This window comes from Monodelphis domestica, chromosome 8 (assembly GCF_027887165.1).
Source record: "Monodelphis domestica isolate mMonDom1 chromosome 8, mMonDom1.pri, whole genome shotgun sequence".
NCBI lineage: Eukaryota > Metazoa > Chordata > Mammalia > Didelphimorphia > Didelphidae > Monodelphis > Monodelphis domestica.
The window spans coordinates 119,708,333-119,852,511 of NC_077234.1; positions in this window are offsets into that span (position 1 = coordinate 119,708,333).

Here is a 144,179-nt window from a genome sequence, read left to right on the forward strand (position 1 = left end):
CAATTTTAGCAATAGTTCATATCAAGAAAGTGAAAGTTTTTTTTACTTGCTTATTTTAATTTTGTTGTGATTTTATTTGTTCAGGTCTTTTATATCAAAATATATCATCTCTTCCACTATACTCATCCCTTATAACAAAGGACAAGTTGGGGCAAGGGGTGTTTTAGTGGTAGTCTCTTGGTGACTGAGAACGACAAGGGGTAGAGTTTAGTAAAATGAACAAATATATCCATACAGTCTGAAAGTATATCTAGAATTTTAAATAATCCCATGAAATTCTATTATGGAAGATATTTTTTAACATGATAGTAAAGAAAAAAACCTGTTTTCTGGTTTCATTTCTCAATTTCTCAATTTCCTTTGTACATTTTAGAAACATTTGATTAATGCTGTCTTCTTTTTTGATTACTTTCACTACTGATTCATTTCTTCTCCTAAATTCTCAACTGTAACCCCCAGAATCAAAATAAGCCTTGTAATAGAGTAAAGCAAATCAAATTCAAATATGGCACATGTCTGAAAAATATTTCTCATTCTGCACCTCTAATATTTCATGTGGGAGACAGGCTTTATCATCAGTCTTCTTTTTTTTAAATTTTTTTTATTTTCACTTTAAAACATTATTTTATTTGGTCATTTCCAAACATTATTCATTGGAAACAAAGATCATTTTCTTTTCCTCCTCCCCCCCCCTTCCCACCACCTCTCCCATAGCTGACTCACGATTCCACTGGGTATCACATGTGTTCTTGGTTCGAACCCATTTCCATGTTGTTGGTAATTGCATTAGAGTGTTCATTTAGAGTTTCTCCTCAGTCGTATCCCCTTCAACCCTGTAGTCAAGCAGTTGCTTTTCCTCGGGGTTTTTGCTCCCATAGTTTATCCTCTGCTTGTAGATAATGTTTTTTAGATCCCTGCAGATTGTTCAGGGACATTGAATTGACACTAATGGAGAAGTCCATTACCCTCGATTATACCACAGCGTTATCAGTCTCTTTGTACAATGTTTTCTTGGTTCTGCTCCTTTCGCTATGCATCACTTCTTGGAGGTCATTCTAGTCTCCATGGAATTCCTCCACTTTATTATTACTTTTAGCACAATAGTATTCCATTACCAACATATACAACAATTTGTTCAGCCATTCCCCAATGGAAGGGCATCCGCTCATTTTCCAATTTTGGCCATCACAAAGAGTGCAGTTATGAATATTCTTGTGCAAGTCTTTTTACTTATTGTCTCTTTGGGGTATAAACCCAGCAGTGCTATGGCTGGATAAAGGTCAGAGAGTCTCTTACCACCCTTTGGGCATAGTTCCAAATTGTCCTCCAGAATGGTTGGATCAATTCACAACTCCACAAGCAATGAATTATTGTCCCTACTTTGCCACATCCCCTCCAGCATTCATTACTTTCCTTTGCTGTCATGTTAGCCAATCTTCTAGGTGTGAGGTGATAGCTCAGGGTTGCTTTGATTTGCATCTCTCTGATTATTAGAGATGTAGAACACTTTTTCATGTGCTTATTAATAGTTTTAATTTCTTTGGCTGAGAACTGCCTGGTCATGTCCTTTGCCCATTTATCAATTGGAGAATGGCTTGATTTTTTGTACAATTGCTGTAGCTCTTTGTAAATTTGAGTAATTAAACCTTTGTCAGAGGTTTTTATGAAGATTGTTTCCCAATTTCTTGCTTCCCTTCTGATTTTAGTTACATTGGTTTTGTTTGTACAAAAAATTTTTAATTTGATATATTCCAGATTATTTATTTTGCATTTTGTGACTTTTTCTAAGTCTTGCTTGGTTTTAAAGCCTCTCCCTTCCCAAAGGTCTGACATTTATACTATTCTGTGATTGCCTAATTTTCTCATAGTTTCCTTCTTTATGTTCAAGTCATTCACCCATTTTGAATTTATCTTGGTGTAGGGTGTGAGGTATTGATCTAAACCTAATCTTTCCCACACTGTCCTCCAATTTTCCCAGCAGTTTTTGTGAAATAATGGATTTTTGTCCCAAAAGCTGGGATCTTTGGCTTTGTCATATACTGTCTTCCTGAGGTCACTTACCCCAAATCTATTCCACTGATCCTCCTTTCTGTCTCTTACCCAGTACCAAATTGTTTTGATGACCGCTGCATTATAATTTAGTCTGAGATTTGGGACTTCAAGGCCCCCTTCCTTTGTATTTTTTTTTCATTATTTCCCTGGATATCCTTGATCCTTTGTTCTTCCAAATGAACTTTCTTATGTTATTTTCTAGATCAGTAAAAAAATTTTTCGGAAGTTCCATGGGTATGGCACTAAATAGATAGATGAGTTTGGGTAGGATGGCCATTTTTATTGTATTGGCTCCTCCTACCCATGAGCAGTTAATGTTTTTCCAATTGTTCAAATTTAGTTTTAGTTGTGTGGAGAGTTTTTTGTAGTTGTGTTCATATAGTTCCCGTGTTTGTCTCAGGAGATAGATTCCTAAGTATTTTATTTTGTCTAAGGTAATTTTGAATGGGATTTCTCTTTCTAGTTCTTGCTGCTGAGCTGTGTTGGAGATATATAGAAAAGCTGATGATTTATGTGGGTTTATTTTGTATCCTGCAACTTTGCTAAAGTTGTTGACTATTTCAATTAGTTTTCTGGTTGAATCACTAGGATTCTTTAAGTAGACCATCATGTCATCGGCAAAGAATGATTACTTGGTCTCCTCCTTGCCTATTTTAATGCCTTCAATTTCTTTTTCTTCTATAATTGCTACTGCTAGTGTTTCTAGTACAATGTCAAATAATAGAAGGGATAATGGGCATCCTTGCTTCACTCCTGATCTTAATGGGAATGCATCTGGTTTATCCCCATTGCAGATGATATTAGTTGATGGTTTTAGATATATACTGTTTATTATTTTTAGGAATGACCCTTCTATACCTATGCTTTCTAGTGTTTTTAATAGGAATGGGTGTTGTATTTTATCAAATGCTTTTTCTGCATCTATTGAGATAATCATGTGGTTCTTGCTAGTTTGCTTGTTGATGTGGTCAATTATGTGGATGGTTTTCTTAATATTGAACCAGCCCTGCATCCCTGGTATAAATCCTACTTGATCATGGTGAATCACTCTTCTGATCACTTGCTGGAATCTTTTTGCTAGTATCCTATTTAAGATTTTGGCATCTATATTCATTAGGGAGATTGGTCTATAATTTTTTTCTCTGATTTTGGCCTGCCTGGCTTTGGAATTAGTACCATGTTTGTGTCATAAAAGGAATTTGGTAGAACTCCCTCTTTCCTTATTATGTCAAATAGTTTGTATAGTATCAGGGTTAGTTGTTCTTTGAATGTTTGATAGAATTCACTGGTGAATCCATCAGGCCCTGGGGAATTTTTTCTTAGGAAGTTATTTGATGGCTTGTTGGATTTCTGTTTCTGATATGGGATTATTTTAAAAATATATTTCTTCTTCTGTTAGTCTAGGCAATTTATATTTTTGTAGATATTCATCATTATAACCTAGGTTGTCATATTTATTGCCATATAGTTGTGCAAAGTAGTTTTTAATGATTGCCTTAATTTCCTCTTCATTGGAGGTGAGGTCCCCCTTTTCATCCTTGATGCTGTTAATTTGCCTTTCTTGTTTCCTTTTTTTAATTTGATTGACTAGTACTTTGTCTATTTTGTCTGTTTTTTCAAAATACCAACTTCTAGTCTTGTTTATTAGCTCAATAGTTCTATTACTTTCGATTTTATTAATTTCTCCCTTAATTTTTAAGATCTCTAGTTTAGTTTTTTTTCTGGGGGTTTTTAATTTGTTCTTTCTCAAGTTTTTTTGATTTGTACTTCCAATTCATTGGTCTCTGCCCTCCCTAATTTGTATATGTGCAATCATGGATATGAATTTTCCTCTAAGTACTGCTTTGGCTGTATCCAACAAGGTTTGAAAGGATGTCTCACCATTGTCATTTTCCTTAATGAAATTATTAATTGCTTCTATGATTTCTTCTCTAACTAACTGATATTTGAGTATCATATTATAAAATTTCCAATTTATTTTTGATTTGGCTCTCCACATACCCTTTCTGATCAATATTTTTATTGCTTTATGACCTGAAAAGGTTTCATTTATTATTTTTGCATTTATGCATTTGAGTGCCATATTTCTGTGACCAAGTGTATGATCTATTTTTGTGAATGTGCCATGTGGTGCTGAGAAGAAGGTGTATTCCTTTTTGTCCCTATTTATTTTTCTCCATATATCTATTAACTCTAATTTTTCTAAGATTTCATTCACCTCTTTTACTTCTTTCTTATTTATTTTTTGGTTTGATTTATCTAAATTTGATAGTGGTTGGTTCAAGTCTCCCACTAATATGGTTTTACTGTATATTTTCTCCTTCAATTCTCCTAGTTTCCCCACTAAAAGTTTGGATGCTATACCATTTGGTTCATACATGTTGATTAGTGATATTTCCTCATTGTCTATACTCCCTTTTAACAGAATATATTTACTTCCCTATCCCTTTTGATCAGGTCTACTTTTGCTTTGGCTTTGTCAGATATCATGATTGCAACTCCTGCTTTCTTTCTATCAGTTGAGGCCCAAAAGGTCTTACTCCATACTTTAATTCTAACCTTGTGAGTATCAACCCACCTCATATGTGTTTTTTGAAGACAACAAATGGTAGGGTTTTGGGTTCTAATCCAATCTGCTATTTGTCTACGTTTTATGAGTGAGGTCATCCCATTCACGTTCAAAGTTATGATTGTCACTTGTGGATTTCCTGGCATTTTGATATCTTCCCCTTGTTCTGACCTTTCTTCTTTAGCTACATTCTTTTGAACTAGTGATTTACTTTAGGTTAGTCCCCCTAGTCCCCTCCCTTGATATGCTTCCCTTTCTAGCCGCTCCCTTTTTATCCTCCCTTACCCTGCCCCCTCTCCTTCCCTCCCTTTTTATACTCCCTCCTTCCTCCCCCTCCTTGATTTTCCTTTCTTTCTTACCCTGTTGGATAGTATAGAATTCAGGATCCCACTGGATCTAGATGTTCTTCCCTCTCAAATTTGATTTCACTGAGAGTAAGGTTTAAGTAATACCACTTCACGCTCTCTTCCTCTCCTTTTCATATGAGAGTTCTTCCCCTCCCCTTCCCATGTTTATCTTTATATGGGAAATATTATTCTATTAAGTCCCCCCCTATTTCTTGAAGTAAATCTTAGTGTTATCGATGGTTCCCTCCCTCCCTTTTCCCTTCTTTGCCCCCACTTTCCCCAAATCTTCTTTGTATCTTTGTATGGGAAAGGTTATTCTCTTTAGTTGCCCCCCCCCATTACTTGAGGTAAATGTTAGTATTATCGACAATTCCCCCCTCCCTTTTTCTTTCTTTGCCCCCCTTTCACCAAATCTTCTTGATGCCCCTATCTTAACCTATGCATGATTCTTCTAACTACTCTTATGATGCATACAATTTTTGAGAGTTACACAATACATTTTCCCCAATATTAATATATATGATTTATATAAATGTAGACTTTATAGAAGAGGGTTTGACTTAAAGAAAAAGATAAGTTTTATCTCCTTTTCCCTTTCTTTCATATTTATCTTTTCATGTTTCTCTTGCTTTCTGTGATTGGATGTCAAATTTTCCACTGAATTCTGGCCTTTTCTCAGCAAATGCTTGGAAATCTTCTATTTTGTTGAATACCCATTCTTTCCCCTGGAAGTATAATATCAGTTTTGCTGGGTAGTTGATTCTTGGTTGGAGACCCAGCTCTCTTGCCTTTCTAAATATCATGTTCCATACTTTGAGGTCTCTTAGTGTGTTAGCTGCTAAGTAGTGTGTAATCCTTATGGGACCCCCCTATATCTGAAGCTCCTCTTCTTGGCTTCTTTTAGGATTTTCTCCTTTTCTTGGAAGCTCTTGAATTTGGCGATTACATTCCTGGGTTTTGTCTTTTGGGGATTTCGTATAGAGGGTGTTCTATGAACCCTTTCTATTACATGTGGGCAATTTTCTTCTATAATCTCCTGTAGAATAGCATCAAGGTTTTTGTTTATCTCCGATTTTTCAGGGATACCAATAATTCTGAGGTTGTCTCTTCTTCCTCAGCTTTCCAAGTCTGTGACCTTTTCAGTGAGATATTTCATGTTTTCTTCTAATTCATTAATTTTTTGGCTTTGCTTTATTGATTCTTGCTGTTTTGTAATTTTGCTGTCTTCCATTTGCTTAATTCTGGTCATTAGGGACTGGTTTTGCTTTTCAGCTTTGTCTGCCCTTCTATTAGATGCTTCCAGCTCTTTCTCCAATTGTGAAGTCTTGTCTATCAGACTGCTAATCTCTTTCTCCCATTTTTCTTTCCAAATGGTTTGCATCTTTTGGACATGCTCGCTGTCATCCAGTTGCTTAATTCTGGTCATTAGGGCCTGGTTTTGCTTTTCAGCTTTGTCTTCCCTTCTATTAGATGCTTCCAGCTCCCTCTCCAATTGTGACGTCTTGTCTATCAAACTGCTGGTCTCTTTCTCCCATTTTTTTTTTTTACAAAAAGTTTCCATCTTTTGGGTAAGCTCCAGTTTGAGATCTTCCAGAGCTTGTGGATAGTTTCCATTTTGGGAGGCATGTTCTGATTTTGTTTGGATTTCATCCTCATTCTCTTCTTTTCTTTGGGTACTCCCTCCATAAAAGTTTTCAATAGTCACTTTTTTCCCCCTTTCTTCTTGGAGGCCTGATTTTGGGACATATGAGCCATCACTTTGGTGGTTTTATTCCACTTTCTTCTTTTGGTCTGGGGTCTGGGTGATATGGGTGGATTTTCTGTGAATTTATGCTGCCTCAGACTAGTTCTTCCCAGCATCTGAGGTGTCTTAGAGTGAGGGGCCCTGTGTTCAACCAAACTGCCCAGGCAATCAGCCCAGCCCACCCAGGTGCTCAGCTCTGCCCAGGTGTTCAGCTCCACCCAGGTGCTCAGCACAACTGCCCCGGAGTTCAGTTCCACAGCCCCCTGTGTTCAGAGCAGGATTCTCCTGTGAAACCGCCCTGAGTGTTCGTTTCCTTGCAGTCTTTAGATCCCAAGGACCCTGGTGTGCCCCCCCCAGACAGAGATGGTCCTCACTCACTTGCTGTCCTGTGAGCTCTCTGATAGCTTACTCTGGTTTTTTTTTGGGGGGGAGTGGGTGGCTCAGTTCACATTTTTGAGCGAGCTTTTCCTCCTCCTTATAGTGTGGAAATGTTCAAACCACACGTACCTTCATTTCTGTGGGGTACTGGAGAGTCCCTCCATTCTTCCAAAGGTGATTTTTATGCTCTTTTGAGGTAGTCTATTTCATTCGGTGCTGGGGAGGGGAAGCGAGTACCATCTAGATTGCAGCCATGTTTACCCGGAAGGCCATCATCAGTCTTCTTAAGTCATTATTTGTCATTCTATTCTACATAATCCCTTAATTATTCAAAGTTGCTTTCCTTTGTGTTACTGCATTTATTGTAGAAATTGTTCTCCTGACTCATTTCATACAATATTTGAGTTAATTGTTTTGCTATTTCTTACAATGTAATAATATGCAATTACTTTCTTGCACCATAATTTATTCAATAATTCCTCAATCATAGTGTATCTCTTTGTAATTATGTTTAATTGATTCTGGATCTTGTTTACATTATCTATTTTTTTGATCAGCTTCTTCTATTTTAACTACTACCAAATAGTTTTGAAATATTTATACTTTGAGTATAGTTTGAGATCTGATACTACAAGGATGTATATTTGTTCTTTTTTAAAATATTCTTGACCTTTTGATGCTCCACATCAATTTTCAATTTTTTTCCTATTGATGTTAATAGTCATTTGGTATGAACTTTGCTAGAAGGAGTTCTAATATAGTTTCATAATTTCAGAACTACTTCTCATGAATTCAGGATTAATGTTAAAATGTGTCACTTAAGTAATTGAAATTTAACTAATGAAAAGACTTTTAGTTTAACCTAATGCAGAAATGATAAAAAATGTGTTTAGATGGTGCTTAGCATCTTTGAATAGCACTCCTCCTCCTGTACCTGCAGCTTAGTCTCCTTATGAAAATTTGTTGTTCAGCTGTTTTAATAATGTGCTATACTTTGTGATTCCATTTGGGCTTTTCTTAGAAAAGATGTTGAAGTACTTTTTTTTCATTTCCTTCACCAGCTCATTTTACAGATGAAAATATTGAGGCAAATTTAGCAAAATAACTTTCCCAGGGTGACAAATTATCATCTGGTATCAGATTTGATCTCAAGAAAATGGGTCTTCCTGACTGTAAGATCTTCACTATATCTATTGTATCATCATCACTACCCCTTATGAAAATGCATCTGAATATGATGAAGGATATGGCAACTGAATTGATCTTTAAATATCCATCAAATATAAGTGGGCTTGACTTACCAGGGATAGAACATTTATATGCTTATCACCAGGAACCTGAACTGGGGAAGCCAGGTGCTTCCAATCCAAGAGATAGCTTTGACTCCTTTTAAGAAAAGCTTATCACTAAAAAGTCTTAATTCCTAGGAAAAGAAAGATAGTTTTGGACTTTTCCAAGTTGTGTATGGGAAGAAATGAACAGCATCAGGAAAACATTGGCAAATATTATTTTTATTAAAGCACCAACTCTATGAATCAATTTATGTAGTATTATCATTATTATAATAAGGCCTTGCTTGGAGCAATTATCTCTCTCATTGCCTTAGTCTTTCTTTATTTTTTTTTGTATTTTTTTGTATTTGTTTTTATAATTCCTATGTGTCTACTTTGATGGGTGGATTCCTCTACATTATATATATATTTTTTTTTGAAGTTTTTTTGATGGAATTTCTTTTCCCTATCACTTCCTGCTAGGTTTTGTTGATGATAAGCAGAAAAGATGATGGTTTTGTGAGTAGAGATATCCACTGTGTCACTCTAGATAGGTCGCAATAAGGTGCTTTAGCTTCATATTATAAGGAGACCTTGAATTCAACTCTGATTCAAGTAGTGTTAAGCAAAACAGAAAAAAAGTTCCAGTTACTAAAAAGGTTTTTTTGGTCTAGAAATCCATTTATAGGGTTGTTGTTGAAAATTCTCACATAACACTATAATAAATGCTAGTTATACTTTCTAAGGACAACATAAAAACACCTCTTTTACCTATAATATAAGTAAAGTAATATTTAGTACAAATAGTATTATATGCCCTATCTTTCATATAACAAACTTTCCTTGGAAATATGTTTATATTCAGAGTTCTAATAGGAAAAGCAAAAACATACCTGTCTTCCCCATTGCCATGCGACCAAAAACATCTTTCTATTTCTATTCTCCCATGGCTATAACTATTCCAGTTCCAGGCCACTAATAATATTTCCTATAGACTTGGGAGGATACATAGTGGGTTAAAAGTAAGATATTATAGACAGAATGAGGATATTGGTACAGTTTTTCTCTGTCTGTCTTTCATTCCTTTTTTTGGAAAACAAAATTACTTCTAAGGTTTAGTTGATAGAAAAATAGCCTCCCCCCAAAAAAAAAGTCTGTGGCATAATCATGCACAAGCATATTAAGAGTTTAAAATATGTGGCAAATGTCAGGTTCATAGAACTTGGAAATCCTTTTCTAGGAGTGCTCAGGATGTTTTCCTTACAATAAAAACCTTTCAGTTGGGCTTCTTGAAACAACATTGAATTGACTTTTCTTTACTGGTTCAGCCAGTCTTTAACAGCCATCAGGTATTCTGATGCTCCTGCTAGGATGCTGAAGGAAAGTTGATAGCCTGGAAATGGAGGGAGTGAAAGAATTTGAGAGAATTTTTTAAAATGAATGTAAAAATGTTTTTTTATTTGTAATTGGAAAAATTAAGAGAGAAACAGAGACAGAGGTAAAGACAAAGAGAGAGGCAAAGACAAAGAATGGTCTGGGGTCTAAAGTTTATTTTTTTTAATTTTTTTAAGGCAGCCACAGAAAGTATAATACTTCATCACCAAAACGGAGGAGGAGAATGGCCAGACATTCTCAGACCCCACAATAAACAGATAAAAAATTCCTGCAGCAATAGTTTTGAAAGGAGAAGATACTATTTCAATGAGCTGATAATAGGTGCATACAATTTGATTTCTTGAGCCAGATATAGATTATTATATGGCTAAGATAAAAGAATGTAGTTAAAGAGCCCTCCACATGCAACATCAGAATGAACTCAGCCAATATTATGTTGACCAAAAGGTATCATTTGTTTTTGAGAACAGAGAGGATTATGATGACAATTCAGGTAAATACTACCAGAAGTTACAACAGGATTATTATTATTTTTCCACATTAATTAATTTAATTATTTGTTTATTTTTCCAATTTGAATTAGTTTATTTAGTTAATTTAGAACATGATTCCTTGGTTACAAGAATCACATTATTTCCCTCCCTCCCCTCCACTCACCCTTCCCATAGCCAATGCTGTAAAAATGGAGATTTGAACCCTGGACTTCAATCCCCAGAAGTCCTTGTTAGTTCCCAAAATGCCCTCTAATCTCACTGGAGGTCCTCACCTGGATAGAGAACAGGGGGGTATTTAAACTGGCTGTACATGGGCTCAATCTCCCTACTTCTGCTTCTTAGCACACTGGCTCTCTACCTTGCCAGGCAGGCAAGATGAAGAGTGAATGGTTGTGAATGGACTTTCTGGGCCTAGACGCGTGATTTCTATGTTTGTATTTTCTTTATTTCTTAATCTTTAATAAACCTCTAAAAATATAATACTTTTAGCAGAGAAACTAAATTTTAAACATAACAACATGTAATTTCATTGGGTATTACTTGTGTTCTTGATCAGAATCTATTTCCTTGTTGTTGATGTTTGCACTAGGATGTTCATTTAGAGTCTACATTCCCAACCATATCCCTTCCATCCATGTAGTCAAGCAGTTGTTTTTCTTCAATGTTTTTACTCCCACAGTGTTTCCTCTGAATGTGGATAGTGGTTTTTCTTGTAGATTCCTCCAAGTTGTTCAGGGTCACGTCATTGCCACTAATGGAGAAGTCTATTACATTTGATTGTACCACGGTGTATCAGTCTCTGTATATAATGTTCTCCTGGTTCTGCTCCTTTCACTCTGTGTTAATTCCTGGAGGTCATTCCAGTTCCCATGGAATACCTACACTTTATTATTCCTTTGAGCACAATAGTATTCCATCACCAACATATACAACAATTTGCTCAGCCATTCCCTAATCGAAGGGCCTCGTTTTCCAAATTTTTGCCACCACAAAAAGAGCAGCTATGAATATTCTTGTACAAGTCTTTTTCCTTATTATCTCTTTGGGGTACAAACCCAGCAGTGCTATGGATGGATCAAAGGCAAGGCAGTCTTTTATTGCCCTTTAGACATAGTTCCAAATTACCTCCAGAATGGTTGGATCAATTCACAACTCCACCAGCAATGCATTAATGTCCCAATTTTGCCACATCCCCTCCAGTATTCATTACTTTCCTTTGCTGTCATGTTAGCCAATCTGTTAGGTGTGAGGTGATACCTCAGAGTTGTTTTGATTTTCATTTCTCTGATTATAAAGAGATTTATACTTTTTCATGTATTTATTAATAGTTTTGATTTCTTTAACTGAAAATCACCTATTCATGTCCCTTGCCCTGGGCTCTAAAGTTTATTAGGTCCTCCTCTATCTGGAAGTAGGGGGTGTGGCTGCTAAAGTTATCGTGGCAGTGGGTAGTAAGGAACTATGAGGAATTGAGGTCACCTGTTACTAACTTACAGAATTCATCCTGAGGTGTGTCAGCACCTTAGTCATTCTCTTTCTTGCCTTCTGTGACAACTCCATTTATTGGCTAGACAAATTCTTTTTTTTTTTTCTATTGCTAAGTTTTATAATATGTATATATGGGGTGTATGGGGTGCTCAGGCAGGAGTAGTATCTCTGGTATGGAGGGCTTGTCGTGCCCTCCTAGGGCAGCTCTCCAGCCTCTGACCCTCACCTGACACCCAGCTCTCACTTGTGGCTCCTAGTAGCTGCTAGCATGCGGCAGTGGCCACACCCCAGGCAATGGCTTCGACAGGCTGGCTAAAACTTGTGAGAGTAGCCATCGGGTCATAGACCCCTGGTGAAGTAGGGCTTTGCTCACTCAGCATGTGAAGACTGCTTCAGTCAAACAGATGGAAGAAACCAATAAGAAGGTTCAACGGCTGAGATGGCGATGCAGCAAAGCACTGTGGAGTGCTTAGGGCGTGTTGGAGCACAAAGGACAACATGGCCATCCAATGCAGCTGAGGAAGTCTCCAGGTGTAACGATTTTGCATGCCAATGGACTCAGGCTTCCAAAACCGAGGGAGTGGGACTGTCTCTGTGCATCGACTTTTCCACTTAAATCTCCTTCACACGAAAATGTTTTTGTGCACACTCATCTACATCACAGATGAAAGCGCACAAAGACAATCGTCATCCTCGGTTACCGAGAGACTACTACTACTACTACTACTACTACTACTACTACTACTACTACTACTACTACTACTATATGTATATATATATATATATATATATATATATATATATATATATATATATTTCAATTTGGTTAAATAGTTTTAATTAACAAACATTCAATTTCTCTCTCTCACTGGAAAATGCCACCAACACTATTTCCACCGCCACCACCACCAATATCTACTGTAACAAATTCATATAACCTCAAATGGGACCAATGTCTGAAGTGGAGTGTAACATTTTTTCTCTTATACTTCTAATCATGGCACAGGCCAAACTCTTGGTTTTCTATCCATAATATTTGATGATGATACTGTTAATGCATTAAATTTGCCACTCAGATATCTGGAATTCTTAAGATGGGCTTCAAGAAGACAGTTTTAAAGAAATATTTCATTTTTATATCTGTAGCTATCAATCTCCATCTATCTATCTATCTATCTACCTATCAAGTCATAAAGGTGTTATATCCTGCATAAAACCCTGCCTGGAATTGGAGATATGGGACCTTGTTCAGATTTTTGCTTGGGAAAATCACTTAGCTTCTCTGATTTCTAGTTTCCCAGTTCTATTCTCTTATAATGGCTCAAAGGAGATGTTTGGACTAGATTGTTTCTAAGGTGACTTTCTCCTGTAGGAATTATAAATCTAAAAGCATCAAGTATCTAGTGCTGATTCTATATGAAAACTTTAGAGAGATCAATAAGCTGCTCTTGATTATTGTCTCTCTTTCTGCTAACACTGTAATTTCTATTGCTTTCTGGAACCAGTAATAATCATTCAGATACTATATGTGTATATGTTAAGTATGTTTGTATATATGTAGATGTGTTCTAGGTTGATGGGAAGAAAATTTTTGATGGGTACATGTGGTTAGAGATAATTTGTTTATATATTTTTTCTGTTTGTATATTTAAATTTTTTTCTTTCCTTTGTTGAGCTTTCCAGTTCATGGAAGATCGACTTTCTATTTCTCCCCTGTGTCACTTTCTTCCCTCCTCTCTCACATTGTTTTCTTTCCTAGTGTGCAAAAATAAACACAGGACAATCTTTAATCTTTCTTTCTCCTTAAATCTCGTGAGAGCAAAACTTTGATATGTTAAGACAGAACCTGAATTAAGATCAGTTGTTTTCTCCTTTATTTCTACTCTAAAATAGGATTGTTTGTATTTCATCTCCCATGTGTTTTGTGTGGCTGAAGCTCATGAACTTTTCATTGATCATCTTTAGAGGCTGGTTTAGATTTTAGATTCAGTGTTCTCAATCATTAAGGAAGGATTATTGGATTTGTCTTCTAAAAAACACGACCTTTCTTTGTCAACAACCACCCTCTCCTCTGAGCTATTCCTACCTTTACCCCCCATGTGGCAGAAGCAGAGTTTCTGGTTGTCTGTGTGTGTGTGTGTGTGTTTGTGTGTCTGCATGCTCATGCATGCATGCACATGTAACATCATAGATCAACAATGGTAATTGCTAACAATTTACAACTAATTTACCATTCTTTTCTTCAAAATTTACTTAGAAACACACTCTGTTCTAATGGAGCAGCCATGTGGCACAATGGATAAAGTGCTGGGCCTGAAATCAGGAAGGATACTCTTCCTAGTTCTAATTTGGCCTGAGATACTTACATCTCAGTCTGGGCATCGACTTTACCCTGTTTGCCTCCATTTCATAATCTGTAAAGTGAGCTGGAGAAGGAAATAGCAAACCATTCCAAAATCTTTGCCAAGAAAATCCCAAAAGGGGTAATGAAGAGTTAAATATGATTGAAAAAATGATTAAACAACATCCTAGGCATATACTATGACAGTGGAGGACAGAAAAGTGGATGAAACATTCTGCCTTCAAGGTACTTAAAAATAATGGATAAGAATAATTATAATGAAGTAAAAAGTGACTGTCTTTGCCAAGTAAATTTTTTTTTGCATAATTAAAAGGAAGAATAGTTTTTTACTCTTGCAACTAGAGGTACTACCTTTTATGTTTACATGTAATTTCCTTTCTATGATTTCCCTGATAAATTACACTATTTCTCAGATATAAGACCTTTTAGGCATGAAGATAGGGCAGCTAGGTGGTATCTGGAGTAGAGTGGCAGGCCCTGATGGGATCCCCATCCTTTCCACTTCTTTATATCCAAATCTGTGATTTCATTGAAGAAGTTTCCAGAAGTGAAAAATCATTCCACCAGTGGGCATTTGTTTACATCTTTTAATATTAATCTACTATTTGTAGAACTAATGGGTTAAATGAATACCTAGTATATGTTAGAGATAAAACTAATGTTCCTTACTCTAAGTAGACCTTCCTATCTGCTATTCTGCTTCTCTGAAATATGTTGTAAAAAGATACTTTTACAGAAATGGAACAATAGAAGAAGATGTTATTAGAGAAAGATGAGACTAGAAAAATAAAGTTGGGTTCTGCACTTTGGGGCACATAGAAAAACTGAGAGATGACCTTTATAATTTGGTTGAACAGATATAAGGGCACAAAATGAACAATAATGCTACTAACATAATGAATCCCAATCATCTTTGTTGTATATAAACAAGAATCACATGGATTAGATGTAGAAATCATACCTCTAACACAGTATTGAAATATGGAACTTGGACTTAAATTTCAGCTAAAAAATAAATTATTTTCTGCCAAGTTTATAAATCTTTAAACAAAAAAATTATGAACACTGAAACAAGCCTTATAAAAGTTAAAGTGGTTTGATTTGCTGAATTTTATAGTTAATCTGAAAACATGTTCTATACTCTGAGATAACCTATCTGATACACCACAGGCTCTCATCTAGTTTTTATTTTTTTAAAGAGAGGGTTATTATCTTACTACAAACTGCTTGCATGTCAAATACTAATGGACAAGCCACATGTGAGTTAAAGAAGCATAATGGGGAACACATGGAACATATGATGTAGGTGGCATAAAGTGATATGATTAATTTCTATTGCATAAATAAAGCATCATATAGCCTTATTTTCATAATGTGGTGTTTCTGATGTAAATAGTTTACCATAATAAATGTCAGTTAACATCAGGTCTGTGTGGGTTGGAGTTATACTTGGGTCTAAAATGAGGGATATTTCTTGTAATGAGGGACAGTGGAGAGGTACCGTATGCTCTTGGCTTTCAAATTAGTCATTCCATCTGTTTAACTAGTTGTCAATTTAATTGTTTTTTAAATCAGAATAATTGAGTAATAGATTGATGGAACATGATCTCTGCCTTAAATTTTATTTTCTGATTTGTTTAAATATTATGACAAGAGTATTTTCTTGGGAGTCAAAAGATCTGGGTCATGTAATCAGAGTAATCAAATCAGAGCCATTCACATATGCTGCTCCTTTATGTCAAATTTGCCTTTAGTTTTCTTTTCCTTTTCTTTTGCTTTCACTTCTTATTTCCATCTGTTCATATCAATTCATTAACACAAATATTCCTCCCCCCTTTTTCTTACTAAGGCTATTTCCCCCATAAAAATAGTAAGAAAAAGAAGAAGAGTTGACAGAAAGAGAAAGAGAAACACAGAGACAGAGAGTGGAGAGAGAAGTCAGAGACAGATAGAAACAGAGAAAAAAAAAGAGTTCAGCAAAATGAATCATTCACCAAGTCTGACAATATATGCAATATTCAATACCCAAAACTGTGTCCCACCACCTCTACAAAGTAGGGCTCATTTTCTCATTTTATATTTGAATCAACTTGTACATTATGATAATGGGAATTCAATTTCATTCTTTTTATTTAAATTTTAAGTCATTTTGTATAGAACATCTCTGATGTAGTTTTATTTACTACATTCTGAATTTGCTAATAGAAATCTGCAAGTGTCTATGGAGTCTTTTGTAGTCGTCATTCCTTATAGAACAGCAATAGTTCTTTACTTTCATAAACCAAACATTTGTTTCTTATTCTACAATTCTAAAGAATCATAATCTTTCTTTCTTTTGACATGGTCTATCAGTTTTCTGAGGACATGAACCATGTGTTTTATTTGAGAAAAAGGTTGGAATTCATACCCCAGTTGTCTATTTTCAAATCCAGTTCTCCTTCCAACATATCAATTTTTCTTCCAAAGGTGCTTAACAAATATCAGCTATCATTATTATTCTTCCTAGTTTTATTTCTAGAATTTGCCATAATGCTAAGTGTAATATTGGTTTTGGTCTTCAGACTTGTGACTCCAAAGGTGCAAGCAACTCCTTGTGTATTTTCCTTCACAGATGTAGATTGTTTATTTTCCTGCCATATTCTTAGAAGAGATATCCTTTAAGGAAATTGATAGGTTAAGTGGTAATTTGAGTCAAGCACAGGAATGTCTGCCTCTCTACTTGACTCTTTCTGTGTCTAAATATTTGACATCAAAGGCATTGTGGCACACTGGGAAAAGAGCTACATCTTGACCTACAGGTCTAGCTTCAAATCCTATATCTGCTACTTATTGCCTGTGTGGCCTTCAACAAGTCACCTAATTTCTTTGTCCTTTCTTTGTCATGTGCAAATTGTGGATTTTGGATTAGATAGGCTATAAGGCCCCTTCTAACTTCATATCTATGATCGTATACTTTTACTGTATGTATACACAAATATTATATTTATATATATGTGTGTGTGTTCTATGTAGACAGATATAATATCTATAGCTGAGTATAAATATAAATATATAAAATTAATAATTCAATAAATTTATGATATATGATGAATCAATCATTCAATCAATTAAGCAATTTACTATTTTAAGCACTTTATGTCAGGAATAACCTAGTCAGAAATGAGGATTTTTAATATAAAGTTATAATGAATCCCCATCCCTTACCCTCATCTCATTAAATTCTCATAGTTTTCAAGGGCAGGGAATTCAAGGTTCATTGGCACTATCTCATCACAGAAATCAAATAACAATTGGACCTATGTGCACTCTGGGAATTTGGTGAGTATTAACTAGTACAGAATTGTAAATCACTTTGAAAGCATAAGTAGCTTTATAAAAGGGGTTGGGAAGGGAAGACTAATAGCTAATATATTGTCTAGAGTTAAATGTTTGACTGTCCAAGAAGAAAACATTTTTAAAAGATCCTGTAGTTTGTGACAAATCTAATGAAGATTGCGTTTTTCCATTTATTAATTTTATGCTTTGATTTCCATATATATAATTGTTATATATATATATCCCATGTTTATATTTGATATCTATAGCTCTATGTATCATATTATTTTCTGATCCATCAGCAAAAATATCAAAATGTCATCAGTATTAATGGTAATACAAGGAAAGAGGAAGGTTTGATTATTTTCCTCTCTAGACTTATTTACAATGAAATGTATAAAATGAAGTTTTACTTTTCGTTCACATACAAGCTTTTAAAAATTAAAAAATACTTTGCTTTGATCTTCAAATAGGAAAGGAGGAAAGGTTTTATCTACTTCAACACCTTTTTTTTACACAGAGAAATTAGCATAGCTATGGATTTGCTTCAGTTGAATAGCCTGTCTTTAAGTGCACAAAATCAGACATGGAGTGTATTAGGCACTTAAATTTAGTGAGGTAAAAGGTTTGAGACTTCTTAGATTCTTCTCAAGAGAAATGTTAGGGGGTATCTTTATAATTGCTGTGGATGAATATATAAACTAAATTTTCAGATCTCTTTCCACAGATTAATAGCATGCCATTGCCCTATTTAGTTAGAGTTCTTTGAGTAAAGAAGTAAAAAATCAAATTTATTTGAAAACTGATTTAAATAAAATAAAACATTGATGGAGAACCAACCCTTTTAAAAATAAAAAATATTTAAGAAATCTGACTATGACACGAGAGTCTCTTCAAAATTGTTCTGTATTTTATATACACATAATTTCTATTCATTCCATAAGCATATATTAAATGACTGCTGCATGCATTGGTTTCATGGCATTGCTAAGGAAATGGAAGACATAATAGGATCCAATGAATCCAAAGCCAATAGAATCTCTAGAGATAGATTAGAGAATCAAAATTTGAGAGACACAAAAATATCTATTGACTTAAAAATATCTCCCCCACAGACTTTTGACATTACCTGGAACTTCCAAAACTATTTTCTCTATTAAATTCAAGCATTATAACAGAAAGTCACAACATGAAAATATTTAATGTGAATTAATATAGGTATTATTTTTTTTCAATAGATGATGGACATTTAGCATATTTGTATTAGATTGATTTTTTCTCTGAAATAGAAATATATTTAAATTGAAAAGAATCACATTGTTTCCTTTCCTGATAACTTTTGTTCTTTACTCTGTCATAATTTTTCTCATGAAGGTCAGGTTCTTATCCCTCCATTGAGTCTCTGAAATACCGAAATCATCCATCAATCCATCACTCAACAATTATATCTGAACTGCATACAATGTGCTTGGAACTATGCTTAGACTGGGGATTACAAAGAAAGAAACCCTAATAAACCACTATCTTTTTCATATTGGACACATCATATTTCATAGGAATCTTTATTTAGTATTGAAAAAACAAAGTATAGATAAAATATGAAATAATATTAGCAAATGAGAGATATATCATAGATAGAGTGATAGATACATTCACATATAGATCTTGATAGTGGCTAAAGCTTTTAAAGACAGAAGAGAAGTGGATTTTGCAAACCAGAAAACAAAAAACTTAAAGGAACAAAAAGTGTTCTGTGCCATGCACCAAAATAAAGCAAAGTCTAAATTTCTATCCTTTTTCTAATTTTCTCCCTCCTAATGAGCCTCATTGAGTTGTACTGGATTCTCCTCAACAGTAAGATACTCTTTACCTAATCTTATAATATTTCTAAAAATTGTGTTCCTTCTTCCAGCTCAAGCATACAATTATCTGGTAGAGGGAGATCTAGTTTTACCCCCCTTTTCCAAAAATACTTTCTCATTACTCCTTTTAGGATGAATCCAAACCAAAAGAGTCCAAGACTCCCACTGAATCTTTTCCTACTCATTGTCTTACATAAGTATTTCTCTAATTATCTGGTTATATATGGGAATAGTTTTCCATCTAAATTAATATTGACATTTATATGTATTTTAATTCCATATTCAAGAATTTGTTTTCTATGCTGATTAGCTATAAAAATCCAGCATTAATTTTAACTTCCTTATTTCTGTTGAAAATACCACCATCTTTACGTGTAGCCCATCAACTCTGAAGTCATTTTTGTTTTTTTCTTTCTCATTCTCTGTATCAATCAGTTGTGAAGTCTAATAGTATTTGGCTTATTTTACCTCTAAAATATCTCATTTACTTCTATTCCCTTCTTTCCAATTAGACAAAAAACAAAGGAGGATGTGGGGCAAATAAAAACAGCATATATTGTTTTTGTGAGTACTATCACTTATTATAGCAACATGAGTAAGGTCAAAAGCAGCTACCTGGACATTGTTGATTATTTTGCAAAGAACAATCGGCAAAGATGGAGGCACACATTCCAAGGTAGGAAAAACACTCTCTTTGCTTTAATAAATACAAAATATATTCTTAGTAGTTATAAATTAATTTCCAGGGAAGACAGTTATTAGCAATTGGATGGTAAATACAAGGTAGCCGTTCTGTAGGAGATGACACTTGGCCTGATCTTTGGAAGAATTCAATGAGGTGAAGGTAAGGAGAGTGGATTCTAGAGATGGGAGACAGTCTTTTTTTTATTTTATTTGATCATTTCCTAGCATTATTTGTTAAAGACATAGATCATTTTCTTTTCCTCCCCCCCACCCCCCATAGCCGACGGGTAAATCCACTGGGCATTAGATGTTTTCTTGATTTGAACCCATTGCTTTGTTGATAATATTTGCATTAGAGTGTTCATTTAGAGTCTCTCCTCTGTCATGTCCCCTCAACCTCTGTATTCAGGCAGTTGCTTTTCCTCGGTGTTTCCACTCCCATAGTTTATCCTTTCCTTATGAATAGTGTTTTTTTCTCCTGGATCCCTGCAAATTGTTCAGGAAAATTACACCGCCATTAATGAAGACGTCCATTACATTCGATTATACCACAGTGTATTAGTCTCTGTGTACAATGTTCTCCTGGTTCTGCTCCTCTCCCTCTGCATCACTTCCTGGAGGTTGTTCCAGTCTCCATGGAACTCCTCCACTTTATTATTCCTTTTAGCACAATAGTATTCCATCACCAACATATACCACAATTTGCTCAGCCATTCCCCAATTGATGGGCATCCCCTCGTTTTCCAGTTTTTGCCCACCACAAAGAGCGCAGCTATGAATGTTTTTGTACAAGTCTTTTTGTCCATTATCTCTTTGGGGTACAGACCCAGCAGTGCTATGGCTGAATCAAAGGGTAGATATTCTTTTGTCGCCCTTTGGGCATAGTTCCAAATTGCCCTCCAGAATGGTTGGATCAGTTCACAACTCCACCAGCAATGAATTAATGTCCCTACTTTGCCACATCCCCCCCAGCATTCATTACTTTCCTTTGCTGTTATGTTAGCCAATCTGCTAGGTGTGAGGTGATACCTCAGAGTTGTTTTGATTTGCATCTCTCTGATTATAAGAGATTTAGAACACTTCTTCATGTGCTTGTTAATAGTTTTGATTTCTTTATCTGAGAACTGCCTATCCATGTCCCTTGCCCATTTATCAATTGGAGAATGGCTTGATTTTTTGTACAATTGATTTAGCTCTTTATAAATATGAGTAATTAAACCTTTGTCAGAGGTTTCTATGAAGATTTTTTCCCAGTTTGTTGTTTCCCTTCTGATTTTAGTTACATTGGTTTTGTTTGTATAAAAGTTTTTTAGTTTGATGTAGTCAAAATTATTTAATTTACATTTTCTGATTCTTTCTATGTCTTGCTTGGTTTTCAAGCCTTTCCCCTCCCAAAGGTCTGACATGTATACTATTCTGTGTTTACCCAATTTACTTATGGTTTCCTTCTTTATGTTTAAGTCACTCACCCATTTTGAATTCATCTTGGTGTGGGGTATGAGGTGTTGATCTATTCCTAGTCTCTCCCACACTGTCTTCCAATTTTCCCAGCAGTTTTTGTCGAATACTGGATTTTTGTCCCAAAAGCTGGGATCTCTGGGTTTATCGTATACTGTCTTGCTGAGTTCGCTTTCCCCCAGTCTATTCCACTTGTCTTCCTTTCTGTTTCTTAGCCAGTACCAAATTGTTTTTATGACTGCTGCTTTGTAATATAGTTTAAGGTCAGGGACTGCAAGGCCCCCATCATATGTGTTTTTTTTTCATTATTTCCCTGGATATCCTTGATCTTTTGTTCTTCCAAATGAACTTTGTTATGGTTTTTTCTAAATCAGTGAAGAAGTATTTTGATAGTTCAATGGGTATGGCACTAAATAGATAAATAAGTTTGGGTAGGATGGTCATTTTTATTATATTGGCTCGTCCTATCCATGAGCAGTTAATGTTTTTCCATTTGCTCAAGTCTAGTTTTAGTTGTGTGGCGAGTGTTTTGTAGTTGTGTTCATATAGTTCCTGTGTTTGTCTTGGGAGGTAGATTCCTAGGTATTTTATTTTGTCTAAGGTGATTTTGAATGGGATTTCTCTTTCTAGTTCTTGCTGCTGAGCTGTGTTGGAGATATATAGAAAAGCTGATGATTTATGTGGGTTTATTTTGTATCCTGCAACTTTGCTAAAATTGTTGATTATTTCAATTAGCTTTTTGGTTGAATCTCTAGGATTCTTTAAGTAGACCATCATGTCATCCTCAAAGAGTGATAACTTGGTCTCCTCCTTGCCTATTTTGATGCCTTCAATTCCTTTATCTTCTCTAATTGCTACTGCTAGTGTTTCTAATACAATGTCAAATAGTAGAGGTGATAATGGGCATCCTTGTTTCACTCCTGATCTTATTGGGAATGCATCTAGTTTATCCCCATTGCAGATGATATTAGCTGATGGTTTTAGATATATACTGTTTATTATTTTTAGGAATGACCCTTCTATTCCTATGCTTTCTAGTGTTTTTAATAGGAATGGGTGTTGTATTTTATCAAAGGTTTTTTCTGCATCTATTGAGATAATCATGTGGTTCTTGCTAGTTTGCTTGTTGATGTGGTCAATTATGTGGATGGTTTTCCTTATGTTGAACCAGCCCTGCATCCCTGGTATGAATCCTACTTGATCATGGTGAATGATCCTTCTGATCCCTTGCTGGAGTCTTTTTGCTAGTATCCTATTTAAGATTTTGGCATCTATATTCATTAGGGAGATTGGCCTATAGTTTTCTTTCTCTGTTTTTGACCTGCCTGGTTTTGGAATCAGTACCATGTTTGTGTTGTAAAAGGAGTTCGGTAGAACTCCCTCTTTGCTTATTATGTCAAATAGTTTGTATAGTATTGGGATTAACTTCTCTGAATGTTTGATAGAATTCACTGGTGAATCCATCAGGCCCTGGGGATTTTTTCTTAGGAAGTTCTTTGATGGCCTGTTGGATTTCAATTCCTGATATGGGATTATTTAAGAATTCTATTTCCTCTTCTGTTAGTCTAGGCAGTTTGTATTTTTGTATATATTCATCTATTTCTCCTAAATTGGTGTATTTATTGCCATATAATTGGGCAAAGTAATTTCTAATGATTGACTTAATTTCATCTTCATCGGAGGTGTTGTCCACCTTTTCATCTTTAATGCTGTTAATTTGCTTTTATTCCTTCCTTTTTTAATTAGATTGACCAGTACTTTGTCTATTTTGTTTGTTTTTTCAAAGTACCAGCTTCTTGTCTTATTTATTAAATCAATAGTTCTATCACTTTCAATTTTATTAATTTCTCCCTTAATTTTTAGGATTTCTAGTTTGGTTTTCTGCTGGGGGGTTTTAATTTGATCGCTTTTGAGTTTTTTCATTTGCATTTCCAATTGATTGATCTCTGCTCTCCCTTGTTTGTTAACATAAGCATTCAGGGATATGAATTTCCCTCTGATTACCTCTTTGGCTGCATTCCAAAAGGTTTGGAAGGATGTTTCACCATTGTCATTTTCCTCGATGAAATTATTAATTGTTTCTATGATTTCTTCTTTAACAAAACAGTTTTGGAGTATCATATTGTTTAATTTCCAATTGGTTTTAGATATGGTTTTCCATGTACCATTACTAATCATTATTTTTATTGCCTTGTGATCTGAGAAGGCTGCATTCATTATTTCTGCTTTTCTGCATTTGTGTGCTATGTGTCTGTGACCTAATGTATGGTCAATTTTTGTGAATGTGCCATGTGGTGCTGAGAAGAAGGTGTATTCCTTTTTATCCCTATTTATTTTTCTCCATATGTCTATTAATTCTAATTTTTCTAAGATTTCATTCACTTCTTTTACCTCTTTCTTATTTATTTTTTGATTTGATTTATCTAAATTTGATAATGGTTGGTTTAAGTCTCTCACTAGTTTGGTTTTATTGTCTATTTCTTCCTTCAATTCTCCTAGTTTCTCCATTAGAAATTTGGGTGCTATATTATTTGGTGCATACATGTTGATTAATGATATTTACTCATTGTCTAGAGTCCCTTTTAACAAAATATAATTACCTTCCCTATCCCTTTTGAACAGGTCTATTTTTGCTTTGGCTTTATCAGATATCATGATTACCACTCCTGCCTTCTTTCTGTCAGTTGAGGCCCAGAAGGTCTTACTCCATCCTTTCATTCTCACCTTGTGGGTGTCAACCCGCCTCATGTGTGTTTCTTGAAGACAACATATGGTAGGGTTTTGGATTCTAATCCATTCTGCTATTTGTCTACATTTTATGGGTGAGTTCATCCCATTCACATTCAAAGTTATGATTGTCATTTGTGGACTCCCTGGCATTTTGATAGCCTTCCTTAATTTTAAACTTTTCTTCTTCAGCTCTACCTTTTAGTCCAGAGATTTACTTTGAATCAGTCCCCCTTGTCCCCTCCCTTGATGTTTCCCTTTTTAGTTCCTCCCTTTTTGTTCCCTCCCCCTCCCCCCTCTCTTTTCCTCCCTTTTTGTTCTCCCTCTCCCCCTCCCCCCCTTGGTTTTCCCTTATCCCTACCCTTGTTGGGTAAGATAGACTTCAAGATCCCAATGGATCTGGATGTTTTTTCCTCTCAGAGGTGATTTCTCTGAGATTAAGGTTTAAGTAAAAAAAAAAACCCTCTCTTCCTCTCCTTCTTATAGGAGTTTTCTTCCCCTCCCCTTCCCATGTGAATCTTTGTGTGAGAAAGATTATTCTATTTGGTCTTTCTTTACCCCCTATTTATACATTACATTTTCCCCACATATTAGTATACATAGAGTGATATAAATGTAGTCCTTATAGAAGAGACTTTGAGTAAAAGAAGAAGATAACATTTTTCCCCTTTCCTTAACATTTACCTTTTCAGGTATTCCTTGCTCTTTGATTTTCGGTATCAAACTTTCCACAGAGCTCTGGTCTTTTCTTTGCAAAAAGTTGGAAATCTTCTATTTTGTTGAATGCCCATACTTTCCCTTGGAAGTATATAGTCAGTTTTGCTGGGTAGTTGATTCTTGGTTGGAGACCCAGCTCTCTTGCCTTTCTGAAGATCATGTTCCATGCCTTACGATCATTCAGAGTAGAACTTGCAAGGTCTTGTGTGACCCTGATTGGCATTCTTTTATATCTAAATTATCTTTTTCTGGCTTCCTGTAGGATTTTTTCTTTTGTTTGATAGCTTTGGAATTTGGCAATTACATTCCTGGGGGTTGTCTTTTGGGGGTTTAGTGTAGAAGGTGTTCTGTGAGCTCTGTCAGTGGCTGTATTGCCCCCTTGTTCTAGAATCTCTGGGCAATTTTCTTTGATTATATCTTGTATCACCATGTTGAATTTGGTGTTTATTTCTGGCTTTTCTGGGAGTCCAATTATTCTTAAATTATATCTTCTCCCTCTATTTTCCAGATCTGTCACCTTCTCGGTGAGATATTTTATGTTCTCTTCTAATTTCTTGGTATTTTGTCTTTGCTTTATTAATTCTTGCTCTTTTACATGATTGTTGTCTTCCAGCTGCCTGATTCTGGCCTTTAAAGCCTGATTTTCCTTTTCACTTTGGTCAAACTGGTTTTGTAGATGCGTGAATTTCTTTTGCATTATTTCCAACTTTTCCTCCCAGAATGCTTCCATCTTTTTGGTCATTTCTGATTCAAATTCTTCATGGGTTTGTGGAGAGTTTCCATTTCCTTTGGAAGATTTTGGAGTATTTTCTTGTATATCATCTTCTATCTCCTCTGTATTTTGTATTTTGGCTCCATAGAATGTGTCCAAAGTTGCCCCTTTCTTCTTATTTTTCTTGGTATTTTGGGGCTTCTGTGCTTCTGTGGAGTTTGCCATCTCTGAATGTGGAGGATTAGCTTTTCTTATCTCTGTCTGGTGTTCAGAGGCTTTAGTCCTGGGCAGATTGTCGGTTCTATGAGGTTTCCCTGGGTTAAATTGAGTATGCCTCACTGGAACTGGAGTGGAAGGGTCGGACCAGGGGGCCACACTCTCCCCTGGCTCTCTGGGTAGGGTTGCTTTCTGGAAGTTGCCTTCAGAATAGCTGGCCGTGAGGCTGTTTCGTCGGCCTGCGGGGGGATGGGCTGCGGCTTCCCGGTGCTCCGAGTGCAGTGACTTTCACTGAGACTTGGATAGCAGGATTCAGCCCGTGAGGCTGTCTTGCCCGCCCTGAGGGTTGCTTTTGTTTCAGACAAGCCTGCTCTCTGCGGGGGGAGCTCCGAGGGCAGTGACTTTCACTGGGACTCGGATAGAAGGCCCTGAGGGTTGTTGTTTCAGATGACCCTGCACTCTGAGCGGAGCGCGGCTCCTACCCCTTAGGTCCAAGTGATCTTGGGTTCTGGCTTTTGAGGGGGGCCGTACCTTCTGATCCAGGTCCAGGTCCAGGAGGAGGATTCCCAGGGTCTATGCTGTTGATCGTCTTGAATTTCGGCGCCTTAGGAGCTTATAGTTTGAGATCGGTTGGGAAGGGTTTTCCGGAGATCTGAACTTTAGCTTTCTCTAAGCTGCCATCTTGACCGGAAGTCTGGGGAGACAGACTTTTTAAAAGATTTTGGTAGATGGACTGTGATACAGGGATAGCAGCAAGTAGGAAAATTGGGGTAGAACTTGCAGAACATGGAGAGAGCTCCTCTTCTTATCTCCCATTTCTTAGCACCTTTAGCTTCCTTCAAAGTTTAATTCAGCTACTATCTCCTTCATGCCATTTTCCTTAACCTCTTAATAATTGCTACTCCTCCTATTGAAATTAACTGGCATTTGCCTATTATGTGATTCTCCTCTATACTACTCTTAAAAGGAATTCCATTAATGGCAGAGAATATTTGGTCTTGATATGCATTTCCATGTTCTAAGGGGTGACTTAAATAATAGATGTTTAAAAACATTTTGTTAAATATTACTTGTTAACTTGTTTGTAATTTTCCTTTGTGAGGGATAAAGGCATTCCTCACCATAATTGTAAAAATTTAGGTGAAAAGATACATCTCTCTCTTTCCAGTGTTATTGATTATATGATTTTAGCTCTTCATAGCTTCAGGGTAATATCCATACATTGCCCACCTACTAGCTGCTAAGGACTTGATTGGAAGATGAATATACAAATGTAAAGTGAATTGTGTATTTATTCACAATTGCGGAAGGTCTCAGTGACATTTGGAAAATATCTAATTTTTCAGAGCGTATACCCTCCTTGGAGTGAAAGGGGAAAATTATCTTTTTTACCTAACCTTACTGTGAGGAATTTTCTTTCTACAAAGAGGAAAAGTAGGAAAAATTATCTGAAGCACCATAATGATACTGGCACCCATTCCCATACCAAAGAAGGAATCATAGCAGTACATGACAGTGTCAGCAAATGGCACTAACAGATAGTGGCAATGGGGGAGTGAATGATAGTTTTGAAATCATAGAGCAGTGGAAAAAAGCAAAACATAATGAGATAATAACTGAACAGTGTAGAATAATATCAGACATAGAATGGAATAGATATAATGAAAAGAGATCCAAGGAGATAATAAAAATTATTGGAAACAGGGCCAAAAAGCAGGAAGACACATTGGGTTACTGGAAAACCATGATGTGAGAACTTTTTAAGTCCTTTGGGTGTATGAATTTCCATGTCATTGATTTCTTTTCTTGCATTGGAATCTGTGGGAGATATACCTTTTCTTGTTTAGAAGTTATAGGGTGGCAATTACTCTCTTGAAAACATTTTCCTAGTTTTTTTTTATTTTTTTGAAACCATCTAAGGTAAGTTATTTGCTACTTGGTTTAAGGTTCCTGCCTTTAGGTTAGTAGAGAAGACAATGGAATGATTCTCAAGTTTAATTAGCATGCTCACAATGATAGCATTTCCATTTTTTTTTGTGAGTGCTATAGAGTTTGTGTATATTTTTACCTTCTACTCAAACAGTTTAGTTTAGTCTCCTCTACAGTAATTTTTTTTCATATTCAGTGCTATTTTATGAGCATGGATATGTGTGTATTATTTTTTGCATGTTTGAGGTTTTCCATTTATATATGTATAAATAGTCCATTTATATATCATTTTGATAGTGTAATCAAGGAAGAATGACAAAAAGAAAAGAAGTTATGAAAGGTAATGAAAATGGATCCAAGAGAAGCAGATGGAACCATCATGAGTCAGCAGGGGAAGATTCCATGGAATTCTAGATTATTCAAAAGAGAAAACAGTTGGCCAGAAGGAGGTCTGGCCTGGGCACTCTTAGATTTCTCTCCTCTCTTCTTGTCTGACTCTCTTTCTCTCCAAAGACTCATTCCTGAGCTAGGAAGCAGAGTTGTGTTTCCATTCCCTTTTCCTAACTGACTTGTGCTGAAGAAGTGTTACTACTTTGTTTTGAAGATCATTTATACCATCATTTCTTTCTTGAAAAAATGATTGATCTCTCATCAAATATAGATATAGGAGATATAAGGTTAGGGTATTCCCACTCCCTCTGTCCCAGACCCTTCTTTCGCCTTTTTTCTCTTTGCCATGGAAATAAAATTAATCAATTAGTATATCAAGATTTGTCTCTAAAGTTTATTATAAGGAGGGAAGATTCATAGTCATAAAGAAGTTGACTTGGGAGGGGTTTGACTCACTCTGGGTCAGGTCCAGACTCCATTAGGCACTGGTGGATAAAGAGGAAGTGCTACATTCTAATCAGCCCATCCAACAGCTGGGTTCCTTTTTCCTAATTGGGAAGGACCTCTCTCTCAATCCCACCAATACAGTAAACTTATAGTTTCATGTTTACACTAAGCTAGAAGTTGTTTTTTCTGAATAATTATGTGCTTGTTGGACATTGACCCTCATCAAAGAACCCACTCTATATAAGAAAGCACAATCTGCTTTACTGAATGAGAATAAATTAACTAAAATATTGCATATACTCTTTATTCTGAAAGTTTCTGACTATGAAATGTGGGCAAATTGAATTCTAGATTTCATTCCTGCAAGAGTGTGTTAATTTATTTTTCAATTTCTTTCATTCAAATGAGTAAAAGTTTGACACATATACATTACTTTGTTGGTTACTTGTAAAGTAATTATTCTGCCCAAGGTTAGTATTTCTAAGAAATAATATTTTGATTATATGGTCATCTTTTTTACTCATATGCATACATACATACATATCTATATACATCTATATGAGACATATATATTTTATTATTTTATTTATTAGTATTTTATTTCATTATTAATATTATTAATTACTGTAATTATTAATATTGTTTATTTATTTATATTTTATTGCATATTGTTGATTGGATAGATGTTTTTACAAATAAAACTTAAGAGGCAGAGAAAATATGACTGAATAAAGGAGGGGAAGCTTGAATATTTCTGAAAATCCCCTCCAAATAACCCTAAAATAAAGTTTCAAGTTTCAAAATTAATACCAGAATGGCAGAACAAACTAAATGAAATGATAAGGCAATTCTCAAATATAAGACAATTGGAAAGTTGGCAGAGATGGTTTTACAAGGAGAGAAGGTTCCACATGCCAGACCAAGGTCCCACCAATCAGCCTTCATAAGACAACAGCAAACTCATTTTGCCTCACTGCTGAAGATTCTGAACCCAGTCTCAGACCAGCTGTAAGACTTCTAGACTTTGACTATACCAACAGCAGTGCACCCATACATGTACCCTTTGATGTTCTAAGCACTAGTTCACACATTCATGAGCCCTGAGCCCCAGTGCAAACCGTAATCAGGCCCCTGAGTACCTAAACAAAGTATATTGAGGCCTTGAGCCCTGGAGGTATGCAAAACTCACAAGTCAACAGCAGAAAAACTGAATCAGTAGTTCAAAAAGTTTCCAGAGCTCTCTACCCATAGGTATCATACTACTTTGTAAGAACTGAAAATCGCAGACCCTCAGAACTAGATCTGAGGGCCATTGCAAGTGAAGCTTTAGGAAGCATAGCCTCTCCCCTAGGAATAGTGCCCAACATTAAGAAAGAAATAAAATTGAAGGAAAAAGCTGGGAATATGACCAAACTTTAAAAATACATAAACATAGAAAAATCATTATGGAAACAAGGAAAAGTAAAGCAAAACTCATATGAGGACAGTGAAATTAAAGCAACTACTGGCAATAGAGGAAAATCAGAATTCATCTCAAGCTCTGAAATAGCTCATAAAAGAATTTCAAAAAATCTAGAAAAACAGAGGAAAATGGGGGGAAGAAATGAAAATAATGCAAGAAGAATCAAAAAGCAGAATTAAAAACAATAGTGAAAGAGGCATTAAAATCCACTAATAATAAAAATTCCATAAAAAGGCACAATTGGCCAAATGGAAAGAAAGGTAAAAAAATTCAATAAAGAGAATTTCTTAAAAAGCAGAAGTGACCAAATACAAAAGGATATTCAAAACTTCACTGAAGAAAATAATACCAGAAAAAAATTAGAATTGGGGAAGTGGAAGTTAATGACTTCAAAAGACATTAAGAAACAAATTAATGAAAAATGAAAAAGTATATGAAAATATGAAACATTTCTTGGGAAAAACAAATGATCTGGGAAATAAATAAAGAAATCATGATTTAAGAATAATTAAGCTACTTGAAAGGCATGACAAAAAAAGCCTACACAGTATTTTAAAAGTAATTATCAAGAAAAACTGCCCTTATATTCTAAATGGTAAAATAGAAATTAGAAGAATTCATCAATGATCTCCTGAAAGAAATCCCCAAATGATAGTTCTTAGAAATGTTATAGCCAAATTCCACTGCTTCCAGGCCAAAGAGAAAACATTTCAAGCTGCCAAAAGTAAATCATTCAAATTTCATGAAGACAGAGTCAGTATTACCTAGGACTTAGCAACTTCCAATTTCAATGATCAGAGGGCTTGGAATATAAAATTCTAGAAAGCAAATGAGTTAGGTTTACAACCCAGAAAAACCTGTCAGAAAACTGAGTATATTTTTCCCCCAGAGGAAAAGTGGTCAGTTAATGAAATAGAAGAGTCTTTAGCATTCCCCATGAAAAGTCTAGTCCTGAACAGAAAATTTGATGTTCCACTATGACTCAAGAAAAGCATTAAAAAGTAAACAAAAAGATAAAACTAAGGGATTCTGATAAACATACCATTGGCAATGATAAAGAAATAATAAACATATTAACACAAAATGGCAAAGGACTCAGATTGGCAAAGAAGGAATTAAATTAGCTAGTGGAGGAAACATTTAAAACATGTTAGTGGAGGTCCTCAACTTTCCCTTTTAAGAACTAGCTAAATCTAACAAAAAAAAATAAACAAGAAAGACATTAAAGTGGTGAATAGGGTTTTTGAAAAGTTATATTTAATAGATTTCTGGAGAAAACTGAATTGGAATAGAAAACAATATACTTTCATATTAATGGTACATGGCCCCAAAGCAGAAATTATAAATACATAGTTGTCAGATAATAATGCAATAAAAATTATACTCAATAAGGAAGGGACCAGCCATGAAAAGGCAAAGTGATTAATTGAAAATAGATAATATAATTCTAAATAATGGGTGGGCCAAAGAAAAAATCATAGAAACAGTCAGTAATTTAGTTGAAGAGGACGATGAGAAGACATATCAAAATTTGTCTTAAGCAAGGAAAGCAGTACTTAATGGAAAACATATCTCTAAGTTCTTATATCATTAAAACAAGGAAAATCAGATAAATTAATTGAGCCTCCAAGCAACAAAAAAAAAAGGAAAAAATAAAAATCATTGAAAATCTAATTGGAACTCCTAAAATTCAAAAAGATAAATTAACAAAACAAAACAAAAACCAAAGTGAGTTAATAAGGTCAGTTGTTGGTTTTATGAAAAAAATGAATAAAATATTTAGACTAATAGGCTAATTTGATTAAAAATGGGAAACAAACCAAATTATAACTATAAAAATTTAAAAAGGTGAACTCACCAAAAATGAAGAAGAAATTAAGGCCATTATTAGGAACTATTTTACACAAATATATTCCAGTAAATCTGACAATCTAAGTAAAATGGAAAAATAGTCACAAAAATGTGAATTGCCCAGATTAACAAAAGAGGAGATAAAAATACTTAAATAACTCCATTTCATAAAATGAAAGTAATAAATGAACTTCCTAAGAAAAGAAAATCTCTGGGGTCAGATATATTCATTAGTAAATTAAGCAACCTTTAACAAACAAAACCCAGAAGGAGTTTTATCAAATTCCTCTAATGACATAAATATGGTGATGATACATAATCCAAGAAGAACATAGAGAAAAATAATGATTTCCAAATTTAATGAATTGGTTACAAAAATTTCAATAAAATATTAACAAGAAGACTATAGCAATATATCACAAAGATCATCCACTATGACCAGATGAGATTTATACTATAAATGCAGATCTGGTTCCACATTAGGAAAAAAATATCTGTATAATATATCAACAGGTAAAACATGACATCAATAATAAAGCTAAGAGATATCACATGATAATCTCTATAGATGTGTCAACTAGAAAAAACACAGAACTATTAAATAGTCAAAATCACTCTTTAATCAAGGGAAAAGGGGTTAGCGCTACTAATAGGACAACAGAGCTGCTTTCCAAGACTGCACAGAGTCAAGACACCCTGGTCACCAGCCCCTGGGAGTGCCTCAGGATGGACTCCGAGGAACAAAAGAAATTGGGGAACCTATATACCACTCTAGGTGACCTGGGGCTTTAGGATTAGAGGGACAGTTGATTGACTTTACAATGGTAAGAAAGGAAAATGAGGAGTTCCAGACAGGAATAATAGTGAGGGGCTGGGGCCCTACAATGGACACAAAAGGGAAAGACTTGGCCTAGGGCTGGGTCACCTTGGTCATGGACCTTAGCCTAGGGGGAGAAATCATTGGGACAAAAGGGATGTTCAATATTGGATAGGATTAGCTGTTCCCACCCAGACTACCAGGAAGTTCACTGTCTGGTGAAGAGAGACCTTCCCTCAGGGGGAAACCTCTCCTGTGACAAGGTCAAAACCTGGGGTTTCTACACTCAAACTAAATAAACTGGGGATCTCTATATTTCCATGTTGACAGATGCATAAAAAACCTTTGACAACAAATAACATCTTTTCCTATTAGAACCACTAGAGAATATAAGAATAAAGCTTTCTCTAATATGATAAGTAGAATCTATCACAACTATCAAAGATATTATCTGTAATGGGAACAAATTGGTACCCTTCCCAATAACATTAGGTTGAAGCAAAAATTCCCATTATCACCATTATTGTTTAATATTGGATTAGAAATACTAGTTATAATGCCAAGATAAATTCAGAATGGAATCTACGAGAATCTATGAGAAAGACCACTATCCACATTCAGAGGGAAAACTGTGGGAGTAAAAACACCAAAGTAAAACAATTGCTTGAATACTTGGGTCAAGGGGATATGATTGGGGATATAGACACTAAATGAAGATCCTAGTTCAAACACCAAAAAAATGGAAATAGGTTCTGATCAAGGGCACAAGTAATACCGAATGAAATTGTGCATTGGCTGTAGGAAGGTTGGAGGGGAGGGAGGGAAAGAATGTAATTATTGTAACCACAGAATAATGTTCTAAACTGACTAAATTTCAACAACAACAACAAAAAAAAGAAATACTAGCTACAGCAATAAGAAAAGAAATAAAAAGAGAATTTACTGAAGGAGGCAAAAGGAAAATAAAATATTACTCTTCATAGATAATATGGTGGTATACTTAGAGTATCCTACAGAATCAAATAAAAAAACTAGTAGAAATAATAACTTTGGTAAAGTTGCAGGGTACAAAATAAATACATAATTCATCAACATATATATATATGTATATATATATATATTATCAACAAAGTCTAGAAAGTGATTGAAAGTGAAATTCTACTCAAAATAACCATACACATCTTGCCAAGACAAACACAGGAATTAAATGAATAAACTTTAAAAAATAAATTTTACATGAATAAAGTTAGATTCAAACAACTGGGAAAATGAAAATGTCTCATGGGTAAGCCAAGGCAATATAATTTTTTTAAATGACCATTCGACCTAAATTAATTTACTTATTCAGTGTCATACCAAATTACAAAAATATTATTTATAGAGTTAGAAAAATGAATAACTAAATTCATATGGAAGAACAAAAAGCCAAGAAATTCAAATGAATCAATAAAAATAATGTAAAGGAAGCTGGTCTAGTCATATTAGATCTCAAACTTTATTATGAAGCAGTAATCATCAAAACAATTGAGTACTGGCAAAGAAATTGAATGGTAGATGAGTGGAATAGATTAGGTACACAATACACAGTTGTAAGTTGTCATAGAAATTTAGTACTTTTATACCCTAAGTTCTCAGCTTTGGGAGAAGAACTCATTATTTGACACAAACTGCTGCTGACATTGGAAAAAAATAGAATAGCAAAAGCTAGGTTTAGATCAATATTTCACACTCAAAGATAAGGTAAAAATAAGCATGTGATTTAGATCACCAAAAAAGATACCTTAAGCAAATTAATGGAACATGACTTAGTTTATCCTTCAGATATGGAGAAAAGGTCATGTTTATGACCAAGGATGAGATACAGAACATTCTAAGGTATAAAATTAATAATTGTCATTATATTAAATTAAATTGTTTTTATACAAACAAAAACCATTGCAACCAAGATTAGAAGGGAAATAAAATTGAAATTTTTACAGCAAATTTCTCTCATAAAGGCCTCATTTCTCAAATATGGGGAACATTGAGTCAAAGTTGTAAAAATATAAGTTATTCTCAAATTGATAAATTATCAAAAAAATAAATAGGTAGTTTTTAGGTGAAGAAATCAAAACTATATTTATATGAAAAATGTTCTAAATTGATTAGAAAAAAGAGTCAAAACTCTCAGGTACCACATACCCATGAGATTGGCTAATATCACAGTAAAAGAAAATGATACATTTTGGAAGGGATATGGCAAAATGAGACACTAATGCATTGCTGGTGGAGTTGTGAACTGACCCAATCATTATGGGAGGCATTTTGTAACTATGCCCAAGGGGGTATAAAACTATGAACATGTTTGATCAAGTAATATCACTACTAGGTCTGCATCCCAAAGTGATCTTTTTTAAAAACTAGGGGAAGGATTAGTTTGAACAAGAATATTTCAATCAGTTCTGTATTTTTTTTTGTGTGTGGCAAAGAATTGGAAATTTAGCAGATGTCTATCAGTTGAAGAATGACAGGAAAAAAATTGTGTAATTTTATTCTGATGGAATGCTGTTGCACTCTAAGAAATGAGGAGAAAGACAGTTTTAAAAAAAAGCAGAAAGATCTACATGAACTTATACAGAGTGAAATAAGCAGTTCTAGCAGGGTATTGTACACAGTAGCAATAATTTAGGATAATCAACTCTTCAACTTAGTTATTCTGAGCAATGCAATTATCCAAAACAATTCTGAAAGACTTATGACAAAGAATGCTTTCACCTTCTAGAAAACAACCTATGGAGTCTGAATGAAAATCAAAATCTACATTTTTTCCACTTTATTTGAATGTGTTTTTATTTGGTGGTTTGGGTTTTATGATTTTTCTCTCATAAGATCACCAATATGGGAATGTTTTGCATGATCATACATTTTTATCCAGATCAAGTTGCTTACCTCTCAGAAAAAGAGAGAAGAAAGAAAGGAAGGCAATTTTAATTTTATAAATTTGGTAAACCTATGTTAAAAATAGTTATCACATATAATTGGGAAAATAAAATATATAATAAAGGATAGGGCTTAACTTAGTTAATAATAAGTAATAATTAAAAGTTCACTTGATCTTTTATAAATATTTAATATATTTGATAATGCATAAAAAGGAATGATAATATGTCATAAACCTTTGAAAATATTCTTGATTTATGCCCTAAATAACATCAATTTTTAGGCCCTGATAGAGAATGTTTGGGGTTGTTTTTTTTTTTTTAGTTTTTAGGCAAATAGCTTTTATTTATTCCTCCCCCAACAGAAGTTTAAATAAAACAATGTGACATGGAGTAATTATTTTGATACAAATGCAATTGAATTAATTTATGATAGAGATTGATGTGACCTACATTAGGAGTTAGAACTATTGGGGTAGGTAGCTTTATTGGGGTGGTACTATCTAGTTAAGATTTGTAAGATGTGCATGTATTTATAATAAAATATAATTGGACAATTATAAGAGGTAAAATTTTTATAGTCCCTTAAAATATTTACTCTAAAACTTTTCTGTAGAGAAAAAAATACATGGGGAAATAGATTAATTATTCTAAGATTAAATAAGCAAAATCAACTAAAAATATAATAAGAAAAATTGAAAACCAACAATATAAATGCTTCACTTTTGCCTGAAAGAAAAGTTGAGAAAATGAAGCTGAATTGCCTGTATTTCTTGAAAAGATGGAAAATTTGTGAGTGAAAGATATCTCACTCTATCAAGATTTGTTGATGTGTTTCTTTTGTTTTACTAGATCTCTCCCTCCTTTCTCTTCTTTAATCCCTCCCTGCTTACCTCTCTCTCACTCTCTCATTGGATGTTTCATTGTGTAAGAGAAGTGGAAGTAATATTTTGGGAAATTAAAGCAATATAAATATAATAAAAATAAAATAATCAAACCCCTGAAATTCCCACTATCAAAAGGTAACTCATTTTTCCTAATATGATGCTTATTCAGTGTATATTTATGTTTGAATAACATACAGGCTAAACTATTCATTTGAAACTCTGAACTAGGTTTTTCTCGTTGCTTCCATATAAATCCCATTAGTGTTCATTGGCAATTTGAATATATATTGAGAGAATAATATAGCTCATAATTTTTGGATAATTACAAGTGACTTTTAGAGGCCATTTAGAATACATGGCAGAAAAATAACACTAAAATCACATGAGTTTTTTTAAATTACATGTATACAGATATATGACTATATAGATACCACATACACATACACTCGGAAAGAAGAGAAAAAAAATATCAACTTGCCATGAAACATAATGTTAACTATATAACTCTAAAACCACCAAGGGATCAAAATTGATGCTTTTGTAGGTGAAAGAGTTTCTGGACTTTGTAAAACTAAATGTATTCCTGTGCTGGTTGATGGTTTAAGAGATCCTAACTGTGAAGAGCAGATGAATATTTTCATTTGTTCTCTTCAGGAATTTGAGTCAGTACAGAAATTACTTGCTGCTAGTTTGTGAAAGGAAGTGATATCAAAATAACCACACTTGAAAAGCATTTTCTTGATTCCAAGTTTGATTCCTTGATTCCTAGGATTCCTTGATTTCTAACTGTGACCATTTTGGTAGTTCATAGTGTGTCCTTTTAGTGCATGCATGGCACAAATGAAGTAGAGATTAAATCTGCTCAAAGAAGGACAACCAAATAGAAAAATTATTAAGGCTAAACCAAAGCAGTCTTTGAATCCACCCAGGAGCATGAGATATCCATTTTATTAGCTATAAAACAAGCATTAAGAATTATCTGGATAATTCCCTAATCTCTCTTTCCCACTGTTCTATGTGGGAAGCATTCAATCACAGAGCCATAATTAAATGGAATCACACATGAAGAAGCCATTTCTCTAGTGGTTCTATAGTTCATTTGATCTTTTGGGATACATTAATGCTGCCATTCTGTTGGAGCTATGACACAGGTTACTAGCTTCATGGCCTTAATATCTAGACTGTATGGCAGTCCACATAAACATCGCCTTAAGCAAATGAATACATATTACAAAGGATTGAGTCTACATAACAACTGACATCAACTGCTTTTGATCTTGCAAAACTTTGTGGATCCAGCATTCCTCAGAAAGCTTTCTTATGGTTGTTATCATCCTTGAGCCATTAATATGCTGTTGGTCGAGCTGTGAACTGATACAACCATTCTGAAATGCTCTTCAGAACCATGCCCAAAGAAACATAAATCTGTGAATATGTTTTGATCTAACAATGATAAGAGATCAAAGATAGTAGAAAAGGACCTACTTGTGTAAAATAGTTATATCAGCTCTTTTTGTGAAACTGAAGGATATATATATATATATATATATATATATATATATACACACACATATATATATAATGATGAATGGCTGAACAAATTATGGCATATGATTGTAATGGAATACTATTGCCCCATGAGAAATAATAAACAAGATGATCACAAAAACCTGAGAAGATTTATATGAAGAGGTGCAAAGTAAAGTGAGTAGAGCCAAGAGAATGATGTATACAAGAACAACAATAAAGTACACCAATAATGACAACTATTATTAGCAATGCATGGATTCAGGACAACTCCAAGGGACTCATGATGACAAGGGCTATTCACTGCTATAGAAGGAACTGACAAAGACTCAATACAGACTGAAGCATGCCATTCTTCACTTTATCTCTTCAATGATTATTTTTTCCTCTAGGGTAAATGATATGTGTTTTCTTTCACAACAGAATGAACATGGAAATATGCATTATGTGAAAAAAATATATATACAATTGATATCATATTGTCTCCTTTTTGAGGATAGGAGAGGATATAGGTGAAAACCAATATTAAAAATTATATCAATATGTATTCTGAAAAAAAATTAAATGATAAGTATTGTATAATAACACACTTACAACCTATATCATATTACTTGCCATCTTGGGAAAGGAGAAATGAAGAAAACAGATTACAAAATTTCAGAAAATGTTTTCTGAAAAATTGTAGCAACATGTAACTTGGAAAAAATAAAACACACTAAAAAAAAAGTAGTCATCATCATCAATTAAAAGTAGAAGTCATAAGTACTCATGACTGTGAATAATATCATGGCTATGATTACTTCTAATGCATTTTATACCCCTTGCTTATTGATTATATAGTTTCACTACCTTTAAACTCACTGCTTCCCCTTTGCCTACTGAAAAAAGTACAAAACCATCAGCCTGTCAAATTCCTTCACAAGCTATTTCAAATCTATATTCAAAAACTTTAAATATCACATTTTAGGTAATATCACTAATCACCATTCTTTTACCTTACCCTGCTTTCTTGAGATTGTGTGAATTTTTTTAATGCATGGCAATAGATATTCTATGGCCTGATGGGTGTTCTCTAGCATTTCCTTCCCTTTTTTTTCAAGTGCTTGCCCAAGCTTCACTTCCCGGAAAATTTCTGGGTCATCCATAGCCATGAAGGAAGTGCCTCATTTAAATTCATCAACTAATATTTATAATAATGAAAACGGCAATCCTTTTTAGTTGTAGACATTAATGGAAGTTGAGAGATTTTTAAAAGATAGTTAACATGGTCTGTTTTAAAATTTTTGGACTTAGAACAGATAGTTGAGTAAGCAGCTGATAATGAAAAACTGGATTTGTAGAAAGATTATAGGATCATAGATTTTAAAATGGGAGACAATTTAGAGGGGTAGATGAATGGTGCAGAGAATAGGAGTGCCAGACCTAGAGTTAGGAAATTTTCAGTTCAGATCTTTCTTCCAACACTGACTCTGTGTGACCCTAAGCAGATTATGTAAAACTTTTTTGCCTCAGTTTTCTCATGTTTTAAATGATCTAGACAAAAACGACGGAAAACTACTCAGTTTATATGCAAAGAAAACCTGAAATGTAATCATGAAAAATGTGGCTTGACTGAACAAAAAGGATTTTAGAAGTTTTTGAGCTTGCATTTAGTATTTTATAGGTGATAAAACTGAGGCACAAGGAGATTATTATTTGTCCAAGATTACAGAAATAATATGTCTTAGATAGTATGTAAAACCATTCAATTTATTTTTTGTAATTTTTTTTTACTTTTCCTGTGTTTGATAAACCCTAAGTCTCATCTTGATGAAATTACTCATGGTATATAAACATGAAGCACAAAAGTAGTTATTACACATTTGGCCTCTTATTTCTCAATTCCAAAACACATTTTCTAGCATGTTATACACTTATCTGTATTTATCTTATATAAGTTGTCTCATATCAATGAACATCTAGCCTTGATTCTTTTCCAGTCTATAAAGTTGAATGAATTCATATTGCTTCTATGACAATTTATTAACTCTTCTTTTTAGTTTTTATAGATCTTCCCCACATATCCTGCACTTATCTATCCAATATCAACAAACATGATTGTGCCTCCTATACTCCTACTACAGTTAAACTGGATAATAAAACAAAACAAAACAAAACAAAAAACAGGTGATATGCTCTGCCATCATTTATTTTATTCTTGCACTGTAAATAAAAAGTCAAAAGGAGACACATAAAACTCATGGTTATTCAAAACAACTTGCTTCATGAATTGTGATAGCTGAATAATTCATTATCTATTATCCAGTCTGATTTTGTTGATTCTCTTCTTAGGCTGGTCTCTCAACATCAGATATTACTTATTGGCCAATGGAAGCTCAAGGCCCTACAAAGCCCTTGGAAGAACCTGCCAGATTTTGTGTAGGATCATCACATCACAATAAGGCACTGAATCCTTTGCTATAGGCTCACAAGTTCATTAAACTAGAACTTGAAGGCATGTGAAAAGTCATGTTGAATTGGTCCTTCATTTTCAAAGAAGGAAAATGAGATGCTGAGGGGTTAACTAACTTGTCCAAATGTCCAAAAGGTAATTTAGTTAGTGACAGGATTCAAATTCATATCCAGAAACTCTAAGTTCAGTGATATGTCCACCATTATATATTGATATTAAAAAGAGTTCTCTCAACTGTTGTAGGAGAAAGGTAATGTTACTGACTTAATATAATAATCCATTGGACACATGTGTTGGTGCCCAAATAAGATTAATTTGTAAGTTAAAATTGAGTAGATTTTTATATCTTAGGGCCCATATACCCAAATATGGATATAACTAGAAAAGTACAATGAATAATACATTGCAGTTAAGAAAGAATGATAGGTATTATTAGGAAGAATGTAGCTTATGGACATATACTACTCTGAATGAATAGAATATTAGTTCAAAAATATCTCTCTGAGGAATTCAAATTTGTAATGGATAGATAGCTGATTTATACACTGATAATATTAACTGACTATTCTGACAGTATAAGGATTTGAAAAATGATTTAGTAATTATTAAAAATTATATCCTACCATATTACAGGTAAAAAGGATGCTTATTTAGGGTCTAATTGCATATAGCATAAGCAAATGCAATATAAGTGCCTCTGGAACACAGAAAAACAGATGATAAAAGTTAATTCCAACAGGCTATAAAGGAACCTCTTGAATTTAATCTTGAGAATTAACAATGGGTGAAGCAAGGAGAGGGTGTTGAGTCATAATGCTGCTAGTTCAGTAGATTGAAAAGGAAAATATGTTGATAGTGTGATATCAGTCTATTTTCTAATAGTTGGTTAGATAAGCATGCTGTAGTGATTTGTTTGAATGGCAACTAAATCTGGGATGTCTACGAAACTAGAACAATTTCTACTTGTGTTCTGTCTAATCAAACATAAAGAGCATGACTGTGGCTGGAACTGATTATACCTGAGATCAGTGAATGGAAAATGAAGGCTTATTTCTTCCCTGACTTTCTCTCTACCATTTGTAAATGTTTTCTATACAACATCCCTATTTTTTTCTGATCTGTTCTCTAGTTCTGATTTTGGTAGTAACTTAAAATCTATTTTATTCTTTATATAAAAGGATAACTTGTCATAAATTCTATGTCATTTGTGTCTGTTATAAATTTTACTAGGATTATAGAGTGGATAGCAAATGGCTTAGATTTGGTATTGAAAAAGAAGGTGAGTATTGACTCTTTTGTCTAAGATATAGTTTTTAACTCAGTTTGGACTCAAAGTTATCATAGATAATTTTATTATTTGGTTTATTAATAAATTTTCTCCACCTTTCCAAAAGGAGAACTTAAACCTCATTCATGACATTTGTCAAACTAAATTTAAGTCAGGTACCTCTGATGGTCTGGTAAGGAAAATGAAAATGCTTGGACCACATTATTTATATTGATTGTTTTTCCTTAGAGATTGGTCAATTGAGAAAGAACAAAGACTAAGGATTATCTTTGTCCAACAGAAGGAGGAAAATATGGTTTGGTTAGAGTAGTTATGGCCCTAACCAGCTTTCTAGAGAACCAGGCTTTCCCTTCAGTATTGTTCTAAGGTACATGTCTTCTGTATGGGTTAAACTGTTACCTATTAATAACTTTTTTTATATTTCTGATTAGCTAACTGAAGCAATGTCCTTTGTCACCTTCTGAGTTCACTGTCAATTTGACTATTTTCAGAATTATTACTCTGTCCATCTCTGCCATGGGTTCTTAAGGCCTTTTCAATAATTTGCATAAGAGTGGCTTTTCTAGAAGAGAAGAAAAGAAATCAAATAAGTTAAAAAATAATATGCAATAAGGTAGTTAATTCTTACCAATGAATGGAATCTCTCTAGTTATAATCTAGGGATTCCTTAACTTCTTAAACCTTTCTATATTAAAAGTTCCAATAGGCTTGCTTTCAAAATTCTAATATCTTTTGGTTGGGTATAACATGTGACAAGGGCTATTCCCTCTTGTGGTCCAAAATAAGAAATAAGTCTTCTTTTCAGAATATTCTGAAGCTTAATGTGTAATTTATTCATTTTTGTTTCTAGTCAAGTTGTGAGGCCCAATCCTCCAAGCTAAAATTTTCATTGTGTCTGTGACTGTTTCTCCCTATCTCTATTTCTGTCTATTGGTTTTTCTCCATCCTACATCTCTAATTCCCACTTATAATCAAGAACTTTCTAGTATGGCATGAAGACTTTTCAATATTCAAGTTAGGATATTTTACAATTTCTAACTTAATCATATAGCTAAAAATTCACCTCCACCAGAGTAGAGAAAAAAATGGTACACAAAAGGTTTCTAACATTTAAAATAAAAAATAAAATTCAAATAGGTGCCTTGATCTCCATCACTCATCATATTAACAATGCATGTCATTTCCCCTAAATCTCAATTATTCTAAATTGTAGGACTATTGGCAAGTTAAATAAACCCCTATATGCATATCTAAAATACAACGTTAAGGTAAGATAAAATGAATTTCAACCTTAAATATGGATAGAGGCATAGATATAGATATTAATATATATCAGGCCTTATACTTTGACTAGACTACATTAGTCTGCTGATAATCTCCATTAGAGATAAATTTGGAATCATATATTATGTAAACTAGCCCATGTTAATGAAGAATAATATAATAATCATTCAAAATGAATTATCTAATCTTGGTATTTATCAATCTTTGTATGTGACATGATATTGACCTTGGCCAATGTGTTTGCACTTCCTTAGTTTTGATGTTTCCTAACCTTCTCTGACATTTTTCCTGACCCTTTAGGCAGTTTCTCTTCTGCCCTATCCAATATTTCCACAGCTTCCTGGCTGTACTTCAATACTTTTGGATGCCTTCCCAGATGATTCATAAATATATATATATATATATATATATATATATATATATATGTTAGAATAAGAACTTTAAGGTCACAATCTGAGAAGAGGGAATTATGAAGGGCAAAATAAGGCCATCCAGTCCAGATGTCATCCAAGAAGTAACAGAGGGACATGTGTTGAAGGAAAATGTCATTGTAGAGAACAAAATAAGTACATATGAGAATTTAACAGAGAAAAATAAATCATTCAAAGACACAAAAAATAGTTCTCAGTGGGGATGGTTTTTATAGTGGAGTTTTTATTTTAATAGTAACTTTGGGGTTGCTTGGTTCTTATGAGATTCTTTCCATTACTGTATACAATGAGAAATTGATATATCCAAAGAAAGCTAAATGTCTCCATAATTTTCCTTGGAGGTTCATGAAGTAGTGAGAGGAAGGCCCCAGGAGATCAAAAGAAAGAATACAATACTGTACTCAAGCTTTACTCTAAAACTATACATCTCCTAGTAGGTTTTTATCTGAAGTAATTATGTAAAGAAATATTTTTTAACTAAAGTCCTCATGGGGAATAGTTTGGCTCTCAAAATAATTCTCTTGCAAACTGAAATGGCAGCTCACTCTAGTGAGTCAATAAATATAAATATGCCACATATCTTCATTTTATTTTTCCATAGGGGACATGGCAACATTTTCTGCATTGAATACAAGGTCTTTTACCTACCTGCACTGCAAATACCACAAATGGTATGCTGTACACAGTGAATATTAAAGAAAGCATTTTTTCTAAGGAAAGTAGCCATGGAACCATAGGATCAAAACTGGATGTGATTAGAATAAGAGAATCCCGACTTCTGGTCAAGATGGCGGCTTAGAGAAAGCTAAAGTTCCGATCTCTGGAAACCCTTCCTTAAAGATCTCAAACTATATGCTCCTAGGGCACTGAAATTCAAAACAAACAACGGCATAGACTCTGGGAACCCTCCTCCTGGACCTGGATCAAAAGGTATGGCCCCCAAAAAGCCAGAACCTGAGATTACTCACACCTAAGGGGTAGGCAGAAGGAAGGTCCCAGTACTGATCCCCCCAACTCAGAGAGCTGAGTCCGAGGCAGCAGCGGCAACCTCAGAGCCTCCAAAAGGACCTCAGGGCCAGCTATTCTGAAGGCCGCATCCTGAAAACAACCTGACTCAGTCGCGGGGGCACCCAACACAGACAGCAGGGAAACAGAGAGAGAAGGGGGGGCTGTAGGCCCCTTCCATCCAAGTCTCATGGAAGGTCCCTGCTTCAGGACATACTGAGTCCAACCCAGCTGAAGTTAATCCTATCAGGAGCCCTGGGAGTTCCGGGAAGCCACGGCCCCTCCCCCCTCAGAGGGCAGGCTCTTCTGGCCCTCTTCTGGCCCACAAAGGCACTGAGATACCTTGAGGAGAGTGACAAGCCAGGCTCAGAGCTTGGGAGTAAGGCAACGAAGAATCATCGGGAGGGAACTGAAAACAGTAACACCCGCGAAAGGACAATTTGCCTAAGGCTAAAACCTCTGAACACCAGACAGAGATAAGAAAAGCTAGTCCTCCCCACTCAGATAGAGATGGAAAACAGCAAAGAAAAGCCTCAAAACGCCAAGAAAAACAAGAAGGGGGTGATTTTGGACACATTTTATGGAGCAAAAATACAAAATGCAGAGGAGATAGAAGAGGAAACATAAGTAAATGCTCCAAAACCTTCCAAAGGAAATGGAAACTCTTCACAAACTCATGAAGAATTTGAACCAGAAATAATGAAAAAGATAGAAGCCTTCTGGGAGGAAAAGTGGGAAAAAATGTAAAAGAAATTCACGTATCTACAAAACCGGTTTGACAAAATTGAAAAGGAAAACCAGGCTTGAAAGGTCAGAATTAGGCAACTGAAAGACAATGAGCATGTAAAAGAGCAAGAATTAATAAAGCAAATCCAAAAGACCATGAAATTAGAAGAGAACATAGAATATCTCACTGACAAGTTCATAGACTTGGAAAATAGTGGGAGAAGAGACAATTTAAGAATTATTGGACTACCAGAAAAGCCAGAAATAAACAGCAAAACTCGACATCATAATACAAGATATAATCAAAGAAAATTGCCCAGAGATCCTAGAACAAGGGGACAATACAGGCACTAAAAGAGTTCACAGAACACCCTCTACACTAAATTCCCAAAAGACAACTCCCAGGAATGTAATTGCCAAATTCCAAAGCTTTCAAGCAAAAGAAAAAATCTTACAAAAAGCCAGAAAAAGACAATTTAGATATAAAGGAATGCCAATCAGGGTCACACAAAACCTTTCAAGTGCCACTCTGAATGATGGTATGGCATGGAACATGATTTTCAGAAAGGCAGGAGAGCTGGGTCATCAACCAAGGATCAGCTATCCAGCAAAACTGACTATATATTTCCAAGGGAAAGTATGGGAATTCAACAAAATAGGTTTCCAAGTTTTTCCAAAGAAAAGACCAGAGCTCTGTGGAAAGTTTGATATCAAAAATCAAAGAGCATGGAATACCTGAAAAGGTAAATATGAAGGAAAGGGAAAAGGAGAAAAATGTTATCTTTTTCTTTTACTCAAACTCTCTTCTATAAGGACTACATTTATATCAATCTATGTATATTAACATGTAGGGAAAATGTAATGTATAAATAGAGGGAAAAGAAAAACCAAATAGAATAATCTTTCTCACACAAAGATTCACATGGGAAGGGGAGGGGAAGAAAACTCCTATAAGAAGGAGAAGAAGAGAGTTTTCACTTAAACCTTACTTTCAGGGAAATCAACTCTGAGAGGGAAGAACATCCAGATCCATTTGGGATCTTGAATTCTATCTTACCCAACAAGGGTAGGGAGAAAAGAAAACCAAGGGGGGAAAGGGGGAGGGAAAACAAAAAAGGGAGGGAAGAAGAGGGAGGAGGGGGGAAGGAACAAAAAGGGAGGGTCTATAAAGGGAAACATATTGAGGGAGGTGACAAGTGGGACTAATTTAAAGTAAATCATTGGATTAAAAAGTAGAGCTGAAGAAGAAAGGTTAGAATTAGGGAAGGATATGAAAATGCCAGGGAGTCCACAAGTGACAGTCATAACTTTGAACGTGAATGGGATGAACTCACCCATAAAACGTAGACGAATAGCAGAATGGATTAGAATCCAAAACCCTACCATATGTTGTCTTCAAGAAACACACATAAGGCAGGTAGACACCCACAAGGTCAAAATTAAAGGATGGAGTAAGACCTTCTGGGTCTCAACTGACAGAAAGAAGGCAGGAGTGGCAATCATGATATCTGATAAAGCCAAAGCAAAAATAGACCTGAATAAAAGGGATAGGGAAGGTAATTATATTTTGTTAAAAGGGACTTTAGATAATGAGGAAATATCATTAATCAACATGTATGCACCAAATAGTATAGCACCCGAATTTCTAATGGAGAAACTAGGTGAATTGGAGGTAGAAATAGACAAAACCATATTAGTGGGAGACTTGAACCAACCATTATCAAATTTAGATAAATCAAATCAAAAAATAAATAATAAAGAGGTAAAAAAAGTGAATGAAATCTTAGAAAAATTAGAATTAATAGACATATGGAGAAAAATAAATAGGGTCAAAAAGTAATACACTTTCTTCTCTGCACAACATGGCACATTCACAATGATTAACCATACACTAGGTCACAGAAACATGGCATACAAATGCAGAAAAGCAGAAATAATAAATGCAGCCTTTTCAGATCACAAGGCAATAAAAATAGTGATCAGTAATGGTACATGGAAAACCAAATCAAAAATTAATTGTAAATTAAACAATATGATACACCAAAATCGTTTAGTTAGAGAAGAAATCATAGAAACAATTAATAATTTCATTGAGGAAAATGACAATGGCAAGACATCCTTTCAAACCTTTTGGGATGCAGCCAAAGCAGTAATCAGATGTAAATTCATATCCCTGAGTGCATATATTAACAAACTAAGGAGAGCAGAGATCAATCAATTGGAAATTCAAATAAAAAAACTCAAAAGAGACCAAATTAAAAACCCCCAGCAGAAAACCAAACTAGAAATCCTAAAAATTAAGGGAGAAATTAATAAAATCGAAAGTGATAGAACTATTGATTTAATAAATAAGACAAGAAGCTGGTACTTTTAAAAAAACAAACAAAATAGTCAAAGTACTGGTCAATCTAATTTTAAAAAGGAAAGCAGAAAAGCAAATTAACAGCATTAAAGACAAAAAGGGGGACATCACCTCCAATGAGGAGGAAATTAAGGCAATCATTAAAAATTACTTTACCCAATTATATGGCAATAAATACAATAAATACAATCTAGGTGACATGGATGAATACATACAAAAATACAAACTGCCTAGACTAACAGAAGAAGAAATAGAATTCTTAAATAATCCCATATCAGAAAATTATATATATATATATATATATATATATATATATATATATATATATATATATATATAAATGTATTATTCCATGACTTTCTTGGCCTGAAATTCAGTCCTTATTTAAGGACTTCCAATGATGTCCCCATCACATCTTTCTTAGGTATCTTATTAGACTATTAGATATCTATATTTATTAAATTACATTTTTCTTCATTAAAATTAAACTTACTTATTTTGAATTTTGACTTATAGTTCCTTGTTTTGCCCTCTTATTCTAGGCAATACCAAATCTAATTAATCTTTTCTATGTTGTTGTCATTGTTTAGTTATTTTTCAAACATGTCTGACTAATAATGACCATTTTTGAGTTTTTCTTGGCAAAAATACTAGAGTAATTTGCATTTACTTCTCTATTTATTCTTCCATCATTCTGATCCATGATGACTTTTCAAGTACATGAATATAGCAATCACTTCTCACAAAGACACTAGGAGATTCCTTTGGGATTAATCAATATAAGCCTATATAAACTTAGCAAGTGAGGAAAGACAGGCCAACTTTGGGAATATTATTTAACTATATTAGGTTTCAACTGTTCATTTATAATTGTAGGACTAAAGCATGATCTTGAGTTCTCTTTTAATTAAAACTCTATGTTTATAGAATGTTTTGCTAATAAAAATGACTAGCACTGTGAATGTGTATGTGTGTGTGTGTGAGTGTGTGTAAAATGATGGTGTAAAATGTTGGTGTAAAATACTGGGTCCCTGGGATGAAGGTAGCATTTACCCTATCAATTTTTTGACTAGAACAAAGACTTTCTGTATCATCTTCATAGTGAAAAGAGCATTCAGATCATTATTAAGGAATTTTAATGTTGGTTCTGCTACTCAAGCAATCATGTTCTCTTCTTTGTATTATTGTACTCTTCAAATAGATCATGGCACATGACAGGTATTTAATAAATACCTCCGATTCACTGATTTCATGCCAATGTCTCAGTTTTCTCAGCTGTTGAGAAGGAATTGAAATACATGGAGAGTGTTTTTTTAATTAAAAAAAAAAGAAAGAAACAGAAGGAGGATCCAAGATGCCACTGTAGGGGAAGAGTTAGGTGGTCTCTCATAATGTTTCTCTTCAAATAACTTCAAAATGATGCCTTGAATAGATATCTGGAGTGGAAAAACCAAGAAAAATTTGGAAGGAGAGATTTGTGATGTAGAGCTAGAGGCTGGGATGGATCCCATGTGGAAGCCACATCAGTGGTGGGACTAGATAATGACAACATAAGAAAAAAGTTTTTGGAGCTTTCAAGCCAGAAATTAGAAGAATATCTAGTAATTAGGCAGAAAGTGTACTAATACTAGGTTCAGGAGTAGAAGTGGTTTGGTAATGTTATATGGTATGATTTTGGGGTTACAGTTCAAAGGAAGAGAGGAATATATTTAGTCAAAAGGAAGAATGATCACTGAAGAAATGTATCATTTAGGATGAGAAGGGGTCAAGGATTCTCAGGATTATTGTATAATAAATAATTTAATATATATTACAAGTATAAAATATCAAAGGTCTTTCCTATGTAAATACCAGAAAGAAAATGAGATCAATAGCCACCATGTTCCATAGGTCATCATGGGAACTTCAAAAAATTGCAAATCTACAAAACTAGCTCTGAAAACAATTTAAAGTCTGGGACAACTCTCGCCAGAATCACTGCTTCTACAACAGGAAAAGTGCCAAACTTTAACATAAATTTATAGTTAAGAAATAGGCTAGAAAATGAGGAAACTCAAATAACAAAACTTAAAGAGAATATGGTGGCATAAAAGCAGCAAAAGTTCAGACCTATGAATACCCTTCCTTACCAATTATAAATTAAATGTTCCTAGGGAACTGAAAATCAAACCTAACAACAAGACAGAGTCAAGGAACACTCCTGCAGGACTCAATTCAAAAGGTAAACCCCCCAAAAGCTGGAATTTGAAAACACTCGGGTTTAAGGGGAAGGCAGAAGGAGGGTCCCAGGATGCTTCACCCCCCACCAAGAGCTCTAAGACTCCAGTGACAGCAGGAGCCTTCGTGAGGACAAAAATGCTGGTCTGGAGGGTGTAACTTGCAGGCAGAGCTGTGCCAGGCTCAGAGCATTGAACAAAGGCAGTGAGGAAGGAGCTGGAGAGGGAGCTCAGAGTGGGCAGCCTGGTCACAGTGGCAGAGATCCTCAATATTACTCCAGCCTTACAGGAGGTTTTGACCTCAGAGGATATTCAGCCCAATCCAGCTGAACTTAATCCCATCAAAAGTCTTCATAGGTTAGGGATGCCGAAGTTCCAACACCCCTCCCTCACAGACTGCTGTACTTTAATCCAATCAAAAGCCTCCAGACGACAGGGAAGCACAAACTCTAGTGTCCCTCTCCCACAGACTGCACAGAGAGATCTCCTGACAAAGCTCCAAGAGGGAAGGCTGTCAGAAAACCCCAAAACCAAAAAAAAAATGAGAGGAGCAGGAGCACAGACAAATATGGAGAGTGAAGAAGGGGTCATTATGAGCAGAAAATAAAAAGAAAAAATAAATTATAATAATCAGCTTCTATAGAGGCAATGAATAAAGAGAAAATGGAAAAGAGGAGGAGGGAAAATCAAACAATTGTGACAAGGAAATCACTTTAAAAGACTGATATATATTAATTTAAGGTCACCAAGGAATTCAGCTATGTAATTCCTAAATGAAAACTCAAGTCAGCAGTCAACCTTTTATGGAGTTTAATTACAAACAGGAGGAAGAAAGGTATTAGAGATAGAGAGAGAGAGAAAGAGAGAAAGGGGACAGAAGGGAATAGGGCTTAAATACCCCTTCTGTTAGGCTGGGCCAAAAGGCCCAAGCCCTTAGATAGCTGAGGCAAAGAAAGGAGATCAGTCCCTATTACTCACGTGACCAAAATGGAGAAACAGTCTCAGGGGCCTCCACCTCCAGCTTCCTTCAGAGCCAGCACAACCTCTCAGAGACAAAACCTCTCCAACCAACCACCCTCAGTCCTCAGACCCCTCTCTCTTTAAGCAAACCATCCAAGTTCCCTCCCCTCAGTTCTCACATCTACCAATCACTGTCCATGTCTTCCCTGTGCCAATGGTGGCTCTAGCTTAACCCAGGACCGTCCAGAGGTCTGTGGCTTTGCACATGTCTGTTGAAGGTCATATTCTCAAATAATTAAATTTTGATCTATGCTGCAGCCCTTCCTAAATCCTGTTACCCTGAGTAGGGTAGAGATTGGAATAATTAAATTTTGATCTATGCTGCAGCACTTCTTACATCCTGTTACCCTGAGTAGGGTAGAGATTGGAATAATTAAATTTTGATCTATGCTGCAGCCCTTCCTAAATCCTGTTAGGACTGAGTAGGGTGGAGATTGCAATTTCCAAGACCTGGTTCTGTCATTCCAAGTATCTCCATTGTATCAATTCTAAAATCAATCATGACTCAAAGAAATTCCTGTTCTATGCTTAAGCATAGGTCAAAGCCCTTTCCATTGTTCAGCAAAAGGTTTCTGTCCTAAAGTAATCTTAAGAAGGGAGGTGGAGGAACCTCCCATGCCAATGGGGTTCACATTATCAATAGGGAATTTTTCAAGTATGAAATTTCCCAATGGTGAAATTTTCAACATTTATAAGTCTAAGAAATTTTAAGGTTTACACAATGAATGAGAAATCCCAGTCAATTGGACGCAGGCTTTGGAGGAATTCAAAATGCAATTCAAAACACAATTAAGACAGGCTGAAGACAATAGAGAAAAGAATTTAAAACCTAAGATAAGTCATCTGGAAACAGAAAATAGTGTCTTGAAAGTCAAAAACAGCCAGCTTGAAAATTAGGCAAAGGAGATGAAAGATGAGATAAAGAAGATGCAAAATGAGGCGAAGGAGATGAGAGATGAGGTAAAGAGATTGAAATATGACCTCCAAAGAAAATCTGATCAGAAGGAGAAGGATGACCAAAAAGCCAGGGATGAAATCTAATCTTTATGAATAAGAATAAAACGTCTAGAATTAAGTGACCTCACAAGGCAGCAGGACACTATAAAACAAAACCAAAAGAATGAAAAAAATTGAGGAAACTATGAAGCATCTCATTCACAAAACAGAGGATTTAGAAAATCGTTCAAGAAGAGACAATTTAAGCTTCATTGGTCTTCCAGAAGACCATGAAAAAGAAAAAGCCTGGACATAATACTACAGGAAATGATCCAAGAAAACTGCCATGATATTCTAGAACAAGAGGGAAAAGTAGAGATTGAAATAATCCACAGATCTCCTCCTGTACTTAATCCCCAACTGAGAACACCCAGGAATGTTATAGACACATTCAAGAACTATCAGTCCAAAGAAAAAATATTACAAGCTGCCAAGAAGAAGTCATTCTGGTACCATGGAACCACAGTGAGGATAACACAGGATCTGGTTGCATCTACACTGAAGAACCAAAAGTCATGGAATATGATATTCTGGAAAGCAAGGGAACTAGGTCTACAACCAAGAATCAACTACCCAGCAAAACTGACTATATTATTACAAGGGAAAGTAAGGTCAATCAACAGAATAAAAGAATCCCAAGAATTTGTAAAGAAAAGACCAGACCTTAACAGAAAATTTGATCCCAAGCACAGCACAGAACTCAAAGGAATCATCAAAAGGTAATTAAAAAGAGGGAAAAAAGAACACCAAAACAAAACAAAAAAAAACTTTTTAAGAGACTCAATTAGTTAAAATGATAGGTATCCTTATAAGAAAAGAGGTCATTGTTAACTCTTAAAATTTGTTATCATCACCTGGGCAGCTAGAAGTCTTACATGAAGAGGGAACAGTGATAAACTGTATAGGATGAAACGACAAGACATAAATAGGTATATAGATATATGTATACATAAATACATATACATGGATAGATAGATAGATAGATAGATAGATAGATAGATAGATAGATAGATAGATAGATAGATAGATATAGATATATACAACCTCCAGCAAGTCATCCCAAGGGTTATACACTATGACCTGGCAGGATTCATACCAGGAATGCAAGCATGATTCAGTATTAGGAAAACCATCCACATAATTGACCATATTAACAAGCAGACTGACAAAAATCACATGATTATCTCAATAGATGCAGAAAATGCTTTTGATAAAATACAAACACATTCCTTTTGAAAACACTAGAAAGTATAAGAATAGAAGGGCTTTTCCTAAAAATAATAAACAGTATATATATATATATATATATAAACCATCAGCAAACATCATCTGCAATGGGGATAAACTAGAAGCCTTCCCAACAATATCGGGAGTGAAACAAGGATGCCCATTATCACCTCTATTATTTAACATTGTACCAGAAACACTAGAAGTAGTAATTAGAGAAGAAAAAGAAATTGAAGGTATTAAAATTGGCAATGAGGAGCCTAAGCTATCTCTCTTTGTGGATGATATGATGGTTTACTTAAAGAATCCTAGAGAATCAACCAAAAAGCTAATTGAAACAATCAACAATTTTAGCAAAGTTGCAGGATATAAAATAACCCCACATACATCATCAGAATTTCTATATATCTCCAACCCATTTCAGCAGCAAGAATTAGAAAAAGAAATTCAATTTAAAATCATCCTAGATATAAAATTCTTAGGAATCTATCTTCCGAGACAAACACAGGAACTATATGAACACAACTATAAAACACTTTCCACACAATTAAAACTACATCTAAACAATTGGGAAAATATTGATTGCTCATGGGTGGGATGAGCTAATATAATCAAAATGACAATTCTACCCAAATTAATTTACTTATTTAGTGCCATACCCACTGAACTACCAAAAATTTTTTTTTTACTGAATTAGAAAAAAACATAACAAAGTTCATTTGGAAGAATAAATGATCAAGAGTATCCAGGGAAATCATAAAAAAAAAAAACCGCAAGGAAGGATGACTTGCAGTCCCAGATCTCAAACTGTACTATAAAGCAGTGGTCATCCAAACTACTTAGTACTGGTTAAGAGTCGGAAAGGGGGATCAGTGGAATAGACTTTGGGTAAATTAGCTCAGCAAGACAGTCTATGAAAAGCCCCAAAATCCCTGTTTTGGGGACCAAAACCCACTATTTGATAAAAAAAAATGCTAGGAATATTGGAAGACAGGTTGGGAGAGATTAGGTTTATATTAACATCTCACACACTACTCCAAGAAAAACTCAGAATGTGTGAATGACCTGAATATAAAGAAGGAAACTCTAAGTAAATTAGACAAACACAGAATAGTATACTTGTCAGATCTTTGGGAAGGGAAAGACTTTAAAATCAAGCAATACCTAGAAAAAATAAAAAAATGTAAAATCAATCATTTTGATTACATCAAATTAAAAGGATTTTGTACAAACAAAACTAATGCATCCAAAATAAGAAGAGAAGCAACAAATTGGGAAACAATCTTCATTACAAAAACCTCTGACAAAGGTCTAACTACTCAAATTTATAAGGAGCTAAAACAATTGTACAAAAAAATCAAGCCATTCTCCAACTGATAAATGGTCAAGAGACATGAGTAGGCAATTTTCACTTAAAGAAGTCAAAATTATTAATATGCACGTGAAAAAGTGTTCTAAATCTCTTATAATCAGATAAATGCAAATCAAAACAACTCTGAGGTATCACCTCACACCTAGCAGATTGGCTAACATGACAACAAAGGAAAGTAATGAATGCTGGAGGGGATGTGGCAAAGTTCGGACATTAATGCATTGCTCATGGAGTTGTGAATTGATCCAACCATTTTGGATGCAATTTGTAACTATGGCCAATGGGTGATAATAGACTGTCTGCTCTTTGATCCAGCCATAGCACTGATGGGTTTGTACCTCAAAGAAATAATAAGGAAAAAGACTTGTACAAAAATATTTATAGCTGGCCTCTTTTTGGTGGCCAAAAATTGGAAAATGAGGGGATGGCCTTCAATTGGTGAATGGCTGAATAAATTGTGATATATATTGTTGATGGAATACAATTATGCTGAAAGGAATAATAAAATGGGGGAATTCCATGGGAACTGTAACAACCTCCAGGAATTGATGCAGAGTGAGAGGAACAGAAACAGGAAAACATTGTACACAGAGACTAATATGCTGTGGTACAATAGGATGTAATGAACTTCTTAATTAGTGGCAATGCAATGACCCTCAACAACTCAAAGGAACCTATGAGAAAAACCACTATCCTCATCCAGAGGAAACACTGTGGGAGTAAAAACAATGAAGAAAAACAACTGCTTGTATACATGGGTTGAAGGGATATATTTAGGGATGTAGACTCTAAATGGAAATCCTAGTGCAAACAACAACATGGAAATAGGTTCTGGTCAAGGACACAAGTAATACCTAATTAAATTGCATGTTGGCTGTGGAAAGGGTGTGTGGAGGGGAGGGAGAGAAATAATGTGATTATTGTAATGAAGGAATAATCTTCTAAATTGACTAAATAACTAATTTAAATTAAATTTATAAAAATAACTCACTCACAAAAAAAACACTCAAAACAATATAAGATATTTTGGAATCTATTTGCCAAGAAAAACTGAGGAGTTACATGAACACAAGTATAAAACTTCACACAGATAAAACTATATTTAAAAAATTGGAAAAACAATAATTGCTTATGGGTAAAATGAGCTAATATCATAAAAATGACAATCCAACTTATGTAAATTTACTTATTCAGTGCCATGCCTATCAAACTCCCAGAAAACTTCTTTATACAATTAGAAAAAAATATAACAAAGTTCATCTGACTGCAATTAGAATTTTGCTACCCAGAACACCCTTTCCCAGATTCCCAAGTTCCTTGTTACATTACGTGCTAATGTAGAGACTGTATATTTTGAGTGTAGCTCTACCCTCTTTTTTACCCTGGGAACATGTTTTGAGGAGGTGGGATGAGTGACAGGCAGAATAATTTACTCAAGTGGCTTTATTAAGGCTTTTACTTTTGTTCTTGCATTTCTAGTACTTCAAATGATTACTAATACATCTTATAAAATATAATACATAGAGTTATTGTATATTAATTAAATCTTACATTTTTGGTGAAGATAGAAGATAGAATTGTGAAGATAAGATTAACTTTCCCCTGCTCATTTTTAGATTTAATCACCAGAAGCTTAAACACTACACTTACACTTAAGTGGGGGAGGTCTGTGACCCATATGCGCAAAAGTGGGTGATGAATCAGAAACCACTGACTGCTCCCAGGGCAGTCCTAAACAAAACTATAGACTATATTTTTTCCACATAAAAATTAGAGGAAGGCACCAGGAAGTGATGCAAAGAAGCATCTTTAAAAGGAGTTACAACTTCCAGTGAGGGAGTTCTCCATTCTTCAGAGTTCTGAGTTCAAGTTGGAGTCTGGTGAAAAATCTCCTTACTGGACCTGAGACCTTGGACTTGGTGAGATTGTTCTTAAATCTCTCCCTTTGAACTACCACATGGGTGATAGGAAAAGGCTTATTAATTTCCTGTATTTTCTGGAGGTTCTAGCTTCAGGAGAAGCCTCCCCTCTTGAGAGATGCTTTGTGACTGAAACTCTTGCTTTATTCATCCCTAGACCCTCAGCTCAAGGCTGAGCCCCTCAGACTGAGGACTAATTAGTCCTGACTGGGTTTATCCAGGGGTCAGAACAAAATACTTAGTGTATTAGGTTAGATATCTAACCCTGTGCTTTTGTTGATTTTCTTATTTCTACTCTTTCTATATTTTATAAATAAAGTGCTGAAACATAATTTAGAATTTATTAAATTCCAGATGATCATACTCTTAAACAATCTAGTCCAATCCTTTACATTCTTCTCCTCATAGAATCGTTGAATTTTTTTTTGAGAAAGCCTTTGAGTAAACAATAGAGAGCAGCTAAATTTTGTGCCTACTGTTAAACTGCTTTTCGCCATGCTGTCTTTTTTTTTTTCATTTTTCGCTGGCCACCCTGCCCTTAGGGCTCCTGACTGAAATGGATAAGCTGCTTCCCATCTCTTCTGCTGTCCACAGTTACTGCAGTCCATACATGATTGCCTAATGGTTCGAGAGCCATTTAGAAGCACCTTGTTTTTTTTTCTGTGCCAAGGGTAAAGTATAGTTCCCTTTTGCTCCCCCACCCCCATGTGGGTATCAAGCCTTAGCTGGTTGATATTCTGCATGGGACACAGCATGGAGCAGCCAAACCACACTATGCATCCCAACCCCAACCTGGCTAACCGAAGGGGGCTTTCATGCTTCTGGCTGTGGGGACTGAGATGTTACATGTCCACTGGTTTTACCCTTGGGTGGGGGAAGGGATGGAACTCTTCTCCTAAACATTCCTTCTGAGGCTCTTATGCCTAGCCAATATGTACTAGGGTAGTGCCAACTACCTAGAATTGCAAGCATGGCCCAGTTTCCTGCCTATCTAAAACAGTTTCACTTCACAGTGAGCCTTACCAAGCTTGCACAGTTCACAGTTTTGGCATGTCTTTTCTTCTTGCCTTTCCCATGTGTACTTGTCCTTGTTGTTAGCTTGAGTAATCTCAAGATGCAGAATGGAAATTCTACCCAGTCTCTGCAACATATCCAATATGGGGTTCATCCATACTATGCTTGGGAAGGAAGACCACTCCTGTATGGGGAACCTCAGAAGTGTAACCAAAGGAATCTGGATGAATGATGATACTGGAGAGGGGAAGGAACCTTAATGAGTCTGAGGTGAATTTTAAGATTTTAAGATTTTTCAGACTCCATTGCCTTACTTAAGTTATCTGTTTTAGTTTGTTCCCCTACAGATGTCTCTGTAACACAGCTGTTAGGACTAGAGTAAAGGAATCTTGAATTCACTGATCACATCCTATCATACTTATTAAATTTGCTGATTGTTTTCTTTAAAATTCAATTTTGTTTTTTAAGTTCTCATATTAATCTAATCTAATCTATTCTGTTATAGTATGTCATTTTTTCAGCTACTGTGTTTTGTCTATTAGTTATATGTTCTGTTGCACTGTCTTCATTTGTACTCTCCCCCTATGACTGGAATGGAGAAAATACCATTATAAAGGTCCATAAACAACTTGGACACAGCCTTTTACATGGCATAAGCATAGGTCCTTATGGATACTGGGTTTTTCAAAAGATCCATCAAGGTCGCATATTGCCTATATGGTCTTTTGTTCCTTTTTTGCCTTTGTTAATTGTCACATAGATGGTGAGAGATGGACTCTATCCAACTGGTTACAACCTGTATCAGCAACCTTTGATTTTAAGAGGTCTTCAGAAGTGATTTTCAAATATCTAGTAGCACCACTACCTTTGACTGATCATTTGCCTACTTTTGAGTTGTTTGTAAGAAGAGGTAAGGGACTATTTAGTAGTTGAAATGAAATGAAATGACACTATTATGTTCCCCACCTCTGCATGTGTAAAAATGTAATGGATGAGAAATCAGAAGTGATTTTCACTATTGTATTCTTTGCCTCCACATTGCAATGAATGAGACATATAAATACATACCCTTTACAGCTTTTACAGTCTCATATCAGAAGAGGGAGGGTTTCCCAGGGAGTTCAACTGTTTCTGAGTGGAGGGGGCACTCAATTTATGATTATCTTCAGTGTTCTTAGGGGAGATATCCAGCAGTTAAAATGAACCCTAAATATTGCACTTTGGAGAGATACCACTGAAGGTCTTTGAGACCTTGTGTCCTCCTTTATGTAGCTCTAAAAGAAGATATTTGCTATCTTCCTGGCATACTGTGGCATTTGGTGAGGCCCAGAAAAAAACATCTACAAATTGTATCAAGCAGCTCTCCTGAAAATTAATATTTCCTAAATTCTATTTAAAAATTTGTGAGAAGAAGGTAGGACTTTCCATGAATCCTTATGGTAACAGGTACCAAATTTTAGAGCCTTTCCAGAATAAAGACAAATATAGTCTTGGAATTTTTGAGACTAGGGATTGAGAAAAATCCTGAGCACTGATCTACCACAGTAAAATATGTGACTGTGTCAGGAATAGAGGAGATAATTGTGGCTGGGTTGGGAACCACAGGGTTTCTTTTTATGACATAGTTATTTACAGTACTTAAATCCTATACAAATTGATGTACAGTTTTTCCATCTGTGCCTGATTTTGGTTTTTTTTACAGGTAGAATATGTGCATTATACTCAGAATTGCATGGACATTATTCCTTGTTCAATTAATGCATCTATCATTGGGGTAATCCCCTCAATTGCCTCTTTTGATAGAGGATATTAAGGAATGGAAGGAAGTGGACCACCTTTTGTCTTAATTTGAACAGGAGCAGCTAATTTGAGTAGATCCACATCAGAAGAAGATGTGATCCAGAGAGACTCGGGAATATTAGCTGGGATTTCAAAGGTGAGGGGTTCCTTTACCTCCTGACTATCTAAGAGGAATATAGGAAGCAAATAAAGGATTCTTCAAGCAATTCTACCTTCATAGAACCATCTTGAGAGCATGATATTGTGGTTCTAAGTTTGCATAAATGATCTCTCCCTAACAAATTTATAGGGGAAATGGGCATTAAAAAGAAAGAATTGTCTACTGATAGGGTTCCCACAGACAGCATTCTAGGGGAAAGTTCTGGTAGCTTTAGAGGAGCTCATGTTACACAGACTACATTTAAAGAGTCAATACAATTGCATTCAAAATCAGGTTTATTCACCAATACTGATCTGGAAGTTCCAGCATCTAAGAGGCAATCATAATACATGTTCCTAACCTTCAAGGTTATATGGGGTTCATTATTATGAGAGAGGGGAGAAAGAACTGGTATAACTGACATTAAAACATCAGGGTCTTGGAAATAAAAGGTATTTCTCTCTAATTCCAGAGCTCTTTCTTCCCTCTCACACCTTCATAAAGATTTGTGATTATTTCTCTGGGGTCCCTGGTGGTAAGGGGGATTTCTACCTAGAATACAGTGTAGACGAGCTCCATTTTGGGTATTTTGGTGTGAATTATCAGTTGCTTCATGCAAATGATTATTTCTCAATTCATTTCTACTATTGTTATTATTTTTAGAATTGTTATTATTTCTATAATTGCTGTTATTTCTATTTCCTGATTATACTTCTTGCAGTTCATCATTATATGACCCCTTTTTTCCACAGAAGAAATATTTTAATCTTTGATTTGTGAATTCCTGCAAAGGAGCTATGATCACTTCTCAATATGCATTTCCTTCTTCAATTTTTTTCTGTTACTACTTTTATTTTCTTCCTTAATGTTTCTACTAAGTCACTATTGCCTTCATCTTTCTTTTCATGGCCTTTAAAGTCATAAGGTACTACTATTCTCAATTCCTCAAGATCCATATTAGTCCAGTTTTGGGAAGTTAGTCTTAAAATAGTCTTTGGCAACTTTACATTATTTTTTTGTTTGTTTTACAAACTATTTACTTACCTTTTTCTGGAAAGATCAAGGTCTACATATCTACATTCCAACTCATTAAGTCTATCCATATCCTGGAAGGGATTTTTATCATGTTTTTGTTGAAGATTTTCAAATTTTATCCATTTACCAAGCCAATCAGAACAAGCTCTCATTGCCTTAAGTAATACCTCTCAGTCCTGGCATAGTTTCAAGTAATCTTCCTCTTTACTCAAATCCCAGTTTGCTTCTTCCTGTGGCTAATGTATTGCTCTCCTTCCCTGGGCCTAATTAATAAGAGACACAATTTATTTTCTCTTTCCATTAAAAAGCCTTGGAGAAAATTTTCCATATCGATCCCAATGGCGCCAAAAGTGTAATAAATACCTTCTAGGTTTTTATAATCACAATGTGCTCATCTTCAAAGGAAGGAGATTTTCCTTGAATCTCTCAATATCTTTTGGAGTAAAAGGTTTATGGTGTCTAACAGTCACTAAATCTCTACTTTTATTGTAAGTGGGTACTTCCCTAAAGGGGAGAGGCTTTTAACTGAATTTTTTTTTTTATTTCTCTTGCTTGGCCTATGGTTTGGGTTGCAATGGAGTAGGTAAGGGGTGGTGTAGGAGTATGGGGAGAAGAAGGGTAGGGGGCTGGGCCAGCAGGGAAATGGGAGGGCCAGGGGAGACAGAGGAAAGTCATCCAAGGAGAAGGAAAGTCTGTGTTTGGTTAGTGGGCAGAGAAAAGCTGAGCCAGATAATAGAGAAAGTTGCTATGGCAAGAGAAATCAGGGTGAGGTAGAGGCTGGGTAGATTTAGATGTTAAGGAGTTGTAGGCAGATAATTCTTCCTTCTGAATTGTGAGATTTCTCAGGTTTTTCACAATGTTTTCTATCTGAGTCTTGAGAGCAATCCAGCTAATTTTCTCTTGTTTTTCCTTGAGGAGAAATAGATTACCTGCAAGGACTCCAATTACTATAGGCACACCCAGGAACAGTACTAAACAAAGTCATTCTGAAATTATGAGCTATTCAAACTCACTAAAGTTCTCTGGGAACAGGATCTATTTAAGGTAGGCAGGAAACTGTTCTTTCAGAGTGTGGTCCATGCTTTTGAACACCATACTCAGTCATCTATTTATTTTTAAATCTAATTATTAAATTGTTTGCAATTCTACTTCCTGTCTATAGTTGGTTCTACCTTAGGATATAATGGCTAGGGATTGGACCCTCACAATGCTAGTGAACTGGGTTTTCTAAAGATTTTAGAGCAAATAATTGGTGTAGCTACAGATATGCCCTAATTAGCCTTTGAGGCTAATTATGGAGGGCATAATGGAGGGCAGGTGAAAAGTCTTAGCCAGAGACTAAATTTAGGATGGAAGATAAGAAAAGGAAAAGCTTTCTATTTTAGTCAAAATAAAACACATTTTCTTGTAAGGATAAATACCCTGCTGGGACAGCCTGAAGTCAGTCAAGAGGTTTGGAAGCGTTTATTTCCTTCACCTCTCCCCCCTTAGGGGTAAAAATGCCAGCAGGCCACATGTTTCCACCAGTATGTGAGCAGGGAATCTGTGTAGGAGGGCAAAAAGGGTTTGGTTATAGAGAATAGACTATTGAAATGTTGCCCTTAGTAGGCTCTGAGAACTTCTCAGGATAAAGGGAGCAGTAATAAGATAAGGCTAAACTTTGTCAATTTAGCCCAACAATTAAAATCTGACAATAAAAAACAAACAAACTGGGCTGTGAGATAGTAGTTTGTCAGGACAGGGTAGTTTTCCCTGAAGCTAAGAAAAAAATAAAACACCTAGTCTTTCAGGCAGCAGCCAGCAATGACTATCCAATTGTTCTCAGTCATCCCTCAGTCCTGAGTTAGGTCTCACCCTTCCACACAGGAAAAACAAGATGCTCCCAAAAGGCTCTGGGACCTTCAGACAATCAGCATTGGTTGTGAGGAAGCAGCAGGAGAAGCTGAGTGGAGCAAGAGTCACAGACTGCTGTGGGAAGCAGAGGGAGGAGGGGATGTGTGAGGGAGAGCACCTTTGTGCTGCCTGGCATCCAGTGGCTTTCCTTTGGTAAACTGGGGGTGGTAAGGAAACTCACTGCAGTTGTGCAGCTTTGCTTAGGCTGTTTCCTCTGTCACTACTGCAGGACTCCCAAAGCTATTAAATATCAGACCAAAAGCTGTGGCCTTTAATATAATCTGTCCTTTTGTGTATTTCAAAACTTCTCTACCAACAGAGTGGAGTAAAAACTCTGAACTCCAGAATTAGCTACTAACAAATTGACTTAAGGAGAGTAAAAAGTGGAAAAAAAAATGGAAAAGATTGAGGGTAGTAGTTAAACCTTTTGGCTAGCCAAATGTAATCATAAAAGTTAAAATATTAATGTATTATAAATTAAAAATATGAGCTTGTGGTCATCATCTACAAAATTTACTCTCAAATCTGTTAATAGCTCTTAACAAGTAGGTTTTAATAAAAATGGAGATATCGAAAAAAGGGGAAATGTAGGAAAGAGACAGAAAGTATCACCTATCTAAAATAATACCCTGAACTATATCAGGAAGCCAAAATCCAAAGCCTGCCAAGAGACTTAAGTCCACAAAAAGCCCTTGAGGAGAGAGAGAAAGAGAGAGAGAGAGAGAGAGAGAGAGAGAGAGAGAGAGAGAGAGAGAGAGAGAGAGAGAGAGAGAGAAAGCAAGCATCCAACCTCACACCTTTTATCCTATATCCCCCTAAATCCCTCAATGCATACACATAAAATGTGATGTGGGGTAGGAAAAGATAGGCCAGATAGATGAGCCTGGGAAGCTTGGTAGTGATAGATTTCAATATCTAATAAAAATGGTAGTAACCATCAAAACAATTCAGATAAATTATGAAAAATGTATCTCCCTTCAGAGAGAAATTCATGAATTCTGTGTGTAGTGAAGCAGACTTTTTAAACTTTCCTTTTTTTTCTTTTCTTTTTGTTGTGTTTTATTTTGCACTATGACTAATGTGGAAATTTATTTTGTATGAACTCATATTTATAGTTGATTTGCCTTCTCAAGAACTACTCAAAGGGCAGATGGAAAGTAAAGAATCTGGGATATAATTTTTAAAATGAATGTTAATTTGATTGTATGTGTAATTGGGAAATATTTAAGGAAAGAAACATATATTAAAAATAAAAAAATAAAAAACAAAAGTAAAAGTTGTAATTTGACTCCATCAAGAAGTTATTTTGATAACCAACTGAGAGTATTTGTGAAATCATTTTGTAAATCTAGAGATTTAAATAAATATAAGTTCTTTGTTAAATGTATCTTATTCACATATCAAGGTTTCCTTTCTGCTTCTAAATTAAAGATATATATGTATATATGATGAATATATATAAACAAATATATATATATAAATATTTCCTTCATGTTCTAATTCTAGATAAGTATACATACATGAATGACTATGATGATGATGATGAAAATTATATTTAAATAGCATTTAAGGCATTTAAGGCATGTAAAGCATTTTACAAATATCATATTTTATCTTCAAAACCTTCCTGAGAGATAAGTGTTATTTTTATTCTCATCTTACACATGAATAAAATGAAGTAGACAGAGTTTAAGTGATTTGATTAGCCAGTACAATTCTGAGGTTAAATTTGTACTTAAATGTTCCTCATACAGATCAAATGATCTCTAAGTTAGCCTGAATGGCTGTCCCATAAAGCTCTGTTAATACAAAGGAGATAAGACAAATAAACCTCGAAGCAAAAAGGGCACATGATGTTTTCTCAAAATTCTATGGTTTGCTAATCATGATTCTTTATAATTTTTGCTCTTGTATACTGAATAAGAGAATATTGGAAAAATAAGTAGAGAACCTTTCAGGTTTAGACTTTAGTCTTCTGTCTTTTGATTATTCTCTTTCTGAGAGAAACAGAAAAAAGTGTGTCTTTGCCATGCTGAAATAGAATTCAGTCTTTATATGATTTTCTATTTATTTTCATGAAATCTTTTTGCCCTTTGATAATTTTCCCTATCTTTATTTTTTGTCCCAATCTCCCAAGATAGATAGAAACAGAAGAAATACAGAGTTTGAAGGACAGACACTTGAGGACAAATTTTGGACCTCTTTATCTATTTTATCACATTATTTTGCTACTATACAATACATAGGTCACCACGGCTATACGGATAAGCAAATGGGTTTCCAGAACTGCTGTCACTAAAAAAAGGGATTATGTTCTGGTTCTCTGGACTTAATTATATTTGGCTTGGAAGAAGCAAAATTTGTTCCACTTTCAGGTTCATTTTCAGAGTTAGTCTAGTTTTCTAAGACCAGCCAGATCTTGAACTTGGCTCACATGACCTCCATTAGATCAAGACCTTTTCTTTATTAATATTACTTGAGCTATTGAGCTAAAGTACTCCCATGGATTAAATTATTATCTTTTTTGGATTGTTTGCATATTTATTTATCTAGCCCAAATCTTCTTCCTAACTTCCAGTCATATCTCCCCTATACTACTGGGATATCTTCAGACAGATGTCCTGTAAACATCTTAACTAAATATATTCAGAATTGAACTCATTTTCCCCAAGCAAATACCTTTTCCTAATTATTATATTACTCCTATGACAAGCTTTTCTCAGTTATCAAAGCTCGCAAACTGTGTCATCTGTGATATCAAATTTCTTTCTAAATCTTGTCAATTCTACCTTATAACATGTCTTGTATATGTTCTTTTCACTCATGACATTGCCATCACACTAAAACAGGCCCTCATTACCTTAAACATATACTCTTTATCCTCCTTGCCTCAAGTTTTTCTCTATTCTGGTTCATCCTCCATTCATTTATTAAATTCTTTTACCTAAAGCTCATTGCTAATCATTTCATAATTGTTCAATATGCTCTTGTATGCTGTGTAAATACATATTCCACAATTAAATACAAAAAAATTCTTTTATCATTCAAAGCCTTACATAACCTGGCCCACTTCTAGTTTCTCAGTTTTCTTATCTTTTCTTTCCCCCATCAGCATTACTACACTCCCACATATAAATATTCTATGATCTCATGCCATTGGTCTACTTGCTATTCCTTACAAAAGGCATTCCATTTTACCAATTCTGACATTTTTACTGGTTTTAGTCAATTCTTGGTATTTGCTTCCTCTTTATCTCTCTTTCCTGACCTCCCTGCCTTCTTTCAACTACCTATTAATTCTCATCTCCAAGAAGCCTTTTCAAATCTTCCTTATTAAAAATAATGCCTTTTCTCTGAGACTATCCCCAATTTACTCTTTATAATTTTTTTCTATTATGATTTGAATATTGTCTATCTATTAGACTATGACTGTTTTGAGAGTAGGGATTTTTCTTTTTCTTTTGACTTTCTTTATAGCTTTGGCATGTAGCAAAAATCCTGACACATAGTAGATATTTTATAAATGCCTGTTGACAGATTAATGACTGATAAATTCTAAGCTATGAGTCACAGAGGAAATCAGTGAAAAAGAATAAAAATTAGAAGAGAAGGAAAGGTACTAGGATATAATATTAAAGAGTTTCAGAACTATAAGAGAACTCAGTTATTATCTAGTCGAGTGCTCTTTTCCCTTTTTCCTTTAAAATTTATTTTTATTAATTTAAAAATACATTACACTCATTTCTGAATATGCTTAGCCACTACATTAAATATAAATGTCCTTCCCACCTTCTTTCCTTTCCTCCTTTCTCTCTCACTTCCTCCTGGCTTTCCTTCTTCCCAACTCTACTCTTTACATCCCTTAGTACTTCTCTCCTTCTTTCTTCCCTTCCCTTTGTCCTTCCCTCTCCTTTCCTTTTTTCCTTGATTCCTTGCTTCCTTCATTTTTTCCTTCCTTCCTTTTTTGCTTCTTTCCTTTTTTCCTTCCTTCCTTCCTTCCTTCCTTCCTTCCTTCCTTCCTTCCTTCCTTCCTTCCTTCCTTCCTGACTGTCTTCCTTCCTTCCTTCCTGACTGTCTTCCTTCCTGCCTGCCTTCCTTTCTTCCTTTCCTCCCTTCTGCAAGGAAAGCAAAACTAGGATACTGTGACCACATCTGGCATTCTATACCATATTCCTCATCAAGTTTTCTGACCTGTCAGCTGAGAGGAGTGAACAAGGTGGTATACTTCCTTATTCATTTTACAGAAAAAATATTGGTCATTAATTTTAAGCATTATTCAGAATTTTCAAAAAGTTCTTTTAATTTACATTGTTTTAATTGAGTTTATTTTTATTCTATTTCAGTTCAGTTGATTTTGCATCAGTTTATACAAGTCTTTCCATTTTTCATGCTTCCTTATACTCATTGCTTCTTCATATGTAATAATATTCCATGACATTGTTTAGCAATATCCTAAGTTATAGGCACCAACTTTGTTTCCAGTTATTTGCTGCCATAAAAATTCCAGCATTATTATGTCACAGATGTAGATTCTGAAACACAGAATATTTAAGTGGGTTAACCAATGTCACTATTATTTTGTGGAGGGACAAGGTGTTGACTCTAAATCTAACTTCTTTTGGGGGGGGTGACTAGAGAACATATTGCTTTTTTCCTTTTTTTTTTCAAATAATTTATTTAGTCAATTTAGAGCACTATTCCTTGGTTACAAAATTCACATTATTTCCCTCTCTCCGTCCACCCACCCTTTCCACAGCCAACATACAATTCCACTGGGTATTACTTCTGTCTTTGATCAGAACCTATTTCCATATTGTTGATGTTTGCACTAGGATGTTCATTTAGAGTCTACATCCCCAACTATATCATTCGTATTCAAGCAATTGTTTTTCTTCTGTGTTTCTACTCCCACAGTTTTTCCTCTGAATGTTGAATGTTCTTTCTCATAGATCCCTCCAGGTTGTTCAGGATCACTGCATTGCCACTAATGGAGTAGTCCATTACATTTGATTATACCATAGGGTATCAGTCTCTGTGTACAGTGTTCTCCTGGTTCTGATCCTCTCACTCTGCATCACTTCCTGGAGGTTGTTCCAGTCCCCATGGAATTCCTTCACTTTATTATTCCTTTGAGCACAATAGTATTCCATCACCAACATATACCACAATTCGTTTAGCCATTCCCCAATTGAAGGGCATCCCCTCATTTTCCAATTTTTTGCCACCACAAAGAGTGCAGCTATGAATATTTTTGAATCTAACTTTTATTATAGTACTCTTTACAATATAAAATAAAAAATCTTAGTGAGCTTTTTAAAATTTTATATACTTTTAGTTCTTTGGGCTATGATTTCATTGGCATTGGAATACCACTTAAAATAATTTCTTCTACTCCTTCAGATTGCTATCTGCACTGGAATTCATGATTTCAGGAATTTAATTTTAAGTTATTTAAACTGAGAATTTGAATAGCTTATTCAAAATTATATAGCTAGTGTCAGATGCTAGACTTGCATCCAAACCTTCACATTTTGAATCTAATTATTGCCCCACAGAACTATGTTGCCCCTAGCAAATTAAAATTCAGTTAATAAAACTTTACATTTCATAGAAATTTTTAAAAAGTCAAATGGGGGTTAAAAGAAGAGAGTAAGTTGGCAAGATAGCGGAAGATAGTATGGTAAAGTAAAACTAACTTCTCTCATTTGAAAACTTTGATTAAATGCAGTCAACTCTTGTACATACTAATCAGATGTTAGTTTCTCAATAGACTAGAAACACTGTCCTATAAAGAAGGTTTTCTTCACAGTCTGGTCTCAAGAGGATCTCTTAGCATACTTCTAATATCTCTCTAAGGTATTCCCATCTCATATGGAAAGATTCTATCAGTCTAAATTGTCATCACTCAGTAGGTCAAAAAATATTGAACAATATGCTAATTATGTATACTTGAGCCCCATCCTTCAGGCATATCTTCCAAAATGAATGACACATATGTGGGAATGGTCTTTGCTTTTTTGTTGTTGTTACTATATTGTCCTTTTTTTACATTATAGGATGAAAAAGCTCTACTTTTAAAACTAGAATGCCCATAAAATACCAATGTAACTAATAAATCATGTATAAAAAATATGGAAGATAGTATCACATATCAGTCAGCATCCTCTTGTACAATTAGATAAACTTCATATTTGTCAGTTTCAGCACAGTATCCATGACATTTTTGTTTTTAAAGTTCATTCATAATTTAAATGAATAATGTATTTTCTCATGATGGACACCCCACACACTGGTGTCACATCACTGACAATAAGGTTGTCAAAAATGTGAGAAGGGGAAAACTAAATAAGGATTTTTTTCCTGCAACCAAATGTACCAGTAACCAAAAAAAAATCACTGAACTTAAATGTTGAATAATCCAAGATTCTCTAAATGGATTCATTAATGTTGGGAGCTTTTATCTATGCTATTTTCCCTCCCTCTCCAAAAATTCCACCACTTGCACAATATGTTGTGTGAAAGGCAGTGAAAGAGGAAAAATAAAACAAAACAAAAAACATTGACCATGGCACCAGAAAACTTGAACTCAAGCTCTGGGTCCACAAATTACTAGGAAAATGTCTAGACAAGTTTTCCTCAACTCTGAGATGATTATATTCATCCTTAAAATAGTCATTAATATCTATATAACCTACCCCTTGGATGATATTTTGAATAAAACACTAAAAATGAGTCAAAATTGTTATTATATGTATGTTATACCTTACAGAATAAAAAAAAAGGGAGGTACAGTATGGAGCTAGTTGAAATTGATCCCAAATTAAGAAGTAAATTAATACCTGAATTCATCTCCTCACCTGTAAGATGAAAAATTTGAACTTATTAATATTTGAAGTTCTTTCATAACTCTGACACACTGTGGGTCTATGACTAAAAATGCTATTAACCACACATGAAATTTAAATAAACACATGATCAAAGGATCAAAGGGAAAAAAAGGGTAAATTGTTTAACTTCCATAGAAATATAAGTTCCTTTGATTTTTATGTCTAGCAATAGCTAATAATAGGAAAAATAAGATTGCCTCTATATATCATGCATATTTCTTTCTCATAATTATCAGTCATTTCAATAAAAACTTTCTATAACATGAAAATATGGGCATAGATTTTATACACTTCTTAGATTATAGTTTAAAATACTAGGCCTCCATGTATCACTCAGTCTGAAAGTATGCAGACTCTTCATAGGCCCAATCCTTCTATTGATTAGGTGGGGAGATTTAACCTGCTCTTTTCCCCAACTTTATTATGTTTGCCCCTCCATTAGGAAAGTGAATGGAAGATGTTTTCTAAGAAAGTATGATAAAACTCCATACTCTCTAAACTTTGAAAGCCTAGGGTTGTACTGTGTAAAGAAAATCAGAATAAGAGTCCTATGCAGAATAGGTGAAATACAGTTTCTTTCCTTTTAGTATATTTTTTCAAGTAAACATGACCAAAGAGGGAACTGTCCACAGGGCTTCCAAGGCAACAAATTCTCAGTGGCTTACATAGGGGTCTCCACTCTCGTCCACCAAAGAATCTCCTTTAATGACTATAGAAAGCACTTCATTATTTTGTTTTCTTTTAGTGGTTCCATAGTGTAAGGGTATAATCCAGGAAAATGTGTTACTAGCTTCCTCTCAGATACCAAAAGTAATAACAATCTGATGAAACAGGGAAGGAGAATAGAGAAAACTACAAAATGGAGAAGTGGGCTAACATTTTAGCATAACAAACACCTTTCAAAGAGTCAAAGTGCTACCTCAATCATGAAAAGACAATTCCTGATGAAAAAAATTGAAAGAAGCTTAGAAGGTAATCATAATAACAGCTGTTATTTATATAAAACTTTATGCTTCACAAGGCACTTTAGATACATAATCTCATCAAAGTCTCAACTCAATTAGATGAATACTACAACATCCTGCCTAATACATTGACTAGTTTTATGATCCTGGGAAATTCACATAAGCTCAAACACATTCATATTTCTCATTTGTAAACTGATGACAAAAATATAATAATAAGTAAATTAGTGTGTAGGTATACACATGGATATATACATGTATGTTTACATAATATTTATATATAGCTATATAAACATAATATTTATAAATTTTATTTACTTAAATATTCTATAAATATAACAATCTATGTAATATACATATATAATATATCAGATATACTAATATGTGAGCATACATATTTATAGACATGAAAAGTTTAATATATAATATACATAAAATTATTATTGCTATAATAATACAGCTGGAAGAAAAAACAAAGAATCAGAGAGTTTTAATGATTTGCTTAGCATTACTCAGGTATTGAGTATCAAAAACAGGAATTAGACACAAAATTAACTTAATTTAAAGTTTGGCCTGTAAAACTGAGTTGTAGATAAAATGCCAAACTATATTTCTAACTATTTTATGTACAACTGATATAGTTTAGATATGCCATTTGGATATCTTCTTTCTGGTTATCATTAAACAAGTATATGAACTTCCAGGTAAACAATGCGAAAGTCCAGACACAGGACTCTTCTTCTCCTCAACTCCTACTGATAAAGAGTATCTCAAAAGACCAAAAAACCCAAATTCATATGAATGGAGTGACTATACAGTAGGGTGCAACATTGAAGGTATGTGGGATTTGGGCATTTCCACACTAAGGGGGTAAAAAAGCTCCCACTAAAACATGAGTTGATCTACCCTCTCCAACCCCACCTACAGAGCTAGAGTCAGAGACAGAAAGCACCAGAATCAGTGAGTGAGTGAGTGAGGGGCAACTCTAGAGTAAGTAAGAGGCACATCTAGATCCTTAGCAGCTGACTAAGATGACCAAAGACATACACCTGAGAGCAGCTACACCTGAAAGCCCAGCAGGCTGAAGAGCACAGACTGTGGGAGCTTGCGGGAAGATAGCACAGAGAAGGGCAATAAACAGAAAAAGCTGTGGATATTTAAGAGCTTGCCTCAGGCAAAATCCTTGCTCCTTAACTCCATACACAGAGAGCCTTCCCATCTCATTCAGATTTATGGATAAAAAGGGAAGGAAAAACCGCCACAGTGATGTCAAATAGTGCCCAGGAACAACAACCTCCCTCCATCATGTGAATTTCAAAACTACTCAACCCTAATCAGACCATTCTTTAGAAGATGGGATTTAGCTATTTCCTGATCAATAACAATAGAGATACTTGGAATAACAGAATCAGGTCTTGGAAACTACAATCTCCACTCTACTCAGGGTAACAAGTTTAGGAAGGGCTGCAGCAAAACTCAAGATTTAATTATTTGAGAATATGGCCTTTAACAGACATGTGCAAAAAGGACAGACCTCTGGGTGGTCCTAGGTCAAGCTAGAGTCACCATTGGCACATGTGAGAGACAGGAAGTGAGGTAGAGGACAGCTCAGGAGTGCTTGGGACTTCCTGTGTGGAGGGAGAAAAGTGGTTGGAACCTGGTGCTTGGAGTGGAGGAGCCCACAGACTGTTTCTCCATTTTGGTCATGTGAGTGATAGGGACTTTTCTTTGCCTTGGCTATCCAGGGCCTTGGGCCTTTGGCTCAGCCTAAGCAGAGTGGGTATTTAAGCCCTATTTCCTTCTCTCCCTTTTCCCTCTCTCTCTCTCTCCCTCTAATACTTTTCTTCCTCCTGTTTGTAATTAAAACACCATAAAAAGGTTGACAGCTGACTTGAGTTTTCATTTAGGAATTACATATCTGAATTCCTTGGCAAACTTAAATTAATATATATCAATCTTTTAAAGTGATTTCCATATCACAACCAAGAAAAAAAAACAAGAAGAAGGGGCTGACCCTGGAATTTTTTTACAGAGGAAAAACCCAGGCTACAGAGGAAATAGAAGAGGAAATTCAAATAAATGAACCAAAAACTTCCAAAATGTGGAAATTGTCCACAAGATCATGAAGAATTTGAATTGGAGCTTATGAAAAGGATGGAAGCCTTCTGGCAAGAAAAGTGGGAAATAGTTAAAGATAAAATAACAGTTTAAAGGACAAGAACTCCCAATTGGAGAAATAGCTGGAAGCCACCAAAATCAGGATAGACCAAACTGAAAAGGAAAGTCAGTCTTTAAAATCCAGAATTAGGCAATTGGAAGACAATGATATGGCAAAACAGCAAGAATTAACAAAGCCAAGTAAAACATCTGACAAAATAGAAGAAAACATAAAATAACTCACTGAGAAGATGACAGATCAGGAAAACAGATCAAGGAGAGACAATTTGAGAGTCATTGGTCTACCTGAATAGCCAGAAGTCAACTGAAATCTTGACATCACACTACAAGAAATTATCCAAGAAAACTTCCCTAATGTTCTTGAACAAGGGGGAAAAATAGATATTGAAAGAGTTCATAGAACATCCACTAAATCCTCAAAAGAAAAATCCCAGGAATGTAATTGCCAAATTCAAGAGCTTTCAAGCTAAGGAGAAAATTCTATAAGAAGCCAAAAAGAGATAATTCAGATATCAGGGAGCACCAATCAGGATCATACAAGACCTGGCAGCTTCTACATTTAAGGACCACAAGATTTGGAATATGATATTCAGAATGACAAGAGAATTGGGTCTTTAGCCAAGGATCAGCTATCCATTAAAACTGACCATATACTTCCAGGGGAAAGTATGGGCATTCAACAAAATAGAAGATTTCCAAGCATTCAACAAAATAGAAGATTTCCAAGCAATTATAAAGAAAAGACCAGAACTAAGTGGAAAGCTTAGTATCCAAACACAAAGATGAAGAGAAACATGAAAAGGTAAATAAGAGAGGGGGAAAGGGGAAAATGTTTTTTTACTCAAAAATTCTCCTTTAATAGATACAATAAGATGAAATTGTTTATATTAATATATAGAGAAAATGTTATTTGTAACTCACAAAAATTATATTCACTATTATAGTAATTAGAAGAATCATTCACAGAAAGAGATTGGGGAAATAAGTACTATAAGACTATATGCAAAAAAAGAAAAAGGGAGAAGGAAATCAAAGATGGCACTAAGAGATACTTGAAGAAATAAAATAAATAGGATAATCTTTATCACAGAAAGATACACATGGGAAGGGGAGAGGAAGAATACTCTTATAAGAAGGAGAGGAAGAGAGAGGTAATACTTTAACCTTACTCGCAGTGAAATCAGTTATGAGAGGGAAGAGCATCTAGATCCATTGGGGTCTTGAATTCTATCTTATCCTATAGGGAAAGTGAGAAGGGTAAACTAATGGGAATAGGGGTTAGGGATTAGAAAAAGGGAGGGAAAGAGAATGGGGAGGGAACTTAATAAACCCTAAATTATAAGAAGGGAACAAAAAGGGAGGGACGAGAAAGGGAAGCATATTAAGGGAGGGGATTAGGGTGAATTGATTAAAAGCAAACCACTGACTTAACAGGATATAGCAAACAAAGAAAGGACAGAACTAGGAGAAGATGTCAAAATTCTAGGGAATACAAAAATGACAATCATAACTTTGAACATGAATGGGATAAACTCACCTATAAAATGAAAACAAATAAGAGAGTGGTTTAGAATCCAAAATCCTACCATATGTTGTTTATAAGAAACACACCTGAGGAAGATAGACACTCCGAATGTTAGAATTAAAGGTTAGTGCAAAACCTATTGGGCCTCAACTGAAAGAAAGAAGTCAGGAGTTGCAATCATGATATCTCAAATTTAAAATAGATCTGATTAAAAGGGATAGGGAAGGTAAATACATCCTGATAAAAGGGAGTATAGACAATGAGGAAATATCAATAATCAACATGTATGCACCAAATGGTATAGCATCCAAATTTCTAAAGGAGAAACTAGTGGAACTAAAGGAGGAAACAGATAGTAAAATTATACTAATGGGAGATCTGAACCTACCACTATCGAATTTAGATAAATTGAATAAAATAATAAATAAGAAAAAGGTAAGAGATGTGAATGGAATTCTAGAAAAATTAGAGTTAATAGATATATGAAGAAAAATAAATAGGGACAAAAAGGAATACACCTTTTCAGCAGCACATGGCACATTCACAAAGATTGACAATGTACAAGGTCATAAAAACATGGCAAATAAAAGCAGAAATGCCTAAATAATAAATGTAAACTTTACAAATCATAACACATTAAAAATAATGATCAGTAAGGGTACATGGAGAGCAAAATAAAAAATTAATTGGAAATTAAATGATATGATGCTCAATAATGGGTTAATTAGAGAACAAATCATAGAAACAATTAATAATTTCATTGAAAAAAATGACTATGATGAGACATCCTTTTAAAATCAATGGGATGTAGCCAAAGCAGTACTCAGGGGAAAATTTATATTCTTGAGTTCATTTATTAACAATTAGCGAGGGCAGAGGTCAATGAATTGGACATGCAAATAAACAACTTGAAAGTGAAGAAATTAAAAATCCCCAGAAGAAAACTAAATTAGAGATCCTAAAAATTAATGAGGAAATTAATAAAATCAAATGTTAAAGAACTATTGAACTAATAAATGAAACTAGAAGCTGGTATTTTAAAAACAAATGACAATAAACAAAGTACTGGTCAATTTAATTAAAAAAAGGAAAGAAGAAAACGAAATTAACGAAAAAAACGAAATTAATCATAGCTGAAAAAGACCTCACCTCGAATGAAGATGAAATTAAAGCAATCATTAAAAACTATTTTGCACAATTATAGCAATATAGCAACCAAAAATAGCAATAAATATGCCAATATAGGTGATATGGATGAATATTTACAAAAATATAAATTGCCTAGATTAACAGAAGAAGAAATAGAGTTCTTAAATAATCCCATATCAGAAAAATAAATTCAACAAGCCATCAAAGAACTCCCTAAGAAAAAATCCCAAGGGCTTAATGATTCACAAGTGAATTCTATCAAACATTCAAAGAACAGCTAATCCCAATATGATAAAAACTATTTGACATAATCAGCAAAGAAGGAGTTCTACAAATTCCTTTTTCAACACAAATATGGTACTAATTCCAAAGACAGGCAGGTTAAAAACAGAGAAAGAAAACTATAGCCCAATCTCCTTAAAGAACATAGACGCAAAAATCTTAAATAGGATAATAGCAAAAAGACTCCAGCAAGTCATCATGAGTGTTAGTTACTATGACCAGCTAGGATTTATACCAGGAATGCAAGGATGGTTCAAGATCAGGAAAACCATCCACATAATTGACCTCATCAACAAGCAAACCAACAAAAATCACATGGTTATCTCAATAGATGCAGAAAAACCGTTTGACCAAATACAACATTTATTCCTACTGAATACACTAGAAAGTATAGGAATAGAAGGGTCTTTCCTAAAAATTATAAACAGTATTTATCTAAAACCAAAACCAACATCATCTGCAATGGGGATAAACTAGATTCATTCCCAATAAGATCAGGAGTGATACTTGATGCCCATTATCACCACTAATATTTATCATTGTACTAGAAACACTAGTAGTAGCAATTAGAGAAGAAAGAGAAATTGAAGGTAATAAAATTGGCAATCAGGAGACAAAGCTATCACTCTTTACAGATGATATCATGGTCTACTTAAAGAATCCTAGAGAATCAACTAAAAAGCTAGTGGAAATAATCAACAACTTTAGCAAAGGAGCAGGATACAAATAAATCCACATAATTCATCAGCATTTCTATATATCACCAAAACATCTCAGCAGCAATAATTAGAAAGGGAAATTCCATTTAAAATCACCCTAGACAATATAAAATACTTGGAAATCTATCTGCCGAGACAAACATAAGAATTATATGAACACAACTACAAAACATTTTCCACACAATTAAAAGTAGATCTAAACAACTGGAAAAACATTAACTTCTCATGGGTAGTATGAGCTAACATAATAAAAATTACCATCTGCCAAAACTTATTTACTTATTTAGCACCATACCCATTGAACTACCAAAAAACTTTTTTACTGAATTAGAAAAAAACATAACAAAGTTGATTTTGAAGAACAAAAGATCAAGGATATCTAGGGAAATAATGAAAATAAAAATGCAAAGGAAGGAGGCCTTGCAGTACCATATCTCAAACTATAAATAAATTAGGTGAACACAGAATAGTATACATGTCAGACCTTTGGGAAAGGAAAGATTTTAAAATCAAGCAAGACTTGGGAAAAAAAACCCACAAAATGTAAAATAAATAATTTTGATTACATCAAATTAAAATGTTTTAGTGCAAACAAAACCAATGTAACCAAAATTAGAAGGGAAGTAACAAATTGGGAAACAATTTTCATAACAGAAGCCTCTGACAAATGCCTAATTACTCAAATTTACAAAGACCTGAAACAGTTGTACAAAAAATCAAGCCTTTCCTTCTGTTTAATTTCTACTCTTCCTTGAAGGTCCAGCTCAAATCCATCTATTTCAATAAACTTTTTCTCATCTTCCCTGTCAAATAATAACCCTCTTCAACCTCTCATAAGACTTGTTTTCCTTTGCTCTTTTCATTGATGCAGTTTGGCTCTGTAAACTTTGGTGTCAGGGGAACTTGGATCAAATTATTCCTGAGTTTACCAGCAGAGAAATCTTGAGCAAGTCACATACTCTCCTGGGCTTCGGCTTCCTTTATTGCAAAATGAAATGGTTGGAGGTGACTTTAAGGTCTTTTCTAGCTCCAGATCAAGAATCCTGTATATTATGGCTATATGTGTAAATTCCACAAACCTCTAAACTGAGTGATACTCGAGGGTATGAATCTTCTTTTATTAATCTTATATTTCCTGCACTGTCTATAATACCTGTTTATATATATATATATATATATTAATATCTTTGTTGATAATTGCTATATAGATTAATTTGCATAAATTGGAATTTTCTCTCATAAACACATATACTCACATTTAGACAAACACACTAAGAAAACATTTGCCTATATTCCTCCTGAGTGTGCTGTTTTAACAAAGAGTTTTCAGTTCTGTGTGATCTTAAAGCCTTCAGATGCTCAAATGCAGACTAATGCAGAGAGTGGTATAATTCTGCCAAGGAAAAAGCTACTAGTTTACCATATCCTGTGCTCTACTTTCTCCCAGTGATAAATCTTTTTGTAGCTTTAGGGCAAAATGAATTTCTCCTCATGGAATACTCCCAGCAGGCTCTGTGTCAATTGTCCAAATGTAACCTGGAAGGTGAGGGAGGGGAAAATATCTCCTCATTCTCCTGAAGGCAATCAGTTTGCGCCCTGGAGCATGAAGTTTGATTTCATTTGTGTCAGTGCCTTATCCTGCAGAGCTACAAGTGTTTCATAATGTTGTCCAGTCTTTAAAAAAAAATAGTTCCCGATTTATTGGTTCTAATGGCCTCTTCCTTACAGAATAGATCATTATTTAAGAACACATTTTACAAAGTACTTAATTTGTTTGTAATTCACATTGTCATATTTCCCCAAGTATATTTTTAAACGACGACACTGCATTTTAGAGAATGTCTTGCTTTCAATTTCAGGGAACAAGGAAAGTGAACATTTTCCTATGCCATTCATTGAAAAAGTCAGAAATGCCCCTTTTATGGTTTCCTTTCCAACTCTGTCTTAATGGCAAAGTTTGAAAAATGTAATTGAATGGAAATTGATGTGATGGCACCATATCCAACTTGTCTTTAAATAATTTTTTCTCCATCGCTGTACTTTCTAGCAGTAGTGATGTTCCCACTGTTCATGTTTTAAAATTTTATACATGATGGGCAGAGGTTTAGTTCACAGAAACTCTTGCTCCCCTCAAACTCATCAAAGATAAGAGAGACTCCTTGAGGAAAATGAGAGGAAATTATTTTAGTGGAAAACAGTGAACTTCCACTCTCAAGATTTAATTTAAAATCTTGCTCTGAACTTTGATAGGTGTGTGACTGGAGCAACCTGCTCCACAAATAGCTCATGGATCCTTGAACTGGGGTAAAAGAAATTTCCTTGGATTTTAGGAGCATCAACCCCCTTGGCTTACAGATTAGACTCACAGACATATTCTTGCTAGACAGTGATGAAGTTTATTGATTTGAGGTACACAATTTATAGGGAAAATTATGTAGGCTAAAGGATTAGGTAAGCATTTTTCAGAAACAATTATTGGCAATGATGTATAAGATGGAAACAATGGATGTAGATTGCCTTAATGGCTCTAAGCAACATTTTCTATAGGTTAATAAAGCATAGGTAACATGTCAATTCAACATGTCAACCTATGACCCAGTTTTGTATAGAATATTTTTTGTTTTTCTTACAGTACTCTTCCTTATTATTTTCTTAGCAGGACATCTAGTGTTTTGGGGAGAGAGGGAAATGTTTGCTTTTCTCATGGTGGGGAGCAGACTATGTGTCTTACTGCTTCTAAGTCAATATCTACCCAAAGGCCTTGCATTTTGGGGTGCACTGAGCTTCTTTCCACAGCCTTACTGAATGGAAAGCCCCTGACTTCCTAGTTACCCATAAGTTTTATGTCCTGGGGTGCATTGGGCATGGAAGGCCCTGATCTTATGCTGCTCACACATCTGCTCCTTTTTTATTTAAATTAGACAAGTGAAGCTGGAGTAAGTATATGCTTGACATCAGTTTTTGCTTTCTGAAGTCGATGTACTTCATGCCTGATTCTTTTAGCATCCAATTCTTGGTTCCATATGCCAAGAAAATATTGAATTCTCCTTTACCTATAAGTCAAATTTGTTCAATTTCTAAGTGCCCATGCTATTATGATGTTTAGGATTATGTTCTGTTATGGGGTAATATACTGGGGTTTGATATGCATCTTTTCTTCCTAACCAAGTCTGCAATAAGTATTTGGTATAAGATATTTGTGCTATGTCTTGCTAAGTGTGGATCTACTATGTTTTACTTCTTCTGGTAGAATAAGTGTGGGGTGAGATTGAGCCAATAGAAGGGGAAATACACTTTGAAAATGTACATTTCTTACAGAAATAATTTTACCTAATATCAGAATACAAGGATATACATCACTATAATTTACATTTTTCAAGGTAGCTAAACCACAACAATAGTGATAATTTGGCTGGGATTAACAGTTAAGATGGATCCGTCTTAGGGAGACTTGTCACCTCTAGACATGCAGTTTATTTCTTTTCATCATTCTTTTTCCAGCTTTGGAATGAAAATAATAATATTACCTCTTATCTTAAAGATATGGCATAAATGTGAGTCACTCATCTAAAGAACTCTCACTTGTACTAGCATTCATGTATAATAATTATGGTCCTGGATATAAAACAAACCCACATTTGTATGCACAATTACATATACACATGTGTTTGTATGTGAATAAAAATATGTATATGTGGTTTACCTGATTGGGTGCTAGAAATCTTTCTAGATAACAACACGTGTTTTAAAATGAAGGCCTTAAGACTAGTAAGCAAAAGTGATTCAATTTCTTTAGACTTGTTCTAGTAAATGTATAGTAGACATCCCCTTAACCTGGGATCAAGAAGGCTTTGGATAGGTTTCAGAGTATCCATGATCTTGAATAAGGAATTAGGAATAGTATATATGAACATATACATGTATATGTGCATACACACATTTCAATAACATCTAACTGAAAATTTCCATTTCCTTCAATAATAAATGTAGGTAAAGGAGTTGAATTTCTGGAAGCTAAGAGCATAGAACAAGAAATGATTTGTTCACTCAAACCCTCCAAATACAGAACAAGAGAAAGCAAGAGAAATATATCTCACTGAGGTGAGAATAGAAAGTCACCTAAAGTGTGTCATTGTAAGAAAACCAACAGAATCGTCACCAGGATCCATTGGGTTTGAGGCAACAAAAGAGGAGAGCTGGGAGTAATGTCATGCAATGCCAAGTATCCAGAGTCAATAAAATAGCCGGGTGGGGAGAAGCCTTACATGATTCTATGTGGTCTGAGGCAAAAATATGGGAGAACAAAGAGCAGCCCTACTCACCACCATACAGTCTGAGCAAAGAAACAGCACAGCCAGAGAAAAGACAACACAAACTGATTCAATGAAAAAATAGTGTGGAATAATAATAAATAGTTGGGAATAACCCAACACAGGAAACAATAAGGGAATTGGCATCAGGGGAATAGAATCCATTTGGACAAAACACCTGCAAACCTCCCCACAAGTAGCCAAGCAGGTCACCCCCTCTAAGTTCACATTAAGGGACCAAAAAACAGGTAGACCTACCCCCATCACAAGAGAAGACAACCCTGAAAGCTTGGAACAATGTCCACTCTACTCCAGGAGCAGTACATAACCTTGGTAAATATTGAAGATAAAAAAGGGGGAAATAATAAAAAGAAAAATGGGCAAAAGACAAGGAAAAGCCTAATTTTAGAATATTACTTAAGTGACAGGGATGAACAAAATACAAACTCATAAGAGGAAAATATTTGCAAAAATGAAATACCTGAATCCCTAAACAAAATGAGAAAAAAATGCCACGGCCCAAAATAACTCTTAGAACTTGAAGAGAAGTTGAAAATCAAGTAATAAAAATTAATTATGTAATGATTGTTCAATGAGGAAAAATTAACTGAAGAAAACAACTTCTTAAAAATTAGAATGGGAACTGAAATCTGCTGGTGTAGAAGGTTCAGGGACTCATCTAATTTCCATACAATTGCCTACAAAGAGCCATGATATAATACCTCAAAACAAATTCTACAGCAGCAGCACCCACAAAGAAAAACAAGGTGAAGTAAGTTTTCAAAACAATTTAGAAGGCCACCATGAGGGATTTAGTGCACTGGGGTGGAGATGGAGCCCAGTGCACCAGAGGAGGCCACATCAGGACAATAGACCTTGGGTACAACCAAAGCAGCAGCTAAAGTTAACAAAACTCTCAGCCACAAATGGTGAAGAAGTATGGGAAAGGGCTGGACATCTGCTTAGAAGATTATAAGGATTCCTTTCCTGACTTTGGGGACAAGACACTTATACTATTGCCCACATGCAGAGCCAGATCACATGCACAGTCACAGGTAAGGAGGAGCACCAGCATACACCAGCATTTGTAATTACAGGGGAGTAGGAGACTATATTCATAGTTCCAAGGAGTAAAAGAGTTCTTGGGGTTACTCAGAGATGAGAGCACAGGAGAGTATTAAATGTGGGTCTTATTACATAAGACCATGAATAAGGAATTAAAAAGAGATAGATACACAGCACCAGCTCTGAAGGCAGATGAACAAAGAACCTAAAGCTTGGAACAGTGCTCTCTTCACCATAGAAACTGGTCCCAATTTTCACAGGTTTTTTTTTTTCTTTTTAAGAAAAGAAAAAGAAAAAAGTTAGAAAAATGGGCAAACAACAACAAACTCAAACAAAATTCAAACAAAAACAAAAAGAAAGCTATGGTGGCAGGGTAGACTTGAAATAAAAAAAAGACACCAAATTCAATATTACTATATCCAAAGCCTTCAAGAAAAATACTAATTGCATTCAAGTCCCAAAAGAATCAGTGGAGGACCTAAAAAAGGATTTTAAAAATAAAATAAGAGAGATAGAATGAAAATTGGGAAAGAAATGAGATTGATAAAGGAAAATTATGAAAGAGTCAAGGGGTTGCTAAAGGAGGTATCAAATCCTGAAGAAATTAATACATTAAAAACCAGAATAGACCAATTGGTAAGAGGGGCACAAAAATCCATGGTCAGTAAAATAGAAGACTTAGTGGTCTCGATGTTAAAAGATTTGAGGGTTTTAATATGATATTCTAGAGGTCAAAGGAATTAGAACTTCAAAAAAGAAGCACTTACCCTTCAAATCTGAATATAATCCTATAGGGTAAAAATGAATATTCAATGTAATAAAGAACTTTCAAACATTCTTGATGAAAAAATCAGAGCAGAATGGAAAATTTGGCTTTTAAATAAAAGAATAAAAATAATCATGGAAAAAGGCAAAAAGGAAAGAGAATCAAAAGATCACATTCAACAAGGCTAAATTATGTACATCCCTACATGGACATATTATTCTTTTTTATTCATTATTTTTTAAATTTTTATTTAGAATATTTTGTCATGGTTACATGATCCATGCTCCCTCTCTGCTAGCTCCTCTACCCTATCATCTCAGTTCCCCAGAAATTCTCTGCCTACCTTTTGGGGTAGAACAAAGGGCAAGTGACCCCAAAGAAAAAAAGGCTGTTCCCTTCCTCCATGCCAGGCTAAGCCAAAGGGAGCAAGAGAATTCACAGAGGGAAACAATGTAATGATGTACATCCAGGAAGGGGAAAAGGGAATTGTGGGAATTGTAGTCTCCAGTGTTCAAGATTCTAATCAATATTCCCCCCTCCCTTTCATCCTTTGGGAGACAAGTCTCCCCAATGGATCATGAAAACATAACTAACTTATAACTTGAACTAGGCGTATATAAAAATTATAATGGGAAATTACAATAATTTGGGGATAAAAGGAAAATAAAAAGGAAAAGGAACAAAACCAAAGCAAACCAACAATAGGTGCACAAACAAAAAGCCAATTATGGGGAAGTCCCCCTTTGTTATAAGAATGCATATTCAAAACAAAAGCATTTCAACCCCCCAGAGTTCAAATTCTCCATCTCTCGAAGTTCACTCTGGATCTTCTGCTGCATCATGGAGTCTCTGCAGGCATCTTCACGGCAACTTCTAGATTCTGGGAGGTAGTGTCTTGTTCTAATTAGGCTCAAGTTCTAGTTAAAGTTCAGAACAATAATATAGCTCCCCCCAGGAAAATAATAATACATTCCCCCCTGAGGAGGTTACAGGGATATATATAGGAATTACACAGGGATACCTGACCAAGTAATAACACATATTAATAAAGTATCAAAAACATCAAATAAGTCAAAGAAATTTAAAAAAATAACCTCTGAGTGAAATATAAAATATAAAAAAAAGCTAAAAAGACTTCTGGAAAGGAGGAAAAAGAAAAAGAGAAAAAAAGAAAAAGAAAAAATTTTCACAAATCATAACGCGTTCTTGTAGTGATTCATGTCCTATAAGCATGCAATAGCAATAATTCACAAACCCGATTTAGTAGTTTGGACTATAGTAAGTTGTCCAATGATGAGAGAAAATAGAAAAAGAGACTAGATCTCATAAAAAATGGGAAATAGAATTCCCTAATTCAACCCTTTTCTTTGCTTTTTTCAGGACAATGGAGTCAGAACAATCAATGTTATATGCTTGATATAGAGTGTGGTACAAGGAAGTCCTACATTTAATGTTAAACAGTTGTAAACTTGAGTCTCACACATGAACAAGTCATTGTGTTTTTGTGCAGAATGTCATCAATGCTCATAAGATTGGCTTTGTTTTTTATCTCTTTGTGCTTGTTTGGCACTTTGCTGATCAAATTCTGTGTTCCTTTGTAGGCCATTTTTCCTTGGATTAGACATAGTCATTGAGTAAACATCTTAGAATAGATCCTGAACTGTTCAGTGAACTGCACCATGACCCTGGACCTTGTTAACTTGAGAGATGATTTTATTTTTCTCACATTCAGTTAGAGAAGCATTGAGGAAATTCTCAACATCTTTATAGGATGGGTCATATTTGTAAAAATATCAGCCATCTTCTTGGTCACCACAATTGTTTCATATCCAAACTGAGGTAAATTATATTTCAGTTCTCTAATTTCTTGAGGAGTGAAAGGTATATGGTGTCTTAGGGTCACCACTTTCCCATTGTGTCCTATTTTGTGCACTTCTATTAAGGGGAAAAGAAATTCATTGGAATCATTTGATGGCTGTGGTCCCTTAGAAGTTGACTATGTGGATACCTAGGCAACATGGTTAGGAACAGGTACTATAGGAGAATGAGATTTCTTTGTGGTCATTGGATGGGTAAAGGGACAGGAGAGGATGAGGGATTAGAAGAAGGATCAGGGGAAGTAAGATTAGCCAGGAGTTGCAGAGCATGAGAGAGATGTTGCAGAGTATGAGAGAGAGAGGGTTTGTACCTGATGCATATGAGAGGGGTGTCTCATCTCCATTTCTGGAGAAATAGGATTTTCTTCTCTTAGTGATACAGGAACAGGCTCGCAAAATTCAGAATTGTCTTAGATGAGATCAGTATTTTTCATTAGAACATGTAAGTAGTGTTTGAAATTTTCTGATTGAATTTGCTCATTTGGCCTGCATTTCTGCATTAATCTCTCATATAGTAGTATTTTTTGTCTTAATAGTGAAGATCGGAAAAAAAAACTTCCTAGGAGTACAAGGAGAAGGAGACAACTAGGGATCTTAAATGCATCTAAATGGGCAAAAAGCAGAAGACTTTCATGCATAGTAGTATTTTTGCTGCTTAGGATATTGATAAAAAAAAAGAAAAAATTATATATATATATATATATAATTATTATTATTGTAAGGGGTAGGGTAGGGAAAGGTGAGGGTATTTAGATCATTTTATTTCATTTTTTAGGCTTATTGAATTTTTATTTATTAAAAAAAGGAAAATTATTTAAGTATTTATTGGTTGCTGCCCTCTGGTGGCAACAAACAGCAAGTGTAGCTAAGCAGGAAAAGAAATAAAATTGGTGCTCAATATTAACTTCTAGTGGCCAAGAGATAGCACTACAACAGGGAGGGGTTAGGGGCGTAGTTAGGGGTTGTTTTCAGAGTAAAGGGTGTAGTTTAGGGACTGCCAGAAACTAAAATGGAGGATATGAAAACAAAATTGGGCAGAGACTGAAAGAGAGGAAATAAGCCAGATTTGGTAAAGTAAGGACTGGTAGGAGTTAAGCTGAGTCTGGCAGAAACAGGATAAAGGACTTCCCTTTGCAGCTGGGCTGGGGCTGTCGAAAGGGAAGCTTATAGTCACCAGCTGGAGCAGTACTGAGGTAGGCACAGTAACAGTAGAGAAGGCAGAAAGCATGGGAGTTGCAATAGCAAGTGCTGGAGAACATGCGGATGGATCAGGGATCAGTAAAAGTGGCAGAGGTTTGAAACAGCAATTTTTTAAAACCATGGTGTTTGGGACTTCTGGTCAAGATGGTGGCTTAGAGAAAGCTAAAGTTCAGATCTCCAGAAACCCTTCCCTACCAATCTCAAACTATATGCTCCTAGGGCGCCGAAATTCAAAACGATCAACAGCATAGACCTGGGAATCCTCCTCCTGGACCTGGACCTGGATCAAAAGGTATGGCCCCCCTCAAAAGCCAGAACCCGAGATCACTCGGACCTAAGGGATAGGAGCACCAAGTCCAAGGCTACAGAGGGAAACTTAGAGCCGAGATTGTAACCCCCTGGCCGGATACTTCCATTCCAGTTCCAGTGAAAGTCACTGCCTTAAGGCATACTCAGTTCAAACCAGGGAAAGCTCATAGAAAGGACAATCTGCGCAGGACTAAAACCTCTGAACACCAGACAGAGATAAGAAAAGCTAATCCTTCCCATTCAGAGATGGCAAACTCCACAGAAGCACAGAAGCCCCAAAATCCCAAGAAAAATAAGAAGAAAGGGGCGACTTTGGACACATTCTATGGAGCCAAAATAAAAAATACAGAGGAGATAGAAGACGATACACAAGAAAATGCTCCAAAACCTTCCAAAGGAATTGGAAACTCTCCACAAACCCATGAAGAATTTGAATCAGAAATGACCAATAAGATGGAAGCCTTCTGGGAGGAAAAGTGGTAAATAATGCAAAAGAAATTCACGCATCTACAAAACCAGTTTGACCAAAGTGAAAAGGAAAACCAGGCTTTAAAGGCCAGAATCAGGCAGCTGGAAGACAACAATTGTGTAAAAGAGCAAGAATTAATAAAGCAAAGCCAAAATACCAAGAAATTAGAAGAGAACATAAAATATCTCACAGACAAGGTGACGGATCTGGAAAATAGAGGAAGAAGAGATAATTTGAGAATAATTGGACTCCCAGAAAAGCCAGAAATAAACACCAAACTCGACATCGTGATACAAGATATAATCAAAGAAAATTGCCCAGAGATTCTAGAACAAGGGGGTAATACAGGCACTGAAAGAGCTCATAGAACACCTTCTACACTAAACCCCCAAAAGACAACTCCCAGGAATGTAATTGCCAAATTCTAAAGCTCTCAAACAAAAGAAAAAATCCTACAGGAAGCCAGAAAAAGACAATTTAGATATAAAGAAATGCCAATCAGGGTCAAACAAGACCTTGCAAGTTCTACTCTGAATGATCCTAAGGCATGGAACATGATCTTCAGAAAGGCAAGAGAGCTGGGTCTTCAACCAAGAATCAACTACCCAGCAAAACTGACTATATACTTCCAAGGGAAAGTATGGGCATTCAACAAAATGGACGATTTCCAACTTTTTGCATAGAAAAGACCAGAGCTCTGTGGAAAGTTTGATACCAAAAAAAAAAAAAAGAGCAAGAATACCTGAAAAGGTAAATATTAAGGAAAGGGGAAAGGAGAAAAATGTTATCTTCTTTTATTCAAACTCTCTTCTATAAGGACTACATTTATATCAATCTATGTATACTAACATGTGGGGAAAATGTAATGTATAAATAGGGGGTAAAGAAAGACCAAATAGAATAATCTTTCTCACACAAAGATTCACATGGGAAGGGGAAGGGAGGAAAACTCCTATAAGAAGGAGAGGAAGAGAGGGTTTTTTACTTAAACCTTAATCTCAGGGAAATCAGCTCTGAGAGGGAAAAACATCCAGATCCATTGGGATCTTGAATTCTATCTTACCCAACAAGGGTAGGGATAAGGGAAAACCAAGGGGGGAAGGGGGAGAGGGAAAACAAAAAGGGAGGGAAAGAGAGGGGGGAGGGGGAGGGAACAAAAAGGGAGGGACTAAAAAGGGAAACATCAATGGAGGGGAAAAGGGGGACTGATTCAAAGTAAATCACTGGACTAAAAGGTAGAGACTAATAAGAAAAGGTTAGAATTAGGGAAGGATGTCAAAATGCCAGGGAGTCCACAAATGACAATCATAACTTTGAACGTGAATGGGATGAAGTCACCCATAAAATGTAGACGAATAACAGAATGGATTAGAATCCAAAACCCTACCATATGTTGTCTTCAAGAAACACACATGAGGCGGGTTGACACCCACAAGGTCAGAATTAGAGGATGGAGTAAGACCTTCTGGGCCTCAACTGACAGAAAGAAGGCAGGAGTGGTAATCATGATATCTGACAAAGCCAAAGCAAAAATAGACCTGATCAAAAGGGACAGGGAAGGTAATTATATTTTGTTAAAAGGGACTTTAGACAATGAGGAAATATCATTAATCGACATGTATGCACCAAATAATATAGCACCCGAATTTCTAATGGAGAAACTAGGAGAATTGAAGGAAGAAATAGACAGTAAAACCATATTAGTGGGAGACTTAAACCAACCATTATCAAATTTAGATAAATCAAATAAAAAAATAAATAAGAAAGAGGTAAAAGAAGTGAATGAAATCTTAGAAAAATTAGAATTAATAGACATATGGAGAAAAATAAATAGGGATAAAAAGGAATACACCTTCTTCTCAGCACCACATGGCACATTCACAAAAATTGACCATACATTAGGTCACAGAAACATATCACACAAATGCAGAAAAGCAGAAATAATGAATGCAGCCTTCGGGATCAAAGGCAATAAAAACAATGATTAGTAATGGTACATGGAAAACCAAATCAAAAACTAATTGGAATTAAAAAATATGATACTCCAAAATTGTTTAGTTAAAGAAGAAATCATAGAAACAATTAATAATATCATCGAGGAAAATGATCATGGTGAGACATCCTTTCAAACCTTTTGGGATGCAGCCAAAGCGGTAATCAGAGGTAAATTCATATCCCTGAATGCTTATGTTAACAAACTAGGGAGGGCAGAGATCAATCAATTGGAAATTCCTGGTGGAGTTGTCAACTGATCCATCCATTCTGGAGGGCAATTTGGAACTATGCCCAAAGGGCGACAAAAGAATATCTACCCTTTGATCTAGCCATAGCACTGCTGGGTCTGTACCCCAAAGAGATAATGGACAAAAAACTTGTACAAAAATATTCATAGCTGTGCTCTTTGTGGTGGCCAAAAACTGGAAAACGAGGGGATGCCCATCAATTGGGGAATGGCTGAACAAATTGTGGTATATGTTGGTGATGGAATACTATTGTGCTAAAAGGAATAATAAAGTGGAGGAATTCCATGAAGACTGGAACAACATCCAGGAAGTGATGCAGAGCAAGAGGAGCAGAACCAGGAGAACATTGTACACAGAGACTAATACACTGTGGTATAATCGAACGTAATGGACTTCTCCATTAGTGGTGATGTAATGTCCCTGAACAATTTGCAGGGATCTAGGAGAAAAAAAACACCATTCATAAGCAGAGGATAAACTGTGGGAGTAGAAACACTGAGGAAAAGCAACTGCCTGAATACAGAGGTTGAGGGGACATGACAGAGGAGAGACTCTAAATGAACATTCTAATGCAAATATTATCAACATAGCAATGGGTTCAAATCAAGAAAACATGTAATGCACAGTGGATTTATGTGTCAGCTATGGGGGTGGTGAGTAGGAAAAGAAAATGATGAATAATGCTTGGAAATGAGCAAATAAAATATTAAAAAAAAAACATGGTGTTTGAATGCAGATTGCCAATGGCTGCTGGAAGCACTACCCCAGGTAGTGGGGAAGGAACGAGCCTGCAGGTTAGCTAGATTTTTGGCCAATCTGTGGGCAGGAATGGCCAGGCTGCTCACCAGGCCATGGGAATGGAGTGGCTTCTTCACCAAATTCCCCAAACAAAAGAAGCTGGGACAGTAGGAGAACTGGCAGGCTAGGGTGGAAAATACTCATAGCTGCTGTAGGCGGCAGTTCCCAGCAGTGAGGAAGGGAACTAGCCACAGCTAGGTCACCAAATGTGAAGATTAAAATTCATATCCAATACTCCAAGTATTATTTTAGTACTATTTATTAAAATCAACTTAGAGCAAGGGGCGAGTGATGCCAGAGAAAGAAAAGACTGCTCCCTTCCTCCATGCAGGTCTTAGCCAGAGAAAGTGAGAGCATGCACAGCAGAAATGACATAACAATGCAAATCCAGGAAAGGGAAAAGGGAATTGTGGGGATTGTAGACCCCAGTGTTCAAGATTCTAATCAATACACTTGGTAAGATGATAATTGAAATACTTGTTATCAATGATATTTGAGAGACTTTGGAACTTAAAATACTCAAGATACCTAAAGTAACATACTTAAGAATTTCAACTCAATTAGAGCAATGAAAGGGAGTCAACATAGAAAGAAAGAATGGAGCAAAATAAGATGGGCTGAATTTTTTAAAGGATGGAAAAGAGGAACATACAGGGAGAAGGGAAAAGGACCACATAGAAGTGAGTAAAATATTTTACATTAAGAGGTACATAAGAGACATATATGGTGGAGGAGAAGATGGGGAGAAGAGGGGGTGGGGGTTATGCCTAAACCTTAATCACATTGGTATTAACTCAAAATGGGAATAACATACACAGTCAGTCAGTTAAAGAAACCTTCCCTAAAGGGAAGTAGTAATGTAGGTAGAATAAGGTGGTAGTGGGGTGAATAAAAAGAAGGGTGAATTGGGGATACAATCATTGAAAACATAGCAAATGTGATCATGGAAAGACTAAAAGGAGAAAGAAATGCAAACATGGGCAAAACAAGATGGACAGAAAGACACAATCAGTAACCAGAACTGTGAATGAGAATGGGATCACATCAACAAAAATGGAGAGCAAAGTAGATCATAAACAAGAATCCCACAATATGTTGTCCATGAGAAACACATTTAAAGCAGAGAAGGTGCCTCAGCTAAAGGGGGGGGTTGGGGAGAAACAGAGTAGCAATAATCTAATCTAGCAATCTAAGAAAAATTAAAAGTAAAAATCAATCTAATCAAAAGAGATAAGGAAGCAAATTACATAATTATAAAAGGCACTATAGATAATGAAACAATATCAATATTAAACATATCCATCAATTGGCATAGTGTTCAGATTCCTAAAGGAAAATCTACATGACTTAGAGAAGGAAATAGATAGCAAAATGTTACTAGAGGGGGACCTCAAACTTCATCTCTCATAAATAGATGAATTTAACCAAAAAATAAATAAGACAGAAACTATAAAACTTTAATAGATATATTTATGGAGAAAACTGAATGGCAACAGAAAAGAATACACTGTATAGTACATGGTAATTTCACAAAAAATAGACTATGTATAAGGGCATAAAAACATCAGGACCACAATGCAGTCAAATTATACATAACAAAAAGCAGCATAAAAAAGAAATAATTAATTAAAAATTAAATGATCTCATCTTATAAAAACAAATGGGCCAAAGAAAAAAATCACAGAAATAATTAATAATTTCACTAAAAAATGGCAATGATCACATAACAAAATTTATGAGATGGAGCCAGAGTGATACTGAGAGACAAATTCATATCTATAAATGCTTTCACCAATAAAATAAAGAATGGATCAATGAACTAGGCTTGCAACAAAAACTAATCTAGCAAATGAACATATTTAAAAATCCTCATAAACACTAAATTGGAAATCCTGAAAATCAAGGGATAAGTTAGTAAAATTGAAAGTAAAAAAAAAAACTATTGAATTAATTAATGATAAAAGGAATGGTTTTATAAAAATAAAAAAAATAGATGAGCCATTATTGAACTTGTTTTTTAAAAATGAAAGAAGAAACTGTACTGGTATTAAAAATGAAAAAAAAAAAGTGAAATCACAACAAAAGACTGAGAAATTAAAGCAATTATAGGAAGTTATCTTGCTGATTTGTATGTCAGTATGTCTGAGAATTTATGTAAAATAGATGAATACTTACAAAAATATGAACTGCTCATATTATCAAAAGAGGAAACAAAATGTTTAATCAGTCCCATCATAGAAAAAGAAATTAAACAAGCCATCAAAGAACTCCTTAAGAAAAGGCCACAGGGTCAGATGGATTCACAAGTGAATTTTACAATACATTCAAAGAACACCTGACTTTAATACCACATACATTATTTCAAAAAAACAGGCAAAATCTTTTTATGTCACAAATATGGTACAGATACCTAAACCAGGAAGAGAAAAAACAGAAAGAGAAACTATAGACCAATCTCCCTAATGAACATTGCAAAAATTTTTAAATAAAATACAAGCAAAGAGATTACAGCATTTCATCACAATGATCATACATCAGGAATGCAGAAATGGTTCAATATTAGAAAAAAATAGTAAAACTGACCATATGAATGGCAAAATCAACAGAAAATGTATGATTGTTTCTATAGATGCAGAAAAAGCATTTAACAGAATGCAAATCAAATTCCATCTTTTAAAAAAAATTTAGAAGTTGGAATAAATGGAACTTTGCTTGATAGAGGATATCTATCTAAAACCATCCATATAATGGGGATAATTAAAGCCTTTCCCAGTAAGATTGAGATGAAGCAAGATGCCCCTCATTGAAAATATTATTTAACATTATACTAAAAATGCTAGGCATAGTGAGAAGAGCAGAAAAAGAAATTGATGGAATCAACGTAGTAAAGTTATCACTCTGTAAATAATATGATGGTATACCTACCTAATCCTAAAAAAAACTGATAGAAATAATTAACAAATTAATCAAAATGTAGGATATAAAATTAGCCTCTATAAGTCATTAGCATTTTATTTGTCATCAATGAAGTCCAATAGCAAGATATAGAAAAGTAAATTCAATTCAACATAACTTGAGACTATATAAAATGAGTGGAGGGTATAACTACCAAAAGAAATACAGCAACTAGATAAAGACAGTTACAAAAAAAAGAAAAACAAAAAAACTTCCACAAATAAAGTCAGAACTTAATAATTGGAAAAATAATAATTGCTCATGGATAGCCCAACCAACACAGTGCAAATAACCATCCTCCCTAAATTCATTTACCTACTCAGTCTCATGCCAATTAAAATGCCCCAAAATTATTTAAAATAATTTTAAAAAATTACAACAAAGTTCATCTGAAAAACAAAAGGCCAAGAACATCAAAAGAATCAGTGAAAACAAATATGAAGGATGGAGGCATGACTCTGCCAGATATCAAGCTATACTATAAAGCAATAATTATCAAAACAATCTGGTACTGACTAAAAAATGGAGTAATGATCAATGGAATAGTTTAGGTAATGAACTCATGGCAGTTAAGTTCCATAGTAACATTTTGTATTTATTTCAATATTAATTTTATTTTATTGATTAATTAAGAAAAATTTTCCATGTTTACATGATTCATGTTCTTTCCTTCCCCTTTTCACAACCCTCTCCTCTAGCCAAAAACACAAATCAAATGGGTTATACATGTGTCATTTGATCAAGATCTATTTTCATATTATTGATATTTGCACTAGAGTGATCATCTAGAGTCTATAACCAGTCATATCCCCATCCACACATGTGATCAAGCAGTTGTTTTTCTTCTGGGTTTCTGTTCCCTCAGTTCTTTCTCTGGATGTGGATAGCATTCTTTCTCATAAGTCCCTCAGAAATATTTTGAATCATTGCATTGCTGCTAATAGAGAAGTCCATTACATTTGATTGTACCACAGTGTATTAGTCTCTGTGTATATGGTTTTCCTGGTTCTGCTACTTTTACTCTGCATCAGTTTCTGGAGGTCATTCCAGTTCACATAGGATCCCCTCATTTTCCAATTTTTTGATACCACAAAGAGCACAGTTATGACTATTTTTGTACATGTATTTTTCCTTATTATCTCTTTGATGTACAAAGACAGTAGTTCTATGGCTGGATGAAATGGTAGACAGTCCTTTAGTGCCCTTTGGGTATAGTTCCAAATTGCCCTCCAGAATGGTTGGATCAATTCACAACTCCATCAGCAATGCATTAATGTCCCAATTTTGCCACATCTCCTCCAATATTTATTGCTTTCCTTTGCTCTTATGTTAGCTAATTTGCTATGTGTAAGATGGTAATTCAGAGTTGTTTTGATTTGCATTTCTCTAATTATAAATGAGATTTAGAACACTTTTTCATGTGCTTATTGATTTCTTCATCTGAAAATTTCCTATTCATATTCTTTGGCTGTTTATCAGTTATGGAATGGGTTGTTTCTTTGTGTAATTGATTTAGCTCCTTATATATTTGAGTAATTAGACATTTGTCTGAGGTTTTTGTTATAAAGATCTTTCTCAATTTGTTGCTTCCCTTTTAATTTTGGTTGCTATCTTTTTGTTTGCACAAAACCTTTTTAATTTGATGTAGTCAAAATTATTTATTTTGCATTTTGTGACTCTTTCTAAGTCTTGTTTGATTTTAAAGTCTTTCCCTTCCCAAAGATCTGACATGTATACTATTCTGTGTTCACGTAATTTACTTATAGGTCCCTTCTTTATATTCAGTTCATTCACCCATTCTGAGTTTATCTTGGTGTAGGGTGTGAAATATTGATCCAAATCCAATCTTTCCTTTCCTGTCTTCCAATTTTGTCAGCAGTTTTTGTCAAATAGTGGATTTTTGTCACAAAAGCTGGGATCTTTGGGTTTATCATAGACTGTCTTGCTCAAGTCACATACCCCAAGTCTATTCCACTGATCCTTCTTTCTGTATCTTAGCCAATACCATATTGTTTTAATGATCACAGCTTCCATAGTTTAGTTTGAAATCTGGTACTACTAGGCCACCTTCCTTCACATCTTTTTTCATTATTACACTTGATATCCTTGATCTTTTGCTCTTCCAAATGAACTTTGTTATTTTTTTCTAAATCAGTAAAAAATGGTAGTTCATTGGGTGTGGCACGAAATAAGTAAATAAGTTTGGGTAGGATTGTCATTTTTATTATGTTCATCCTACCCATGAGCAATTAATGTTTTTCCAATTGTTTAGATTGTTTTAATTGTGTGCAATGTGTTTTGTAATTGTGTTCATTCATTTCCTGTGTTTGTCTTGGCAGATAGATTTCTAAGTATTTTATATTGTCTATGTTGATTTTAAATGGAATTTCTATTTCTAACTCTTCCTCTTGGGATGTGTTGGAAATATATAGAAATGATGATGATTTATGAGGGTTTATTTTGTATCCTGTAACTTTCCTAAATTTATTATTTCCACTAGCTTTTTAGTTTATTCTCTAGGATTCTTTAAGTAGACCATCATATCATCTGCACAGACTGATACTTTGTTCTCCTTATTGCCTATTTTAATACCTTTAATTTCTTTTTCTTTTCTAATTGCTACTGCTGCTGTTTCTAGTACAATGTTTTATAATAGAGGTGATAATGAGCATTCTTGATTCACTCCTGACCATATTGGGAAAACTTCTAATTCATCCCCATTGCAGATGATGTTTGCTGATGACTTTAAAGGTATACTATTTATTATTTTTAGGAAAGACCCTTCTATTCCTATTCTTTCTAAAATTTTCAATAGGAATGAGTATTTTTGTCAAAGACTTTTTTATGCATCCATTGAAATAATCATGTGATTTTTATTGGTTTGCTTGTTGATGAGGTCAATTATGTGGATGGTTTTCCTGATATTGAACCATTCTTACATTCCTTGTATGAATCCCACCTAATCGTAATGAATATCACCCATGATCACTTGCTGGAGTCTTTTTGCAAGTATTCTATTTAAGATTTTTTTGCTGCTATGTTCATTAAGGGGATTTGTCTATAGCTTTCTTTCTCTGTTTTTGATCTGCCCAGCTTTGGAATCAGTACCATATTTGTGTCATAAAAGGCATTTGGTAGAACTACCTCCTTGCTTATTATGTCACATAGTTTCTAGAATGTTGGGATTAGTCGTTCTTTGAATGTTTGAAAAAATTGACCTGTAATTCCATCAGGCCCTGGGGATTTTTTCTTAGGGAGTTCTTTGATGGCTTATTCAATTTCTTTTTCTAATATGGGATTATTTAAGTATTCTGTTACTTTTTCTGTTAATCTAGGCAATTTATATTTTTGTAAATATTCATCTTCTCCTAGTCTTCCCTTTCTTTTGTTATTTCCTTCTACACCAATGGTTTTCTTTTAATCAGTTACCCTAATTTCCAACCTTATTTTGCTTCCCTTTCTACCCCTCCCTTTTTTATTCCCCTCTTATTATTGGTTTTAGGATCTGTAAAATTTCCTCTCCTACTCCCCATACCTCTTTGTCTACCCAGCCCTGTTCCCTCCTTGGTTTTTCCCTCTCAGTTTCCCTATAGGGTAATACAGATTTTGATACCTCGAGGGTCTAGATGCTCTTCTCTCTCAGAATTGATTCCACTGAGAATAAGGCTTAAGTATTATCTATTAGCACTCTCTTCCTCTCCTTCTTATAATAGTATTCTTCCCCTCCCCCTCTCATGTTCCTCTTTGTGTGATATATAGTATACTATTTTTTTTATTCCTTGAAGTTTCTCTTGTTGTCATCTTCTATTCTCCCCTTTTCTTTTTTTTTGCATACCATCTTAAACCACTGAGTACCCCAACCTCTACCTATGAGTAATCCTTCTAATTACTATGATAATGAAAACAATTTCTGAAGGTTACATAAAACATTTTTCTATGTAGGAATATAAACAGTTTGATCTTATTAAAGCACTCAAAGAATTAAAAATATTTCCCTCTCACTTTCTTATCTCTGGATTTTGGTATTTGGATATCAATTTTTCCATTTGGTTCTGGTCTTTTCTTTATAAATACTTGGAAATATTTTATTATGTTGAATTCCCATACTTTCCCCTGGAAGTATATAGTCAGTTTTGATGAGTAGGTAATCCTTGTTTGTAGACCCATTTCTCTTACCTTTCTCTATATATATTCCAAATCTTGAGGTCCTATAGTGTGGAGGGTGTCAGATCCTGTGTAATTCTGATTGGTGCTTATTGATGTCCAAATTGTCTCTTTCTGGCTTCTTGTAATATTTTCTCCTTAGAATGGAAGCTCTTGAATTTGACAATTGCATTACTTAGGATTGTCTTTTGAGGATTTAGTGTAGAGGTTGACTTATATATTCTTTCAATATCTACTTTACCTTCTTGTTGAAGAACTTCTGGACAGTTTTCTTAGATAATTTCTTGTTGTATGATATCAAGTATTCTGTTTATTTCTACGTTTTCAGGTAGACCAATGATTCTGAAATTGTCTCTTCTAGATCTGTTTTCCTGGTCAATCATCTTCTCAGTGAGATATTTAATGTTTCCTTCTATTTTGTCATTCTTTTGAAAATGCTTTAATTATTCTTACCATCTTGTGAGATCATTAGCTTGTATTTGCTCAATTCTGGTCTTCAAGGACTGGTTCTTAGCTAAGATCTTTTGATATTCCTTTTTGGTTTTGTCTATCCTGCTTTTCATGGCTTCTAGCTTTAGTCTCCAATTTGCCTATCATTTCATTTGATTTCTGGGCTTCTTTTTCTATGTGGGAGTTTCTGTCTTTTAAATTGTTATTTTCTATTTTGATCTATTCCCCACATTTCTTGCCAATTTTGTTCTATTTTTCTAATTTGGTCCTTCGTCTCAAGTCTGAGCTCTCCAAGAACTTGTGATCAGTTAACATTGTTTTTTGGAAGGTTTAGTTGTGTTTACTTTTTTGTCATCCTCTTCTGTTTCTTCTGTATTCTGTTTCACTTTCTCCATAAAAATTATCTAGGGTCAATGCCTTTCTCTTATTCTTTTTGGTGGTTATAGATTGTACTTTTTTTGAGTCAACCATTGCTTGGTTGGGTTTTCCTTCCCTTCTCAGCCAGAGATCTGAATGAGGAGGGCAGGGTCTCTGTGTATTTAGCTCCTGAGCAATTTTTGCCTTGAGGCTATTTTCAGTGGGGTCTGCTGTGTGGGTCCCTCTGTGCCGTATTTGTGCCTGCAAGGTTTGGATTCCTCAGTCTCCTTCTGTACCATGTCTCACTACTCTCTGGGGTAAATCTGTAGTGTTCTCAGCCAGCTCCTGAGAACCTAGAGATTGGCCTGCTCTTACTCTGACTCTGGAGTGCTGGTTCTAATTCTGGCACAGTAGGTGGAGTTAGGGGAAGGGAGATCAGCTCATGTTTTAGTGGGAGTTATTTTATACCCTTATAGTGTAGAAATGTCCAAATCCTACCTCCCTTTGAGGCTACATCTTATAGTGGAGTCCCGTCATTCATCTGTTTAGGGGGTTTTGACCTTTTGAGGCATTATATATAATTTGGTGTAGAGGAGAGGAAGAGCCTTGCATCTACCTTGGGGCTACCTTATCCTGGCCAACTTCATGTTTGATAAACTCAAAGATCTATGCTTCTTAAGAAAGAACTTGCTATTTAACAAAACTGATGGGAAAAGTGTAATGCAATATATTAGAGACTAGGAGTGGACCAAAATCTCATACCAGATACCAAGATTAAATCAAAATGGATACTTGATCTAGAAATAAAGGTTGATATCATAAACAAATTAGGTTAACATGGAAAGTTTACTTATCAAACTTATAAATAAGGAAAGAATTCATGACCAAAAAAACTGATAGAGAACATTACAAAAATGAAATGGATGATTTTGATTTTAAGAAACTAATTTGTTTGTACAAATAAATCCAGTGCAATCAAAGTTAGAAGGGAAACAAAAAATTTGGGAAAAAATCATAACATTTATCAAATCTGTAGGGAACTCAGTCAAATTCAAATTTATAAGAATACAAAACATTCCACAAATGGAAAATGGTCAAAGGTTATGAATTGGTAGTTCCCAGATAAATAAATTAAAGCTATCCATAGTCATATGAAAATATGCTCCATATTTTTCATCCATGATTTTTTTCTACTGTAAGTGATGAGTGTCTTCTTAAACAACATGATGAACATTGAAATATGTATTGTATTATAATACATGTACAACTTATATCATAATACATGCCATCTTGGGGAAGGGAGTATGGGAGGGAGTGAGAAGACATGGATCCCAAGATGTCAGAAAATAATTATTAAAAAAATTGTACCAATATATAATTTGGGTGAAAAAAAACTTTCAAAAAGTTCTTTGGGGGCCTAATTTATTGTATCATTGCATTTACTTTACTATGCTCATAAAAAAGGCATGCATTAGATAGATAGATAGATAGATAGATAGATAGATAGATAATTTTCAATGAATAAATGAGCAAATAATCCATCTGACCAATTCAGATACTACATCTTTGAGTAAAGGTCACTAGCAAATCTAACATAATAATACTTTTCAGATTAATTTTACTATAGTGTGGAAGACCAAATTCTATCTCAAGCACCTCTTCTAGGCTGTTAGGCTAATTTGCTGGAATCTGACTGAATTACCTGAAAGAACTATGTGACTCAGTCTCTTATCTGTTTTGGCAAAATTATTCTTTGGTTTGTTCTGTATGTCCTCCCTTCCATATATTCTTAGGAAAATGCATAGAATAAAATTAAATTTGAATCTAATATTTATCTTTTATTGTTAAATATTGAGATAATTATATTTATTTTTATAATAACTAGTAATCCTCTTGGACTGAGTTCCCCTGAAGCTGAGCAATATAGTACAAACACATAACACACACAGATATACACATAAATGGAATAGAAATTAAATAGGTATACAGAATATTAGAACTATCCTGGGCTTCATGGAGCATGAAATCTTATTATTTCTGATGAATTTAACATGAGCTATTTCTAGAGACTTTGTTGTTACTGCTACTGCTACTAAAAATTCATTATTTTTAAGTGTTTCTTTAAATCATATAGGTATACTACAGCATTATCTAGAAATGAATGAAACTACTTATTAAAGCCCTACTATATACGAGGTAATACGATAACAACTTTACAGATGTTATCTCATTTGATCTTCATAACAACCCTGTGAGATAGGTGCTATTATTATCACCATTTTACACTGAGGAAACTGAGGTAGATAGCAATTAAATTATTTACCCATTATCACATAGTTATTAAGGGTCTGAGGTCATATTTTTAACTCAGGACCATTATTAAATTCATTGTGCTAACTACCTGTTCCTAACATAGTGGAATATCACTAGCCTTGAGATAAAGAAATTCAAAAGATCTAAATCTGAATTTTATTTCTAAACTTAATATTTGTATTGTGTTAATGCTATCAACTCTCCTTTATAATTTTTTAAAAATATATTTAATTATTTAATTTAGAATATTTTTCCAGGATTACAAGATTCATGTTCTTTCCCTCCCATCCACCCAATCCCCTCACATAGCTGGCATGCAATTCCACTGGGTTTTACATGTGTCATTGATCAAGACCTATTTCCATATTATTAATATTTACACTAGGGTGATCATTTAGAGTCTACATCCTCAATCATATTCCCATCAACGCATGTGTCCAAGCATCAAATCACCTTTCTGAGTAATTTCCTTACCTAAAAAATTAGGGTACTAGACAATTAAATGAGGTAGGCATTTAAAATCCATTACATTAATAAATCTATGATTCTGTGTCTTTTCTGGACCTCACCTTCCTCATCTATGAAATTAGGGCATTGGACTGGGGAAAATGTATACTATAGTTAAAATTACATATAATCAAAAAGATGGTGGACTAATTTCAATGACAATCACCAGTCAAATAGAACTTTTATTCATTTGGATTGGAATTGATAACTTAAGCACTTGAAGTAATGCTCCAGGCATATAGGTTGCCTTTTACTACATCATAAAATTAACCTTAAGTACATGGGTCAAAATGGATTTTCTATAATTCTATTCAAATTAATTCTTTATGAGGTTCCTGAGCTCTCATAATCTTTGTCTGATTTGGGGTTCTAGATCTATAGCTTACAAGTTGTTTGTCCTTTGAAAAGTTATTTAAATTATGTGAATTTTTTTTCATATGTAAATTGAGGATGAGAATACTTTTACCTAACACTTCAAAGGGCTGTTAAGAGCAACACATCATATAAAATTTAGATCAATATATGGATTTTAATGAATTCTAATTTCTTACTTGGGAACTACAATTCCACTTTGCTCTAACTTCCTTTGTATTTGGTCATTACATAAAGCCTTATTTTCTTTAAAAAATCATGCTTCTGATTCAGTCATAATTATTTGTTTAACTTTGTTTTCCCAGGAAACTAAAAAAATGAGATATTAACTAGGATCAGAAATTATACTATTTAAAATAATTTTTTGAACTATCTTGTAGAAAGTCAGAATCTTTGACCTAAATATAATGAGGGTGATTTTTCCCCCCTCAGGCTTATATGTCATGCTGCATCATAGAAATAAAATATTTATTTTTCATTGATAGAAAGGTAATGTAGAGCAACTATTTCTCTTCCTACAGAAGTATTACTGAATAAATAAGACATGAGCTCTAGAGATAGTTTTTGCATTCCCTACACCATATGGATTTCAGAACTCTCTATTCTTCTCCCTGAAATACATCACAAACTGATTCCAAGGTAGTCCATTTTCATATAATCTGGCACAGTAGGGAGTGGGATGCAGTAAATTCCTGGGCATGTTAGATGGTATGAAAATTCAAAGAACTTGGATCTGGACCCAATATAGACACAGTCAAATTCTAATTCTCTTCATAAAAAGAATGCATATTACAAAGAGAAAGTAGAGTAGTGAGAGATAATAATAGCTAACATTTACATAGAACTTTCAGGTTTGGAAATTGCTTTCCATGTATTAATTTATTTTATCCTAATAAAAACATTGTTGAATATATATGCATGTTAAACACAAGAAAGCTAAAATGTAGAGACATATCCAGCATTACCACAGTAGGAAGGCTGTGAATCAGAATTTGAAATCAGTTCATTGTGATTGCAGAATCAGAGATTCTATTCTTGTTAAGTAAGTTCAACAAGTATTGTTTGGTGACATGCTATCAACTGAGTTACCAAACCATCTAGAGGGGAAAAACATCCTCATAAGCAAAGAGTTGATAATTAGATCCTTTAATTCAATACCCAAGTTCAACATGAATGTTTAAGAAGCAATTGAAGAATTGCATACCATAGTTTTATTAAACAAATTACTCCCTTGGAAGATGAGGAATAGAGAGGTAATAATCCCAATGCCCCCTGTCCTGATCAGACAGCATCTGAAGACCATTCTTTAGTTTAGGTGGTTTCATATTTGGGAAGAGGTATATCATCATGAAAGCAAACATGTTGTTAGAGGACCTTGTATGGCTGGAAGGAAATGGAGATGTTGGACTTAAAGAAATGATTTATCGATGCTTGGCTTTATGAAAATATTGAAGGATTGTCATGTGAAATGCAGATTAGACTGTTTCTGTTTTACTTTGGAGGGAAGAACTATAAACAATGAATGGAAATTGCAAAGAAATAAATTTGTGGTTGACATGAAGAGAAAAGTTGATAACATGTTTGAGTTGCCTGAAATCTGGATGGGTTTCTTTTGAGAGGCAATAGATCACTCCTCATTTGACATTTTTGTGGAAATATTGGATGATTTACTCTTACACATAGAAAAATGAATCCCTTTATTAAAATTATTTCCTTATTTAGAATATTTTTCAATGGATACATGATTCAAGATTTTTTCACATCCTTTTCACTCCTCTTCCTGGAGCTGTTACAAGGGAATCACTTTAAAAGACTGATATATATTAATTAAGGTCGCCAAGGAATTCAGCTATGTAATTCCTAAATGAAAACTCAAGCCAGCAGTCAATCTTTTATGGAGTTTAATTACAATAGGAGGAAGAAAGGAATTAGAGATAGAGAGAGAGAAAAAGGGAGAGAAGGGAATAGGGCTTAAATACCCCTTCTGTTTAGGCTGGGCCAAAAGGCCCAAGCCCTAAGATAGCTGGGGCAAAGAAAAGAGATCAGTCCCTATTACTCACATGACAAAAATGGAGAAACAGTCTCAGGGGCCCCCACCTTCAGCTTCCTTCAGCTCAAGCTTCTCAGAGTACACTGCCACTACTCCGACCAACTCCTCCACCACCCCGAGTCTCTAGACTCCCCTGATCTTTAAGGAAACCATCCAAGTTGCCTCCCCTCAGTTCTCACATCTACCAATCACTGTCCATCAATTTCCCTGTGCCAATGGAGGCTCTAGCTTAACCCAGGACCACCCAGAGGCTTTGCACATGTCTGTTGAAGGTCATATTTTCAAATGATTAAATCTTTGCTCCTTTGCTACAGCCCTTTCTAAATCCTGTTAACCTGAGTAGGGTAGAGATTGGAATAATTAAATTTTGATCTAGGCTGCAGCCCTTACTCAATCCTGTTAGGACTGAATAGGGTGGAGATTGATTCCAAGTATCTCCATTGTATCAATTCTAAAATCAATCATGACTCATAGAAATTCCTGTTCTATGCTTAAGCATAGGTCAAAGTCCTTTCCATTGTTCAGCAAAAGGTTTCTGTCCTAAAGTAATCTTAAGAAGGGAAGAGAAGGAACCTCCCATGCCAATGGAGTTCCCATTCCAATAGACTATCAGTAAGAAATTTTCCAAGTATGAAATATCCCAATGGTGAAATTTTCAATATTTATAAGTCTAAGGGATTTTGAGGTTTACAATCCCCCCTGATGATCATTGGGAGACTAGTCTCCCCATTGATCATTTAACATAATCATTTTGTAGTTCTAAATTCACTTCTAACTAAAGATATACACAATATTCAATTTTCTAAGAGAAATTAGAATAGTGAGAGAGGAAATAGAAAAGAAAAGAAAGCAAAACCAATGTTTGCTAGGCGCATTGACAGAAAGCTAAATTAGGGGCAGTCCCTTTTGGCATAAATGTGTATAGTTACAATAAATGTTCAATCAAAAGTTCAGTCCAATCAATCACATCCAAAGTTCATTCTTGATCTTCTTGATGAAGTGTAGGTTTTCGGCATCTTTCTGCAACAGTTCATTCTCTGGATATAAAAATTTCAAGCTTCTTTCTTGAAGATCTTTTCTCGAACAAAATCAAAATCTTTGAATTTTTTTTTCCTTATCTCTTTGGGTTACAAACCCAGCAGTGGTATGGCTGGATGAAAAGGCTGGCATTTTTTTTTAAAACCCTTTGGGCATAATTCCAAATTGCCCTCCAGAATGGTTAGATTAATTCACAATTCCACCAGCAGTGTATTAGTGTCTCAATTTTGCCATATCCCTTCCAGCATTTATCACTTTCCTTTGCTGCCTCATTGGCCAATCTGCTAGGTATAAGGCAGTACCTCAGAGTTGTTTTAATTTGTATTTCTCTATTCAGGAGTGACTTAGAAAACTTTTGATTTCTACATCTCAGAACTGCCTTTTTCATAGTTTTTTGCCTATGTGTTGATTGAGGAATGGCTTGATTTTTTGGTAAATTTTACTTGTTCCTTATATATCTGGGAAATTAAACCTTTAAACCTTTGTCAGAGAGTTTTGCTATAAAGATTTTTTCCCAGTGTTTTGCTTTTCTTCTAATTTTGGTTGCATCATGTTTTTTTTTTTTGGTACTAAACCTTTTTAATTTGATGTAATCAAAATCATTAATTTTTCATTTTGTAATATTCCCTATCTCTTGCTTTATCTTTAATTCCTTCCTTTGCCACAGATCTGACAGGCAATATTTTATGTTCACATAATATATTCATGATTTTATTCCTTATATTAAATCATTTACCCATTTTGAATTTATCTTGGTATAAAGTGTGAGATGTTAATATATTCCTGATTGTTCCCATACTGTTTTCCAATCTTCCCAGCAGTTTTTGTCATATAGTGCATTTTTGTCCCCAAAGCTGGGATGTTTGGGTTTATCACACACTATTTTACTCAAGTTATTTACCCTTTGTCTATTCCATTGATCCACCCTTCTGTCTCTTAGCCAGTAATATAGTGTTTTGGTGACCACTGGTTTATAGTACAGTTTAAGATCTGGATTTGCTAGACTGCCATACTTCATTTTTTGCATTATTTCCCTTGATATTCTTATTTTTTTTCCAGATGAACTTTGTTATAATTTTTCTAATTCCATAAAACAGTTTTATGATAGCTTGATCAGTGTGACACTAAATAAGTAAAATAATTTGGATAGGATTGTCATTTTTATTATATTAGTTCATCCTAACCTTGAGCAATTAATGCTTTTCCATTTATTTAGATTCAGTTTTAATTGTATTAAAAGTATTTTGTAGTTGTGTTCATAGAATTCTAGTATATGTCTTGATAGATTCCTAAATATTTTATATTGTCTAGAATTATTTTAAATGGAGTTTCTCTTTCTAACTCCTGCTGCTGAGTTTTGTTGGAAATATACAGAAATGCTGATGATTTATGTGGCTTTATCTTGTACTCTGTTACTTTGCTAAAGCTGTTATTTCCACTAGCCTTTAGTTGATTTTCTAGGATTCTTTAAGTATACCATCATATCATATGCAAAGAGTGATATTTTAGTTTCCTCATTGCCTACTTTAATCCTTTCAATTTCTTTTTCTTCTGTAATTTCTACCACTAGCATTTCTAGTACAATATTAAATAATAGAAGAGGTAATGGACATCCTTTCTTCATAGATAATCATTAGATTTTGAGTATTTATTGGACATGACTAAACAAATTTTATTTTTTCCTTCTTGTTCTGGAAATGTTGGCAATTCTCTTTTACTGAAAAATGATGTGAAAAATTTTGGCTAATTATGATATTGAGGGAGTCCAATGCTGACTTTATATCTATACCCCCCCCTATTTTCCATGTCAGTTGTTTTTGATAATATATGTACCATAATACTTTTTTCTTTTATTTTTTCAAACTTTTGACTTTTTAAAGCATTTCTTTAATTTTATTGACTTGGAGTTCTTTTTCCTTCATTCATTTATTAGCAACTTTACTACTTAAGGTATTAAATGAGATAAATATTTTTAAAGCACAGTGGCTAGCATGTAGTAAGTACCATACAAATTCTTATTACCTCCCCTTCCTTTTATTCTTGGTTAAAACTTTCTATCTTTTTTTCTAAGCTATTTCTTCTCACACTGATTTTTTTCTCATAAAATCTCACTGTATTTTCTAATCTCAACTCATTTAGTAGTAAATTGTCAAGCCATTTTTCTCTCTCTGAGGTTTTGCTTGCTGTTTTAATTTTCTTCAGAATTTTACTCTTGCTTGTCTCTTTCTGAAAAAAAAAAAAACTCCTTTTATTTGAAATTTTTAGCCTTTGGTATGTTAAGTTACATCTACTGCTCTGGCTTTTTGAATGAGTTGGCTAATTCTTATTTGTCTTATCACCTCTCTAGTTTTAATTCTGTCTTCCCCACTAATCTTGATAGAATGTCTACAATTAGGTATCAGACTTTACTCAAGCATTGACTGATTTCTCTCTCAGTCTCCTGATGATTGCTGATGTGATCAATCTCTATCTGGCGACTTTGTCTTCTTTATACAATTATCAATAATGACTCAGTTATAGGTCCAAATGAAAGGTACAAAGCACCTTGTATATCATACTTCTGAAGAACTCACTCTCTCCATTTGCAAATCTAAACTCCTCTCCATGTACATACAATTGGAACCAGATACTGAATTTGTTCTTTGCCTTGTTGTGGCTCCAAATCTTAAGTGCAGTGTATGGTCAGATGTTACTTCTTTGAATTTATATATATGTATATATATATAAATTCAAATAAAAAATAAAACTTATATAAATTATATAATATATCATATATATTATATATAATATACATATATATATACATATGTATGCATATATATACAAAAATTTGACTATACACTGCACTTAAGATTTGGAGACATATATATATGTGTATATATATATATATATATATATATATATATATATATATATACATCTATGTCTAGTTCTATCACCAATTATTTGAGTTGATACACTCTTTTCTCCAGGTATACCATATACCAGTGTCTGTCAAGGTTAGCAAAGTTCTTGCTTAATTTATTTTATTTTATTTTATTTTATTTTATTTTATTTTATTTTATTTTTTGGTATGACTTACTCTCTCCACTTCTGCTTCACAATACACAAGTCAGTAGCAGAATCCCTGGTTTGGTTCCTCAGCCTCTTTATGCTTCCTTTATGCTATCCTTCCAACCTTTGTATGGTCTTTTTGTGCAATTATGGACTTAATGATAATTATTTTTGTCATTTTAGTACAACTTTTTGGGAAATGGTTTCTCTGAAAGGAAGCAAAGAACAAATTATTTCTTCTTCTATTCCAACATGAGATCAAAGCCTTTTGTTTTATATGGTTCATTTAAGATCTTTTTTTTTTAGCTTTGAAAAAAATAAATATTTTGACAAATAAGTGATTTTCCCAATTGGCTTTATTCATCATAGATTTTCACAATTGCATAAATAATTACAATGGAAAAAGAATCTTTGTCAATATATGAAATTTTGAGGTGTGATCATTTTACTCAAATAGTAGGCATTTATTAAGTGCACTTACATGCACTTAATTATCTACAATTAACACTTCCTTCTACTAGGGAAAGACATCATGGACAACGGTATTGTGAAGAAAATTCATATTCACAAATAAATATTGGATGTGTATTATATACTCATAGAGAGAGAAAGACTCAATGAAACACAATTTTATGAATTTTGGGCAATTTGGTCACACTACTTTGCATTATTGATAAAGATAAACACGTCCTACTGCAAATAATCTGCTAGAATGGATTAAAACTATCTATTTACTATTTTATACATATACATGCCTTTTTTCAACTATAAATGAGACTCTGACCTTTCAGAATTTAACAAGATTTCATTTAGGGCAATAAATGAACACTATATGCCTGGAGAAAATTAAGGCAGTTTACATAAAAGTTTCTTTTTCCCTCCCAGTTGAACTTTAAACACTACAGTTACTCACTTAAGGAGGTGATGGTAGGAAAACCTTTATTGTCTGCTTTATATGGGCTTGTATCTATGCATCAGGGACAAATAAGTCTTTGTGTCCCGTAATTAAGCAAGTTTTCTGTGGATACAATAGAGTTTGAAGTTATAAATATATATATACATATATGTATATATGTAAATATTGTTATGATTAATTTTCAGGTGAATATGGGTTCATTAAAAGGCTGAGATGTAGAAGAAAATATTTTAAAATAAATTCAGTTTATTTTTCAGTACATAAATTAACTGGACTAAATTGACAAATCACTGTGAGTAGTTGTCAATTTTCAAGATAATCATTAATTAATAGTTATGAGGACCTTTAAGTAATGTCATTCTTTAGATGAGTAAAGTGATCAAAATCAGATTATCTATCTAACTTGTATGACTTCATCTCTTCCCCTTCCATCCTATCCTCAAATCTAGGATCTTGTATAAATCATTGCTTTGCAAAGTAAACATTTTTATCTCCCATACATTTAAGCTTAGACCCTCCCTATAGAAGCACATATTCTTAATTAATGGTTTTGAAATTAATAGTTTGTTATTTTGGTGTTATTCCTTGCTGAAAATTAAGAATTCTCTGGCTACATCTTTGTCATGTCAAAGAGAAAACATTATTACATGAATAAAATAAGGAAAATATTGTCAAGGACTCCCTTTAGTTATACATATCTCAATATTCTCTTATTTATAGATATAGTAACTAACTTGATCTACCTGAATGCCAATCTCTCTTTAACTTAAGTATGATCTTAAGGAGAGAGTCTCCTGAGGCTTAGGGAAGTTGAGAAATTGTGCCAAGTCATACAGAAGTAGCTAACCATAGGTCTTTCTGACTCCAAATTTAGCATTGCATTTCATAGATTTCTCTTCCTCTCATTCTAAAGATTATTTAGCAGACCATAACATATTTCATTATTGTAAAGTATTATCAACATCATCATCACTAATTATTATTCAGAGAACATTCACAAACTATAATTTTATCAGTACATAACCACCAGTACTATGAAGAACTAACCCCAGAGCAAAAAGTTCACAGTACCAAAACCTGAAAGCCATCAGCAGAGTAGACAGAAGCAACAAGTAGCTTTCAGAATTCCCAGTCAACACAAAACTGGTAAGCTGGAAAAAGAGGCACGGAAATCCAAAGCTGGAAAGGGCCCAATCCTATGAACTTTGGGGCCTCACTGTGGGTTATTCTAATCTTATTACTTTATATGCAAGGGATTATTATATAAAACTAAATGAAACCAGAATAATTTCTCAAGTCAAAAAAGAATATTGAAAAACATTATTTACTTAAATGGTCAGCCTAATTTTGCATATATTAATTTCCAAGAGAACCAATTTAAGAATTATTAGATTAGCAGAAAGTCATGAACAAAACAGAACAAAACAAAAATCCTTGATATCATATTACAAGAAATTATCTAGAAAATTGCCCTGATAATCTTGAAAATGAGAGTAAAATAGACATTGAAAGAATCCACAGATAATGTCCTATAATATATCCCCAAATGACAACTACCAGGAATGTTATAGCCCAGTTCAAGAGCACCCAGGCCAAAAGAAAAATACTAGAAGTGGCCAGAAAGAAGAAATTCAGATATCATGCAGTCCTAGTCAGGATTACACAGGTTCTGTAAGATTACACAAGATGAAAAACCACAAGGCTTGGAATGTGAATTCTGTAAGGCAAGAGAACTGGGTCTATATCCAAGAGTCACCTACACTTTAAAACTGACTAAATTCCTTCAGAGAAAAATGTGGTCATTTAATAAAAGGGAATATTTCCAAGCATTCCTGAAGAAAAGACCAGATGTAAACAGAAAATGTGATGTCTAAATACAAAATTTCAATGAAGTGTAAAAAATCTAAAGAAAATAAAGAAAAATGAAAATAAAAAATAAGTTCTTCAATGAGTTTGAATTGTTTATGTTCTTATATGAAAAGATGATATGTATAACTTTTAAAAATGTTATCATTAAATAGGAAGAGTGCAATCATAAATAAATTAGTTAAACATAGAGTAGTATACCTGTAAGATCTATGGGAAAGGAAATTAAGACCAAGCAAGAGACAAAGAACATTATTAAATATAAAATGTAAATTTTTTTAATATATTAAATTTTAAAAAATTGTACAAAAAACCCAAAGCAACCAAAATTACAAGGAAAGCAACAAACTGGGGGAAAATTATCACAAATTTCTCTGACAAAGGTTTAATTTTCCAAATATATAAGGAACTAAACAAAATTTAAAACAAATCAAGCCATTCCCCAATCATCAAATGGACAAAAAATATGAAAAGGTAGTTCTCAGATGAAGAAATCAAAACTATCAATAAGCACATGAAACAAAAAGTGTACTAAATCCCTCCTGATTAAAGAAATGCAAATTAAAACAACTCTAAGGTACCACCTCACACCTAGCATATTGGTCAATATGGCAGCAAAGAAAAGTGATAAATGTTGGAGGGTATGTGGCAAAATTGGGACACTAATATACTACTGGTGTAGTTGTGAATTAATCCAATCATTCTGGAGGGTAATTTGGAATTATTAAAAGAATGACAGCCTTTTGATCCAGTGATACCACTGCTGGGTATGTATCACAAAGAAATAATAAGGAAAAAATCTTTTACAAATATATTTATATCCATGCTCTTTTTGGTATCAAAAATAATGGAAAATGATTGGCTGTTCCTCATTTGTGGAATGACTGAACAAATTGTGGTATCTGATGGTGATGGAATACTATTGTGCCGAAAGGAAGGATGAACTGGAGGATTTCTGAGTGAACTGGAATGACCTCTAGGAATTGACACATATTGAAAGGAACAGCACTAGGAGAATGTTGTACACAGAGAATGATACATTGTGGCACAATTGAATATAATAGACTTTTCTACTAGTACCAATGCAATGATCCAGGACAATCCAGAGGAACCTCTGAGAAAGAATATTATCCACATCCAGAGACAGAGCCATAGAAGTAGAAATGCAGAAGAAAAACATATGATAGATTACATGGCATGGTGGGGATATGGTTGGGGTTTGGGTATTAAAACATCATTATATTACAAATATGAATAATTTAGTAAATATTTTGAACAATTACAAAGATATAAAGCAGTGTAATTGCTTTCCTGCTCTAGAAAGGCAAAGGAAAAAAAGTGTGAAAAAATTATGAATCATGTAACCATGTAAAAATTTTCTAAATAAATAAATAAATACTTTTTAAAATTGTTATCACTTTGATAGTAGTTAGAAGAAGTATACGTAGAAAGAGGGTGTGGTATTTAGCTGTTTAGGATATATGAAAAAAATCTAGGGGTGAAAAAGAGGATTATATTAATAGAAGTGGAAAGAGAAATAAAATGGGGTAAATTATATCATATAAAAGGTACAGGGGTAGGGAATACAATTAGAGTGGAGGTGAAAATGGGGATAAAAACCTAACTCTCACTAGAATTAGGCCATAGAGGGAAGAATATCCAGATTTATTGAGGTATCTTACCCTAAAGAGAAGTAGAAGTAGAAGGAGGATAAAATAGGTTTGGGGGAAGAGAATAATAAAAAGTAGGCTTCAGTGGTGGAGTGACTAAAAATAAAACACTGGTGTGGAGGGAATGAGTGAAAAGATAAAGGACAGGATTAAAAGGGGAAGTCAAGATGGAGGGGAATACAGAGGTGTTATCATGACTGTTAACATAAATGGGATAAATTAACCCATAAAACCTAAGTGGAGAGCAGAGTGGATTAAAAATCAGAATCCAACAATATATTTTTTACAAGAAACATATTTGAGGCAAAAAGACACAGACTAAGGGTAAGAGATTGGAGCAAAATCTGTTGGGTTTCAAATTAGACAAAAATTATGAGTTATAATCATGATCTCACCTTGGTTAACTCTTCCTTTTAACCCACCTATAACAGAACTAGAAAAATCTAACCAAAAAATAAATAAAAAAGAAGTAAGGGAATTGAATGAATTTTAAAAAAAGTTATAGTTAATAGATATGTGAAGAAAATTGAATAGGGATAAAAAAGAAAATATCTTCTTTTCAGAAACAAGTAGTACAGTGGGTCAATGAATAAACCATAGAAACAATTATAGATTTCAATGAAGAAATTTACAATGAGGACACAGCATATCAAAATTTATGAGATATAGCCAAAATAGCATTCAAAGGAAAATTTATATCCATGAATGCTCATATAAAAAAAATAGAGAAAAAGCACATCGCTGAAGTGTATATGCAACTTTAAGAAAACCTAGAAAAAATAAATTAAAAATCTGCAGTTAAAGACTAAATTAGAAATTATAACAATCAAAGGAAAAACTAACAAAACTTAAAGTAATAGAACTATTGGAGCTGGTTATATAAAAACAACAACAACAAATAAAATAGAGTATTAGTTAATTTGATTTTAAAAAAAGAAAGAGAGTCAAATTACCAATATCAAAAATATAAAGGATTATTTGTTCTCTATTGAAAAAGAGATTAAAACAATTGTTAGGAGATATTTCATCCAATAACATGACAATAAATCTGATAATCTAGGTGAAATGGATAAACATTTACAAAAACATAAATTGAGGAAATAGAATACTTAAATAATTTCATTTCAGAAAGAAGAATTGGAACAAGACATCAATGGACTTCCCCAGAAAACACCCCCAGAGCGATATGGCTTCACAAGTGAATTCTGTCAAAAGATTAAAAAACAGTCACTCTCAATATTTACAAGTTTTTTTTACAAAATAAGAAAGGAGTCCTACCAAATTATTTTAATGACACAAATATGGTGCTAATAGCTAATCCATGAAAACCAAAAACAGAGAATGAAAATTACATATCATTTTCCTTAATTATTATTAATGCAAAAATTATAAGTGAAATACTCATGAAGAAATTACAGCAATATATCACAAAGATTATTCACTATGACCAAGTGAAATTTATTCCAGAAATTCATAGTTAGTTTAATATTAGGGAAACCATCAGCATAATTGACCATATCAAAAATCAAACTAACAGAAATTACATGATTAACTCAGGAGTTTCAGAAAAACTCTTTGTCAAAATAGAACACCCATTCCTAAAGAAGAAGCTAGAGAGCATAGGAATAAAAGGGTCTTTCCTTAAAATAATATGTAGTATTTATTTAAAACCAACAGCGAACATCATCAGTAATGGGGATATGTTAAAAGCCTTCCCAATAAGATCAGGAGTGAATCAAGGATGCCCATTATAACCATCACTATTTAATATTATACTAGAAATGGTAGCTATTAGAGAAGAAAAAAAATTGAAGGAATTAAAGTAGACTCTGAGGAAACATAAGAATCACTTTTTACATATTATATAATGGCATACTAGGGGAATCCTAGAAAATTAATTAAAAAGTAGTTGATATAATTAATAACTTCATCAAAGTTGTAGGATACAAAATAAACCCTCATAAATCACCAGAATTTCTATATATTTCCAACAAAACTCGACAGTAAGAGATGGAAGGAGAAACTCCATTTTAAATCCCCAGACAATATAAAATGCTTAGGATTCAATTTGTAAAGAAAAATCCAGGAGTTATGAGAAGACAATTAAAAACTACTTCTCATGATAAAATTAGATTTAAACAATTGGAAAAAACAATTGCTAATAGGTAGGCTGAGCTAATATAATAAAAATAACAATCCTAGCTAAAATAATTCACTTATTCAGTGTCACACCAATCAAACTACAAAATCTATTTTATAGAATTAGAAAAAATAGTAGGAAAATTGATCTATAAGAACAAAAAGTGAAGAATATCAGAGAAACTAACAAAAAAATGTGAAGGATGGTGGCCTGGTTGTACTGGATCTTAAACTATAGTATGAAATGGTAATCATCAAAATAATCTGGTACTGGTTAAGAAATAAATGTATAGATCAATGGAATAGCCTATGGGTAAATGACTTAAATAATTTAGTGTTTGTTAAATCCAAAGATTCTAGATTTTGGGAAAAGAACTCACTATTTGACAAAAACTCCTGGGAAAAATTAGAAAAAAAATGTATGACAAAAAGTAGGTTTAGATCTTAAAGTCTATATTCTTAAAGGGATTTTCTTAATCTCTTCCTCTGTCTCCTTAAAGGGTTGTAGAGCAGAATTTCTAAGTAGATAAGAACTGACAGGATCAGTGAGCCAGAGCTGAAGATCCCATTACCACGGAGACCAGAACTGAGGAGAGAAAGTAGTCCATCCTCCAACAGGAAGTTAGGGGGTACAGTTGGTCAGTGAGGGGATAAAGGAAGCAGCTGCTGACAGTTGAGGGTCTTTTGCCTCTAGGTTCTCTAGAGAGAAAGAGGTCTGTCTCGGAGGCAAGGATCTGTTGGCAGTTGGCTACTGACAATTGGGCTGCTATAGAAAACTGATTGAAGGAGTGAGTGAGTGGTGGCTGTCTATTATTTTAGGGAGTTAGGGAGTTAGTGAATAATTCACAGATAGAATAGAGTAGAGTAAGCCTGGTGTGCCTGGTGTCCTGAGAAGACAGAGATAGTTTTAGGAAATTTTGGGTAGTATTAGGAATTTTAGATATATTTATAGGGTTTAAGATTAATAATCTTTCTTAAATTAAACAAAGTTTCAGGCAAACTGCTCCTCACTTTTTTGAACTCCTTAATATAACCCTTATAATACTAAGATAAGGACAAAATGAGTATATAATTTTAACATAAAGAGTGATGTTTTAAGTAAATTGGGGTAACATCTATAGAGAAGAGATTACACAATGTAAAATGAATAAATTTGATTATGTTGTATTAAATTTAAAAGGTTCTCTACAAACAAAACCAATGTAACCATGATTAGAAGGGAGGCAACAAACTGGGAAAATTATAAAAAAAAATCTTTATTAAAAGTCTAATTTCTCATATGTATAAAGAACTAAATCAAATTTATAAGTATCCAAGTCATTCACCAATTGATAAATCATCAAAGGATATTAATTGGAAGTTTTTGGGTGACAAAATCAAAGCTATCAATAATCATATGAAAAAATATTCTAATTTCCTATTGATTACAGAAATAAAATTAAAGCAACTCTGAAGTATTGCCTTACATCTATCAGATTGACCAATATGATAGTAAGTGAAAATAACAAATGTTGCAGGGAATGTAGCAAAATTGGGGCACTAATGTATTGCTGTGGAGTTGTGAATTGATTTAATCATTCTGGAGGGCAATTTGGAATTATGCCTAAAGGACTATAAAAGAATGTATACCTTTTGATCCAGTAATAACACTACTATATCTGTATCTCAAAGAGATTAAAAAAATGGCAAAGGATCTTTTTGTACGAAAATATTTATAGCTGTTCTTTTTATGGTAGCAAGAATTGGAAACTAAAGGGATGTCCCTCAACTAGGGAATGGCTGAACAAATCATGGTATATTGATGGCGATGGATTACTATTGAGCTATTAGGAATGATGAACAGGATGATTTCTGGAAGATCTGGAAAGAACTGCATGAATTAATGCAGAGTGAAATAAGCAGAATAAGAAACATGTTATACACAGTAACAACAATATTGTGGAATAATCAGATGTGAAAGTATTTACTACTAAAACCAGTACAATGACAGAATAATGCTGAGAGACTCATCAGGTTCAAAATGATTATATGTCTACATGGAAAAAGAATTTCTATAATTCTCAAAAATTACTCTTAGTAGTAGATAAGATAGAAGGAATTTACTCAGAAAGAGGTTATAGAAGTAAGCTGATTAAGATGATATGATATATATATATATATATATATATATATATGTAAATGTGATGATATGGAACTATATGTATGATATGTAAAATTCAATTAATGGCTGAAAGAGAAGGATGCACTGAGAGAAAAAGGCAGGGAGAGATAGAATGAGGTAAATTATATAAAATTAAGATTTGTAAAAAAATCATTATATATATAGGGGAGAATAAGGGTGGTGATGGGCAATGTTTAGACATTACTCTCATCATAAGGAACTCAGAGAGGGTTAAATTTATGATTGGACTGAATATATTTAATTGGTTGCCAGGGATTTAATTACTAAATCCCAAAAATGAATTACTAAAGTCAGTCTTTACATTTACCACATGTCAGTTCAATCAGCAGATTCTTTATCAGTCTCAAGTCCAGTAAAACTGCTTCTTACAGGAGGTTCCACTCTTAAGTGTCTCTCCTTCAAGTGTGTCTCTTCACTCCAAGTGTCTCTCTTCATTCTAAGTATTTCTCTTTGCTCCAAGTGTTTCTGTTTCCACTTTTAAAGTCCTTTTTCTCTTGCGTCACTTTCCCTAAATTTTTACATCTACCATCATAGCCAATGCTCCACTCCAGGACTGCCAACTTTTTAACACATAGGTCATAAGCATCCCACTAAATGTTTAAAATAAGTGCTCGTACCTTTTGTGGTTAAAATCCAACATAGGTAGATCTGCATACTCAACTTCAAGTACTGTCCTTACATTTTGGGGGATTAATATCTAAAAATAGAAAGGGGATTACAATTTAATTTTCACAATTAAGAAAGAGCTAAGTACCTTCATGTTACAATCAGGGGAGAGCCAAATCCAATCTTCACAAGAGGGTAAAACAGGTATATAGAGTGTAGAATAGAATTCTATCTTACCCCACATAGGAATTAGAAGGGGAATAAGAGAAGGGAATAGGGAGATAATTGGAGGGAAGGGGTTTTGGGGGGAAGCAAAATACTAGTGAGGAGGAACAGAGAGAAAGGGAACAGAGCAAGATTTAAAGCAGATAATATGATGGGGGCAATATACAGTTGGTAATCATAATACTGAATGTGAATGGAATGAACTCACTCATTAAATGGAAGCAGATGGTAGAATGGATTAACTACCAGAATCCTACTATATGTTTACAAGAAACACATTTGAGGCACAGTGACACAGGTAAATTCAAGGTAAGAATTTGGAGCAAAATTTATTATGTGTCATGTAAAGTCATATAAAGGAGGGTTAGCAATCATGATATCAGAGAAAGCTGAAGTAGAAATTTATCTGATTAAAAGAGATAAGGAAGGAACTTACATTATGCTAAAGGGTGCTATAAACAATGAAGTAATATAATTACTAAAGATTTATGCACCAAATGGTATACCATCTAGATTTCTAAAGAAGAAAGTAAAGAAGCTTAAGGAGGAAATAGTAGCACCATACTAGTAGGTAACCTCAATCTTTCCCTTTCAGAACTAGATAAATTGAACCAAAAATTAAATAAGAAATAAATAAGGGGAATGGATGAAATGTTAGAAAAAATTAGTTAATAAATATCATGAGATACTGAACAGTGATAAAAAAGAATATATCTTCTCAGCAACACATGGAACTTATACAAAGATCAGCCATGTACTAGAGTATAGAAATATTCCAAACAAATCCATAAAAGCATAAATAATAAGTACTACTTCTACAGGTCATGAAATAAAAATGAAAATTAATTAGGATCCAGGGAGAGGCAAATTTACAATTAATTGGAAACCAAATAATCTAATTATTCAAAACTGGTGGGTCACAAAACAAATTGCAGAAACAATTACTGAGTTTATTGAAGAGAATGACAATGAGGAAACAACATATCCAAATCTATTGGATATAGCCAAAGAAGTGCTCAGGGGAAAATGTATATGACTGAGTGTCTATACCAAAAAAATAGAGAAGGAAGAGATCAATGAATTGAACTTTCAACTTGAAAAATTAGAAAGAGAACAAATTAAAAATCCCCAAATAAAAACCAAATGGGAAATCCTAAAAATTAAAGGAGAAACAAATAAAACTAAAAGCAAAAGAAGTATTGAACTAATAAGACTAGAAAAAAGAAAATAGAAAAAAATTAAAATTTAAATAAGGGTTTTGAAAAATAAATAACATAAAAACTAAAATTAAAAAAACATTCTAAATTCACATTTATTTTTATTTACAATATTGTGATATTGACAAACATATTAACTGTCTCCTGTCAGTACTTACAGTTTCAGGGTGAATAAATTATATGTCTTTACTTCACCAGAAAATAATTACATGTTTTATCTAAAAATATAGTTTAGAATGAATAAATATTAGTCAACTTTTCTTACTGAAAAAAAAAATTATGTCCCAATTTTCAACATACATTTTCCAAAATTACAAGAACCAAATTCTCTGTCTCTCTCTGTCCCAATGATGGCAAGAAATTTAGTCAGGGTTATACATATATTATTATGCAAACATATTGATCATTTTTGTAATAAAATGTTCATAAAAAACCCCAAAAACCTAATAAATGAAAGTGAAAATAATGTGCTTTAACCAACATTTCAACTCCATCAAATATTATTTTAGATGTGGATATCATATGAATCTAAGAGTAGCTAAATCTTTCATAACTGATCATTCCACAATATAGCTGTAACTATATCCATTGTTCTCCTGATTCCACTTATTTCATACAGCATCAGTTTCTTTAGATCTTTCTGGCTTTTTCTGAAATCATGTTCATCATTTATTATAGCACAATAGCATTCCATCAACATCATATGCCCCAATTTGTTCAGTCATTCATCAACTAATGGATATCCCTTCAATTTCAAATTATTTACTACCACAAACAGAGCTACAAAAAATATTTTTGTCAAGTGGTTTCAACCCTCCCCTTTTTTAATCTCTTGGAGATACAGACCATAGAATTGGTATTACTTGATCAAAGAGAATAAACAGTTTTATAGCCTTTGGGTATAGTTCTAAATTTCCCTTCAGAATGGTTAGTTCAATTCACAACTCCACCAATAATGTATTAGTGTCCCAATTATGTCATATTTCCTACAACATTTATCATTTTCCTTTGCTGACATATTGACCAATCTGCTAAATGTGAGATGGTACCTCAGAGTTGTTTTAATTTACATTTCTTTAATCAAGAATGTTTTAGAATTTTTTTCATATGATTATTGATAGCTTTGATTTCTTCAGCTAAAAACTGCTTATTCATCTCCTTTAACTATTTGTTAATTCGGTAATGAAATATTCCTTTAAGCTTGACTTAGTTCTCCATATGTTCAAGAAATCAGGTCTTTAGCAAAGAAGTTTTCTATAAAAAAATGTCCTGGTTTGTTGCTTCCCTTCTAATCCTTAGGACAATGGTTTTTTTTTTAATTTAATATAATCAAAATTATTCATTTTACATCTTATAATGTTTTCTTTCTCTTGTTTTTTTTTTTAATTCTTGCTTTCTCCATTATCTGGCAGGTAAATTAGACTATGCTCTAATTTCCTAGTGGTATTACCATTCATATCTCAGTCTTATAATCATTTAAATCTTATCTTGTATGTGTAAGATACTGTGATGTACCTAGTTTTTGTCATACTGTTTTCCTGTTTTCCCAGCAGTTTTTTCTTAGAGTGATAGTTTTATTTCCTCATTGTCTACTTAATCTTACAATTTCTTTTTCTTCTCTTATTAATGATGCTGTCATTTCTAGTATAAAAATTGAATAATAATGGTGATAATGGGTATCCTTGCTTCAACCTTCATCTTATTTGGGAAGCTTCTAGCTTATCTCCATTTCAGATGATACTTCTTCATGGTTTTAGATAGATACTGCTTATCATTTTAAGGAAAATCATTTATATCTATGTTTCCTGGTGTTTTTATTAGGAATTGGTGTTGTATTTTATCAATGATTTTTTTCTGCATCTATTGAGATAATTATGTAATTTCTGTTAGTTTGATTATTGATGGGTAAAGTATATTCAAAAGTTCTTTTAGATCCCATTGTGTAGGGACATATGACTGGATATCTTGCTAATCATTTTCCATATCATGTAAGGAAAAAAGGGTGTTCTGGACTTAGCTAAAGGGTTATAACCAGTATTAATGCTCATAAGAGAGGAAGCTTTGACTCAGTCTGCCAGAGGAACAAGAAAAGCAGGGATAGGGCAAGAAGAACAGAAAATTCCAGTGAAAGAATAGAGAAGAGCTAAGAAGTTCCAAGCAGATAACTTCACTTCTTTTTGAGAAGCCCTTCAGAAAAGTTGCTTCAAAAGTAGCTCAGAGCCCTGGTCATTCCTTCTGTGAATCTAGACCCCCTGAATCCAGCAGAAGACAACAGGAGTGGATAGGACTTTTGATATAAAGATATGCACCTCAGGAAGATTTCCTCTCCATCCCTCCAAAGCTGTTCCTGAACTGCAAATCATAACAAGGAAAGTTAGAAGTCAGGACAGCTCTCACAATTGATGCCAGAGGATCAGGCAGGCAAAGCCTGACCTTGTAGGATTTGGGGAAAGGGCTTCAATTTTATTTTTAAGTGTTAGGGACTTCCTATTTCCACTTTCCCAATACCTTGTCCCTCAATCTCACTTACCTTACCCTTTGGGTGTTCCTCAACATAAATATGTTTCTATGTATCTATTGCCTGCTCTTAATATTCAGGGAGAGGGACCAAAAGCTTTGGGAAGGAGAACTATATTTCCTCCCCAAATATGGGTTGGGATTGGAGAGCACAAAGAATTTTAACAAATCCTCTAGTCACAAACAGCATCACAAAATAACAAAAACAGCAAAGGAACATTACATGGATTCTCTAAACTCCAATGACAAAGTAACCAACAAAAATTATGAGACAGTACAAGAAGAATTTAAAATAGCAACTCCTACTACACAAACATTCATAACCCCACAGGCTAAAGGGCAGAGATATACCTTAACAATCAAGGAACAACAAGAGAAACTAAAGAAGAGTGTAAACAAAACAACCTTAGACCCAAAAGCAAAAGATTTTTATCCACATCACTTAGAAATCAATAATCACAAACAAACCAAATGAGAAGGAATACTGGAAAGGGAAAAGCCCAGTTCAAAATCTATTCCATAATAATAAGCTCTCCCTTGAACCAGAAACTTCAATATACTCTGAAAAGATGGTTAAGACAGAAAAAAGTAAAAAGTTAACAGCCAAGCAATCTCTGGGCAGCCCAGAGTCTGAAAATTCTAAGAGGCTAAAAGCAGGGGTACTCTCTGACCAAGATTCTGAAGGCTGTCACACTATACTTGAGGCAGACTCTCAAGCTGAAAATCCTAGGGGAGATAATCAAACCATCAAAATTTCACAAAATGGGGTAGAGAATCAGAAACTAATAGAAGGGGAGTCAGACTTATCAAAAGAATACACAGAGTTACAGCATATTAATGGGCAAGAGCTGGTAGAGGACTTAGGGAAAATAAAACAATTGGATCCTATGGTACCAGTCCTGCAGGAACATCACACTCAAGAACCTTATGTGTAGATTAAGATTATAAAGCTCTAATCTAGGGATTTGTGGTTTCTCAAGGCAGTGGGTCATAGGTTAATCCAACATCTCCAAATGTCTCACTGATTTAACAAAGAATGAGGTAGAAGAACCCCTGCAATTTACAAAGAAACACTTGCATCCTTTGTCACAGCTGAAGCAAGCAATTTTATATTCTCCAGCATTGGGAATCCAGGACTATTCAAAAGATTAACACCTATTTGTCCATGAAGCAAAGGAGTCCTAGCCCAGAACTTTGGACTGCAGATGAGATCAATGATTTACTATAGTACCATTCTAGACCCAGTAGCCCAGGGCATGGTCCATTGTCTCAGAAGCATAGCTGCTGCTGCTATGATGGTTAAAAAGGCAAATGACTTAGTGCTGAGATGCAGATTACATGTTCACTCTGCCCATCAAATTGAAAAACTGTTAATGATGAGTGACATGAAAGCATTTACACATGCAAGATTATCCCAGTATGAGGTCATATTATTAGGAAATGAAAATCTGTCTTTACATCAGTGTGCACCATTAAGCCCCAAAGCACTGATCCCTGATTTGCCCTTAGGAGAGGAACAATTACATGATTCTACACAAATAATAGACATTGTACAGAATTCCAGACATGATTTAAAAGACTCTCCCCTCATCAATCCTGACTTAGAGTTATTTTCAGATGGATCCCCTTACACACACAGGGGCAAAAGAGTTACAGGTGCATCTGTGGTCACACAAGGTGAGATGCTCTGACATGCTTCCATGGCTAGCCATGACAGTGCTCAAGGAGCAGAACTCAAAGCTCTTACCATGACTCTCATCTTGGAAAAGAGAAAAGAATCAATATTTTTTTTGTGACTCAAAGCATGCATTCTCTATTTTGAATGGGACTGGAGATATATGGAAGAATAGGGGGTTCATTACACCTGCTGAAAGAAAATTGCATATGGAAGTCTTATATCTCAACTCTTCAAAGTAGTGCTTTTGCCTAGAGAAGTAGTGATTATGCATTGTACAGCTTACTCCTTTGGCAAAGATAAGATATCCAAGGGCAACAAGAGAGTCAATATAACAGAAAAATATGCACTGGGTCCCATACATGTGCTGAACTTCTCTCTAGTTGAAAAGCACAATATCACACAAACTTACAACATTGGGGAGGTTCAGAAATGGAAACAACAATTGGGACCAAAATTAGTAAATGGAATCTGGATAGCAGAAGGAGGGAAACCCATTCTACCCAAGATGTTATACCAATATCTCTGCAATGTCATACACTCCAGAGGACATTATGGGGTTAAGGCATTGTTAGATGAAATAAACTGATTTTAGGTTGCTCCAGGGATATTTACACATGCAATAACAGTATGTCAGGCAGGTGATCTTTGCAGATAATTCAACTAAGGTCATTTCAAAATCAAGGCATTAGGGGGTAGACTACTATCTTTCACACCCTCTGATTGCTTTCATATAGATTACATCAATGTGCCTAGTGACAGATGATATAAGTATGCTTTAGTAATTGTATACAGATTAGCCCAGACAGAGGCATATCCGGTTAAAAAGAATAACATAGCCTTTTTGGTGAAGACACAAATGAAGGAAATAATCCCCAGAAATGGCATTCCAAACAGTATTGACTCAGATAGAAGAACTCACTTTACATCTAAGATCTTGCAAGAAATCCATCAAAATCTGGGTATAAAGGGGAATTTACATGCAATCTATTACCTAGAACGTTCAGAATAGGTCAAGAGAATGAACAGAGAATTAAAAACTGCAGTGGTAAAATTATGTGCACAAACACACCTTAAAGTGAATAGTTCTCCCACTTCTACTATTCCATCTTAGAATGAAGCCCAGAGGAGATCTGCATATATCTCCATATGAGATATTTTTGGTTAGATTCTTTGGCCTAGCAGGACAACAAAACTATCTTACATTTCCATGCTAGGAGGAGAATGCCAATTATACGCCTATCTGACAGAGATACAAGATAGGCTGAAAGAACTGAGAAGCCCTAGGATTGTTGATGCAAAGAATACCATTGGACTTTTTGCTACACACCATCAACCTAAGGAATATGATTCATGTAAAAAACTTGACCAGAAACATACCAACTCTTAGAGAGAGATCTAGAATCCATTAAGTTCAAGCAAAGCAAGATAGTGCACTATGTGGATGATCTTTTTGCATCCCCAAATGCTAAAACATGTCTGCAAGACTCAAAACCCAATGATTTATAGAATTATACAAGAGTGTTCTGGACTTAGCTAAATGGTTATGACCAGTATTAATGCTGAAAGGAAAATATTCTCTCAACATAGTTATATTAAAGGGTCCAGTGGCAAGTAAGGAATGTTGGCATAATTCAGGATTATCAAAAGGCAATTAAAATGAAATAAACTTGGCATAAGAGTTATATGCAGAATATTTCTCTTTGCCTCATTTTGTCTGAAGTTAAAATTTGTTCTCCAAAATCTCAGTATTGCTTCTTTTCCTCTTTCCAATGTTATAAAAGAATCTTGAACTTTTGTAGAAGTGCTGACAGTTAAAATTTCTTTTTTTGTCTGGTAAAGATCAGTTTTCATACCATCACACAGAATATATAGAACATGTGCACAGGAATCTATGAATAAATATAGAAAATACTTCAAGGGCTATAATATCCCATAAATAATCAACAAAATTCTTCTCCCTTTGGGTTAAGTTCCATTTTTATATGGTTCTCAATTCCTCAAGACTCTTAAGAAACATCATCTTTTTGTTTGTATTAGATATGAGAGGAAATATTCTTGGAACCCTGATATCTTATTACTTTCATTCCATAGAGATCATCTGAATGTTCAGATTCTTCCAGAAAGTAAACATAGTTCAAGTTACTATATAGGAAACACCCCTCTCCTTTTACCATTGAAAAATGACTATTCAAATCAATCAAAGTAATGGCAGAATGTCAAGTTCATGTCATTTCTTCCTCATACCATGACTTTAGATCTTTATTGCAGTTGGGAGCAGGAGCCACTTCTCTGAAAATAAGTAAATTCCCATTCTATTGAGAGAATACTAGATCCTTGAACTTCTAAACTTGGAATTGACTCTAAAAAATTGAGTCCCTAAAAATAAGATCTGTCCAAGGGATTGTGCTATCAAAGAAAACCCTCTCCTTTAACTATCAAGGTGAGATTCTGAAATGACATATGGAAGAAGTCTTCCCTTGGGTTCATTTTTCTTTTTTTTAATTAAGTGTATTTATTTAATTAATTTATCATAATATTTTTCTATGGTTACATGATTCATGTTCTTTCCCTTCCCTCCTCCCAACTGCCTCAATAGCCAATGAGCAATTCCACTGGGTTTTACGTGTGTCATTCATCAAGACCTATTTTAAATTATTAATATTTGCACTAGAGTAATTGTTTAGAGTCTACATCCACAATCATATCCCCATCAAATCATGTGATCAAGCAATTGTTCCTTTTCTGGGTTTCTACTCCCACAGTTCTTTCTCCGGATGTGGTTAGCATTCTTTCTCCTAAGTCCCTCAAAATTGTCCTGGATCATTGCTAATAGAGAAGTTTGGGCTCATTTTTCTGAGACCATGTTTTGCTTCTCCTATGGACTTCTTCAGGAATTTTCAAAGCCCTACCAATAGAGCTTCAGGTACTGCAATCTCCTTAGGTCATAGGCTATCACTTCTAGGGCAGAAAAAGGGAGGATTTAATATACCTAGTTTGTTGCAATTGTCTCCTCCTTTTCTGTAGTCTCAAATGTATGAAGTCCATGCCCCAGGATATCTATTAATAATTCCTGGGAGGAGTACACTGTCTTGTCAATGAATATGACCCTTTTAAAATTCTGCTGCAGTTAGGACCTCTCAAGAATAAAGGAAGAAAAGGGAAAAAAAGATAGTTTTAAAGTCTTTTTTATAATCCAAGACAAAAGGGATGGCTCCTCTGACAATTTATTTCTCTCAATAACGAGAGCCGATCAATTAATATTTAGAATAACTTAAATCAGCAAATACTCATCCTATAGGAAGTATCTATATGTGCTTCCTTTATCATCCTTAGGAAGTTATAATTAAAGACTTATACAAAAATTCAATACAATTTAACTTCATCAATTCTGCTCACTCTGTTCCCCAGCTACAAAGTCATCTCCTTGTCCAAAGAAGTTCTTCCTTCATGTTGAATCTTCCTGAAATAAGTAAGAAAAGGCCTTCTCAGTCTCTACCCAAGTCTTCATAGAAAAAATACCTATTTTTCAACCTTCATATTTACATAATTCAGAATAACTTGAGATATTCTCTTAAATCTCCATTTCATCCAAATTACTGAAATATAGTTTGTGACCCTTCCAGCTTCTGATTATGTTTCTCTTAAGAACATATTCAAAGATATGTTTGGTTTAAGATGTCAAATAAGGCACTTATTCAAATCTCAGATGAAGAGAAGTATCCTAGCTGTGTTTGAAAATATTTGCTTTTGAAATTACATAGTTGTGTATTTTATTCAGAAATAGAATCCTGCACATGCAAAGTACATTTGTTTCCTTGACTTTTGAAAGACACATCAGGATGATACGCTCCAAATGTTTGCAGGTGCAAATATTTAAAAGATCACAATTATAAGGAGCTGATCACACACTCTGTTACTCACAGCTGCAAGCGATTATACAATGAACTTCTTTTTATCACATTTCCCTAAGACATAAGAAATAAAGTGGCGTAAGTGGGAGAATTTAGAATAGAGAAATTTATAAAATGATTGCAATATACTATCACTGTAAAACATAAATCTTGTTAGTAGAAAAAAGATGTATGCATTTCATGGTGACAGGTACATTTAGTTGTTGGAAATTAGGTTGCTTTTCAATGACTTTCAATAACCAGAATTTTTAAAAGGGCACAAAAGTTAAATATTCAATGAACTTTATTTCCTTTGAAGGTGGGAAACAAAGTGTATTCTCTCACATGTCTAATCTTAGAAGAGAAGGGAAAAAAAGTTGCATGGGCAGAGATGTACTAGTAAATGTCGACAATTAGCTATCCTGAAAAAAGAACACATAGAATATCTTTAAGTTTAATCTTCATTATTAACATCTCTTTGATCAGTTACCTACATTTAGATAATCAATGCAATAACAAATAAAATCTTGCTGATTTCCACAGTTTATATCCTCACATTTAAAATTTAACTGACTTTCATGAGTACATTTGAGCTAGGATATTCATTCTTTTCCCAGTTCTATAGTACACCTTTAAAAGTCTTTATATTTATTACCGAAGTTATGCTTCAGATTTATATTTCCACTATAACATCTAATGCAAAATTTTATACATTGTGGGCTTAAATACTTGATAATGAACAAATGAGTGAATGAATCAAGGAATGAATGCACAAAGACACTTCATTTCTAAAATAAAATAATTCTCTCTCTGTTTAAAGTTTTTTTGCCTCATAAATATATCTGTAGAATATCAGTTCCACTTCTTTAAGATGTTTTTGTCCTGATGCATTCTATGTACATACCTGTGAATGAAATAAATTGGGAAACTTAAATGACATTTGAAACTTATTGTGCTTAAATCACATTAATTGTTAAAAAAATTATCTGCTGTAAAGTCTCTTGTTTTAATCTCAGATACATGGTATGACTCCTATAATAATTTGTTCCTCCCAAGAATGAGGGTTAATCAATTCATTCTTAGAATAGCTTACATCAGCAAATATTTACCCTAAAGGAAGCATAAGAAGTGATCCCTTATCATTCTTAGGAAATTTTAATTAAAGTCATATACAATGACTCAATAGAATATAACCTTACTTTACCAAGTAATATGGTGTTGATATCTAAATCAGGAAGAACAAAAAAAGTGAAAGAAATCCATAGACCAATATCCCTAACAAATATTGATGCAAAAATGTTAAACAAAATGCTAACAAGATTATAGCAATGTATCCCAAGTATCATATACTCCAAACAGGTTTTATACCAGGAATACAGCATGATTCAATATTAGGGAAAATATCAGCATAATTGTACACATCAATAACCACACTAACAGGAACCATATTTTTATTTCATCAGGTACAGAACAAACTTTTGACAAAATAAAGCACCTATTCCTATTTAAAACATGGGGACACATTGAAATAATTGAGACATTTCCCAAAAGGATAACTAGCATCTATTTTAAAAGATCAAGATACATTATATGTAATAGTAATAAACTAGAAGCATTCCCATAAGATCAGAAGTGAAATAAGGATGTACATTATCACCATTATTATTGAATATTACACTATAAATGCTAGCTATTAAAATAAGAAAAAGAAATTGAAATAATTTAAATACTGTATAAATGGAGATTTTGAGCCTTTGGACTTCATCCCCCAGAAGTCCCTTAGTATTTCCCAAAATTCAATTTTCCTGCATTCCCACATTTTATAAATGTGATTGTATTTAAGTGGCTGTAACTCCTCTCTCTCTCTGTCTCTCTCTGTCTCTCTGTCTCTCTCAGTCTCTGTCTCTGTCTCTCTCTCTCTCTCTCTCTCTCTCTCTCTCTCTTTCTCTCTTTCTTGGACAAGTGGCTGGGCTGAAGTCAGGCAGTCCTTTTGTTTTAGTTATTATTAATAAAACTTTATAAAATATAATACTTAATTATTAATTAAAAAACCCACATTTTGGCTTACCAAAAATAGATTATGAATTCTCAAATACTTTTGAGCAGATAGCCTTACAGTTAAGATATTAAATTTTCCTTGTAGCTGCCCACCATGAGGGTCTGGTGGTGGGGTGTGACTGTGCTCCTGCCCTGCCCTGCTGCCTGCTGCTGCCTTCTGTTTCTCCTGTCCATCTGCTTGGCCAGCATTCCTCACCACTCTGTACCCAGTTTGGATCCTCCTCTTGCCGAGACCAGACACACCACAAGAGCTTGCCAATCCCAGCCATTTTTTTTTCCACAGACGGTGATATATAAAAAATCTTTCCATCCCAATCCCTTTCCATACTCCATGTGTGTGTTTCTAGCCTGTCATAGCCATTTTTTATGTGGAGAAAAAAAACCCACAGCTTTTAATTTTCAACCAGATTTTTTTTTTAATACTGATCCTGGACTCCTAGTTTAGAAGGCTGCTACTAAAGGTTTTTCACAGGAAGGGTAGTTAGTTCCAAATCAGTAGATGTAAAGTCAGTTTTGGGGACTAAGCCTGTTTTTTTTTCCTTCTTTCTCTTGACCCAAAACACCAAGGAGAAATATTTTTCTTTCATATGCAAATATGCTATTGTTTTTTCTCTCTCTCTCTCCCTCTCTCTCTCTCTCTCTCTCTCTCTCACACACACACACACACTCACACACACACACACACACACACTCACACACACACACACACACACAATTTTGCTTCTTTCTGTTTACTTTTTAAACAAACTCCATTCAGCATCTTTCAGGAAAAATGCTATTGCAAAGCATGCTTGAAATTCTGAAACAATTCTTTGAGTTGGTAGAGCTAAAATGTGCACATTGGATTTGCTTAATAATTATCTTGAGACTTTTTATTTTAATTTGAGATTTCCCACTTTATTGCCTTCTCCTCAGGAATATGCCATAAGCTAGGCTGATTATGCTAGAAAACAACCTGAAAATTTTTGACAAAGTTATAAAATTCCTAACTCCTCTCAACATGCAGAGTGGAGATTCTGCCCTGTGCTTTTATGAAGAAATTCAGATCTCTGACAAATGAAATCTAAATGGATAATAAATATGAAGGGAGGGGAAGGAAATGTTAAAAGAAATCTGGAAGCTTATTGCTAATTGTTTTGAGTACATTCTCCTCCTATAATAATAAATAAGGCTATTTATTGGGATTGGTGAAAAGGATTTTGACTGCACTGCCTGTCTGCACCTTCTCATTGGTTTATATTATTGTATTTACTGATTGTTTTAAGGTTTACATTTTTTTAATTTATCTGTTTTAATTTAATCAATATCTTTCTGTTATACTGAATCATTTTGAGCTACTATATTTTGTTCATATTTTTCTTTAATTTGTACCTTTACCTCTGCTGAAGAACAAAATATCACTGTATAAGCCCATGAACATCTTGCCCAAAATCCTTGTCATTAGATCCATTTAAGATCACATGTTGCCTTTGTTAATTGTCACATAGATGATGATGAATGGATTTCAACAAAACTGGTTAAATTGTGTGCAAACTTTTGAGGATTTCATGAACTAAGAATTTAAATGGTAATTCTAAGGGGACTTCAGAAATAATTTTAGCAACTAGTGGTTTCTGATTATAAATAATATTGTTTTAAAGGTAGAGAAACAAAGAAAAGTCCCTACCAAGGTTGTCTATGTAACAGGAAACTGAAAAAAGAGCTCCTGCAAAACTCTTCATTTTAATTTACTTCCACCAGAGTAATCTAGATTTCTTGATGATGTTCTAGACCTAAATGAGTTTTACTTTGTTTAAAAATGTTTGTCAAGGTTGAAAGATTTGATACCATCTGTAAAAATTGTGAGAACTATCTATCAGTTCATAGGTTTTTTATGCAATAAAGCAACTTATGTGAAATATGATATTGGGTTTGTTTGCTATTGTAATTAACTAGGGTATTGTGAATTTTTGGAACTTTGGTTTTTCTTTGAATGTTTATTATCTATTGTGTTACTATTTTATTCAGAAAATCATTTGTACTTACACATGGCTGACACAATGTGGCACTGATTTTAAGCTATATATTTTTATTTTTAAAACTTTTTTATTATTGTTTTTTGTTGTATGTGCTATATAGTATCTGAGTTTTACTTTTTGTATTTTTTTGTATTTGAAGCACATGTCAACAGTATTGAAAATATTTTTCTTTAATTTTCTTTTATTTTGCAGTAATATAAGTTTTAAATACATTTGTTCTAATATTAATGAATGCCCAAAAAGCTTTTTAGACTATAAAAATGATACCATTGATTGTTTAAAAAATTATGGGACTTTGCTTAATGATTCTGTCTGATTCCAGGACAAGAGAATACAAAAAGAACCATTGCACAGTGCCAAAGAAGCACAAAGTTAAACTGAATAGTGCCAATCGAGCACAATGTCAAAGAGACCAACCAATACAGATGGGATTAATGAAAATTTTGAGCCAAGAGAAGAGGACTTGAACTTGTTTGGGGTTCAAGGTCACTGCTGTTTAACTTGTGTTAAAGGCAGGTCTTCCTTGTCCCACATTCTACCAAATATCTCAAATTTGGCTTCTACTTGACTCCTATAATGTAGTCTGTTTTCTGTCTTTCATGGTGTGGCAAACTTTCTGTAGTCCTGGCTACTAATTGGGTAAATTCATAATAGCTTAAATCATTTTAATTGGGCCATGATTCAAGGACCTGTTATAGATTTGTTTTTCCTTTACATAGATTTTTTCAGACATAAGACTTTTATATCTTTTATTATATCCACAAGTTATTTTTCTCTTTTATTTGGATTTTTTCATGTTTTTTTATTTTCTTTTGCAAATTGGTTCATATACCTTATAACTCAGTCATGAACCCCTGAGTGATCCCTGTGTTTGTTATTGTTCACCTCAGGGGGGCCAAGGTATTGTTGTAAACTTTGATTTAAATTTGAGCAATTTTAGGATAAGAAACTTGATACCTCCCAGAATCCAGAATGCACCATGAAGATAGATGCCTGTAGAGACCACATGTTGCACTAGAAGATCCAGAGTGAACTTTGGGATGTGAATTGAACTATGGGGGTGGGGGGATGAAATACTTTTGTTTTGAATGTATACTCTTATGCCAAAGGGGACTGCCCCCAAATTGGATTTTTGTCAATGTAGTAATCATTGGTTTTGTTCTCTTTTCCTTTTATCCACAAATTATTGCAATTTTTAAGTTGATTATGTTTTCACGATCCTTTTGGGGAAATTAGTTTCCCAATAGGATCACAGGGGGATAGGTATAAATGGAAATTTCGAACCTTTGGACTTAATTCCCCCGAAGTCCTTTAGTATTTCCCAAAATTCCATTTTTCTTGTGTCACCACATTTCGTGTGATTGTATTTAAGTGTCTGTAACCCCCCCACCCCCTTGGACCTGCAACTGGGCTGAAGTGAGGCAGTTTATTTGTTTTAGTTATTAATAAATTTTTTATAAAATATAATATTTAGTTCTTGATTATTAATTTTAAAACACACAATAGGCAATAAACAAATAATTAAAACAATAACTTTAGCAAAGTTGAAAGATCTAAAATAAATCCACAAAATTTCAGTATTTCTCTATATTATTAATAAATATCTCTAGTATGAGATAAAAAAATTTACATTTAAAATGGCTGTAAATGATACACAATACCTGGGAATCTACTTGCCAAGACAAATATAGCAAGTATATTATCAAGAACTGCAAAAATCTTGTCACACAAATGAAATCAGATCTAAAAAATTGGAAAAAAAAAACATCAATTGCTCAAGTGTAGGTCAAGCCATTATAATAATAATTATAATTCTCCCAAATTAATTCATATATTCAGTACCATACTAATCAAGCTACCTCAAAATTATCTCAAAGACAGTAAAAATTATATCAAAATTCATCTGGAAGAACAAAAGATCTAGAACATCAAGGAATTAATAAAGAAAATATGAAAGAAGGTGGCTTAGCTATAATAGATATCAAACTGCAGTGGTAACTTGACACACAAGTTTAATTCATTACATGGCCAAGCTTGTAACTCAATTTGCTTGTGTGTCTAATCAAACTTCCTCATTTAAATGAATGGAAATGTATTTAATCCAAGTTGGCCCCCTAAAACTTTTCCATAGAAGTTTGTTTCTTCCTCCCTTTAAGAAGGCTTTAATAATGTGCGAACAAGTGTTGTTACACAGCTCCAATGTAAGACCTGTTGCAACCTTTTCTGGATGTGTCTTCAATAAACTGTTAATTTTTTCCCCTAAATCTTCAACATTTCTTTAAACTCACTTGTACTGATTACCTCATCCACCTTGGGCTCCTCCCCATTAGGTAATTTCCTACAAAACCTCCATATGCTGCTACTGCTGCTGTGACTCCTTCAATTCCTCCATCTTTACTTCTTTGCTGTGCTTCTTGATGCGGTCTTCAATGTCAAGCAAATGAAATTCGTTTCAGATGCTCACAAGGCCAGATAAACACTGAACTAAACAAGACAACTTCATGTACCTAGTGAAAACAAAATTTTGGCAGCCTATCTAGTGTAGGGTGGTGGGAGCTCATAATTCAAATATATCTTCATGACTTAAAGCAAAAAAAATGATGACTGTGACTTCTTATATCTCAAATTTCTGATGACTTAAGGGACTTGTGTATCAAGGTACCACTTTATATTATAAAATAGTCACTTCAATCCTTTACAATTCTTTATGACCTTTTTTATTTTTGCCTTAATCCACTAAAAAAAGGAAATGCCAAACAACTCCAGTGTCTTTGCCAAGTTACCATTAATCACTACTCTTTCATATTTCTGTCCCCATTTTAGGACCTCTTTTTCTTTCTAAACTTCTAAACTCTGTTTTCTCCTTTTGTTAGTTTCTCAGTTAACAAAAACATTGCTATTTTCCCTCTCATTTTTCACTCAAATGCTCTCTACTTTCCTTTCTCTTACCATCAGTTTTTGTATTGCTTCACCTAAAATTGTTTTCTTACTTCATTATGCTACCTCTATACCCACATAAATCCCCACTTTGAATAAGGAAAATCTTATTGATCATATGTCTTATCTTAAGTTTCATCGATTAGATCAAATGTGATTCCTAAAATATTGGTTTTATTTTGTATATTGACATTTTAGGTAATGGCTTCTCCTTGTTCATTTTTTTTGTCCCCTGACATTCTGTGTATTTCATGTCATACTATTCGGTCCCTCTGTGCTTCCCCCTTTGTGGATGTACATTGAACAATTTCCTCCCTCTTCCATCTTTTTTAGTTAAAAATACTTTGGATTAGATTTGTAGTTTATCAGGCAATACATTATATCCCTCCAAGGATCCTCTATATGAATCAATTGTCCAAAAATCCATTTCCTATTGTCAGGTATTCTCTTATTGTCTTATTCAACTTTTAATCTCTCATTCTAAACTTTGTACTGAAATTCCCTCCAGATATCTCTATTTTGATAACATGTAAATAAATACTTCAAACTCAATATTTACCACATTAGTCCATCCCTTTTATTCCCCCTCTTTTATTCAACCACTTCTCTATACTTCCCTCTTTCTGTTATTAGTACCATGTTTCATAGAGTCATTAAGGTTGAAAATTTTGAGGACATCCTTCCCTTGGTCACTACAATTAATCATGTCCCAAGGATACAGTGTTATATGAGAGAAAGGGCAATGAATTTGGGAAGAAAAGATTTGGATCTGGATTTCAGCTCAAGTTCTACTTACTTTATGACTTTGCCCAAAACATTTACATTTTTTTTGAGTCTATTGTTCCATCTATAATATGTAAATAATAGACAATTAAAAACAGGTTATCGTATGTAATTTTTAACTAACATTTCATTTGATAAGAGGTTAATATATAGATAGATCAAGACTGATATTATGATATATATGTACATATACATTATATATAATTCTTAAGCTCCTTCTCAGTTACAAATGTATGACATTATGAATTAATTGACCCTAATTCTTTCATTTCTTCCATGTGTTTTCTTTTTTTTCTGCTAAACCTATTGTGATACTTACTAATTCCTCCTGATCTTTTTCTATACTACTCTAATAATAAACCTAACTTGTATCCTTGCCTTTATTGTCTCTCCTATATATTTATCCTTCCCATAGATCCCCTAAATAATTTTGCCATTCCAGGAAAGCAAAAACAAACTGATACAATAAAAAATATTGGTTATTTCTAAGGGACCACCATCAGAATAAACACAATTACCTTAGCCCTATGTTGAAGACTTTCCAAGGCCTTCTCTCAATCTACCTTTTGTGGTCTTAATTGATTTATTTTCCCTTAATGTCCAAATTAGACTATTAAGTTACATAATCTCATTCTACCTTCTTTTGCCTCTCTGAATATAATTAGACAATTCTCCTTTTCAATAAACATGGACTCCTCTTTTTTTTTTGTATTGAAATTCTTTTCTAACTTTGATGTTCACCTTATGTGCCACTTACCCTTTGTAGCCATCCTGAATACCACAATGATGAAAAGGAAAGAAAAGCTTTGAAAATGAAGAGCAGATGCAAATGTTTTCAAAGAAGACTTGCCACATGCCATGGAACTACAAGCACCTTATTCTAGAGTGTGGGGAAGATTTAAGAGAGACACACTGGGACAGTTGAGAGTGATTGGTTCCTGTCCTTGGGAGAGCTTGGAGAGGTAACTTCCTCTGGCTTATTTCTCTCTGAGGCATGAGGGAGTTTGCCTACCTGTTCCCAACTGAGCCAAAGCTACCATTCCTGCTGTCCTAATATCCTGTGGTTGAGATTCTACCAACTCTGTCTCCCAGTTTATCATCCAACTGTGTTTCTGAGTCCTGAGCATGTTTCCTGACATCTGTGAAGACAACTGCCAGCAAGCCAGTGAACCTATTTGTAGTAAAGGCCTGAAGCCATCTTGGTCCCATACCAAAAAGGGTGAACTCAACATGAGTTCAAAGCTGCTACTCTGATCAAGTATAGATGTATCTAAACATTATTTGTGAGAATTAATTAGATCAGGTAGCTATATATTGGATTTTTATAGACAGAGAGTGTAGACATAGTCAGCCAGAAGACTTTGAAGATGGTTCTTTATAGAACCCGTAGAAAAAGGGGAGGGGGGAGCATCCAGAATTCATAGTTAGATATTCCTTTATTCCTAGTTCTCCCATCCTCCTTTTTTTGAATAATAATAAACCCTATATTTGATGTTTCTGAACCTTTGTCTAAGAGTCAGATAACTTTTTGGGCCTAAAAGGGCCTGCTGACCCTATTCCCTACTAGGTGTATCAAGTAACCATCTAACCTTGATATATTAAGTCCACAAACTTAACAACGATATTTCCCACATATTTCAATACTCAATGCTCAAAGTGATTGCAAGTTCCTCAAATTTCTTACATCAATTCAGATATCTTCTTTTCTACTATTAAATATGAATGAACTTCTTTGAGATTTAGTAGCTTTTTGAAGACAGAATAATTCCCCCCAACTTTGTTTTGTCAAATATTTTGAAGAGAATAGAAATGCAATAAATATCTGATGAAATAAAGTAATTTTTGATAAATGCATTCATAGTTTTTAATGGATATAAAATTTTACATTATAGTGCCTAGATAATTTTGGAGGCTCATTGTTTTATTAGTCAATGCCTTCCACCTTCCAAAATACATACACAGTTAAAAATTATATTCCCTTCATTAAATAAAATAGCTGCTTGATGTTGATTGATCCAAGGAATTCCATAGATTAATAAAAGGTCACTTCTTTACTCAAATTGTCTTTCACACATATAATGGGGTAGAGATAGAATAAGTGTTTGTTAGTCTGGTATTTAAGAATTTGCTAAAATGCAAGATCTTACATCTCAGGGCTGAGTGTGAAATATGTAAAACAATTCCAATCTTTGCTAGTTTTGCAATAAGAGAAAGGGAACTATTCCATTTAGAGGAGTTTAGTTTTCATAGGTTTAGCTGCTTCAATTTAGTTCTATACCCAAGGAAACAGCAGTATGAGCAGATGTTTTTACTAGAGCAATGTGTTTCAAAACAGAATTGATTTTAGACCATATTCAATATTCATTATACTATTCTGACAGATTCATTTTAAAATTTAAAATAGGGCAAAGAAAGAGCAATTACAGTATATTTCTCAAATTGGTTTAGCAAGGATTATTGTACAATGAATATATGATTTGATAATGAACTAGTTTTTCCCAATAATTATGAAGTTAGCCAGTTGATTTTTAAAAGGGCAAGAAACAATGATTTTGTGCATAATTTCTCTGGTATACTAATTCCACAGGCAAATGTAAATTTAAGATGTCTTAACATTGAAATATTTCATTCCTGAAACAAAAGCTAGGCTAGGAGCTATTAGGCATTTGGTTTTCTGGGTCTTCTGGGTTTTCTGAGCATCACTGAAGGGAATGCTGACTTGTCTTCTTAGAAAATGATATGGCTTTCCACGAATGACAAGGAGAAGAAAATTAATGAAAATGTAGGTTTATTACAATTATCTTTTATTAAAAGGCTAGGTAATGTCTTAGTCCCTTCAGAGGATCAGACTTCGCATAGTAGGGATTCATGCAAAATGCATACTACCTTCTTGATGTATTCAAAATAAACATGTGTAAGAACTAATTTAGAGCTCTCTATGTGGATGTGATATATTACTAAAATAGTAATTTTATACTCTACTCATAAATATAAAAAGCAATGGTTCTGTTAACTTGGTATTAAAATAAGAATGCATACAAGATAATTGTTAAAAAACATAAAGAGAAGCAATTTTTGCCCATCATTCCTAAGAATTCTTAAATATAATAAGATCTATGTTGGCAACAATTTAAAAATTAGAGTAAGAGTTATTTTCTCAAATGATTTGGTCCTTTTCAGGAATAAGTAGTGTCCCTAACTTTATACAGTGCTACCAGGATAATAGGAAACTCTATGAGGGTATGGCTTTCTCATAAGCAATGACGCAACTTTTTATCTTCTATATTGGTTAATCTTCCTTTTTATTTCAATAAAAATGGTTTACCTCATAAAATGAATGAAATAATTTCAAATAATTTTAAAATATAATAATTTTGTAAACTCTAGTTCCTCATTATTAATATTAGTTGTTGCATTATAGTATTCTAAATAGATCTACAGCTAAAAGGGATCTCAGAACCCATCTAGTTTAAAGTCTTTATTTTGCAAATGGGAAAACTAACTATATGGTAGGATAAAGGACTTGTCCAAAGGCACAAAGAAAGTAAGAATTAAGTGCAGAATTTCAATTCACGTCCTTTGACTCTACTCAAACTTTTTTGTTAATCATATGGACCCAGCAGTATGGGAGGGGTGATTAAGCCTAGATATCATATTCATTTATTTTGTTTTGTTTCTTTAAATATCTTTCATTGCATTGTTGAAATCATTCATTTTATTATTTGAAAAAACATCTTTTTTTGCTCCATTCCTAGTTCCCCAATTTTATCCCTCCAGAAAGATACATTGCTTAGTTGGCCTATAATTGATATATCTTTAGTGTAGAGTTATAATGCTTTCATGAGATACTTAAGTAGTTAGATGTTCTAGTTTTGGCTTATGCATTGCCCATTCTCATCTCCTCTGACAAAATGTCTGCAATTAATCATCCCCCAACTAACGGTTCTCTAAACTGCTTCTGGTACACTCAGTTCCCTTTCCTATTCTTATCTTTTATTAACTTTCTTTTCCTTTTCCCAAGATTTTCTGCTTCCCCACATAACACCAAATCTTTTGTAAGCACTGTCATCCAATCACAAGGAAACAAATAACCATATTACAGCGCATGCAAGTGACAACAGTGGATTTTAGAGACAGAAATAATGGCAGAATCAACAGTTTTGGAAGCTTTTATACTATAGAAAGTGGAAGCATAAATGACCCAGTACAATTCTGAAGGACTTATGACAAAGAATCCTATCCACATCCAAAGAAAGAACTTTTAGAATCAGGATGCAGAATGGAGCATACTATTTTTCACTTTAGTTGATTTGGGGTTTTATTTTGTGGTTTTTATTTAATATTATTATTCCCTTAAAAATGAACAATATGGTGATATGTTTTGCATGATAATACATGTTTAATACAGATAAAATGGTTTATCATTTTAGGAAATGGAGAAAGGGAGAAAATTTTGATCATATAATTTCAGAAAATGTAGGTGGAACACTGTTATTACATGTAATTGTTCAAATAAAACTCCTGTATAAAAAAAAGCGAGGACATAGAAAAACTAGTTGGAAGTAGATTGATTATAGGTGACCTTTTCTTGGTTCAGCGTTCAGGAACCTGTTCCATTGCTCATATAATTCTCTGGTATAGTCCCAAGGTGAAAAGGAGGAATATCACTAGCTGTTGTATGAGAAAAGATGCCCTGATTACATTTCAAAGGCAGTGAGGTGTGCTTGAGGTCATTCATATGGGAGTAGAGACTCTAGGACTCTAGTCTCAATTCCAAGAGAGAGAAGAGCACTAGCAGTTGTGACTGTACAAGAACATGGAACCTGTCATAGTCTCAGAAAAGGGTGGGGTTTTACCACTGGTGACTACAATGAAACAAGTTGCTTGTGGGTAGAGACCAGAGAAGAGTCCAGGAGAGCAATCACCTAGATCATGCCATCTCAGAAGCATGGAAAACCTATAGAGTCATCCAGTTAGCTCTGAAAATAATAGGAAGAAGGGTCTGAAGGTTAGAACTCAGTGACACCTGGAGCTGAGCCCAACTTTAACATAAAGTTAAAAGTCAAGAAATCAGTTTTTAAAATGATAATATAACAATACCAAGAAGAAAATATAACCAAAGAAAAAAACTGAGCAGAATAGGTTACTCTGATGGAAGGGAAGATCTGGATATAAATCTCCAAAACAGCAATGTCAAAGCCACTATAAGAAATCTATAAACAAAAATCTGAATCAGATACAAAACAAATAAACATTCATGGAAGCAATCTAAAAAGTTTCTTTAAACCAAATAAGAGATGCAACGAAAAAATGGTAAAAGAAATGAAAGTGATTCAATAAAGTTATGAAAAGAGTAAAACATTTGGTGAAAAGGAACAAAAAATACAGAAATAAATGACAATGTAAAAAAATAGAACTAGCCAAAGGGGACAACAGACACAAAACTTCACTGAAGGGAAGAATGACTTAAAAAGAAGATTTGGAAAAACTGAAAAAAAAAGATAAAAAAGTCACTAAAGAAAAAAAAAACTAATATAAAGAAATGACAATTGTACACAAATTAATTTATTTATTCAGTGCTATATCAATCAAACTGTCAAAAAATCTTGTTACATAGAACTTGAAAAAATAACAAAATTAGTCTGGAAGAACAAAACATCAAGAATATCAAGAGAACTAATAAAAATTTGAAGTTTGGTGGCCTAGGAGTACCATATCTTAAACTGTACTATAAAGCAGTAATCATCAAAACAATGTGGTACTGGCTAAGAAATAGAAGAGTGGATTAATAGAATAGCCTAGGGGTAAATTGCCTCAGCAGTTCAGTATTTTATAAACTGAAAGATCCAAACTTTTGGGATAAGAACTCACTATTTGAGGAAAAACTACTGGGAAAATTGGAAAACAGTATAGCAAATAGTAGGTTTAAATCAATATCTTACATAGCATATTAAGATAAATAAAATGGGTATATGATTTAAACATAGTGATATTATAAGTAAATTAGAGGGACATAGAAAATTTACCTATCAGATCTTTGGAGAAGGGAAGAATTTATGATCAAACAAGAGATTGAGACCATTACATGATACAAAATGAAAAATTTTAATTCTATTAACTTGAAAAAGTTTTTTTAATAAACAGAACTAATGCAACTAGGATAAGAAAAGAAACAACAAACTGGGGTAGGGGTTGTAATTTATAACAAATTCCTTTGATAAAGGTCTAATTTCTCAACTACATTATGAACTAAGTCAAATATATGAGAATCCAAGTCATTCCCCAATTGATAAAATATCAAAGGATAAGAATAGGCAGTTTTCAGATGAAGAAATCAAAGCTATCAATAATCGTATTAAAAATATTCTAAATCTCTCATGATTAGAGAAATGCAAATTAAAACATCTCAAATATCACCTCATACCTATCAGATTGGCCATATGACAGTAAGGAAAAATGATAAAAGATTGGATGAGATGTGACAAAAGTGGGATACTAATGCATTGTTCGTGGAGTTGTGTACTGATCCAACCATTCTGGAGGGCAATTTGGAATTATGCCCAAAGAGCTTTAGATGAATGCATACCTTTTTCTCAAGCAATACCTCTACTAGATCTGTATCTCAAAAAATAAAAAAAAATGAAAAATTACCTGTTTGTACAAAAATATTTGTAACTGCACTTTTTGTGTTGGCAAAGAATTAGAAACTAAAGGATGTCCCTCAATTTGGGAATAGCTGGACAGATTGTTGTATATGATGGTGATAGAATACTATTGAGCTATAAGGAATGATAAACAGTATGATTTCAAAAAGGACTGAAAAGACTTATGTGAATGAATGAAATAAGCAGAACCAGGAGAACACTATGCACATCAACTGAAATATTGTGAGATGATCAAATGTTATAGACTTTGCTACTAATAGCAATAAAATGATCCAGGAAAATTCTGAGGGACTTATGAAAAGGAACTGTATACACATCTAGAGAAAGAATTGTTGGAATAGAAATGGAATGAAAACAAGATTTATTACTTGTTTATTTGGTTATATGATTTGGGTTTTTAGTTTTATAAGATTAGTCTCATAAAAATTAATAATAAGGAAATATGTTTTGAATGATAATACATGTATAACCCAGTGGAATTTCTTGTGAATTCTGGGAGGGGAGAGTGAATAAGGGAGGTAGATAACATGAATCATATAACTTTTAAAAACATGCATACATTTGTTGTTGGAATACAATAAAAATTAAATAAAAATTAAAACAATAGAAAGAAAATAAGTAATTTAAAAACATAATAGAAGTATGAATAAATTGATATTTTAAAAAACCTAAAGATTATATGTATAAAACTATGAGAAAACACTATCTATAACTGAGATGAGCTAGGAGAGTACAATCAGGTATGAAGCAAGGATGCTTATTATAACATAATTATTTAATAATATTATAGAATTATAGCATGCATAACTATAGCAATAAGAAAAGGAAAAGAATTTAAATATTTCTTTGTAGATTGTATGATGCTATACACTAAGAGCACCCTAGGGAATCAATGAAATCTAATTGAAATAATTAACACTTTAGCAAAACTTAACAAACTCAAACACATTATTATCAAATCTATATTTTATTAACAAAATCCAGCACAGAGAGGTACAAATAGAAATGCTATTTAAATTATTATAGTCAATACAAAATGATTGAGAGTCTAACTGCCATGACAAACCTGAGAACTATATGAACATAATTACAAAATAGTTTCCACACAAATAACATAAGATATAACAATTGGAAAAATATTAATTGCTGCTAGGTAAAACTTCAAAACAAATACTAGGGTGGCAGAACTAACAAAATTATGGCATGAGACAATAATCTATAGAAGACAATGTAGAAAGTAGAGACAGATTATATTCATTGTAATGAGAAGGAAGCACAGCCTACAACAAGTTCTTACCAATAATATAGGCCAAGAGCAATTCCTCCACATTTTCCCACTGTTTAATGTTCTGATACTAGGCAAAGGTCAGTAGTATGACCCCAATATTCTGCCTAAGCTAAAAGCAGAAGATTCTGATGCTCAATCCTTCAAATTCCAGCCCCAAACCTAACTCCCCAGAACACATGGCCTTTTCAAGCCATGCCTGAGACCTTGATGAGGCCCTGAGTGTCAGCAAAAGGCAGAATGCAGTGTTCCTGGCATATGCAAGCTTGAAGTATGTCTTGTGGTGAGCATCGGAGCACAAGCTCAAACCTGAGATAAAGCCCTGTGCCCCAACAAGGTGCCTAGCCTTGAAAACCAGCAGCAGGCCCTTAGGGATACTGAATTAGCAGGGAAAGGTACCCTTCAATGCTCCAAGGCCATCAGACTGCCTTTGAAAAATAAAAAATTTCAAACAGCTTGAAGTAGATTTTAGGGTGGTAGCAATAAAGTGCTAAAGGACAAGACTGTGCTTGCCTCTAACCTGGGATCAGACCCCACGTTTAAGATAAAAATGAAAGTGAATAAAAAGACTGGAAAATAAGCAAACATCAAAAAAGTCTAACTTTAGAAAATTATTGTGGCTACAAAGAAGAGAAAGGTACAAACTCAGGGGAAAATGAGTTCAAAGAGAATTATATATATATATATATATATATATATATGTATGTATATGTATATATAATTTCAAAGAAAAATGAGAATTTAAGATCTGGGAGAACTCAAAAAAAGATTAAAAAAAATGAAATAAAACAGGCAGAAGATTGGGGGAAAGGAATGAAAGCAATGCAAGAAGAAAAATAGCATTTGTAAAAAAAAAAAGAATTGACCAAATAGTAAAGGAAGCACAAAACTCCATGGAAAAGATCAGTGCTTAAAAAAAATAAAAACAAACAAACAAACAAACAAACAAAACAGAAGTGACCAAATGTAAAAAAAAAGGTATAAAAATCCATTGAAGAAAAACTTAAAAAAGCAGAATTGACCAAATAGAAAAAAGGGTTTTAAATGCTCACTGAACAAAATAATTCCATAAAAATTTAATCGAGTAAGTGGAAGCTAATGATTTCATGAGACAGCAAGAAATAATCAAAGAAATTCAAAAGATTGAAAAAAATAGAAGAAAATATGAAACCTTCATTGGAAAAAACAAGTGACCTGAATAATAGATCCAAGCGAACTAACTTAAATTTTATCAGACTATCTGAAAGCTTTAGGAGAAAAAAAAAGCACAAACATTATTTTACAAGAAATTATCAAAGTAAACCATCCTGATATTCTTGAAAAGGATGGTAAAATATAAACTGAGAGAATCCACTGATTGCCCCATGAAATAAACCCCCAAATGACATCCCCAAGGGATATTTTAGCCAAGTTCCAGAGCCTCTAGGACAAGAAGAAAATACTAAAATTATCCAAGAAGAAACAATTCAAAAACCATGGAGCCACAGACAGGATATCACTTGATTAAGTAGCTTCTATAATAAAGGATAAGAGATCTTTAAATATAGTATTCCAGGAAGCAGAGGAGGTACATTTACATCCAAGAATCATTTGTCCAACAAAACCAGGAATATCAAATTAAGACTAAAAATATTCATTTAATGCAATAGAGCATTTCCTAGCCTTGGATGATGAAAAGACCAGACCTGAAGAGAAAATTTGGTTTTCACATATTGGACTTGAGAAGATAAAAATATCAAATAGGAAAGGAAAAAATAAACCTGAAAGATTCAATGAGATCACACTCTTATTATTTATATATGGGAAAATATTTGTAACTCAAGAATTTTATTATTAGGAGAACAAGGAGTATATATGGACAGAAGGTAAGGGAAGAAGTTGACTTATGATGAGATTATATGCAGAAAAAAATCAAGGTGTAAATAAGATTTCTCTGAGAGAAGAAGAAAGGGAGAGGTAAAGTGAAGTAAATTATCTCACCTGAAGATGCCTGAAAAACCTATGAAAGTGGAGAAGAGAATAAGCATACTGATAGACAAAGTAAACCTTATTTTTCTCAGAATTGTCTCAGAGAGGTAATAACATTCATACACAATTGGGTATAGAAATTTAGCTTCTCCTCTAGGAAAGGAGGAGGGGAATAACAAAAAGGGGTGGTCTAATACAAGGGAAGGTGATTTGGAGGACTCAGTGGTTAGAAGTAAACATTTGTGAGGAAGAAGCAAAAGAGGAAAAGAGGATGGAGCAGAATACACAGTTAGTACAAAATATAAAATGAATAATTTTGATTATATTAAATTGAAAGCATTTTGTAAAAGCAAAAACAATGCAAACAACTTTAAAAGGGAAACAGCAAATGGGAAAATTAAAAAAAAAGTTCTCTGAAAAAGGTCTTATTCCTCAAATATATAGAAAAGTGAGTCAAATTTCTAAGAATACAAATCGTTCCTCAATCACATAAAGGTCTAATGGTCATATGATATGAACAAGCAATTCTTAGTATTCATTTTAAAATAAAGGTCTAAATCAGTATTGATTAGAGGAATGCAAATTAAAACAACACTTAGTTACCATCTCACACTTTTAGGTTTGACTTACAGGTTTATAAGAAAAATAATAAATGTTGAAGGGGATGAAGCAAAATTGGGAGAATAATGAAATTTTAGTGGAATTATGAAATGAACTAAACATTCTGGAGGACAATTTGGATCTATGCCCAAAGAGCTATAAAATCATGCCCTTTCACCCAACCACTACCATGTCTGTATACCAAGGAGATTAAGCAAAAAGAAAGGACCTATTTGTACAAAAATATTTTAAAGCAGCAGTTTTTTGTGGTGGCAAAGTATTAGATATTGTGGGGATGTTCATCAATTGGGAAATGACTGAACAAATTGTAATGTATGATTGTGATAGAATAATATGATGTAATAAGAAATGATGAGCAGCATGAACTTAGAAAACCCTAGAAGGACCTACATAAACTGATTCAAGTGAGAGGAATCAGCAGAACCTTGTACAATGTAACAGCAATATCATACAATGATAAACTGTAAAAATTTAGTTATTCTGAGCAATACAAAAATCCAGGACACATTCAAAGCACTTATCACAAAAAATGCTATTTACTTCTGGAGGGGGCATGTGACAAGGAAATCACTTTAAAAAACTGATATATATTAATTTAGGTCGCCAAGGAATTCAGCTATGTAATTCCTAAATGAAAACTCAAGTCATCAGTCAACCTTTTATGGAGTTTTTAATTACAAACAGGAGGAAGAAAGGTATTAGAAATAGATAGATAGATAGATAGATAGATAGATAGAT